At 42.3% G+C, this 144,179-nt stretch overlaps 1 protein-coding gene across 1 annotated transcript; it reads left to right on the top strand.

Moving 5' to 3' along the window:
- Positions 1 to 41,904: 41,904 nt before the first annotated feature.
- Positions 41,905 to 142,122, top strand: LOC127635961 (tyrosine-protein kinase SYK-like). Its single transcript, XM_052116279.1, has 13 exons — positions 41,905 to 41,956; positions 43,364 to 43,808; positions 46,289 to 46,449; positions 53,919 to 54,066; positions 54,635 to 54,715; positions 66,350 to 66,418; positions 88,108 to 88,186; positions 95,540 to 95,699; positions 98,980 to 99,189; positions 103,271 to 103,460; positions 107,675 to 107,815; positions 141,356 to 141,468; positions 141,998 to 142,122. The coding sequence occupies exons 2-13, from the start codon at positions 43,407 to 43,409 to the stop codon at positions 142,068 to 142,070; spliced, it is 1,827 nt and encodes a 608-aa protein (XP_051972239.1). The 5' UTR covers positions 41,905 to 41,956; positions 43,364 to 43,406; the 3' UTR covers positions 142,071 to 142,122.
- Positions 142,123 to 144,179: the final 2,057 nt, after the last annotated feature.

The raw sequence follows: 144,179 nt of genomic DNA, 5'->3' as shown, positions 1-144,179 counted from the left end.
TCACCTCAACACTTCCTAGCCCCTCCCTAGCAACCATTGTCGAAGCACCTTAACAACCAAAATCCATAGAGGGATATCTTCCATTCTGAATGTCACAGAGGCATGGGAGTTGGTTTATATCATTCATACTGACAAGCAGCCTTTGGAGATTCATGATTGGCAGCTGCCAAGCCACTCCCTAGCAACTAAACAGAGTACCCTAGCAACCGCTTAGCAGTAACTATATCTCTGCACCAGAAAATCAGAGAGACTTCTGGGTTGATTTATTTCAATCAGGATGGCAAGGACACTTGATTAGTATCACTATGGTAACTGCCTAGCAACCAGATGGGGTTACCCTAGCAACCGAGTAACAAATCACATATCTCTGCATCAGAAAAACGTAGAGACTTCCGGGTTGACTTATTTCAATCAGGATGGCAAGGAGACTTCATTAGTATCACTATGGTAACTGCCTAGCAACCAGATGGGCTTACCCTAGCAACCGAGTAACAAATCACATATCTCTGCACCAGAAAATAGTACTGACTTCCGGGTTGATTTATTTCACTCAGGATGGCAAGGACACTTCATTACTATCACTATGGTAACTGCCTAGCAACCAGATGGGGTTACCCTAGCAACCGAGTAACAAATCACATATCTCTGCATCAGAAAAACGTAGAGACTTCCGGGTTGACTTATTTCAATCAGGATGGCAAGGACACTTGATTACTATCACTATGATTACTGCCTAGCAACCACATGGGGTTACCCTAGCAACCGAGTAACAAATCACATATCTCTGCATCAGAAAAACGTACAGACTTCCGGGTTGACTTATTTCAATCAGGATGGCAAGGACACTTGATTAGTATCACTATGATTACTGCCTAGCAACCAGATGGGGTTACCCTAGCAACCGAGTAACAAATCACATATCTCTGCACCAGAACATAGTACTGACTTCCGGGTTGATTTATTTCACTCAGGATGGCAAGGACACTTAATTACTATCACTATGGTAACTGCCTAGCAACCAGATGGGGTTACCCTAGCAACCGAGAAACAAATCACATATCTCGGCACCAGAAAAGAGTACAGACTTCCAGGTTGATTTATTTCAACCAGGATGGCAAGGACACTTCATTAGTATCAATATGGTAACTGCCTAGCAACCACATGGGGTTACCCTAGCAACCGAGTAACAAATCACATATCTCTGCATCAGAAAACGTAGATACTTCTGGGTTGACTTATTTCAATCAGGATGGCAAGGACACTTGATTACTATCACTATGGTAACTGCCTAGCAACCAGATGGGGTTACCCTAGCAACCGAGTAACAAATCACATATCTCTGCACCACAAAATAGTACTGACTTCCGGGTTGATTTATTTCACTCAGGATCGCAAGGACACTTGATTACTATCACTATGGTAACTGCCTAGCAACCAGATGGGGTTACCCTAGCAACCGAGAAACAAATCACATATCTCTGCACCAGAAAAGAGTACAGACTTCCGGGTTGATTTATTTCACTCAGGATCGCAAGGACACTTGATTACTATCACTATGGTAACTGCCTAGCAACCAGATGGGGTTACCCTAGCAACCGAGAAACAAATCACATATCTCTGCACCAGAAAAGAGTACAGACTTCCGGGTTGATTTATTTCAACCAGGATGGCAAGGACACTTCATTAGTATCAATATGGTAACTGCCTAGCAACCAGATGGGGTTACCCTAGCAACCGAGTAACAAATCACATATCTCTGCACCAGAAAACACTACAGACTTCCGGGTTGACTTATTTCACTCAGGATGGAAAGGACCCATGTATTGTATTACCTTGGTAACTGCATAGCAACCACATGGGCTTACCCTAGCAACCGAGTAACAAATCACATATTTCTGCACCAGAAAATCGTACAGACTTCTGGGCTGATTTATTTATGACCATAATTTTTGTTCTTTTCAAGTTACAACATGCTGTTTGATCGAGTTTTGCCACGGCAAGCACCACTCACATTTTCTTCAGGAAATGTACCTATCTAGTTTTTATTTTTATTATATCTCTTAACAAAACTTCGCACCTAACTCGTCCCAAGCACCGCTTGGCGTAGACCCACCTAATGAGGTGTCAAATCGAACGGCCTATTGAGGACACGTGTGCTATGACTTTTATAGCTTATCGGGGTACGGTACTTGCCCCAGGGGCAAAAAAGCAGCCTAAAAATCCCATAGACTTAACATTGAGACAAACTTTGACGCTCACAGCTCCAAGCGTAGGATTTCAGTAGAAACGTGTGATTTGCCACATTTGAAGAGGCTGGCAGGCTCTGTAAGAGCATACCTCAATATGGGGTAAAAGCTGCACCCCTGGGGGCAGGAGCTGCCCAAAAATGCCCCAATTGACTTATAATGGTGTAGGACTGCCCCTGAAATGAAAAGGCATAGGGATTTGTATTGAACATAGCTCTGGATCACAGTGTCATAGAGACGAGGGGTGGGCTCATTTTACTCAGACGACCAATCAGTCTCTCAGGATCATTGTGAAGCTATCAAGCCACGCCCTAGCAACCATTAAGAGCACCTTAGCAACAAGTCCCATAGACTTCTATTCAAACAGATCAAAGGGATATCTCCGGATAGAAGTGTCATAGAAACACAAGGGTGGTCTCGCTTTACTCGGGACAGCAAACAGCCAATCATGCATCAAATCAACACTTCCTAGCCCCTCCCTAGCAACCATTGTCGAGCACCTTAACAACCAAAATCCATAGAGGGATATCTTCCATTCTGAATGTCACAGAGGCATGGGAGTTGGTTTATATCATTCATACTGACAAGCAGCCTTTGGAGATTCATGATTGGCAGCTGCCAAGCCACTCCCTAGCAACTAAACAGAGTACCCTAGCAACCGCTTAGCAGTAACTATATCTCTGCACCAGAAAATCAGAGAGACTTCTGGGTTGATTTATTTCAATCAGGATGGCAAGGACACTTGATTAGTATCACTATGGTAACTGCCTAGCAACCAGATGGGGTTACCCTAGCAACCGAGTAACAAATCACATATCTCTGCATCAGAAAAACGTAGAGACTTCCGGGTTGACTTATTTCAATCAGGATGGAAAGGAGACTTCATTAGTATCACTATGGTAACTGCCTAGCAACCAGATGGGCTTACCCTAGCAACCGAGTAACAAATCACATATCTCTGCATCACAAAAACATACAGACTTCCGGTTTGACTTATTTCAATCAGGATGGCAAGGACACTTGATTAGTATCACTATGGTAACTGCCTAGCAACCACATGGGGTTACCCTAGCAACCTACTAACAAATCACATATTTCTGCACCACAACATTATACAGACTTCTGGGTTGATTTATTTATGACCACAATTTCTGTTCTTTTCAACCAGGCTATTTGACGAGTTTTGCCACGGCAAGCACCACTCACATTTTCTTCAGGAAATGTACCTATCTAGTAATAATTATTATTCTTCCACACAAAAGTTCGGCGCGTAACTTGTCCCGCAGCTTTTGTCACACACCCCTGAGTGAGGCGTCAAATTATGCGGCCTATTGAGGAGAGGTGTGGAATGACTTTTATAAGCGATCGGGGGTACGGTATTTGCCTCAGGGGCAAAAAAGCGGCCGTAAAAATCCCATAGACTTAACATTGTGACAAACTTTGACGAGTCACAGCTCCGAGCGAGAATTTCGCAGAACGTGTGATTTGCCACATTTGAAGAGGCTGGCAGGCTCTGTAAGAGAATATCTCAATATGGGGTAAAAGTTGCACCCCTGGGGGGCAGGAGCTGCCCAAAGTTGCCCCATTGACTTACAATGGTGTAGGATGGCCCATGAAATGACATTGCATAGGGATATTGTATTGAACATAGCTCTGGATCACAGTGTCATAGAGACAAGGGGGCGGGCTCATTTCACTCAGACGACCAATCAATCTCTCGGTATCATTGTGAAGCTATCAAGCCATGCCCTAGCAACAATTTAAGGCACCTTAGCAACAAGTCCTATAGACTTCTAATGAAAGACATCAAAGGGATATCTCCGGATAGAAGTGTCATAGAAACACAAGGGTGGTCTCGTTTTACTCGGGACAACAAACAGCCAATCATGAATCACCTCAACACTTCCTAGCCCCTCCCTAGCAACCATTGTCGAGCACCTTAGCAACCAAAATCCATAGAGGGATATCTTCCATTCTGAATGTCACAGAGGCATGGGAGTTGGTTTATATCATTCATACTGACAAGCAGCCTTTGGAGTTTCATGATTGGCAGCTGCCAAGCCACTCCCTAGCAACTAAACAGAGTACCCTAGCAACCGTTTAGCAATAACTATATCTCTGCACCAGAAAATCAGAGAGACTTCTGGGTTGATTTATTTCAATCAGGATGGCAAGGAGACTTGATAAGTATCACTATAGTAACTGCCTTGCAACCACATGGGGTTACCCTAGCAACAGAGTAACAAATCACATATCTCTGCATCAGAAAAACGTACAGACTTCCGGGTTGACTTATTTCAATCAGGATGGCAAGGACACTTCATTAGTATCACTATGGTAACTGCCTAGCAACCAGATGGGGTTACCCTAGCAACCGAGTAACAACTCACATATCTCTGCATCAGAAAAACGTAGAGACTTCCGGGTTGACTTATTTCAATCAGGATGGCAAGGAGACTTGATTAATATCACTATGGTAACTGCCTAGCAACCAGGTGGGGTTACCCTAGCAACCGAGTAACAAATCACATATCTCTGCATCACAAAAACGTAGAGACTTCCGGGTTGACTTATTTCAATCAGGATGGCAAGGAGACTTGATTAGTATCACTATGGTAACTGTCTAGCAACCAGATGGGGTTACCCTAGCAACCGAGTAACAAATCACATATCTCTGCATCAGTAAAACGTAGAGACTTCCGGGTTGACTTATTTCAATCAGGATGGCAAGGAGACTTGATAAGTATCACTATGGTAACTGCCTAGCAACCAGATGGGGTTACCCTAGCAACCGAGTAACAAATCACATATCTCTGCACCAGAAAATAATACAGACTTCTGGGTTGATTTATTTCACTCAGGATGGCAAGGACACTTGATTACTATCACTATGGTAACTGCCTAGCAACTAGATGGCGTTACCCTAGCAACCGAGTAACAAATCAAATATCTCTGCACCAGAAAATAGTACAGACTTCCGGGTTGACTTATTTCAATCAGGATGGCAAGGAGACTTCATTAGTATCACTATGGTAACTGCCTAGCAACCAGATGGGGTTACCCTAGCAACCGAGTAACAAATCACATATCTTTGCACCAGAAAACAGTAGAGACTTCAAGGTTGACTTATTTCACTCAGGATGGCAAGGAGACTTGATTACTATCACTATGTTAACTGCCTAGCAACCAGATGGGGTTACCCTAGCAACTGAGTAACAAATCACATATTTCTGCACCAGAAAATCGTACAGACTTCTGGGTTGGTTTATTTCAATCAGGATGGCAAAGACACTTGATTATAATCACTATGGTAACTGCCTAGCAACAAGGAGGGGTTACCCTAGCAACCAAATAACAAATCACATATCTCTGGATCAGAACATCGTAGAGACTTCCTGGTTGACTGATTTTACTCAGGATAGCAAGGAGACTTGATAAATATCACTATGCTAACTGCCTAGCAACCAGATGGGGGTACCCTAGCAAACAAGTAAAAAAAAAAACATATCTCAGCAGTTATAAAATGCTATTTGACGAGTTTTGCCACGGCAAGCACCACTCACATTTTCTTCAGGAAATGTACATTCTAGTTATTATTATAATAATAATAATAATTATTCTTCCACACAAAAGTTCGGCGCGTAACTTGTCCCGCAGCTTTTGTCACACACCCTGAGTTGAGGTGTCAAATTATGCGGCCTATTGAGGAGAGGTGTGGAATGACTTTATAAGCGTATCGGGGTACAGTATTTGCCCCAGGGGCAAAAAAGCGGCCGAAAAAATCCCATAGACTTAACATTGCGACAAACTTTGACGAGTCACAGCTCCGAGCGAGAATTTCGCAGAAACGTGTGATTTGCCACATTTGAAGAGGCTGGCAGGCTCCGTAAGAGAATACCTCAATATGGGGTAAAAGTTGCACCCCTGGGGGGCAGGAGCTGCCCAAAGTTGCCCCCATTGACTTACAATGGTGTAGGACGGACCATGAAATAGGGATATTGTATTGAACATAGCTCTGGATCACAGTGTCGTAGAGACACCTTAGCAACAAGTCCCATAGACTTCTAATGAAAGACATCAAAGGGATATCTCCGGATAGAAGCGTCATAGAAACACAAGGGTGGTCTCGTTTGACTCGGGGCAGCAAACAGCCAATCATGAATCACCTCAACACTTCCTAGCCCCTCCCTAGCAACCATTGTCGAGCACCTTAGCAACCAAAATCCATAGAGGCATATCTTCGATTCTGAATGTCACAGAGGCATGGGAGTTGGTTTATATCACTCATACTGACAAGCAGCCTTTGAAGTTTCACGATTGGCAGCTGCCAAGCCACTCCCTAGCAACTAAACAGAGTACCCTAGCAACCGTTTAGCTACAACTATATCTCTGCACCAGAAAATCAGAGAGACTTCTGGGTTGATTTATTCCAATCAGGATGGCAAGGACACTTCATAAGTATCACTACGGTAACTGCCTATCAACCACATGGGGTTACCCTAGCAACAGAGTAACAAATCACATATCTCTGCATCGGAAAAACGTAGAGACTTCCGGGTTGACTTATTTCGCTCGAGATGGAAAGCAGCCGCGTACTGTATTACCTTGGTAACTGCATAGCAACCACACGGGCTTACCCTAGCAACCGAGTAACAAATCACATATTTCTGCACCAGAAAATCATACAGAATTCCGGGTTGATTTATTTACGACCGTGATTTTTGTTCTTTTCGAGTTACAGCATGCTGTTTGACGAGTTTCGCCACGGCAAGCACCACTCACATTTTCTTCAGGAAATGTACCCATCTAGTTCTTATTAGTGGTGCTTGCAAAGCATCACTATTGTAATCTCACATACTTATTATACTTTTTATTTTTATTTTTATTATATCTCTTAACAAAACTTCGGCACCTAACTCGTCCCACGACCGCTTGGCGTAGACCCACGAATGAGGTATCAAATCGAACGGCCTATTGAGGACACGTGTGCTATGACTTTTATAAGCTTATCGGGTACGGTATTTGCCCCAGGGGCAAAAAGCAGCCGAAAAATCCCATAGACTTAACATTGAGACAAACTTTGACGCGTCACAGCTCCAAGCGAGGATTTCAGTAGAAACGTGTGATTTGCCACATTTGAAGAGGCTGGCAGGCTCTGTAAGAGCATACCTCAATATGGGGTAAAAGTTGCACCCCTGGGGGCAGGAGCTGCCCAAAAATGCCCCAATTGACTTATAATGGTGTAGGACGGCCCATGAAATGAAAAGGCATAGGGATTTGTATTGAACATAGCTCTGGATCACAGTGTCATAGAGACGAGGGGTGGGCTCATTTTACTCAGACAACCAATCAGTCTCTCAGGATCATTGTGAAGCTATCAAGCCACGCCCTAGCAACCATTAAGAGCACCTTAGCAACAAGTCCCATAGACTTCTATTGAAAAAGATCAAAGGGATATCTCCGGATAGAAGTGTCATAGAAACACAAGGGTGGTCTCGTTTGACTCGGGACAGCAAACAGCCAATCATGCATCACTTCAACACTTCCTAGCCCCTCCCTAGCAACCATTGTCGAGCACCTTAACAACCAAAATCCATAGAGGGATATCTTCCATTCTGAATGTCACAGAGGCATGGGAGTTGGTTTATATCATTCATACTGACAAGCAGCCTTTGGAGATTCATGATTGGCAGCTGCCAAGCCACTCCCTACCAACTACACAGAGTACCCTAGCAACCGTTTAGCAGTAACTATATCTCTGCACCAGAAAATCAGAGAGACTTCTGGGTTGATTTATTTCAATCAGGATGGCAAGGAGACTTGATAAGTATCACTATGTTAACTGCCTAGCAACCAGATGGGGTTACCCTAGCAACCGAGTAACAAATCACATATCTCTGCATCACAAAAACATAGAGACTTCCGGGTTGACTTACTTCAATCAGGATGGCAAGGAGACTTCATTAGTATCACTATGGTAACTGCCTAGCAACCAGATGGGCTTACCCTAGCAACCGAGTAACAAATCACATATCTCTGCATCAGAAAAACGTAGAGACTTCCGGGTTGACTTATTTCAATAAGGATGGCAAGGACACTTGATTAGTATCACTATGGTATCTGCCTAGCAACCAGATGGGGTTACCCTAGCAACCGAGTAACAAATCACATATCTCTGCATCACAAAAACATAGAGACTTCGGGTTGACTTATTTCAATCAGGATGGCAAGGAGACTTCATTAGTATCACTATGGTAACTGCCTAGCAACCAGATGGGCTTACCCTAGCAACCGTGTAACAAATCACATATCTCTGCATCAGAAAAACGTAGAGACTTCCGGGTTGACTTATTTCAATAAGGATGGCAAGGACACTTGATTAGTATCACTATGGTATCTGCCTAGCAACCAGATGGGGTTACCCTAGCAACCGAGTAAAAAATCACATATCTCTGCATCACAAAAACATAGAGACTTCCGGGTTGATTTATTTTAATCAGGATGGCCAGGAGACTTGATTAGTATCACTATGGTAACTGCCTAGCAACCAGATGGAGTTACCCTAGCAACCGAGCAACATATCACATATCTCTGCACCAGAACACACTACAGACTTCCGGGTTGACTTATTTCACTCAGGATGGAAAGGAGCCATGTATTGTATTACCTTGGTAACTGCATAGCAACCACACGGGCTTACCCTAGCAACCGAGTAACAAATCACATATTTCTGCACCAGAAAATCGTACAGACTTCTGGGTTGATTTATTTATGACCATAATTTTTGTTCTTTTCCAGTTACAACATGCTGTTTGACGAGTTTTGCCACGGCAAGCACCACTCACATTTTCTTCAGGAAATGTACCTATCTAGTTATTATTCTTCTTGCAGTCAAAATTTCGGTATCTAACTCCTCCTAGAGCTTTTAAGCTACAGGCACCAAACTCGGCACAGACCTTCAGACTAATCCCGAATAGTGTGCTATATCTTTTCTAACTGATCGGACTTAAGGTTTTCCTAAAAATGACGATCAATCTCGGAAAAAACTCCCATTGACTTAACACTGCGGAATGTTCAGAAATTTAAATCCCAACTGACATTTTCACACACACAGATGAAAAGGGCCTGTCAGCCCTGCATCTCTCCCTCTCTATCTCCCTCAGAGGATTTATTTTATCAAGCAGCCAAAAAGTAATGACCTAAAATCTTCATAGCCACACGCTAAAACATGCTAAAAACGTGCTAACATCATGCTAACACATGTTAGCATTGACTAGTGAAGTGCTAAAACAAGCTAAAAATGTGCTAGCATCATGCTAAAATCACCTAGCGAAGTGCTAAAACGTGCTAAAAACGTGCTATCATCGCCTAGCGAAGTGCAAAAAAATGCTAAAAACGTGCTAAAAACGTGTTAGCATCACCTAGCGAAGTGCAAAAACATGCTAAAAATGTGCTAGCATCATGTTAACACATGGTAGCATCGCCTAGCGAAGTGCTTAAACATGCTAAAAACATGCTAGCATCATGCTAACACATGGTAGCATCGCCTAGCGAAGTGCTAAAAAATGTTAAAAATTCTAAAAATGTGCTAGCATCATGCTAACACATGCTAGCATCGCCTAGCGAAGTGCTAAAAATGCTAAAAACGTGTCTATCTATCTATGTATCTATCTGAGTGTCTATCTCTCTATCTATCTATCTATCTATCTATCTATCTATCTAGCAACTAAGTTAAACTTTAAACTACTTTAAACTACAAACTACTTTAAACTTTAAACTAGTTTAAACTACAAACTAATTTAAACTTTAAACTACTTTAAACTATAAACTACTTTAAACTAATTTAAACTTCAAACTACTTTAAACTTCAAACTTTCTGGCCCAAACTTTCACAAGCCAACTTAGTTTGTCTCGATGAACTTTTTTTTCTAGTTGTTATTTGAGGGGCTTTCTCAGCAAATATTTGTATGTACAATTAATCACGATTAATTAATCAGAACACCATGCAATTAATTTGCTAAAAAATTGTAATCGATTGGCAGCCCTAATATAGATATAAAATAAAAAAAATATTCAGATAATTAAAATGCATTACATTTTTGTAGCAGAAGAGTTAATCGTTGATAAGACAATACAAAAAGCAGCTTTAGAATACAATGTATTGTTTACTATCATATTATTGAACATAATTCAGTCATTGGCATACAGTTCACAGCAATCCATTTCACAAGTGAATTTGTCAATCAGTTGGACATTTATTATGAGGGCTTGTTTAAGGACCCGTCAATGTACACCTGCGTCAGACATGCTTGTGTAGCGTCTCTGGTGCTTTCCGTCATAAACATAAAATGTTTAGGTCACTGTATCAAGTTAAATATAGTTTAATACTCAATCTTTAAACACATCTTGAGATCCCTTAGTTCACATTTGCGGTCCTTCAAGTGTTTTGAAGGAGTAATAAGCAAACTACAAGATATGATGAGACAGTGAACTTCCCCATTGGCCCTTATCAATCGTCCTAATAATCCCCATCCATTAATTGGCTCTATAACTCTATATGACTACTCTCTCCTCTCCACCAATTGCAGGTATGTGCTGAGCGAACTGGTGCACTATGGCTACTGTTGCATCATCCAAGTGGGTGCTGCACACTGGTGGTGGTTTAGGAGAGTCCCATTCACTGTGTAAAGCACTTTGAGTGTAGCTAGTGTCAGAAAAGTGCTATATAAATGTTGTTGAATGTTCATTATGCATATTGATACAGTATACTAATACTATTACTGTCTCAGGTCATTAGCAACATACTTATGTTTTTAAACAGTTGGACATTTTATTTCCTTTTAAATTGTTGACTAATGTTAGACTAATCAGAACAAAGTTTGAGGAAAGATGTGGGGATGTGTGGAATGTCTAATTTCACTGACATTTACAAGAACATTTTGGAGTCAACTAGTCTAAAAGAAACCAACCTTCAGAAAACAGTCAAATAAAAATACAAATGCAACCCAACTAAAATAATGAATCTATTCCAAATCCAATGCTAATTTCCACTGAAAAGGAGCATTTATCTGCGACGTGTTCGCCTTGCATTATGATCATTGAAGGCTATAAGAAATATAGAACATGCCACGCATTCACTAAATCATTCACTAAATATTTATTGAAATCATCTCAGGTTACTTGACTGTAACACTTGTTCCCTGAAAAAGCAGATGCTTTGCTTGATTCAGCGCTTATGGAAATATGTGAATATGTGTCCAAACACATCAATGAAATTGAATAGAACCTTTTAGCCTCTGTTGGTGACATCATAAGAATGCGCCAGTACCAGGGGCTATAAATAGATGTGCCACAAGTACATCGTCAGGTATATTTGTCTGAAGAGCAGTCCTGGGGCATCCTCAGTGTGGCAATGAAGCACAGCATCTCGTTTCACTTTTTCAGGGAACAAGGGTTACAGTCAAGTGACCTGAGACCTTCCCTGTCAAAAGCTATACTTAATGCTGCACTTGATTCAGCACTTATGGGAACGAGAATATCAACACCGCCGCACTGTGGGTGTCTGGACCCCTTATGGTTGTGTAGTGTGTGCTCACAAGAACGCAAAAGTTCTCAGACATGAGGTTGTGATGTTGACTCAAGGACGTGAGGGCCCAGAGTGATATGAACATCCAAATTTGTGTGCGGAGATGACCAGCCTGCTGCATTACAAACATGCTGCAGAGGGGCACCCCCGCCAAAGCTTTAGAAGTGGTGACCCCCTTGGTAGAATGAACCCTGATGCCTACTGGCAAAGCTTGACCGCGCGCCTCATAGGCAAGGGCAATATCATCCCTTGCCCAATGTGACATTGTCTGTTTTGTGGCGGCCGCTCCCCGTTATGGCCCCCATGACAAACGAATAGTTGGCCTCACTTACTCCATTGGCAAGTACGGTGGATGTAGGCCTGAAGAGCACGGACTGGACACAGTCTGTGAAGTTTCTACTGATACGGCGTAGTGAACAGTGGAGGACAGAAGGCCTCAATAGTGACCGGATGTAAGGTAGAGAAAGGAACCTTAGGCAGGTAGTCAGGATGAGGATGCAATATCGCTTTTGCCATTCTTGGGGCAAAGTCTAAGAAGGTTGGCGAGACAGACAGAGCCTGCAAATCCCCAATTATTTTTAAAGTAGTAATAGCCATAAAAACATCTTTAGATTCAGAAGCTTGTCAGACACCGACTCAAGAGATTCAAAGGGGGTCTCAACCAGACCCTCAAGGACTATAGCCAAGTCCCATGAAGGGATCTTGGTTCTAACAGGAGGCCTCAGTCGCATGGCCCCATGAATGAAGCGAGTAAGCAAAAGATCTTTCCCCAGTGGCACCCTGTCAATCAAGAAATTTCAAGCTGACAGAGTGGCCACATAAACCCTGGCGGCGTGTGCCTGCTGATAATTTCTCCTGCAGGAAGTCCAGAATTGAAGCAATCTGGCAGTTAACTGGATCTGCATTACGAGCAGTGCACCACCTCTCAAAGACACCCCATTTATTGGCATAACCTTTTCTATTGGAAGGAGCCCTAGCACTCAGAATGGTCTAAATAACTTCAGGTGGAAACCCAGTGTCCCTCAGTTGGTACCCTTCAGGGGCCAAACATGACGGTTCCACAGCTCGGCCGGGGATGAAATATTGTCCCCTGTGCTTTAGACAAAAGGTCCCTCCACTCCAGTATTGCCTAAGGTGAGCCATTGAGGAGAGATATTATCTCAGAGAACCATACTCTGTTTAGCCAACTCAGCGCTATCAGTAAGAGGCAAGATCCTTGTTGGTGAACTCTGGCTAGAACTCCCAGGAGCAGAGAGTCTGGAGGAAATGCATACAGGTGCATTTTGGGCCATGCATGCGCAATCGAGTTGTAGTATTATACATGCAGAAGAATTTAAATGATATGACTTGAATCTAGAGTTTTCACCCTTTGCAATCCTGGAATTCTTCACCGTCATAAATCAAACGGCCCAGGCATCCTCATTGGTCAGAAAGGCCCCTCCAAAACCTGACTACCTGATCTTCCACACAGAGTTGAAGCAGACTTCTCTTTTGTAAGGTTACAAGGACCATCAGATTTGCACAAGATGGACCTCTTTAAAATGTGTGTAGCAATGTGCAATCACCTATAATTGATAAATATAATCTTTAATTTTGTATGATTCATCGAATTCTACTAAGAATGGTAACTATAAGGCTTAACTTGATAAAATACAATGATGTGTAAAACCAATATGATTTTGTAACCAGGGATTTTCATGTTCCCTGTCAAAAAGCTACACTTTGATACTGCGCTGATTTTGTGCTTTGGGAACAACTTTAGGTGTGACCAGCTGTGAATATGTGTGCAACACATCAATGAAATTGACCAGAATTTATAGCCTCTGCTGGTGACATCATTGGATGCACCTGTAGCAAGGCTATAAATAGATGCGTCACAGGTGCATCATCAGATCTTTTGTCTTCAGATCATTCTGTGTGTGTTGTGCTTCTTGACTGTCAGAACTTTCTACTTTCCTCTGTTAGGAGTTAGAGTTGTTAGGCAGTGTGCAGAAACCTTTCTCTTTCTCTTTTCTTTAAAAAAAAAGAAGCAAAAGAATGACTGATAAACAAAGCAAGCGGTGTGTGTTCCCATGTTTACGCTCTATGGCTGAAACGGGCACACACCAGTTTTTGTTTACAGTCAAAATGCTTCGCACTCGTCTCGCTTCCAAGAGCTATCACCCACTCTTTCATCGTGGGGCTCTCGCATAGATCTGGCTGATGAGCGAGAGACGGGTCCGTCCCTTTCGCTCGCTCTCTCTCCCCAGATCCAGCTGATCCTTCTCGTAAGCCTGAAGCGTGCTTCAGCGCCTCTTCGGTTCACAAGGGGGACGCTGAACGTCTGAACATTCCATGCACAATAATAAAGTGGCTGAGGAATTACTTGAGGTGGTTACTTGGGCTGTGGCCAGGCTACAGTTAGACTGGCCACATGAACAAGAGACCCCCCCCAAATGCTCTAAGCTAGAAGACAGATTTCTGTCTGGTGGCGAAAAAAAAAGAAAAAAAAGAAGGGAACGCTATATCAGTCCCTTTCTTTCTTTGATGACCTCCATGACCAGCTCACTTGTTCATGGAGGAAACCTTATGCTTCCTGTGTCTTCGTGCCCTCACCATCGACATATTTAACTATCGTGGGTGCCGAGGCACGGGGGATTCAGTGATGCTGCCGGTAGAAAAGACACTTGCGGGTTATCTCTCACCTGGCTCGGCATCATCACTAAAGAGACCCACTCTCCCCACAAAGCCGTGCAGGACCACCGCCACGCTTGTGGGGAAGGCTTATCAGACACTAGGTCAGGCTAGTGCTGCCCTGCACATTATGGCAATGTTACAGGCGTACCAGGCTGATCTGTTGAAGGACCTGAGTGCGGGCACCATGGTCGACAAAGAGGCTTTCTCTGAGCTTCATCAAGCCACGGATCTGTCTCTCCGCACGACCAAGCAGACGGCTCTATGTCTGCTTTAGTCAGCAAAGAGAGAAACTTATGGCTTAACCTGTCAGGCATCAGAGACAAGGACAAAGTTTTCCTTCTCGATGCCCCGGTTTCGCCTTCTAGCTTATTTGATGATGCTATGAATGTAGATATCACCAGGTTCCAGGAGGCAAAGAGTCACAAGGAAGCCTTCTAGCAATTCCTTCCTCGCCGCACTCAGGGGGAGGGGTTGTCGGCCACCCAGCCCCGCCCCGGTCCTTTTAGAAGGGAGGCTCAAAAACAAAGCGTGGCGAGTCGTGCTCCCCCTCGTAGAGACTGGGGGCCGGCTCGTTTCCCTCAGCAGCCACCAAAGAAAGACCTCAGGGCAATCATTTCTAAGAAGAAAAAACCCTGACGGTCTTGCGCCCAGCCTTGTGGGGGTAGACCCCCTAGGGTAGGGGCGCGTGAAGCGTTCACCTGTACCTTCCCGATACCCCACGAAACCTCTCCATTCCCGCCGCCGCTGGTGTTTCGGGAGATAGAGGTTTACAGAAAAATGTGGGGTGTTCCATTGCTTAGTGCCTTAGTCCAGAATGTGGAATACTCGACATCCCCTCAACAGGAAATGTCAAAATTTATACCAATCTCAGAGAACTTGGCTGAGTGGAAGCTACTGCCAGGTGTTTCTTTGTGTGTTCTAAGAACAGTAGAAAAAGGCTACAGAATTCAATTCGATCGCCGTCCTCCATGTTTCAATGGCGTGGTCTCCACTACCGTGAAACCGGAACAAGCATGTCTATTGTGGAAAGAACTGCAAAATCTCTCGGTCAAAGGGGCCATAGAACATGTTCCCTTCCAGAGAAAGAGTCAGGTTACTACAGCAGATACTTCCTGCTTCCCAAGAAGGGTAGGGGGTTGTGTCCAATTTTAGAACTTTGAGGCTTGAATCGCTTAATCAGGGCATTCAAGTTCAAGATGCTAACTGATGTCAACATGGTCGTGTCTCAAATCCAACATAACGATTGGTTGGTCACGATCGAGCTCATGGATGCATATTTTCATATAGAAATTCTGCCACAACGAAATTCTTCGGGGGCGAAGCTTTCCAATATCGGGTTCTTCCATTTGGTCTAGCTCTATCACCCCGCACATTCACAATATGCATGGATGCAGCACTGGATCCTTTGCGACTCTGGGGCATCCGCATTCTGAATTACATAGACAACTGGCTGATACTAGCACAGTCACAAGAATATCCAGCACAGGGTCTTAGCTCATCTGATTTCTCTGGGTCTGAGACTCAACGTCAAAAAGAGCATTCTCTCTCTCATTCAGGAAATTACCTGTCTGGGCGTTGTATGGAATTCGATCATTATGCAGGCACAATTGTCTCCCGCTCGAATCGTGTTTATTCAGAACACCCTGAGCAAAGTCAGGCTAGGCCAATGTTGCACTGTTGATCAGTATCAACGAATACTAGGTCTCATGGGATCTGCGTCCTCGGTGATCCCTTTGGGCCTTCTGCACATGAGACTGTTTCAGTTGTGGCTCAAAGCCAGGGGATTTCATCCAAGGGCCAGTCCCCTAAGGCAGATAAGGGTTAAGCGCTGCGCGCTTCTTACCCTTTCTATGTAGTTGAGACCCCGGTTCCTCACTTTGGGTCCCACCAACTGCCTCGAGTTGATGGTGGTATTTCTGGCTCTGAAATACTTCCTCCAGTATTTGAGAGGCTGCCATGTCCTGGTGCGTGTGGACAACACAGCAGTAGTCTCTTACATAAACCATCAAGGAGGTGTACGTTCATGCCAGCTCAACAGACTGGCATGGCAGATTCTCCTTTGGACCCAGAGCAAGCTCCTGTCAATCAGAGTAGTTTATATCCCTGGATGCCTGAATGTGGGAGCAGATTTACTGTCCAGACAGAAAATACCGACGTCGGAGTGGAAACTCCACCCAGAGGCAGTGGAACAAATATGGGTGAGATTTTACAGAGCAGAAGTGGACCTCTTCGCCTCCCAACAGACAGAGCAATGTCCCCTCTACTTCTCTCTGAGTCACCCAGCCCCCCTGGGTCTGGACGCGATGGCACATACATGGCCCAGAATGCGCTTGTATGCGTTTCCTCTGGTTTCTCTGCTCCCAGGAGTCTTGGACAGAGTTCGCCAGTCTTGCCTCTTACTGATAGCACCGCGTTGGCCAAACAGGGTATGGTTTTAGGAGATAATGTCTCTCCTCGACGGCTCGCCTTGGGTGATTCCAGACAGGAGGGACTTTCTGTCCCAGGTGCAGGGGACAATATTTCATCCCCGGCCAGAGCTGTGGACATTCATGTTTGGCCCCGAAGGGTACCAAACTGAGGGACACTGGGTTTTCACCTGGGTACCAAATTGAGGGACACTGGGTTTTCACCTGAAGTTATTGAGACCATTCTAAGTGCTAGGGCTACGACTGAGACCTCCTGCTAGGACCAGGATCCCTTCATGGGACTTAGCAATAGTCCTTGAGGGTCTGGTTGAGACACCCTACAAACCTCTAGAGACAGAACTTCTGACTCTCGAGATGGTTCTTCTTATGGCAATTACTTCTCTAAAAAGAACTGGGGATCTACAGGCTCTGTCTGTCTTGCCAGCCTGCTTAGATTTTGCCTTAAGAATGGCTAAAGCAATTTTGCACCCTCATCCTGACTACTTGCCTCATCCTGACTACTGAGAAAGGTTCCTTTCTCGACTGTACATGCGGTCACTCTCGAAGCCTTCTGCTCCCTGCCGTTTACAACACCGGAGCAGGAAAGACTTCACAGACTTTGTCCAGTCCGTGCCCTTCAGACTTATGTCCACCGCACTAGCCAGTCGCGTAAGTCAGGGCAACTATTCGTTTGCCATGGGGGCCGTAACGGGGGCGGCCGCCACCAAGCAGACTATATCGCATTGGGTGATGGACGCTATTGCCCTGGCCTATGAGGTGCGCGGTCAAGCTTCGCCAGTAGATATCAGGGCTCACTCTACCAGAGGGGTCACCACCTCTAAAGCCTTGGCTACAGGTGTCCCTCTGCAGCATGTTTGTGATGCGGCAGGCTGGCACACATTCAAATGATTTTATAGTTTGGATGTTCATGCCACTCTTATGTCCTTGAGTCAACATCACAAGCTCATGTCTGAGAACTCGCACTCTTGTGAGCACAACTACACAACCGTAAGGGGTCCGGACATCCACAGTGTGGCGGCATGGGTATTCTCGTTCCCAAAGAGCTTAATCAGCGCAGCATCAAAGTGTAGCTTTTTGACAGGGAACGTCTCGGGTTCAGATCGACTCGACACACATTATTATTGAGCCTCCCTTCTAGATGGACCGGGAAAGGCTTGGTGGCCGACAGCCCCTCTCCTTGAGTGCGGGGAGGAAGAAATTGCACAAAGGCTTCCTCATGTTTTTTTCATCTCCTGAAACCTGGTGATGACTGTATTCACCGAAATCGCCAAACAGGCCCGAAGGGGAGACCAGGACATCAAGTAGGTATACTCTGTCCTTATCTTTGATGCCCTTGAGGTTTAGCTACAGATGCCTCTCCATGCTGACTAAAGCAGCCATTGAACATTTAAGAGCGCTAGCCATCTGCTTGGTGGCACGGAGAGATAAATCTGTGGCTCAACGAAGCTCTGAGAATGCTTCCTCATTGATTGTACTGCCCGCACTCAGGTCCTTCAACAGATCAGCCTGGCATGCCTGTAACACCGCCATGGTGTGTAGCACGGCACCAGCCTGACCCTGCTTGTTAAGCTTTCCCCACAAGCATTGAGGTGGTTCTACACAGCTTTGTGGGGAGAGTTGGTGTTTTCAATGATGATGCCGAACCAGGTGAGAGAATCTGGCCCGCAAGTGTCTCTTCTACCTGTGGCATCATCGTATACCCTTGTGCCTTAGCACCTGCGATAGTCGAATATGTCGACATCGAGGCACAAAGATACGGGAAGTATAAGGTTTCCCCCATGAACGAGTTAACTCGTCATGGAGTTCTTCAAAGAAGGGGAGAGACTAATTTTGTGTTCCGTTCCCCTGGCCACCAGACAGAATTCTGTCTTCTAGATTTGATTTTGATTTGGGTCTCTTTTTCGCGTGGCCAGACTAACTGTAATCTGGCCACTGCACGAGTAACAACCTACAGTAATTCCTCAACCGATTTGTCATCACGTGAGGACCGCTCAGAGGTAGGCAACTCAAAGTCCACAGACCCAAGAGATTCATCGTCTCCCTCATGAACCAAAGAGGCGCCGGAGCATGCTGGAGAGAGAGCGAGTGATAGGGATCGCTTCTCAGCCAGATCCATATGCGAGCCCCACGATGGAATGGTGGGAGCCCCACAATGGAATGGTGGGTGCTGGCTCTTGGAAGTAAGCGAGATGAGCGCACAGCATTTACACTGTGAACAGCTCACAATGCTCACACTCGCCTCGATCCAACGCAAGAGCAGCATGCTCTTCCCCCAAACAAACAAACAAACACCGTTTGCTTAGTTGATCACTCATTATTTTTTTATTTTTTTTTCACACTTGAATGACAGAAAAAGAGAAGTTTTCTGCACACTGCCTGACAAATCTAACTCCTATCAGAAGAAAAATAGAGAGCTTGAGAAGCACAAACACATCACAGAGTGATCTGAAGACAGAAGACCTGACGATGCACCTGTGACACATCTATTTATAGCCCCTGGTACTGGCGCATTCTGATGATGTCACCAACAGAGGCTATAAAGTTTCTAGTCAATTTCATTGATTTGTTGCACACATATTCACAGCTGGTCACTCCTAAAGACATTCCCATAAGCGCTGAATCAAGCACAGCATTAAGTGTAGCTTTTGACAGAGAACAGTTGAATAACTAGTGCAGGACCAATAGAGCAACCCTAATAGACTGTTTTTGGTTAAACAGAATTCACCTGGTAACATATGAAAACAGTCAAGACATTGTTGAAGATAATTAACAGGTAGGCTAATCCAAATCTGCAAGAGAGAAAAAATTACCTGAAAAGTTGCACGTATTTCAAGATCTGCAGTTGTGCATTAGCCATTGATCTACTATGACAGAAGTTCTGCAAAGAATAACAGTTATTCAAGTCAAGTCAAGTGGTTTTTATTGTCGTTCAACCGTATACAGTTAGTACAGTACACAGTGAAGTACAAGACAGTACAATAAACTACAAAAAATTAACAGGACAATAGGCACAGTACACAGTAGTGCAAAAAGATGACAGTTTCTTAAAATGCCAAATGTAAACATAACATACTATGAGACAGTGTTCTATTAGTATCTAGCAGTTATTGAGGTGGCAGCCAGGTATAAAGTGACAATAATTAAAGTGTTAGCTACGATATAAATACACATAATAGCTATAGGATAGGAAACATTTTCCGTTAAGCAGTTGGCACCTTGTTGAAAATAGCCTTCTTAATCAGCTATTTAAAAAATGGCACACCTTGTAATTTTCTAGGCTATTTACTCAAAAGCATACATTTGTTGATGAGCAAAATTAACACATCAACATGGTCCGGTGAAAGATGGGTCTTGACTCACCTGGGGCAATTATCCTGCTCTTGAAAAAGCTAGCTCGGCGGGAAAATAACTTACAAGCACGTACGGATTTAGAGAAGACTCAAATGCTGCTTCACTCACCACCACTGAAGTGATGTCCATAGCTACTTTACAGGTCTAGCAAGGGATATTTTCCTCCGTGCGCCATAAGTGAGAGAGGGAAGAAGCAGTCACGGCCTGAGGTGAAATGAAACTTTGTATATGCTCCAGATATCTTCTTTTTTTAAATTATATTTGTATTGCTAATTATATAAAAAAAATTGTAATATTAATATGACATTAATTTAAGCGCAGCCTCTGTTAAAAATGTAAAGCCAAACGTAAATGTGTAAAAATGTTGAACATTTTGGGGGGAAATATTAACTGACTAGTAATTCCACTGTCAACTCGCAGCATCAGAACCTTCTAGTCGACTAGTCTCGCACATCCCTAGATCCCTAGATCGTATTGCCAAAAATGGATGAGGTAGATAGGGTGGAATGCGGCATGCATTTATAGACTATGTTAAGGTCATCTAAATATGTATACTTCTAAAAGTAAATTTTCAGAAAATAAATTGAAATAAGAAAATTGATCAGGAAATTACTGAAAAATGTATGTCATTAAATCAGGAGAGTTTTCTGAAATGTTTCATATTTATTAGGAAAAAGACAGATAAGGTGAGGAGCAGAGAGGAGATTCTAGGTAAGAATACAGATGTCTGTGGCAAGACAACTACAATTCTTTGAGGAAGCGCATCCCATTCATTTGCTTTCAATGTGATTTGTCATTGTTTATAAGTTCCAAGGTATTCAAATATGGAGTTGGTCATTGCCATCAACCAAAGGGTAACCATTTTGTCCTTTATTGTATATTAAACTGTTTACAATTGCTAGTAAAATCATTTGTCCCCCATAGTTAAAATAATACAATACAATAGTATTATACATTATATAATAGCATTAAAAAAAGAAAGTGAAAGTACTGCTCACAAAGTCATCAGAATTTAATGCTTTTGAGCTTTCCACCCCCCTGTGACTTTCAGCCAGCTGCTTTCAAATACTCACTACGTGATAACTGTGCAGTATGTGTAAAGCTCACTCCCCTGGCCTCAAGAGGTGCACTAGTGACTGAAGCAAGAAGCTTTAGCCTTTAGACTTCTTTTTAGCGCACCCTTCTGATGCCGGGCCGAGCAGGACCAGTTACAGTGGTGCCGTGACCCGGATTGGAGTAAGGTTTAGTGGGGTGAGTTTAACGGGAGCCAGCTGGTATGTGATAGATGTGCTGTATGTGTATACTCTTGTGCTGCGACGTAATATCTGGTTCTGTTGAGGCTTTATTCCTAACCAATTTAGCCACAGTACTGAATAAACTCCTAGGATTGTTGTGGTTATTTTCTATGAGTTTACTAAAATATGCTGACTTGGCAGCTTTTATTGCCTATCTGTAGCTACATACACTATCCTTCCATGCACCACAAAATACTTCTAATTTTGTGTTCTTCCACTCGCTCCATTTTCCAAGCAGCTCTCTTGAGAGCATGAGTGTGATCATTGTACCATGGTGCAGGGCTTATTTCTTTAATTTTCTTTAAGTTTGGGGCAGATTGGACATTGTATGTATGAGTTATAACAACTTCAAACTTTGTCAGGCTGTGCAATGAAAACTCAAAAGCTTAGCAATTTAGCATCGCCAAGGGCTTCAGATTAGAATAACCAAATATGAAGTAGATCTGATGAAATCTCTAGGAGGAGTTTGTTAACGTATAAGGCCTGGAAATGGCAAGAACTGAGCAAAAATGTAAGAGAAAAATAAAAATATCTGACTTCCTGTTGAGTTTAGAGCATGGGTCCAAGAGACTCTTTGTAGACTCTTTGCATGTTATACATGTTTACCTATTTTCTTATGTGTAGGTGAAACGTAGTTTAAATTGAACATCGTTGAAAGTTTGTAGGTGGCGCTATTGTGCCATTTTGCCACATCTGATTCTGAAAACCATATCAGATGTACATTTTGTACAAAATGTACAAAGTTTCATGAGTTTTCAAGTATGTTTAAGTATGTTTGAGATTTTAGATTTGAAGTTAAGAACCGAAGTGAGGAATCGAAATGCGTGTGTCTTATCGAATACATGGTTCTTGGAAATTTGTAACGGTTCTCGATAACCAACCCTACCACTAATGCACCTGTATGGCTCTGTAGATGGACACACTTCGCCAGTGTTTTTGGTGGGTTAACTTTTTACAGGGAGAAGTTGTCCTATTAACTGCAAGTTTGTTAAATCAGTTGATGATTCACAGTTCCCCGTCTGTCGCTCACTTCAACGTTGTGTCGAAGAAGCGACACTAGGGGTCTCTCTTGAGTGCCTTTTGCATCTCTGATCTATGAGAAAAGGCCAATGAGAAATTGGCAGACAGAATTTGCATGTCCCGCCCCCGGACATATGGGTATAAAGGAGGGGAAATGCATCTGTTTCATTAAGAAATTTTATTCGGAGCCGATGTTTGTGTATGCAGCGAGCTGCGAGTCACACACTGTTCCTCTCATCTCTGAGAAATTGCTGTTGGATCTACGGCGCATATCAGCGGCTTTCTCCCTTGGGCCCCTGGGCGCTTCGACAGTGCAACTAAAAGAGTTGATTTTCTCTAAAAGAGTTATTTTTGCTAAAAGAGCAATAACACAGCTGGCGTTGAACGTCCTTTTCAGGACGCGTCTTTATAAAGATGCCTTTCCGCACCTGTGTAGTTCCTGGATGCGGTGCTCTCCGCTTATGACGGCCACAGGCGCTGTCTTGTGTATCTGGGCTGCGATCACACCGAGGCAGCATTTGTGGATGGCTCATGTTCTCAATGCGAGAACATGACCATGGCAACGTTGCGATCGCGGCTTTCCTTCAACAGAAGGATCGCCACTCCAGCCGCCCCCTGAGTCGGAGAGCGGTGTGGCATCCTTAACCTAGACGTTCTGCACACATTAGTGTGAAGGTGAAAATGGCAAACTGAGAAAATTATACTGTTGTAAAACCATAGTGATTTGTAGTGAGGGAAAATCCATTGGAAGTGTCTGTTACCAAATAGAATATATTTATTTTGGGTTTGACAGTAATATTTATTTTTCTGAACATAAATACCAAACCATACCGAAACAGTAACCCTAAAACCGTGATACAAACAGAACTGTGACAAATTTGAAGTGTTCAATTTGAAGCAGTAAGTCCAACACTGGAGTAAATATCTTGGGATTTCCCCTCTGTCTCCTCCCAGGCAAATGAAGGATGACGATGATGACGATACATTTATTATTCACACCCAGTAACCCCTTAACCAATAATATGTGCCTTTAGCTTATATTGTCATGGTATCTGGTAGTTTTCAGAAATACAATCGGTGATTGGACGGTGATGATCCTGAGACAGGAACCATGGGAATAATTGTTCCCAAATTTGAATGCTCCGGCTGGAAAAGGTTAAAGGTTCTAATCCGTCCATTTAAAACTATATGCTTTAATTAACAAATATGGCATCCACACCTCAGTTGATGTATATATTGAGTGGGGACACATTGTTTTAATTTTTTTTATGGGATTCGACTGCAAAAGACCTCAACCAACTCATAAACTCAGTCCCAGCTCATTCTGGACTCAGACTGTTGGGATCATTCAACAATGGAGCTTGGATGCCATCTATTGGACATTTCTTGTAATTTCCAGTCAGAGAATTAACAGACAGTGGATTAGACAGAGGTTTTCTTGTATTTTTACATTTCAGTTCATATTTTTACTATATTTTATTTATATAAAATGTAATAAATATGTTTATTAACATAAAACTTTAAAATTAAATATGCCAAATACCTCAAAACATGTTAATATGCACAAAAAGGAATCATGACATTTAATGCATTGCCATTGCAACAGTATTTATGATATCAAGAAACCCTTCAAAGAATTTAAAATATGAAATGCCTTGACATTAATCTGTATTTTTTTTCAGGCTAACATAATAGGGATATTTCAACATCTATTCCATATTAAACTATATGCACCTCAGATAATGTATATATTGGGGGGGAAATATTTTTCATATAGAAAAATATGAATTTTCTACACGCAGAAGAGTCATTCCTTATTCAATTTTTTTACGTTATATTGTTGCATTGCCATGGCAACACCGTTCAATATATAAAAAATCCCAAACATGCCCATGTTCTAGGTGGCGCCGAAGAGCCCCTTCTGCACCCCCCACCTGTAACTCTGCCATGCCCTAAAATGCCTAGAAGAGCAATAGGGTCCTCGCACCATCGGTGCTCAGGCCCTAAATAGTAGAGGTATAAAGTGGATTACAGTTTCCAAGACATTTAGTTATTATTAGCAGGGGTGTACCTACGTGGTGGCCATGGGTGGCTAGTGCCACCCCTGATTGAAGCTTGGCCACCCCTCTGGCCACCCCTGTTGTGCAAAGCACTTTTGAGGCTATTCAGGCTGAACAACTGCGACCGTTGCAGTGTATGGGATCAAAATCCAGCCAAAATGTATTAAGGTCACGGATACAAAAATAATAAGCATGAATTAAAAAAATAAGAAAGAGGAAAAAAATAAGCGCAAAAATAAATAAAAGGCACAGATCAAAATAATAAGCACAGATATAAAAATAACAAGCATGAATCAAAAATATATAAACACATTTAAATTATGCTGCAAATTTTTTTTTAAATTAAAGCAAAGTCATCAGAATTGCAAACAAATCGTTTTCCTTGGTTATATTACTGGTTTTTTTTTTGTCTCTGACAATTTTGCTCATATACAATTTTTTGCTCCTCCTTTAGCTAATCATTCAAAGAGGGGAGGTGACGTCACTTCTGTGTAACTCCGATGGCTGCTGCTCAATATGATATAATTTGTGGTTGATAGATACGCTGCTTGTGTCTGTTTTGAGAATTTTCTACCAGCTCTAGGAAATAATGTGTTATCCGAGTAAGCCAGTGGTTCCTAAACAATTTATATTGGCGTACCCCTTCAAACATTCAACATCCTTTTGCGTAACCCCTCTCTAACACTTAGATAAAATTCAAGGGCTTTGTCTCATTTGGAAGGCTGCATGCTAGGTAGGATGCATCCTTTGAAGGCTGCAGTATACTGAGTGTTCTCCTTTAAACAAGCCTTGTTTAAATGAGATGGCCTTTGTAGGAAACGGGGCGTAACATGGTTGCTATTACAGCACGCCACTCTTTAACAAGCACAAGCTCTTTGAGTGAGAAGGGAACAAAGTCCCTTTAAAAGGGAATACATGAGGTAAATTTTAGGAGAGTTATAATTATGTAAAGAGAAAAGAAAATAGATTGTACAGTGTACTTTTAGCCTTAACACTTTATTTTAATTATATATTAATATAATTATACATATTTTATACTCTGCACCCACCTACTGGGGTACTTCAGCTTGGGAATTAATATTCCTTGCATTTGAACATCATATTTAAGGGCAAATTGTCATAATTCTTTTTTGACATTTCCGTTGAAGCAAAGAATTGTGGGTTGTGAGTGCCCATGAAGGATACACATCATGCATCCTACGAATCCCCATGAAAGAAGGTTGCATTTGAAGGCTGCATTCGAAGTGTCCTACTCGCTTTTCTGAAGACAAATGCGGCCTCCGGAGGATGCATCCTTCCAAACGAGACACAACCATGGTCATTTGAAAATATGTCTGTTTAACACAATTATCTTTGTAAAACAACTCCCTTATATTAAACTTGTTATATTTGTACATGTTTTGTAGTTATATTAATCATATACATACTGAATAAATAGCTTACCGATTGAGATGGGAATGCTAGATATTATATAACTGCATAACTTGAAAACTCCCTTCTCATCCATCATCATGATATGCAAGAATAGCGTTCGGTTCTGTGCCTGGAATTGCACATCACTTCAGGTACGGCATTGCTGGCCAAATTCGAGCATTGAGGGTAAGTAACAGTGCAATTGCACGGTCAGCTCAAGGTGCTTTTTTTATGTCACATTTGACACTGTTAGCAAGGTTGAGCTCATTTGCCGAAAAAAACATCATGCAACAATGTAAAAACAGGTCTCTACCATGTGAGCAAATGTGATGGAAAATTACTGCGTGTGAACAGGGCCACCATCAGGATTTATGGACGGGGACAACATTTTCCAAATTAATATTATTATTAAATAATTATGTATAATATATATAATAAATATATATTCTTTTTTTTAAATAATTTGTTTGCAAGAAATTTGCAAGAAATTTGGCCATTACCTCTCTGCTTCTTACGTTCACTTTTGCTCTCTGTCTGCTCGCATTTCTTTTTTGTGCCCCTGATTTTAGCCTTTGGTGAGGCATTTTGACTCTCTAGTCAGTCCCTGCTTTGCACAATGCACGTGTGTGTGTGTGTGTGTGTGTGTTCCGCACATCTGATTGGCCAGGTGTTTCGACCAAACCATTTTCACAAAAACAGCGGGGGGATGGGGTATCAGAATGAGATGAAAAGTTTAAATGTGTTTTAATGATAAAAAATGTATGTATTTATCATGTAAATACATATGCATTCTATTTTCGGTGATATCAGTAAGTCAATTGTTGTTCTTGATCCCATTAAGGGTCAACTATAGACTTTTGCATGGGCCACCTGGGCTTCATCTGTACCATTTAACCCCCCTTACGGCAGGCCTGCGTATGAATATGGAAAATGATTTGGTGGCGCTGAATGTCTGACACCTGTCATCAAAGCTTTTGAACTTATACGATCAGTATCAAAACTCCCTATGCATCTAACCTTAAATACAAATTACGTTTTAATCTAAAAAAAAAAAAAACAACAAAACCTAAACTAAAATCGTGGATGACTGACATGAGCGAGTCTGGTAAAACCATGAAGTATTTTACTTGCTATAACTAAGCTACGTCACCTAGCAATGGGCTGAGCTGGTGAAAAAATGTACTTGTGTAATGCACAACGCATGAGTAGATGCACTTTTTAACCACAAAATATAGGGTTATTTCATTGCATATTTTTCGGACATTTATGAAACAACTAGGGCTGTCTCTTTGATGCGTTAATTCAGTGCGATTAATTTGACAAAAAATAACACATACAAAAAATAACACAATCACACAACCCCCGGACCGTATTAAGGAAGATTCCTGAGAAACGCTAGCTTGTAGTATCACCTGTTTACTCCAGAGGGCAGTAATTGAAATTTCAGCTGTATGAGCAACGTGCAGTTTATACAGTGAAGAAAATACTACAGTAGGCAGAACAACACAAACATGCGTTATGTTCTTGCGTTCAAAACACTTGTGTTATGTTTCCCACTAACATAACATGTATAAAACAATTGAGGTAACCCACGTGCAAATAACACAGCCAACATTCAGGGATACGTTCTACTTCTGGGTTTTATTATTAAAGAATACAACTAATAATTACAAGTGGCAGTGCCACCTACAGGCACAATGGGGGAATAGCAGTATTACATACATAACATTTCCTCCCCTCTTAATCAAGAAACAAAGAAAACAATGCATTCTCAGCTACACAAAAATTATGCTTATTTTATTTCTATAGGTAGAGGGTAGACTGCCTCTTGCCTCGAGCCAGTTCGGGGATTATTCTGCCCCATGTCAGAACAGGCTTTATGGCGTTATATATGTGCCTCATTCCTGAGCGAGTAATTGTAAGTTTTGAGCACAGAGAACTATATTTTGCAAGCACATTGCATTATATTTTGAACAGAAATGAACAATCGCAAATAAAAAAATCGTTTGAGCAAAGAAAAAACGATTCCGTGCTCAATAAATGTACGTGCAATAATAACCCTCTCACGCAGTTTACTCAGATGCTCTCACAAATTTATTCTCTGCGCTCTGTCAAGTCCCTCTCTCTCTCTCGCTCAACCTCTTAATTCTGTGCGCGCTCAACTCTTCAAACACACGCGCGCTCAACTCTTCAAACACACGCACGCTCAACTCTTCAAACACACGCGCGCTCAACTTGCAACAGCGTTACAAGTGTGCCACAAAATCAACCAATCGGAAAAGTAAAGGTCAATTGTAATTGGCTGTTGGTCTCCAATCACCACGCAGCACAAAGAAGACGAAAAATTTATTTTATGGATAGATGTGTTCTCTAGCCACCATCAAACATGACAGAGTCAAATGGTGAAAACTGCAACAATATGCCACGTCTGGTGAGTTAGTAAGTTCTAGTTTTATGATGTTATGGTTTTCTATGCCTTTGATGAAACCCTGCTATTATCTACGGAAGCGTATTGCATTCACTTGTGAAAAAAAAATCTACTCTGTTTTTCTGAATTAACGACTTAATTATCTCAGAATTACGAGATAATTTTTCATGGAAAAAAGTTTTTGCTCTGTTTTTCTGAATTAACGACTTAATTATCTCAGAATTACGAGATAATTTTTCATTAAAAAAAATATTTTGTTCTGTTATTCTGAATTAATGAGATCCCTCAAAATCCTGCCAGGTGCTCTATTTTAGCTGGATGCACATGAATTTATAGAGATATATTTTAAACTTGGCCTTCAATACAAAGACATTACTGTCTATGACATTTGTAATACTGTCATGGCTGAGACACGCTTTGATCTTCCAAAGGACACTAATTACACGAGAACTACCGGAATTCTAGAACTACTAGAATGGCCATAGCGGTCATTCTGACCGTTCATACTAGACTGTACCAAAATGTCATGTCATATTTACATTCGAAACTTCTATTGAGGTTTTAGAATGAAGCTTCTAATGTCTGTCGTCATATTTTATATCGTCATCACCCTAAAAATGTATTGAATAAAATAGAATAATATGGATCAAATGGAGCGCAAGCTGAACGCAGATAATCCTACATAATACTGATCTTTTTTGTAATATATATGTTAGACTATATAAATACATAGGCCTATATATATATATTATATATTAGCTGCTAGACTGCCCCGGAAGGTGCGTGCCTCGCTTTGTGTACAGCAAGTTTTTTCCACCACAGTGAAAATGTTTTCGAAAGTCTAAACGCCAACAAACATGGATTGAGTGCGAATATTTCTTTAGATAAAAACATGTTGTGAATTTTGGAAATTATTACATCTATCCTTTTTCAAAACATGTTGACTTTTGGACTTTACAACGCTCTGGAGTTATTGGAAATTGGAAACAATCCACCACTGGAATCAAATCCATGAATAAATGAATCTGTTATATTAATAATAAACACCAGGACACGAAATTTTAATTCTAATGAATGTGAAAATGTATTGGTTCATCGACAACCACAGAACTTGCTATTGTAGCTAATTACAGATACAAATTTGATCGTTGTAAAGTCCAAATTTGAGCGTTGTAAAGTCCAGACAGTAATGTCTTTGTATTGAAGGCCAAGTTTAAAATATATCTCTATAAATTCATGCGCATCCAGCTAAAATAGAGCTCCTGGCAGGATTTTGAGGGATCTCATTAATTCAGAAAAACAGAACAAAATATTTTTTTTAATGAAAAATTATCTCATAATTCTGAGATAATTAAGTCGTTAATTCAGAAAAACAGAGCAAAAACTTTTTTCCATGAAAAATTATCTCAGTAATTCTGAGATAATTAAGTCAGTTAATTCAGAAAAACAGAGTAGATTTTTTTTTCTCAAGTGAATGCAATACGCTTCCGTAGATAATAACAGGGTTTCATCAAAGGCATAGAAAACCATAACATAAAACTAGAAATTACTAACTCACCTGACGTTGTGGCATATTGTTGCAGTTTTCACCATTTGACTCTGTCATGTTTGATGGTGGCTAGAGAACACATCTATCCATAAAATAAATTTTTCGTCTTCTTTGTGCTGCATGGTGATTGGAGACCAACAGCCAATCACAATTGACCTTTACTTTTCCGATTGGTTGATTTTGTGGCACACTTGTAACGCTGTTGCAAGTTGAGCACGTGTGTTTGAAGAGTTGAGCGCGCGTGTGTTTGAAGAGTTGAGCGCGCGTGTGTTTGAAGAGTTTAGCGTGTGTGTGTCTGAAGAGTTGAGCGCGCGTGTGTCTGAAGAGTTGAGCGCGCGTGTGTCTGAAGAGTTGAGCGCGCGTGTGTCTGAAGAGTTGAACGCGCGTGTGTCTGAAGAGTTGAGCGAGCGTGTGTCAAGAGTTGAGCGCGCGTGTGTGTCAAGAGTTGAGCGCGCACAGAATTAAGAGGTTGAGCGAGAGAGAGAGAGAGGGACTTGACAGAGCGCAGAGAATAAATTTGTGAGAGCACCTGAGTAAACTGCGTGAGAGGGTTATTATTGCACGTTAATATGGATAATAGCAAATACATTTATTGAGCACGGAATCGTTTTTTCTTTGCTCAAACGATTTTTTTATTTGCGATTGTTCATTTCTGTTCAAAATATAATGCAATGTGCTTGCAAAATATAGTTCTTTGTGCTCAAAACTTACAATTACTCGCTCAGGAATGAGGCACATATATAACGCCATACAGGCTCACTAACATAACTAATTACAGTTCAGTCCAGCAGGGGTGTCTCATGGCTCTATAATGTCAGACGGTTGGGCGGTTTAATCACTCTGGCTGGATAACGTCTGACCTGCACTGATGGAATGTTGAGTTTGCCATGGTTTATCTGAGACTCTCCTGGTGTGTCACTGTTAACATCTTGTTCCCTTGTTGGTGGTGCTGTAGAAGTGTCATCTACAGAGGTCTGTACAGGAACAGACACATCACTGATGTCGTGGTTGTGTCACCTGAGCTTCAGCTGTTTGCTTCGGAATGGACAAGAGTTGATCAGCATGGCGTCGCCATTCCTCAGAAGCTCCTACATCCACAGTATAAGATACTGGACCACTTTGAGCCGTCACCACACCTGATATCCATCTTTCTCTCCCTCTGTAATCACGAGCCAGTACAGCCTCACCGACTCCAAACTGTCTTGGCTTGGAACGGCCAGCTCTGCGGAGGACCTGGGAAGTCTGTGAGAGTCGCACAGCAGCTGTCACACTGGGTTTCAAAACATCCAAACGTGTGCGCAGTTGTCGTCCCAAAAATAACAAGGAAGGGGACTCTCTTGTTGTCGGATGTGGTGTGTTGCGGTACGTCAGCAAGAATGTTTCCAGCCATCTCTGAAGTGTAGAAGAACCCTTAGACGTCTTCAGTGCTTGTTTTAGCGACTGAACAAACCTTTCAGCCTGCCCATTGGTCACTGGATGGTATGGGCGGAACGGATATGTTTCACATGGTTGGCCTACAATAGTAATGCCCACCTTTGCATCCACACTGTCGCCATAGACGGAATTCCTTTTTTCGGCCCAAAGATCGTAGTAAGGGGGCGGTGATCTGTGAAAAGCATGAATTTCCGTCCGTAGAGATACTGGTGGAATTTTCTGACCCCAAACACTATGGCCAGAGCCTCACACTCAATCTGTGCATAATTCTGTTCTGCCTTGCTAAGTGTGCGCGACGCGAAGGCTATTGGCTTTTCTTCACCGCTGGGTAGCATGTGAGAAATGACGGCACCAAGACGATAAGGTGATGCGTCGCATGCAAGCCGAATGGCGTTCTGAGGGTCATAGTGTGTCAAGACATTTTGTGACACCAGTTGTTCTTTTGCCTTTTTGAATGCAGCATCGCACTCTGCAGACCACTGCCAGCGTTTCCCTTTACACAGCAGGGCGTTCAGAGGATTTGCTATGTTTGCCAGATGGGGTATGAATCTCCCGTAATAGTTTAACAGGCTGAGAAATGATCTCAGCTGTGTGATGTTTGATGGAATTGGCGCATTGACAAATGCACTCACTTTTTTAGGTGTCTTGTGCAAACCTTCCGCATCAATTATGTGACCCAGGTATTCCAGTGAGTCCTTGAAGAAGTCACATTTCCCTTTTTCAGCATGCAAGCCAAACTGTTCCAGTCGTCCAAGGACTGCCTCCAGGTTTTCCAGGTGTTCAGCTTCAGTCCGCCCGGTAACCAGAATGTCATCAAGGTAACAATGGACATTAGGCAGACCTTGTAATACTTGGTCTATAGCTCTCTGGAATATGGCTGGCGCCGAAGCGATTCCGAATGGAAGGCAATTGTACTGAAAAAGCCCTTTCTGTGTGGAAATTGTGAGGAACTTCCTGGACTCCTCCTCGACCGACATTTGGAGGTAAGCATGTGACAAGTCCAACTTGCTGAAACATTGTCCTCCCGCTAATGAAGCGAACAGGTCCTCAATGCGCGGTAATGGATAGTGTTCAATGTGTAAGACAGGGTTTACCGTCACCTTAAAGTCACCACAGATGCGCACATCTCCGTTTTTCTTTACAACAGGGACTATTGGCGTGGCCCATTCGCTGTACTGTATCGGAGTCAATACTCCAATTTCAGTGAGACGGTTCAGCTCCGCTCGACTTTTGGACCGAAGAGCATACGGAACGACTCTGGGCTGGCAAAACTTGGGTTTGTATCCAGGCTTCAATGTTATTTTAGCTTTGATGTTCTTCATTTCTCCCAACTGTTTAGAGAAAATAGCGGCATGTTTCTGCAGCACAGCTTCTAGCGTCTTCAATTTGACTGTTTTTATTTCTTTCCAGTTCAGTTTGATCTGACGCAACCACTCTCTGCCATAGAGTGGTGGATAGTCCCCCTGCACAATATACAATGGAAGAACAGCTGTCTGTTTGCCCATTTTCACATGCACATCAATTACACCTTCAGGATGCAAAGCTTGCCCAGTGTAAGTCCGAAGAACAATGTCTGTTGAGCATAGGGGCAGGTGTTTCAATATTCGATCATAAGTCTCTGTTGAAATCAATGACACTGCTGCGCCCGTGTCCAGTTCCATTTCCAGTGGCATACCTTCAATTTCTGGTTTCACGGTGATACTGGACTTTTCTCCTGGCTGTGACAGTTTATACAGAGCTAAATCAGAGTCTGTGTCATCATCATTGGACACTGCATCAGCATCAAGGCGGTGTACATTTCCTTTTTTATATAGCCTTTCTGCTTAAATGCTTTCATTGGCCGTGTGGCTTTTGCTGTGTTTCCACTCTTTGTTTTTCTGTCATCATTAACGTTACTTTTCCTGCAAACGCGACTGATATGGCCTTTTTTTCCACAAGCATTACAGTTTTTGTCTTTAAACCAACAGTCATCGTCACAATGGTTATTCTTTCCACATCGTTTGCATTTGTTTGCAGTCTTACTCTTTGATAAAGACAGTGCATTTACCGTCAGTGATCCGCTGAGTTGGTGTGCTTCACGTGACGCCGTTTCCATGGAGACCGCCAACTCTACCGCTCTCTGAAACGTCAGCGCAGACTCAGTCAACAAGCGCTTTTGAGTAGCCTCACTCTTCAAGCCACACACAAATCTATCGTGAAGTGCATCATCCAAATGTCCTCCAAATTCACAGTGTTCTGACAATCCTCTAAGCACTGCAACATACTGTGTCACCGATTCGCTCTCCTGATTCCGCCGATGGAAACGAAAACGCTCCGCGATGACCAGGGGCTTCGGAGAGAAGTGCTGCTGTAGCGTGTCTGTGATGTGCTTGAAGCTTTTCTCTCCCGGTTTGTCCGGCGCGATAAGACTTCGGAGACTTCCTCCGATCACACTGAGTAGCACAGGCACTTTCTTGTCGGCCTCAATACTGTTAGCTTCTATGAAGTGTTCAAATCTTTCAATGTAAGTGGTCCACGGTTCGACGCTTTCATCAAAACCTTCCATGTGGCCAATGGTAGCAGCCATCCTAGCTAACCTAAATCACTTTAGCTACGCAGAGAAAACAATATAAAAGTTGTAGTAACGTTGCGCCTAACTACTCTCGATTCACTGTAGTAGGTTCGTGGTAATTTAATCCACCTCGTCGCCAATTATGTTATGTTTCCCACTAACATAACATGTATAAAACAATTGAGGTAACCCACGTGCAAATAACACAGCCAACATTCAGGGATACGTTCTACTTCTGGATTTTATTATTAAAGAATACAACTAATAATTACAAGTGGCAGTGCCACCTACAGGCACAATGGGGGAATAGCAGTATTACATACATAAAAACTTGGGAGTGCAAATGCGAACTAAGGGATCTCAATATGTGTTTAAAGATTGAGTATTAAACTATATTTAACTTGAAACAGTGACCTAAACATTTTATGTTTATGATGCAACGCACCCGAGATGCTACACGTGACGATGGTGTAAATTGACGGGCTATAATAAATAAATCTCCAACTGATTGACAAATTCACTTGAGAAATATATTGCTGTGAACTGTATGCCAATGATTGACTTATGATCAATAATATGGTAGTAAACAATACATTGTATTCTAAAGCCTCTTTTTGTAATGCCTATCTGATTAACTCTTCTGCTAAAAGAATTTAATGCATTTTAATTATCTGAATATTTGTGTTATATAATTATTTTTATATTTAAAGATAACTGTGTATAATTATATATTGATATAAATATGTATAATCTTTATATATTGAATAATTTTTATATGAGGGGCTTTCTCAGCAAATGTTGTATATGCGATTAAATGTGATTAATCACAATTAATTAATCAGAACACCATGTAATTCATTTGATTACAATTTTTAATTGATTGACAGCCCTAGAAACAACCATTTTGGTGTTTCTACACTAGAGGGCACAAATATAATTTTTTCTGGTCTGGTCAGTGCAGTATTATACTAATATAAAATATAATACTTTTTATAGTGTATGCCAAAGTTTTGTCCATTTTTTTAAGGTAAATATATTTACCATTTTCATAAGGTAAATATATATATATATGTAAAATTATCTGTATCATTTCTCCAAACAGCACTTTGTTGTGGCATTATTGGATCGCTCATGATATTGTCACTTTGAAGTAAATGTTAAAATCTGTTTCAAAATGTCAGATCTTTTACATCTTATAGTCTCCACGTGATTCTTTTTAAATGGCAAATATTCGTGTTTTTTTATTATTTATTAAATGTGTTGATTTAGTATTATTAGTTTATTTATGTATTATATATAAAAATCCTGAACATTTGTATTTATGTTTTCATATGTAATAGTGAAATGCTATATATCAAAATGAAATAAACTGAAAATGAAATGCAGTATGCATACATTTATTTAATACAACATACATTTATATAATACATTTATACACGCATTTAGATTTAGAGGACTACTCTATACTGCCTCTTTCATGAATTAACATGAAATCCTGACGCTCTGGCACAGTGGCTGTGTTTGGCTGTTTTGTTTTTTGTCTGTTTTGTGTGTTTTAGGAAATTGGTGAAAGAGCTTTTTTGAATCATGGATGGATTATGACGGATTTGCAAAGGCCCTGGGGCCAATTATCTTCAAAGGTTATAAAAGGGGGGGTTTGTTGTTCATGCCCAAAAAAAATTTTCAAGCGGTGGGATCACCAAACTAGATCGTGCAGCCTTAAAGCCCAGGGCACCCCGGGCAGTCAAGAGCCCCCTGGTAGTCAAGGGCCTCTGTGCACTGGCCCCATTTGCCCGGTCGGTAATCCGTCCCTGGTTTGAATGAATGAAATCTGATGAAATATGTTGTCCAGATCTCATAAGTGTGTCTTATCATTGCGTAATGATATATCATTTTTGGCCATGTGGTCAAACTGTGGTCTTACCTTCTTGTACCACTAGATAACAGGTGTTCAGATTATTATGCACGTAGTTAAAAAGTGTGCTCAGTAATAAAAGTTTTTTTTTCATTAAGGTTTATTTAAGTTTATTTAATTAAGTTAGTTGGTTATGAAACAAACAATGTCACATACTATTTTCACTGCTTGACTTCAGTGAGTGGATGCGTCTTAGTCATCTAAGTGCTTGAAATTCCCCTTGAACACATCTTGGGAGTTGGCTTAAGTTGTAGAAGAGTCTGAATGTTATTGCAAAAGACTTGGCCACTTCCTCTTTCTGCATACTAGTTTCTCAATGGTGCATGTTCTTGTTTCAGGTATTTTGCTTCTTTCTAAAAATAAGTTGTTGCAACACAAACATTCTTGTAATTAGTTTAGCAAAAAATGCATTTGTCAAAAAATTAACTTAAATTAACTTAAGTATCATTTTACATTAAATTATTATTTAATTGTATGTTTTTATTCATCTCCAAACATTTAATATAATTTTTAAGAAATTGTCCATTTAAAACATACATTTTACTGTTATGTCTTAAGCATAGGGATCAAATATCTGCAAGGAATTGATATAGAGATTTATTTGAGAAAAGCAAAGTTGTAAAAGTTGGCACAGAGTAAACTTTAGGCCAGGTTAAAATGACAGGGTGAAACTGACAACAGATTACTGTTTTTGATTGCTGTTCTCTATATTAATAGCATTTCAGTATATAGCTGAAGTGAGAAATAACCATGAAGTTTTAGTATAAAACACAATTTAGAATAAGATAGAATAAGTATTCGGTACATTATGTCCCCCATTAAAACACATTGAAGCACATATAAGAGCATCTTGTGTGCTTCAGTGAAAGAAAGGAAACCTGACATTTCACACAAAAGAGTTTGACAAATTTTGCCCTTTTTTTGGCAACCTAAAAATAGTACAGAAATTTAAATATATTGACTTTTAGGGCAGGGTAAAAATATTTTGAAATACATATTCAATTAATTTTTTAATTTAAAAAATAAATTTTGATTCATGGTGATTAAAAGAATTAAATTATGTTAAAATTCTGTCATCGTGTACGCTTTATTTATTGATTATTTATTTGCTCATTGTTTTGTTTGACTCAAAAGGAGTTTGCTCAGAATATGAGAAAAGCACCATAAAAATGATCATACAAATAATCCATGTAATTTCTGCGCTATACTTTGGATCTTCCAATGCTGAGAAAGTGCTTTGTTTGAAGAACAAATCCAACTTTTTTCCCAAGTGTATTTTCAAGTAAATCCAACTATTTCAACAACAATCAGCATTCCCATCCACCGTTACAGTCAGATCCCAATCCGTGCTTAAAATTCCTTCCTCAATAAGCTTTACGATAACTTTTTTCAACAAATACCATTGGCTCTTACGTGTCATGTGACTGGATACGACAATAGGCTCGTTCGAAATGATTAACATTGTCACGTTCCTGTGTTGTCCGCCCCGTGTTTCACTGTCTGTGTATAAAACTACATTTCCCATGGTCCCCGGCCCTCATCACCACTGCCACAGCGTTATTGTCTGCACCTGAATATCGTTTGTTATCTTCCTGTGTCGCTGTATTTAACCCCGTTTGTTTCTCTATTCCCCGTCGGTCTTTAATGTTTGTGGATGCTTGTTTCCGTGCTCTCCGTCATTGTTTCTCCTACCTGTTAAACCCATCAAATGTTTTTCGTGTTGTTTTGCTTTACTTTCCCCATCGCGGGTATTTCCTTTGTTCCTGTTGTATCTGTTTCTATTTTTGTTTCAATAATAAAAACCACTGCAACTAGATCCTCACCCCTCGTCTGCCTTCACCTACATTTGTGACAAACATCTTCACAGCACCAAACACCGGTGATCATCGCGAGGTGCATGCCAGTTAGAAATGTATCTTTTAAATTTTTTTTTTTTTTTTATTAAACTTCAAACAAACAAAGTACATACAGCCAGGCTAAACATACAGTAGGCTAAACATTATGAAAATATATTAAAGGACTCACATATAGAAACAGATTTAATTAAATGTGAATGAAAAATAGTCTTGATATATATTTTAATTTCTTTTTCAAGGACCAAAAACAAAGGTTGGGTTTTACTGTACTTACATTTATGTATATGAAATTTAGCAAACATTTTATATATAAAAAAAAAAAGTTTATAATATAGGATTTTTTCAGTTTTCTTTGAGGGGTATTAGTAAAACCATATATAATGTTTTCTAAACACAAAAGAAAAAGTGGGGTCAATGTTATCAATTATAAATCTAGTCAAATCTTTCCAAAATGTCTTTACATGAGCACAACGCCAAAATAAATGAAATAAGGTTTCAGCCAATTTATTGCAAAAAGAACAGTTCAAATCAATATCTTTTTTAAATTTAACAAAAAAAAAAAAACTGGGTAGTATCTGTCTAGATTTTGTAAGTTTTTTTCTTAACTTTATTTACCAATAAATAAGTCCAGATGGCCTTCCAAATTAAACCTTTCAACAGTCTATTCCAATAAACAATAGAGTTTGGCATGGTGACAATGTCTTTTTGAAGTAAAGAACAATTAGTTTTATTAACATTTAAAACTCCGGGGCAAAAAAAATGTCCCAATTTGAGTATCAAAAAAATTATAAGCAGAAGGGGGCACAATATTATTTTGAGTATTAGCTCTGAATAATGCCAAGACCCTTATGGGAATTGCATCCATGACAATTGAAAATCCCGTGGTGTCACTGAGCATATGGATATGGACATCTAGAAACTCAGAATAATTCTTGATTTAATAATTGATTGACTCATGTTATGCCTGCTAAAAAACATCTTTCAAAAAATAAAGATTTATTTTTAAATAATATATTGTAGTTGTTCCAAATTAAATATCTATGGGGGGAAAAGTTATTAAATTTACATTTATGCATTTGGCAGACACTTTTATCCAAAGCGACTAACAGTGCACTTATTACAGGGACAATCCCCCCGGAGCAACCTGGAGTTAAGTGCCTTGCTCAAGGACACAATGGTGGTGACCGTGGGGATTGAACCAGCAACCTTCTGATTAACAGTTATGTCAATTTTGTAATTGCAAATAAAGAGAAACTCAAGACCACTTAATTTGTAGAAAACAAAATTGGGTATAAAATTCCAAAGAGAATTTGGATTTAGAATTAAATGTCTAATCCAATTAATTTAAAAACATATTATTTAGAGCTCAGAAATCAAGGAAGTTCAATCCATCTGATTCATACGTATTCATTATTATAGGTTTCCTAATATAATGTGTTTTGTTTCTACAAAGAAAATTAAATAAAGCAGTATCAAGCAGTAATAGCTTTACACATCTCCTTAGAAACATCGACTGAAGTAGCAGCATAGACTAATCTTGACAGTCCCTCAGCTTTACACAACAAAACTCTACCTTTTAGGGATAAATCCCTCAAAAGCCAGTGATTCAGCTTTGCTTTAGTCTTCTGAAGAATGGGATCAAAATCGATCTTACATCTAGATTTTTGATCTTTCGAGATAACAATCCCCAAATATGCTATTGATTCCTTCACTGGGATATTAGCAATATGTTGTAACTGACTGTCTTTTATAGATTGCTGTAACTTTATAGTCTTTTCAGGAACAGTGCAATATCGTCTGCTAACTGGGATTTGATAATATCCCTGCCAGCAATAGATATACCATTTAAGTGGCTTGATTTAACATAAATATGCATAAGCAGTGTACAGAACAAAATAAAAAAAAACCTTGTGTAATACCAAGTTTTAAATAAAATCTAGATGATGAACCACGTTTAAGTTTAACAGAACAGTTTGCGTTCCTATACGTTGTTAGTTTAGCTTTACAGAAAAAGTGTCCAAACCCAAATTTTTGTAATTACCTAAAAATAAAAGCATACTCCTCCGTATCAAACACTTTATAGAAATCTAAGAAAATAATACATCCATCATCAGTACTTAAATGCGAGTAGTCCAACAAGTCTAAGACTAATCTTATATTATTTGAAAAATTTATTTTCTTTAAGAAGCCAGATTGGGCCTCATCTATAAGGGGGTCCATAACTGACTTGATTCTATGTGCAAAGATTAAGGCAAAGATCTTTTAATCATTATTTAATACAGAAATTGGTCTCCAGTTATCTAACAGCAATGGGTCTTTTTTTGGTTTTGGTTTTGGAATCAATGTTATTAATCCTTAACACTATCTGAAGTGACTGTTGTCTTAGACTTTGATTTTTCAGATTTCTATCCCTTTATCGATCGGAGGTCGCCATTTGGTTACTCAGATGTTGTTTAAACAACTGATAGCCAACACTTTTTAACTATATATGTAATAATTAGATGATCGCTTTACTTAAAATAACAATTTAGATTCAGCTGTTCTCATTAGACCAGTGGTTCGCAACCTTTTTTGAACAAACGCCCCCCTGACCTCTTCATGATCCTCTTAACGCCCCCCCAAAAAAACAAAAAAACAAAAACACTTCAGAAATACTATTACAGCCAAACAATTGCAACACTGATACCTGAAGCCTGAGTTTTTGGTAAAAAAAAAAAAACTGAAACAGAAGTTTCTTATTGTATTTAAACTACATGTAAAAGCCTCGAGTAATATTGTGTTTGGAAAAAAATGCAAAAACACATGGATTGTTTGAAAGGTATTGCAAATGTATTCAGAAATTCAAACAAATTCAGGCTCACACACAATTTTTTTTAAGATGAACCAATCACGTGAACAATAACGTAACTAACCTAAATGGCCAATGAAAAAGCAGCGGTCGTTCGCGCACTCTATTAGGCAATATATACTAGGCTTCAAATTTGAATAGCCTACAAACGGTCATTTGATTTCAAATGACGAACAAAAACGACAACAGCTCGGCCACCTGAACTGAACCGAAGAAAAAACGACGTCAAAAACAGCCACTTTTTTTTATTAATTACGGTCATCAGTGTGAGCCCTGAGCACTAATTATGCACCTAATTATGTATTACGTGTTATGTACAGAAAAAGCCGGTGAAAGCGCGCCTCTATTTTGCGCTGAAAATTCTCCGCCTCTTAAAAGCATGTGTAACTTAGGAAGCGGCTCTCCTGGCATATCCTCCTGGTGAAGTGGCAGCAGTAATCCGAGCAAGACGAAGACATAGGCTAAGGAGAAGAGCTGAAAAGATTTTTGCGCAGGCCGCCTGTTGAGTACCTCTGAGTAACGCCCCCCATTTGTGCCTGAGCGCCCCCCTCTCTGCTGCCTCGTTCACACCGCCCCCCCAACACTGTCCAAACACCCCCTAGGGGGCGGTACCACCCCCGTTGAGAAACGCTGCATTAGACCATGTGCTTAGGTCGCCATCTTGAGCCTCCTCCCGGTTAGAAATGCATTCCGAGTGTGGTCCCACTTAATGTGATGTCATGCTGACTTATGCCAAAAAAACTTGTGATGTTGAGGCACCTGTGCCAGGCAGCGCAGTGTGGCACAGTTGCTCTCCCCCGACTGCGCTGACTAAAGGCATGATGGGAAATGACTTGCGGATGACACGGCTTAATGCTCAGTTGCTTAAACAACCATGATGTGTTATTATCTTCTAAAAATGTTAGGTTTTTTATCTCTAATATCTTGTTTTATGTGTATACATTTTCTGTGAATATTCCCAACACTTTGACAGTGCAAACTATGAATGGGATATATGATTTTTATTATATTTCTGAAATATCTAAAATATGTTTCTTTATTAAACTAAAAATGGATGGAAAGACATGTCTTATAGGCGAAATGAAGTGTCTTTTTCATCATATTTATTTTCATTTTAAAGCAACAAGATTTTAAATTACATCCACTTTATCAGCAATAGCACACGAATGTGAATCTTGTGATATCTGCCTTTTGATCTCGAAGGTGGCTGATCCACTACAAGAAGAGAGAACCGTCCGAACTGTCCGACAGCACGTATTTCACTCCTCCCCTGACTGCAGTTGTCTCTCCTCTACTTTCAAGGTGAGACATTTGGCATCTCAAACGAGCCTATTGTAATGTTTGGATGTATATTTTTGAATGAGAGGCGACTGCCTTCATGGAGAGGAAGCTTTATAGCGATTAAAACCTTAATTGTTTTTCATTTCAATCATATGGTATTAGAAGACTTTAAATGCAGCATGAGTCATTTGAAATTCTTTTATAGTGCTTTTTATATTGCTTGTTGGTTATATTGTAGTTATAATATTGGTTAGGTTTAGGGGTAGGGTTAGGTGTTAAACATATTTACAGTATATTATAGTGTAATGTAAATAAAATTATTGTAACTATGTTAAAGCATTAGTAGTCAAGTTAAGGACTGGGGTTTGGTAGGATAACCTAAAATATCAATATGATAGTATAATGTAATTACATTTATATAAGCATAATGAGACTTATTGTGGTTTAACACAAACAAAATAAATAATAAAAAAAATTGTTGTGCATGTCATTGTTTAGAGTAAAAGTTTGGTTTGACTTGTTCCGTGTAATGTGTGTCCAAAGATGAGATCCACGCAACCTATTTGCCATAATTTCTATATTTCATATATTCTATAATTCAATATTCTTAAACAGACTCTTTTAGCCCTAGTTCTACATAATGTAGCAATGTACTTTAAATATTTTAAGTGTTGTAAAATTGATGTAAGTATAGTACAAAATATGCAATATGCATATTTTGCATATATAATATGCAAATTTGAGGTAAATTTTAAGTAAGTTTGAAGCAGAAGAAATAGAAATAACCCTTGTGTGAACTGTCAGCTTTACGCTAAGTTAAAATGCTTCATTTTACATGCGCATGTTTTCAGGCCTTTGATATTAGGGCAAAAATCGTATTCTTCATAATAATCTTTGTATTTTTTTCCCTCTAAAAATATAAAAAATCCTTAAAACAAGATCAATTTGATTTATCTTGTTTTAGAAATAACACTGCATAAGATATTGAGGTTTTTTAACATGTATATTTTGTCTTACTGTACTGGCTTTTTGTAGTCAAAACAAATGAAAAATCTACCAGTGCTGAAGAAGTAATCCAAAGTATTTAGAATATGTTATTTGTCTTATTGTGTATTTCTGTATAGGCTATACTTATATTTTCTATTAGCTTATATTATATTAATAGATTAATAGAAAATATTTTATTTTCAAATTCCTTGTATGTGTAAGCATACTTGACAATAACGCTAATTCTGATTCTGAAAAGTTGGATATGATATCAATGAGGAATCTCACATTTTTAGCTTGGTTTCAGATTTTGGACCCCAATAAAGATACATGGATTTCTGTGTGGGTAACACTTCTCAGTTAGTATGATGTGAAATGATTTTTCAATAAAAATATAATGAAACATTTCTGAGAAATTCTCTACTTGTTCTCATTTTTCAGGCTATTAGTGAGTGTCTAATCATCAGCTGAAGGTTTAAGAAATATGGCTGACAGGGTGCAGGCACTGCCATACTTCTTTGGCAACATCACGCGAGAGAAGGCAGAGGAGTACCTGAGACACGGTGGGGCAGGAGATGGTCTGTACTTGCTTCGGCAAAGTCGCAGTTCCCTGGGCGGCTATGCCCTCTCAGTGTCCTATGGCCGGCAGTTCTACCACTACACCATTGAGAGAGAGCTGAATGACACACATGCCATCGCAGGGGGCAAGTCACACCGAACCCCAATAGATGTGATCGATTATCACTCACAGGAGTCTGATGGACTCATCTGCCTGCTGAAGAGATCTTTTAACCGGCCGCGTGGCACAGAGCCTAAAGTCGGCCCTTTTGAAGACCTGAAGGAGCAGCTTATTAGGCAGTATGTCAAACAAACCTGGAAGTTGCAGGTATCAGTGTAAGACTGTTATTCCTCAAATGTTGCTCAGGAGACTCAAAGGAATGGAAATTATATCATTACTTACACACTCTCATGTTGTTCCAAAGCCACTTTCAAGCTATACTTGCAAAATAAGGAGAAATTTAACTTACACTGTACATGTTATAAATGCTTAATAAATACACTTATAACATATGAGGTAAAACTGCTGACTATTTAGACAGCCTTTTTATGCACGTTGTTATAACTACATATCACTGATTTATAATGACTTAGAAATTAATTGTTAGTCATTAATTAACCCTGTTAAAAACCTTCAACAAAGGTAACATTCATGTAACTTGTTAAGAAATATATATTTAATTTAACTTCTCAACTAAACTTTGGCTTACACTTCCTCAGAAATTCTGGTTTGGTCCAACACAGAGCCTTCAAAATGTATTAACCCGTGAACATTTTTATTGTTCCGGTTACATGTATGTCCAATTGTTAACACAATGATAAAAATGTTTTTCTCCCTAACAGTTAGCTTACTTTTATCCGTTAATTTCTTCAGAACAAAAGGCTTGTCTCAGAAAAATAGCAAATTATGCTTTGCGCCACTTCATTAACATATAATACACCCACAGATAGCACAATCATTCCCAGCCACACCCACTTGCACTTTGTGCTGGCACAAAAATTAAGAAAATAAGCCTTAGAGGCACTACAACAACTGTGTGTTTTATTAAATTTCAAACAAATAACGAATACAGCGGCTGATTATGACTATAAACATTTATTTTTAGCATTATTACTCTGCTATGATATGATATCAAAACGCTTTTTCTACAACAAAAATTATACATTTGTACTGCTTGTATTACAGACCAACCTACATTTACACACTTATTCCAATGCAATTAGCTTGTGCGGTAGCTCACCAGAAAACTGCGGTTCAAACCCAGCCAAGCACACAAGCAGACATTTTATAACATTTCTCATATAATATTTACCTTTAAAACCTTTTCTAATTACGACACCATTTAACTCACTTTTGGCACCCCTCGCTGGACATTTCATTGGGAAACAGACACTAAACAAGAAACCAAGCAAATTTTTTCATTTTGAAAAAATGTTGCCATGGTCACATAATGATCATGAGATCAGGCTGTTACGCCCGTTTCACACATACTCCGTTTGCGGTGCGTGTGCGTTGCGTGTGCATTGCGTATGCGGTGAGTATGCGGTACAGGAGCAGCACGTGCTATAGTGCTTTCACATTATGCTGCGTTTGCAGTGCGCTACTGATCCGCAGTTTCTGTGTGCCACAAAACCAAAAATGTATTAGTAATTTTGATTTTAAATCCAAACGTTAACTTTGACATTGTTTAAGACATTGAAACAGTATGAAAATTAATTTTAATCATTGTGATTCTTTGTTTTACATGTAGTTCGAGTTGTTGACAGAAGAAAAACTATCGCGCTATATCTTTTGCTAAGAAGGAGAAGAACGAGATGCATTTGGGTTCACTCAGTCAAACGAGGCAGGAGACAGTTTGGTGCTTGTCTCAGAACTTCGACTTTACAGTGACCGGCACCTAAAGTACTTTCGGATGAGTGCCGAACAGATGGATAATGTTCTTTCTCTGGTTGGAGCAGACATCACAAGGCAAACCACAACGTATCGTACGGTCCATCGAATCATATATGATGCCATTTTGCAACTTTTGGGACTATAATCATACTTTTTTGTTTTTCTTGACCCTGTAATTTAGTAACTGTAGAACACATTAACTGAAATTATGCGTATATGATGAAATTATTACAGTTTCTTGACAATATATGTCTATTTTAATGTGAACAATGTGCTGTCACTTTAATTCACTGCGGTGCAGCACAGCAAAAATAGACTCGGTCCGTAAACGATCGCTGTACTGCTGTATACGCACCGCAACTGGAACGGGTCGACGGACTGCATCCGCGTGCAGTGTAAAAGCTCTAACCTGTTAACATGGGAACGGAAAAAAATATGCACTGCATACGCACCGCATACGCACTGCAAACGGAGTATGTGTGAAACGGGCGTTAGAAAGGCACCTAAAATGCCTTAAATTAAAGAGAACTGAAAACGGCATCAGAGATGCCACAATCTTTGAATTTTCACAACAATCACCCTGCATATTGTTCTTTGTCGTTTGTGTTTTGTTGGTTTTATAAGAATTTCCCACAGTAGTGATCGCTGCACATTTATGCCACCTCTGTGCCACATTGAAAGTCTTTGTAAACGCACCTCTTGGTGGTAGGCTGTATTATATAAATGGCACTTCAAATGCAGCTGTTTTGTTAAGTGTATGCTAAATAATCCAGTATTCGATGTAGAATTCCAAAAATCACCTACTGTAAAATCACAGTCATGAGTATTCAGTACATTTCTTGAAACAGGTGCATTTTGTTAGTGTGCTGAGTTTTGTTTGTTGTTTTGTATCAATATTGTTTGTTCTGTTGCAGGGCTCAGCTCTCGATCAGGCTATCATCAGCCAGAGGCCTCAGCTAGAGAAACTCATTGCAACAACAGCTCATGAAAAGATGCCATGGTTCCATGGCAAGATAGACCGGGAGGACTCAGAGCAGCGTTTACTCAGGAACCCACACATCAATGGAAAATTCCTGTAAGTGTTCCCTTAAAGACCCGATCACTTCTGTCACTTCTGACATGTTGGAGAATCTACTTTGAAACTGTAGTTTGCCAAAAGTAAAGCCACTGTTTTGAGAAAAGTGTTACAAGTACTATTTAACAGCTTAACTAATGTCACACTACTGTACTTAATGTAGTTAAAGGTGCTGTAAACATTTGTTGGTAACATTACATAAAAGGGGTTCATTAACTATTAATATGTAATTTAAAAATGCATTATAAATCTCTGATATGTGATTATAACAACAGTAATAAAAAGGATTTATTTAATGCAATACTTGCCAAACAGTGAGCAACTGAACCAACATGTTATAAATACTTAATAATTACATCTATTCATGCTTATATTAATCAAAACATTAAATTCCCTCATTCACGATTTATTTCACAACATTTTAAAAATAGAATATTATAGTCAGATTAAAAGGAGGGATTATGTCATCTTCCTTTTACTAACTAACATTAACATAGATGAATAAATTATGTAAAAAAAAAAAATTCATAGGTTACTCAGTTGAATAAGTGTTACTAAGTATTAATAACATGTGAGGTAACATTTGTTATTTTTTGGCAAATATTGATAATCTCTTTAGTCATGTTGTTATTCATGATTTATTCAACTACATATCAATGACGTATAATGCATTTGTAAATAAGTTATTGAACCAATTTATTAACCCTTAACAAAGGGAACATGAATGTTAAGTGTTACCGATTTTTTAACACTACTCATAAAATGTCCCTACTACCTAACAGATCGCTGAAATATACTCAGCAAAAAACGAAACGTCCCTTTTTCAGGACACTGTATTTTAAAGATCATTTTGTATATATCCAAATAACTTTACAGATCTTTATTGTAAAAGGTTTAAACAATGTTTTCCATGCTTGTTCAATGAACCATAAACAATTAATGAACATGCACCTGTGGAACGGTCGTTAAGAAACTAACAGCTTACAGACGGAAAGCAATTAAGGTCACAGTTATAAAAACTTAGGACACTAAAAAGACCTTTCTACTGACTCTGAAAAACACCCAGGGTCCCTGCTTATCTGCTTGAGCGTGCCTTAGGCATGATGCATGGAGGCATGAGGACTGCAGATGTGGCCAGAGCAATAAATTGCAATGTCCATACTGTGAGATGCCTAAGAAGGTGCTACAGGGAGACAGAAAGGACATCTGATCATCCTCGCAGTGGCAGACCACGTGTAACAACACCTGCACAGGATCGGTACATCCGAATATCACACCTGCAGGACAGGTAAAGAATGGCAAGAACAACTCCCCAAATTACACCAGGAACACACAATCTTTACCATCAGTGCTCAGACTGTCCGCAATAGGCTGAGAGAGGCTGGACTGAGAGCTTGTGGGTCTGTTGTAAGGCAGGTCCTTAACAGACATCACCGGCAACAACGTCGCCTATGGGCACAAACCCACATCGCTGGACCAGACAGGACTGGCAAAAATTGCTGTTAACTGACGAGTCACAGTTGGGGTGATGGTCGGACTCGCGGAATGAGCGTTACACTGAGGCCTGTTCTCTGGAGCGGGATCGATTTGGAGGTGGAGGGTCCTTCATGGTTTGGGGTGGTGTGCCACATCATCGGACTGAGCTCGTTGTCATTGCAGGTAATCTCAGTGCTGTTCGTTATAGGGAAGACATCCTCCTCCCTCATGTGGTACCCTTCCTGCAGGCTCATCCTGACATGACCCTCCAGCATGACAATGCCACACTGCTTGTTCTGTGCATGTTTTCCGGCAAGACAGGAATGTCAGTGTTCTGCCATGGCCATCTCAATCCCAGGAACTTGCAAAAGCATTGGTAGAAGAGTGGGGTAACATCTCAAATTTGGTGCAGTCCATGAGGAGGAAATGCACTGCAGTACTTAATCAGCTGGTGGCCTCATCAGATACTGACTGTTACTTTTTTATTTTGATTCCCCTTTGTTCAGGGACATATTGTCCCATTTCTCTTAGTCACATGTCTATGAAACTTGTTCAGTTTATTTCTTAGTTGTTGAATCTTTTTCTGTTCATACAAATATTTACACATGTTAAGTTTGCTGAAAATAAAAGCAGTTGAAAGTGAGAGGACATTGAATTTTTTGTTGAGTTTAGGTGTGAGAAATCAAACCTGTCACTCTGACAGCAGTAGACTCAGAGGAGGGGCACACAGAGGAGGGGCACTCGATAAAAAAAAAGTAGCCAATCAGAAGTTAACTTAGCATTTTGCGTGTTCAGATTTTCTGATATCGGGTTGGCTGACATGTCTTTGGAGAGAGGGTGTGTGATTGAAATTAGCAAAAAGGTGGAAGAAAAACAGCAGAAATCACATAAAGCACCTTTAAGTTATTAGCATTTAGTTAGTTAAACCCTAACACTGGTAAGTATTAAAACAAGACTTTGGATTAAGACACAGTTAGACATATTAAATAATAAGATACAGTTAAAAGTTAAATTATATTATACATATTGTATTTTACAAAATTGAGATGTATAAGAAAAAACTGAAATAAGATTTTGGATTTTATACAGTTGTTACTTTTATAAATCACTCAGAACTCCAATAAAATTCACAATTAAATTATTTGGTTATTTTACATCAAATGACAGTATACATTCTTTTAATGTATATTTTACTATGCAGACAAAAGTAAACCAATATGTTGCTAATTGTTAATTGCTGAGAATGTAAATAATGTGTTTTCATGAAATGTTCATAAATTCGTTAGAAATGTGTCCATGTACTCTACGTGTGATTAATTACTTATTTGGTATCTTTTATTAAAATCGTATAATTTCTAAGTTATTTTTAAGATATTTTTTTGTTATCAGGATTAAAACCTACTGAAGAATTATGGAAATACAAAAATATATAATAATTTTTTTCTGTAGGCTCCATTTCATACATGAAGGCACACATCAAATAGATTACCGAGTTGAATTAAAGTATGCTGAACTGCAAGCATCATATATTGCAGACTTTTTGGACCGTAGCGCCTCTAAAGTGAAAGAAAGAAGCTAAAGAACTAAAAACAGGCACGTGTGGTTTCCGCTACATAACACTGTTTCACAGGACTTCCTGAAATGACCAGAGACGTAACGTTGGTTTCTTGGTGGAAACCAAGAGCAGGGCTGGGTGGGGGTAGCTTGTACTGTGTCTTTAAATACAACTATTACTTACATGTGTCACTTACAACTATCTTAAAGGATATGTATGAAATGGAGCCTACAGAAAAATGCAAAATGAAGAAAGCTTGTTTACAAGACACATATGGTCTCATCAATTTGACTTTGTTGAGAATTGTCAAGTATCTTTTCTACTTCATAGTTTTCAACAAATATATACTTTATTAATATAGTTACTAATTATTAATTTTGTTATTAATATTGTTGCCCCTGAATTTTCTCAATTGTGTTGTACAAATACAGAAATGTCTTACTCCTTAAAGCTTTACTGTACACCAACTCACTGCTACAAAATACATTATAAGAAACAAGGTAAAAGCATCTGCAAAATGCAAACTTTAACAACATTTTTGCAAACTTTGTCTTATTTACTTCACTTTACTTTGTTGTTATTTAGTTTTATTGTTGATTCATGCATGAATGCATACTCGTCAATACAAATATTAATTACTATAAATGTTTGTATGAATTCATAGTTATTTTTTTCTATTGTTTATTTACACATTAAATAATGTACTTTGTTTATATATATATATATATATATATATATATATATATATATATATATATATATATATATATATACACTCACCTAAAGGATTATTAGGAACACCTGTTCAATTTCTCAATAATGCAATTATCTAATCAACAATTCACATGGCAGTTGCTTCAATGTATTTAGGGGTGTGGTCCTGGTCAAGACAATCTCCTGAACTCCAAACTGAATGTCAGAATGGGAAAGAAAGGTGATTTAAGCAATTTTGAGCGTGGCATGGTTGTTGGTGCCAGACGGGCCGGTCTGAGTATTTCACAATCTGCTCAGTTACTGGGATTTTCATGCACAACCATTTCTAGGGTTTACAAAGAATGGTGTGAAAAGGGAAAAACATCCAGTATGCAGCAGTCCTGTGGGCGAAAATGCCTTGTTGATGCTAGAGGTCAGAGGAGAATGGGCCGACTGATTCAAGCTGATAGAAGAGCAACTTTGCCTGAAATAACCACTCGTTACAACCGAGGTATGCAGCAAAGCATTTGTGAAGCCACAACACGCACAACTTTGAGGCGGATGGGCTACAACAGCAGAAGACCCCACCGGGTACCACACATCTCCACTACAAATAGGAAAAAGAGTCTACAATTTGCAAGAGCTCACCAAAATTGGACAGTTGAAGACTGGAAAAATGTTGCCTGGTCTGATGAGTCTCGATTTCTGTTGAGACATTCAGATGGTAGAGTCAGAATTTGGCGTAAACAGAATGAGAACATGGATCCATCATGCCTTGTTACCACTGTGCAGGCTGGTGGTGGTGGTGTAATGTGTGGGGGTTGTTTTCTTGGCACACTTTAGGCCCCTTAGTGCCAATTGGGCATCGTTTAAATGCCACGGCCTACCTGAGCATTGTTTCTGACCATGTCCATCCCTTTATGGCCACCATGTACCCATCCTCTGATGGCTACTTCCAGCAGGATAATGCACCATGTCACAAAGCTCGAATCATTTCAAATTGGTTTGTACCTGGTTTGTACCTGCACTGTACTAAAATGGCCCCCACAGTCACCAGATCTCAACCCAATAGAGCATCTTTGGGATGTGGTGGAACGGGAGCTTCGTGCCCTGGATGTGCATCCCACAAATCTCCATCAACTGCAAGATATCCTATCAATATGGGCCAACATTTCTAAAGAATGCTTTCAGCAACTTGTTGAATCAATGCCACGTAGAATTAAGGGAGTTCTGAAGGTGAGAGGGGGTCAAACACAGTATTAGTATGGTGTTCCTAATAATCCTTTAGGTGAGTGTATATACATATATACAGTCAGGGTTAAGAGGGTTACTTTTGAAATCCATTCCACTACAGATTACAGAATTCATGCTGTAAAATGTCATTTGTAACATATTCCATTCGATTACTCAAGGTCAGTAATGTATTCTAAATACTTTGGATTACTTCTTCATCAGATGTTTTCACTTGTTTTGACAATAAAAACTCTGCCAGTACATTATGACAAAATACATTCTCAGAAAAACTTAAATATCTTATGCAGTGTTGTTTCTAAAACAAGATAAATCAAACTAATCTTGTTTTAAGGGTTTTTAGATATATTTTTTTACAGGAAAAAATAAATACAATATTATTATAAAGAATATGATTTTTGCCCTAATATCAAAGGTGTAAAACTAGAAAAATAGAAATTATGATCAAACATGAATTTTCTTGATAATTTTGCATGTGCATTTAAAATGGCTAGAAATAGCATTTTAGCTAAGTGTAAAGCTGACAATTTATACAAGGTACATTTCTATTTCTTCTGCTCCAAACTTACTTCAGACTTACTTCTCTGTCTGCTCGTATGAATGTAACACTTCATAAGAAAGTGTTTCACCGCTGTTCAAATGCACTTTGGATCGCATCATTTATATGTATACATTTTTCCATCTGAAAGGACTAAATATTAAATGAAACAAATGACAATAAAATGCAAAGTAATCTCTTCAGTAATCAAAATACTTTTTGAATGTAACTGTATTCTAAATATCAATGATTTACATTGAAACTGTGGTGGAATACGGTTACTTATATTTTGTATTTTAAATACATAATCCCATTACATGTATTTCGGTACTCCCCAACCCTGTATACAATATATATACATTATACAATAGTTAGTCCTCGAATCTGACTGGACGAGAGATGTTCCATGAGTACTGATGTTCTCACACCATCAGCACTTGGACGCTTCACTGTTTGTATCACTCCGCTTTTGTTTGTGCCATTATAAACTAAAGTGTAAGAGCAATGCAGATGTGTTAAGAACCTTCTGTCTCTTTACATTTCATTTTGTGACATGACATATTTTAGGTGGAGGCAAAAGACCATGTTTGTGTAATATGAGCCAGTTGGTGAAATGAAGTAAGTCAGCGTAAGTCAGTGTTTACATTCAACAGCACTCTGTGATCGCTCGGATTACTACTACACTACTAAAGCTAGGAAGTAGTTTTAAACAGCTTTAAAATAACAAGCTCAGCATTAAGGCTCATCACAGCTGAGAGACACAACAGACTGATTAATTATACAAACTCAAGGCTCTTACCTTTTACCGGAGTTTTTATATTGGAAAGAAATTACTGTTCAAAATGGAGGAGGAGATTGCGGTTTCTATAGTGAGACTCTTGCGTACCAGCTACAGTGAAATAGGGAGGAATATCCCCGCCTGAACACCTACTTTTCCACTTAGAAAATAGGATTAATTTCACCAAAATTACATAATTTTCTGAAAGCTGACAGACAGACTACAGCATCATCAAAAGGTGATCACACACACTCCATCTCTTTCTCTCTCTCTCTCTCTCTCTCTCTCTCTCTCTCACACACACACACACACACATCCTTGTTTCTCCAATAACATGTTAGAAACAGATTAAGCTGTGATACTAATAGTCAGGGGTGTAGATTTGGCTTGAACATATGGGGGGTTACAGTATGAAGAATTTACATGTTTCCATTGATTATAGTATAATGAGCTGCAGCCTCGAGAGAAAGAGAGAGAGAGAGTGTGAGAGAGAGAGAGTGGGATGTTGCTTATATATATATATATATATTTGTTGAAGCATTTATTGGCTTACCCAATACATCCAGTATAAACCAGTAACAAGTGTGTTTCCACATTTTAGAATAATAGTAAAGTAAAAAAAATTAACTAATTTCTAAGTATGGGAATTATGCTGTGTCAAATGTTTTTTAGATCAAAGTTATATTATATTTTAGTTTATTCAAAGAAGCCACTACATGAGGTTTTAAATGAGTTCTCATGTATGCTGGACAATTGTTGGCTGATTTTACTCCACTATCTGTTCCAACTGAGGTTTTTTTTTTTTTTAAAGAAAAAGTATTTGCTGTTATTTATAATAAATAAATCAAACAAATCACACATAGACACAGGTATATTTTTCTATTAATATACATATACAGTAGTACATAACTACTTTCAAGCTTTTAAGCATAAGCCTGTGTAAAGGAAACACAAATGCAGCCAAGTTTGTCCAAACTTTTGAAGTATTGTTTACTGAATCGAATGTTTACTGAATTTTTTATTTAAAATCATCTGAACAGTTTTTATCCTGAACCTCCATCTAGTGGCGATCTCATTATATAGCATAACGTCTTATAATAAGAGCCTTCTCAGAACCTAAAATACTGTGAATAATTCTCTAGCATTCAACCATTTACCATACCGTTCTCTCCTGACAGAATAAGACAGAGAGAAACCAATGGCAGAATGGTGTCCTATGCTCTCTGTCTGCTACATAATAACCAAGTCATGCACTATCGTATTGATAAGGATAAGGCAGGCAAACTCTCCATTCCTGATGGCAAGAAGTTCGACACACTTTGGCAGGTAATTTAAACCAACTCTAAACTGGGTTTATTGATATGAGAATGCTGATATAGAAATTGTTTAGATGTTTTTGACATACATACTGTAGGTGATGCATCACACAACTAGTGTTCTTAACCTGTGTAGCTTTTCAAAGGTGTGCTGATTGTATTTTTAGCATATAAAGTAACAGGATGTTGTTGGTTGTTATATTTTGTAAGTTTTTTGTCAGTAAGCTGGTAGGGAACTGTTTGTAAATGCAATGCTTATATGCAACCTATATAGACACACTATATAATGCTTTCTGTTTCTTGATATCAACATTCAAGGCAGAGGAATTCTTACCAAAAAACTTTACACTGATGATTGTTAGTGATAGAATCACTTCTTGGTTATGTAAAGGGAATTGGCCATTTGTGCAAAACAATGTATTTTGCTTTCACTTTATTCTAGCCCCTTTGCTGAAACAAAATGACAGCAAATACATTGTCTCGCACAAATTGTTAATCCCTCTGAAATTAACCACAACACATAAACAATGACAATGTTGGCAACCTAACTTCAGTGCTTCATGTGTTTTATACTTTAGCTTGTAGAACACTACTCTTACAAGCCAGACGGCCTGCTCAGAGTGCTTACCGAGTCCTGCCCGAGATCATCAAATTCAGCGGTATGTACATTTACAACTATCCTCAAACAAATATGAGAGTGTGTTGTAACATTTGTTGTATAAGACGGCTTTCATGTAAAGACATCAATGCACTGATGATAGGAACCACTTTTGAGCCTGTCCTTGTCTTATCAGCTTACAGAATAGGATGCATGTTGCACTATTTAAAATGTGCACAAATAATGTTCAATTACAGCTCCACTATAGGCTATTAACATGAAAAGGCACATGGAGTAAACACATTCCATTACAATGTGACCAAACACAGAATCTAGAATGTTTTTTTTAAGTCACTTGAATAAATGCATCTGTTAAATAAATACATTTTATTGTTACATGTTATCGACCCAGTAATCAGGAATGGCATACTGCCATACTACTCTTTATATTTCTGCCAAGTACTGTAGTAGGATTTGTATGGAGTAGCCATTCTAAACTCACCCACTGTGTAAGGTCTTTTTAGTATGATAAACTACATTGTGTTGGCGTGTGATTTCCTGGGGTTGTCAGGTCTGTGTGACAAAGACAGCCCAATGACAAATAAAACCAGCCCAGAAGCAAAACTCTTAATTATGGCACATATTTTCCTATTGTGCATTTTCAGATTTCCTTTCATTTGTAGGCCTACTATTTAAATTTACACTAACTTTTACTAAATTTAAGTTTAAGAAATGTCAAGCTCACAACATTTTTTAAATAAATTGAGCATGACAAATTCAGTGTAATTTTTGAAAAGTGTACTGTATTGTATTGCATTATATATTATTATTAAGTAATGAAATCCAATACTTTTCAACTGAGGCGAGACAGGCTTTGGCGTGGCTTAGATAATATAAATGCATGCAGTTCTGTACTGCTTTCACTTTATATGCCTGTCACAGCTCCGGTGAGTTTGTCGGTTTGTTTTGTATGTTTTGTCATTTTCTCACCCTCATGTCTCGCAGGCACGGCTGGCATACATGATCGGCATTTCCATGGCAACATTTATTGTTCCAGTGGGAACGCTGATCATGCCACTGATAAGTGTGCCGAATAACACCCGTTCTTCTCTAATTCACTCCCTTCTTAAGCCCGACATGCTCTTAGTATCTTTGCAAGATTATTGTTTGATGTTGAGTACTAACTCTCTCTGCCTAGTTGGTCCTGTTTCGTGTATCTGTTGGTTGCCTTCCAGTATTGCTGCGTGTCAGCTGGTCTTCCACAGAGGATACCTTGCCTCTGCCCGCATTCTGGGATTATGATCGCCCATCTCAGCTGGGTGTTGTTCTGTACCTCATACCACTTGACGGCACACCACTTGAGATTGCCTTCCGCTGCAGCCGGTGTTGGGATTTTCTACATTCCTCAGCCAGTGACTGCTCATTATTATTGTTAATAAAACCTTTGAACTGTTCCTCTGCTCTTGGGTCTGTTTGTCTCACTTTCATTCGATTCAGAACAATCTAGCCAAGTATGGACCCAGTGGAGGAATCCACTTTTTGCTCCGTCCTCTCTCAGCAGGGAGTGTTGCTGGGACATCAGCAGGATCAAATCGGTTTTAATTGGACTGTCTCAAGGAGATATGATGGTATTAGATTATGCAATTGAATTTCGCACCCTAGCTGCTTCTTGTGAATGGAATGACCTATGCTATGTAGGATCGATTTCTATATGGTCTTTCCGACGTCATTCTGAACGAGACTTATTCTTTGGATTTGCCTCTGTGCTTCGATGACTTTGGTCGATTTGGCTATCCAAGATCATCAACGCCTGACCCTACACCATCTCCACCATGGATGCCGCTTTCCACCAACCCTGGCGGCAAATCCTCCTACCCGTTCTGCCTCTCTAGCCAACTCGCCAGTATCACGACCCAACACTGAGCCTATGCAAGTTGCTAGAACTCAAATATCACGTCTCATCACGAGTGACGTCTCGTTAATTGATTGTGTTTTACTGTGCTGCATCTGATCATCTTTCTGTTATCTGTCTGGTAAAAGACATTGTTTGTCGGTAGGAGAGGGGTTACTGGCGAGCGCAAGACCTTTTACAAAACTCCTGGACTTCGGACACTTTTCCCGGCACGGCTGCAGCATGGATCTGCCTGTCACACGGTTTCCGCTTTGGTTGAATCTGGAGCTGAAGGGAACTTTATGGATTTCGAATCGACTTCTAAGTGCTGACTTCCTATGGTCCAGTTGGAATGACCTATCACCGCCCACACCCTTAGTGACATGGCACTGTCCGTCATCCAAAAAGCTGGTCACCTTCGTCTCTGGAAATCATACAGAGCAGTTGTCCTTCTACCTTATCCAATCTCCATCGGCACCTTAGTGTTGAGTCATCCTTGGTTGGTAATGCACAAACCACACATAGATTGTTCAACCAACACTGTTCTAGCTTGGAGTCCTTATTGTTTGTTTTAACTCTGTTTTAACTCTGTCTTAACTCTGCTGTTTCCCCTGTCCAGTCATGTGTTTCATTGCAGGACAAACCGGTGGACCTATCCAGATTACCTGGATTACATACTACGACTTGAGGGCACTTTTCAGCCAGTACCGTGCCACAAGCCCTTCCTCGTCACCCATATGACTGAGTGATTGAACTGCATCCTGGCAATTCGTCGCCTCAGGGATGGATGTATTCACACATGAACAGTTATATCAATGATTCTCTGGAAGCCCTTTCCCTTTCCCTTAGCCACCAGGGGCGGGGTTCTTATTCCTGGAGAAGAAGGATGGCTCGCTTAGACCCTATATAGATTATTGGGGGCTGAATGACGAAGAATCGCTATCCTTTAGCCTTCGAACTCTTGCAGGGAGCCTTCATCTTTATGAAGTTGGTCTTACACAACACTTATCACCTTGTCCGGATTAGGAAGGGGGGGTGGAATATGGCTTTTAACACCCATAAGGGCAACACTTTGAATATTTGGTTATGCGTTTTGGATCGGTCAACGCCCCCGCCATCTTACAGGGGCTTGTGAATGACGTGCTTAGAGACATGGTCGATCATTTTGATGATATTCTGATCTTCTTCCAGAATATCCAGGACCATGTCCAGCACGTCAGGCAGGTGCTTCAGCAACTATTAGAGAATCGTCAGTTTGTCAACATGGAGAAGTGCGCTTTTCATGCACAGTCGGTTCCCTATCAAAAAGCTATACTTTGATGCTGTGCTGATTTAGCGCTTTGGGAACGTCTTTAGGAGTGACCAGCTGTGAATATGTGTGCAACACGTCAATGAAATTGACAAAATTGATAGCCTCCGCCGGTGACATCATCAGGATGCGCCGGTAAAGGGGCTATAAATAGATGCGCCTTATCAGTCCCTTCCCTTCTTTGATGACCTCCATGATGAGCTCTCTCATTCATGGAGGAAACCTTATACTTCCCGTGTCTTCGTGCCCTCGACGTCGACATATTTGACTATCGTGGGTGCTGAGGCACTGGGGTATTCAGTAGAAGTGACACTTGCGGGTTATCTAAAAAGTCCTAGTCTCCCCACAAAGCAGTGCAGGACCACCTCTATGCTTGTGGGGAAGGCTTATCTGGCAGCAGGTCAGAATGGTGCTGCCCTGCACACTATGGCAGTGTTACAGGTGTACCAGGCTGACCTGTTGAAAGACCTGAGTTCGGGCACCATGAAGGGGTGACGAAGAGGCTTTCTCAGAGCTTCGTCGAGCCACAGATCTTGCTCCCCCTTGTAGAGACTGGGGGCCGGTTCGTCACCCTCAGCAGCACCTAAAGCAAGACCTCAGGGCAGTAATTTCTAAAAAGAGAAAACCCTGACGGTTTTGCGCCCAGCATCGTGGGGGTAGCCCTCAGGTCGGGGCGCATGAAGCATTCACCTGTACCTTCCCGATACCCCTACGAAACCTCTCCATTCCCGCCGCCTCTGGTGTTTCGGGAGTTAGAGGTTTACAGAAAAATGTTTCCTGCCATGGTCCAGGATGCGGAATACTAGACATCCCCTCAACAGGAAGTATCAAAATTGATTCCCATTTCAGAGAACCTGGCAAGTGTGGAAGCTACTGCCAGGTGTTTCTATGTGGTTTCTAAGAACAGTAGAAAAAGGCTACAGAATTCGATCACCGTCCTCCGTGTTTCAACAGCGTGGTCTCCACTACCGTGAAACCGGAACAAGCATGTCTACTGTGGAAAGAACTGCAAATCTCTTGGTCAAAGGGGCCATAGAACATGTTCCCCTTCCAGAGAAAGAGTCAGGTTACTACAGCAGATAGACCTTCGAAGCTTGAATCGCTCAGTCAAGGCATTCAAGTTCAAGATGCTAACTGTCAGGAAATTACCTATCTGGGGGTTGTGTGGAATTCGATCATGATAAGGGAACAATTGTCTCCCGCTCGAATCGTGTCCATTCAGAACACCCTGAGCAAAGTCAGGCAAGGTCAAGGTTGCACTGTTTGTCAGTATCAACGAATTTTAGGTCTCATGGCATCTGCGTCCTCGGTGATCCCTTTGGGCCTTCTGCACATGAGACTGTTTCAGTTGTGGCTCAAAGCCAGGGGATTTCATCCAAGGGCCAGTCCCCTAAGGCAGATAAGGGTTACGCGCCGCACGCTTCATACCCTTTCCATGTGGTACAGACCCTGGTTCCTCACTTTGGGTCCCAATCTAGGTGCGTCTTGCCGTCGCAAATTGCTAATGACAGATGCCTCCCTGACGGGCTGGGGTGCGGTCTTAAGTGGTTGTCCAGCTCAAGGGGAATGGGAGGGTTATCAGCTCGATTGGCACATCAACTGTCTCGAGTTGATGGAGGTATTGCTGGCTCTGAAATACTTCCTCCAGTATTTGAGAGGCTGCCAAGTCTTGGTGCGTATGGACTACACCGCAGTAGTCAACTACATAAACTATCAAGGAGGTCTATTTTCACGCCAGCTCAACAGCACGGCAGATTCTCCTTTGGGCCCAGGGCAAGCTCCTGTCAATAAGAGCAGTTTATATTCCAGGATGCCTGAATGTGGGAGCAGATTTACTGTCCAGACAGAAAATACCGACGGGGGAGTGGAACAAATCTGGTTGAGATTTTACAGAGTGGAAGTGTACCTCTTCACCTCCCAACAGATGGCGCAATGTCCCCTCTACTTCTCTATGAGTCACCCAGCCCCCTGGGGTCTGGACGCGATTGCACATACATGGCCCAGAATGCACCTGTATGCGTTTCCTCCGGTTTCTCTGCTCCCAGGAGTCTTGGCCAGTGCTCGCTAGCAAGGGCCTTGCCTCTTACTGATAGCGCCGTGAAGGCAGAACAGGGTATGGTTCTCGGAGATAATGTCTCTCCTCGACGGCTTGCCTTGGGTGATTCCGGACAGGAGGGACCTTCTGTCCCTGGCGCAGGGGACAATATTTAATCCCCGGCCCGAGCTGTGGAATCCTTCATGTTTGGCCCCTGAAGGGTACCAACTGAGGGACACTGGGCTTTCACCTGAAGTTATCGAGACCATTATAAGTGCTAGGGCTCCCTCTACTAGAAGATGTTATGCCAATAAATGGGGTGTCTTTGAAAGATGGTGCAGTGCACATAATGCAGATCCAGTTAACTGCCAGATTGCTTCAGTTCTGGACTTTCTGCAGGTAAAATTATCAGCAGGAACATGCCCCGCCACTCTCAGGATTCATGTGGCTGCTCTATTGGCTTGCCACGCCTTGATTGACATGATGCCTTTGAGGAGACATCCCCTGCTCGCTCACTTCGTTCATGGAGCAATGCATTTGAAACCTCTTGTTAGGACCAGGATCCCTTCATGGGACTTAGCAATAGTCCTTGAGGGTCTGGTTCAGACCCCTTTTGAACCTCTAGAGTCAGCGTCTGATAAACTTCTGACTCTTAAGATGTTTTTTCTTGTGGAAATTACTTCTCTAAAAAGAATTGGGGATCTACAGGCTCTGGCCGTCTTGCCATCATGCTTAGATTTTGCCCCAGGAATGGCTAAAGCAATATTGCACCCTCACCCTGACTAGCTGCCTAAGGTTCCTTTCTCGACCGTACATCCGGTCAATTTCGAAGCCTTCTGCTCCCCACTGTTTATAATGGTGGAGCAGTAAAAACTTGCAAGTGGCGTAAGTCAGGGCAACTATTTGTTTATCATGGGGGTCGTAACAAAGGGGCAGCCGCCACCAAGCAAACCATGTCACATTGGGTGAGGGATGCTATTGCCCTGGCCTATGAGGCACGCGGTCAAGCTCACTCTACCAGAGGGGCTGCCTCCTCTAAAGCTTTGGCTAAAAGCAGAACGAGATGCTGCACTTCATTGCCGCACTGAAGATGCCCCAGGACTGCTCTTCGGATAAAATACCTGACGATGCACCTGTGGCGCATCTATTTATAACCCCTTTACTAGAGCATCCTGATGATGTCACCGGCGGAGGCTATAAATTTTGTCAATTTCATTGACGTGTTGCACACATATTCACAGCTGGTCACTCCTAAAGACGTTCCCAAGGTGCTAAATCAGCACAGCATCTCGTTCCGCTTTTATCAGGGAACAGGGGTTACAGTTAACGTTCCATTCCTGGGTTTCATTGTTTTGTCAAAGGGAGTGCGCATGGACCCGACTAAGGTCAAAGCTGTCTCCAGATTCTCGCAAGACATTGCACATTGAACCCAAGACATTGGGTTCGCAGATTTTTATCTGAGGTTTATAAGGAACTACACTCAGCTCTAATCACCTCTGATGGACCTCACCTCCACCTTGTTGGTCCTCGTGAGCTGAGGCCACATTTTCTAAATTAAAGAGCGGTTTTCTGCCGCTCTTTAATTATTTTTGCGTCCAAGTTTGGTGTAGGAGCTGTCTTGTCACAGCACTCCACCTCGGATGGAAAGATGCGTCCGTGTGCTTTTTTCACACCACTTAACACCAGCTGAACGGAATGATGACGTCAGCAACTGAGAATTATTGGTTGTCCTTCAGCGAGGGAGACAGCGGTAGCAGTCATTGACCACATCTTCCCCATCTGTGGCGTCCCGGTCAATGTGGTTTCTGACAAAGGACCCCAATTTGTGTCATATTTTTTGGGCAGAATTCTGTTGACAGCTGGGGTCTATGGTGAGTTTGTCCTCTGGGTTTCATCCCCAAAAAGGCGCTGTGTGGCCTCCCGCAATCTTTCTTCTTGGAGTGATCATTTAGTCTGGGTCGAATATGCCCACAACTCCTTGCAGTCATCGTCTAAGGGGTTGTCACCCTTCCAGTGGGAGGGAGTTAAGATCGCCCATCTCAGCTGGGTGTTGTTCTGCACCTCACTATGCTTCAATGGAGGTGTAACGAGGAGGAGGGTGGGGCCATGAGTGCGCATGGCCGTCTCCAATCGGGCTAATCAGCCGAGGAGAGGGATAAAGCTGAGCCGGATGCTACCGTTCATGAGAGCCACATGTAGCTGCCATGTCAATCAAATCAAATCACTTTATTGTCACACTACCATGTACACAAGTGCAACAGTAGGTGAAATTATTGTGTGCAGTTCCAAGCAACATAGCAGTCATGACAGTGACGAGACATATACCAGTTACAATAAACAACATACTTACACAACACGATAATTATATACAATACACACAATATAGAATACACAATATACAATACAATAAGTAAGGAGCATATGAAATAAATCATATATATATATATGTATATGAAGTATATGTATATGTATATGTATATGAGAATATGTTGACAGTCCAGTGTGAGATTATAGACTCTTAAGATCCTTGCCATTTTTGGGGATTTCCGCCTGGATTTGGCCTACCCAAATGAAAAAGCTTCCCATTCCCACATACTTTGGCCTAAATACACAGTTTTGGTGTCATTTTACAGGAAACCCTTAGAAGTTGCATAAAACACTTCTAAAATTTAAAAAATATTAAATATATGTTGTCTGAATAGTAATAACCCTCCTAAAAAAAGAGGCACTTTTTGATTTTTTTTATAGAAATTCATTTTTGAAAGTGTATAACTCAAGCCCTGTAAACCCTAGCAGCAAGCAGACAGTTTTGGCTGTTTCCACTAGATGTCAGCAAATACCTGAAAAAGGAATTTTGTCTGTATCATGTTTTATTTAATATCTATTTCAATTTATTTGAAGGGAGGAATATTACCTTTTTTTGGTGTACTTTCCGCCTACCCAAATCTAAAGTCTCCCCATACCCATATACAGTGCTATAAATGCAAAATCCCAGTGTAATTTTACAGAAAACCCTTTGTCATTACATAAAACACTGTTGAAAGTGGTAAATATGCGCTCTGGTGTCTGGTGAGACGCGTCTGTGTGTTTTGGGCACGTAACCTACCCAGTGATCACTTCACAGTCTGGATGCAATATCACAGCCCCTGATTGGTCTATTTGATCTTGAGAGACATTGCCGGAAAGCAGAGGGTCTAAGCTTTACAGCAATATATGCTTTATCCGGATCGGATGTTTACATATTTTCCTGGATTGTTGAATATCATATAACATTACTTTGTGGTGTTTCTGCACTCGTGTGACATATCGAGGGATTACTTGGGCACACAACCACAGAAAACACTGAAAAACGGCTCATTTTGCAGAGAATAACCTAAGGTAAAAGATTATGTAGCATTTGTGGCTAACTGTGCTGTCTAGTGCGAGTAGCACGGCAAATATTCAATAATTTCACTTGTATGATTGTATACTTCATGATTCATTCGAAGTGTATTAGATATGTGATTATACCTCAATAAAAAGACTTATTGGAACTTCTTACTGGCAATGAGAGCTTTCATTTGATACATGGTTTGTACATGTGCGTCATATTTGAGCGATATGAGACATATGTATTCAAAAACGCACATAATTATGACACGACTTTTGATGGGTGGAACTATGTAATTTATTGTAAATAAGTTACTTAGTGTAAAACAAATGCCAAAGTGATGCATATCTCAAGAAAGTAGACATTCTAAGCTTTCAAATGGTACCAGATATGAGCTCATAACTCCTCCGCATACATTTAAAATTGGAAGTACATTATTACTGACGTAATTTTAAATCCCGGAACCGGGATCGTGGATTTTAATAAAGTGCAGTGCTAATTATTGATCCTGATAGATCAAGTGTTCAACAGTCTGATTGCTTGGGGGAAAAAGCTATCATGTAGTCGGCTGGTGTGGGTCCTGATGCTGCGATACCGCCTGCCTGATGGTAGCAGTGAGAACAGACCATGACTCGGGTGGCTGGAGTCTCTGATGATCCTCCGAGATTTTTTCACACACCGCCTAGTGTATATGTCCTGGAGGGAGGGAAGCTCACCTCCGATGATGTTCCTGGCAGTTCGCACCACCCTTTGCAGGGCTTTGCAGTTGTGCGCGGTGCTATTGCCGTACCAGGCGGTGATGCAGCCAGTCAGGATGCTCTCTACAGTGCTGGTGTAGAACCGTGTGAGGATGTGGTGGATCATTCCAAACTTCCTCAGCCGTCTCAGGAAGAAGAGGCGCTGGTGAGCCTTCTTCACAACAGCCTCATTGTGGACGGACCATGTGAGTTCCTCAGTAATGTGGACACCGAGGAACTTGAAGCTGCTGACTCTCTCCACCGGTGCTCCATTGATGGTGATGGGGCTGTGTTCTCCGTCTTTCTTCCTGAAGTCCACAACAAGCTCCTTGGTTTTACTGACGTTGAGGGAGAGGTTGTGCTCTTGACACCAGCGTGTCAGAGTGTGCACCTCCTCTCTGTATGTGTTTATGTTTGTGTATTTTTGTTTAAGTTCTTATTAAAATATTACTTTGGCTATTCAGCCGGTTCCCAGACATGCCATCACCTGGTCCTCGACCCCTGGCAGTGGATTCTATGAATCTGTTCCTGACTTCCACAACGCACACACTCATCTTACTAAAACACTCTTCACGGATTGCCCCTTGCAGCCGCTGCTGCAGCCAGTGTCGGGATTTTTTATTTCCTCAACCAAGTGACTGCTCATTAATTTGTTAATAAAACCTTTGAACTGTTCCTCTGCTCTTGGGTCTGTTTGTCTCACTATCGTTCATTAAAATGCCAGCTTGTTACTTATAGTTATCTTATTTCTGCTTACACACAAATCATAATTTGAATCATAATTACAGCTGGCCTGTCTGTGTCCATAAAAAATAGTGGACCTATCCATCCTTTTTCGGACATAAATGATTACATTCAAATATAACCTGGGCAACATGTAAAACCATGGAAAACTCCAGACTTGGCAACCCTGGACATGCTGTATTCGTACGGTGTGTAAATTGGTGCAATCACTGCATACATGTTGTATATTGCTAGTGTTATAGGAAAATTAGTCAAATTATCCATTTAACATGAGAGCCATTAGAAATGTTAATATTTCTAAAAGTTAATTGACTAAGTATATCACAGAGCTTTTATTTTTCTTCATGATCTTGTGTTTACCGTAATTTCCGGACTATTGAGCGCACCTGAATATAAGCCGCACCCACTGATTTTTAAAAAAAATATTATTTTGAACATAAATAAGCCGCACCTGTCTATAAGCCGCAGGTGCCTACCGGTACATTGAAACAAATTTACTTTACACAGGCTTTAACGAAACACGGCTTGTAACAAAAATAAATAGGCTTTAACGAAACACGGTGTGGCAGCAGGGGCGTGGTCAAGCGCCCGTCCGGGAGAGAAAAGCGGTAAGCTTAGCTTACATCTGAGCTAAATTATGTCTAACACCGGTGTCTAATTTCAGTAAGCATGGGGAGAGCGGCATAAAAAGGCAGCAGCCACAGAGCTGAGAAAGTGACACACGTCAGTCTAGTGTTGGCGCATAGAACAATTGAGAAACTTTATAAAATTGATTGTAAACATTGCTGTGGCCATTAAAAGCCTTACCTGGAACGTCAAGTGCCCTGCTGAAAACTGTCACACTGGTGCCCGTGTGACAGTTTTCCCAAGAAGGACACGTGAAGCAGGGCACTTGAAACACACGGCTTGTAATAAAACATTTGCAGTAAACAGTAGCCTACCAAGAAAGCCATTGGTCACTATCTTCCTCGTCCTGTGCACTGAAACCACTGAAGTCATCTCCTTCGGTGTCGGAGTTGAATAGCCTCAGAATAGCCTCAGATTTAGTTGTCTTTTTGCACTGAGTCAATTCCTCACGCTGCTGTTTCCAACGTCTCCCGTGCAGCAGCTCTATTTCCTTTCCAACAGCCAGATCAATCGCCTTCAACTTGAAAGCAGCATCATATGCATTTCTCCATGTCTTTGCCATGGTGAGGGTGACAAAATGACTACCGTAATCAGAATAATGGGAAGTTTGAGCCTTCGATTTAATCTAAACAGTAAACAAAAAAAGTTGTTTGACCTTAACCCGTTCGGCAATTTCATTGGTCTAATGAAAGCTTCACGGCGCCAAAAAACTGAGCACGTCACAGAAAGTTTTTTTTTTTATTTTTTTTATATAAAATCTGAAAGCGGGAAAAATCCATATATTAGCCGCGTCATTGTATAAGCCGCGAGGTTCAAAGCGTCGGAAAAAAGTTGCGGCTTATAGTCCGGAAATTACGGTAACTGTTGATGTTGTAATGTTTTAAGAAATACTAATTTGTCATGGATTTATAGCATTAAACATTATCAAATAGTGTAGGACTAAGGAGAATAACTTTATGCTTTTTAAAATTGTGGTTTCTAGCAAGGTGCAACTGGTGGATTACTCTCCAGAATCAAATCGTACTCCTTTCCCAAACCTGGCCAAAAAAAGGTGCACTAATATGCCTCTCTCTTCCTCTGCTATCCCCCACTGACAGTGGTAGGACCCCCGCCTTGCTTGCGTGTGGTTTTTGCTTCTTAATTTTGCCTGTGGGAGACATCTACACACTCTCTGATCTCTGCCTCCATTCATTGCCCTGCACATCACATCAAATCAATAGCTACAACTCATATATATAATTTATTATACATTCAATATTATGTCTTAACAACCAATTATCCATTCTTTTAAAAACAACTGTAAATGATGTTCGGTTGTCCATCAAGCTTCCTCGTAGAATGATGCTTCTATCAGCTTAAAAATTCTGATTTTAAGTTTTGATTACCTGTCGGGCTGTTTAGGCTCTATTCTTTCACCAAAATAGGAGTTTGTATTTTAATATTTTAAACTTGGAATGTTTTAGGGTGAGATGTAACAACTAATTGCACAAAACATTACAGAATTTATTAAATCCATTGCTGATACTTATTAATATTTGTGCATCCTTCACTGCCTGGAGGATGATGTCATTAAGGAAATAATTCCAATTCAAGCTGATCCATTAGCATCAGCTACTGACACAGCAGCTGATGCTAACGGAACTCCTTCCACGAGTGACAGTCTCTGAAGCCCATATAATATCATACCGATCAATTGGCAGATAGTGCTTGATGCTCTGTCCCTTATGCCTGTGTCTTTGCGGGCATATAAACCCATTTTTTCTCCTTCAGGTTCACAATTACATCTCTCGTGCTCTTGTCCTTACAAGCCTGACACATTGCTTTTGCCATTCTATCCGCACTTCTAAACAGCGAGTTGGATTATTTTTTCCCTGTTGTGCAACAATGATAAACTGTACGTGTTGCTATGTATATTATTTGTTTCTTTCTAGCTTAAGAAACTTAAAGAACTAATTGCGTAACCTGCACAGAGAGTTTGAGGATGATTTTCTGCAATCCTATGTCTTGCATCTGTCCTCTTCTCCATCTCAAGCAGCTTCACCTGTTCAGTACGCTTGTGATGATCTGCAGCCCGCTCTGGTGCACTGCAATCGATCATGTTTTCCATTGAGGATGATGTGAAGGATACTCGCTAGGGCTTCCTATAGTGAGGCATGTCACGCTGAGATAGAGGTGCTTGAAATTCTCACTTGAGCCTTGAAAAAAGAAACTGGATGAACTGTTAGTACCACATTGGTGTGCCTCTTTTTTTTGCTGCCAGTGATGTTCTTCCTAGAACTGCATGGGTGGCTCTTTATGACTTGGCTCTCTCCTTATTCAGTGAAAGAACTAATCAAATATCTAAGCTCCACAAATATCTGCTCTGGAAATCGGCAGGTCTATGTTCAGCCTAGTGTCTGTGTAGTGACACTCCTAGCTGAATTTTTCAGGCTTCTTGTTTCCCCACCATTGTAAACCATGAACAGGAGAGCGTCATCTCCCCTGTAACAGGACAGTGTCAGCCTGTTTTTATGTTTTTCACGGCATACCGGAGGACTGCCATGTCACAACAAAGAGATTTTGTATGGTTGTTCCTTCTGGCCTGGGTAAAAACTACTCACCAAGTAGCCCACTCACTTTCCCCACCATCGCAAACTTTGAGTTTGCAATGGAATGCAGGTTACATTACTGCCTGCCTTTACTGTTGTTAGCAATGTGCCAGAATACAGCTATGTAGCAACACAATCAATAAACCCTCCGGTGACACTTTATATGGTATAAAGTATTTTAAAGCATTAGTTTATAGTCAATTGATCATTTATAAACTATTGTTCATACATTAATAATCTACATGCAAATAGTTTGTAATTTATAGGCAGTTTGTTAATGTTTTTTTTTTACATAAACAAGGCATGCATATTAAATATAGAAATGATATATGTGATTAATAGGATTTACATTTAAACATAATTAATGTACTTGTTACAGATTTAGTAACACTTACTATTAAACCATTACTTAATATAGAGGTCATAATAAAGCATTGACTAATTGCTAACTAAGCATTTTGTGTGACATAATCTAAAGTGAGAACTGTATATGCCTAATTAAACATTTATTAATGATCAATTACTCTGAAAACCTGGCCCTGAAATAACCATCTCCAAAGCATCTCAATCACAAATGCTCAAAACAGACAATAAAGCTAAAAAAAAACAGACAACAGACAACACAAAAGTAAGGAATAATAGTGAGAGAGGATATTCCACAGTTTATTAAATTATCTTCTAATTGCTAAAATGACATTTTAGCGTGTTCCATCCTATAGATGAAATTACTCTGACGTCACACCTCAGGAAACCTCGCTTCTGGGTTATTTTGAGCTGTACATTTCAATGGTGAAAATAGGCAGTGCTGCCGTTTTAATAACCTTTTAAGCTTTATAGAATGTAATAATGTCTGTTAATGTTAATAAAAGTAATTATAAAGGGATATCTATGGTTTACAGTGAATAAATAATGTGGGTTCCCCTTCTGTCGCTCTCTCGAAGTTGTGTCGGAGAAGCGACACTAGGGGTCTCTCTTAAGCACCGAATATGCCTCTGATCTATGAAAAAAGGCCAATGAGAAGTTGGCAGATAGTATTTGCATACCCCGCCCCCTGACATACGTGTATAAAGGTGAGGAAATACTACAGTTAATTCAGAAATTTTCTTCGGAGCCGATGGTAGTGCATGCTGTTTGCTACGAGTCACACCTGTTCCTGTATTCCTCTGACGCTCTGCATGCTGTTGGATTGACGGCGCATTACAGCGGCTATTTCTCCTTCTTTGCACGGCAGTGCAATTTGCCCTTGGGCGCTTTGGCAGTGCAGAAACAAACTCTAAAGAGTTATTTAAAAGAGTGATTTCGCTAAAAGAGTATATTTTCACTGAAAGAGCAATACACAGCGGCGTTGAACATCCTTTTCAGGATGCGTCTTTTTAAAGATGCCTTTCCGCCCCTGTGTAGTTCCTGGATGCGGTAGAGTGCTCTCCGCTTCAGACGGCCACAGGCGTTGTCTCGTGTGTCTGGGCAGCGATCACACCGAGGCTGCATTTGTGGATGGTTCATGCTCTCACTGCGAGTGCATGACCATGGCAACGTTGCGGTCGTGGCTCGCTTTCAATAGAAAGCAAGCCACACCTGGCGGGGTCGCCCTGTGCTCCCTTCCAAGGCCTGTAGGACAAAATCCTCGCTGACTGCGAAGGCCTACAGTGCCGCCGGACATGTCGCTTCCGCCCTGCATGCCATGGCCCTCCTGCAAGTCCACCAGGCCAAGACGCTCAAAGAGCTGCACATGGGTAGCCCTGATCCCGATGTGCTGGAGGAACTGCGCTCAGAGACTGACCTCGCCCTTAGAGCCACGAAGGTCACAGCGCAGTCACTCATGGTCCAGGAACGTCATCTGTGGCAGAACTTGGTCGAGATGCGTGAGACCGACAAGACCGATCGGTTCCGACGAGTTCAGAGGACGCCTACACCGGACCTCCTCCTCAGTCGCCAACCTGCCCCCTGCCGGGTGTGCGGAGCAAGGTAAGTGCTTTGAGTCTTTTCTCAGCACTAGAGCCTTGGGACGCACCCTTGCCTCCCGACGCCATACTACGTGCTCTGCCCTGCTGCGAAGCCCCGCCGGGTATGTCAAAAATACTCGTCCCTTTGGTACCCCTAGTACGGAGATTGGATGCGTGGCTTTCACTTCTCAACCTGTCACGCTGGCTGGCCTGGACCATCCTACTCGGTTACGCAATTTCGTTTGCCAGGCCCCCGCCCCCCTTCGCGGGCGTCCGCTTTACCGCAGTACACGGCAAACATGCCAAATCCTTGCGCGCGGAAACCGCTACTCTTTTACTCAAAGACGCGATAGAGCCTGTCCCTCCAACCAAAATGAAGAAGGGTTTCTACAGCCCTTACTTCATTGTGCCAAAGAAAGGTGGCGGCTTACGACCGATCTTGGACTTACGAGTTTTCAACCGGGCTTTGCTCAACCTCCCGTTCAAAATGCTCACGCAAAAACACATCTTAACTTGCATCACGACCGACGCCTCCAGACTGGATTGGGGTGCCGTGTGCAACAGGCACGAAGCTGCAGGCCGTTGGAGAGGGGCCCCACTGCGCTGGCATATCAATTGCCTAGAGTTGCTGACTCTTTTCTTTCTGGGTAGTGGACACCATTTCATTGGCCTATCACACCCAGGCCGTGCCCCCCCTTGCGGGTCCGAGCTCACTCAAGAAGGAGTGTTGCATCCTCGTGGGCACTGGCCAGGGGAACCTCCCTGGAAGACATATGTAGAGCAGCGGGTTGGGCGACACCCAATACATTTGCGAGATTTTACAGTCTCAGGGTTGAGTCAGTATCATCCCGTGTTTTCTCAGGTCCGAGCCAGTAGAACTCGGTAACACGCTGATGGGCTGGCCGGGTGAATCGCTTGCTTATAGCGCCCTTTCCCTCGGTTGAGGTAAAATTGTGCGTTTTTTCTCCCAGGAGATCCCACTCCTCGGATCCCTGGATGATTCTGACACAGTCCACTGCGGGTATTTAATCTACCCTGTACTGGAATAGGTGCTCACTGGTTAAGGACTCCTACGCGGACTCCCCCGGTACGGTTCCCTTACAAAAAGTGGACCTGCGTATTCCTTAGGCAGTCCCCGGCAGCCCTCGGGTCACCGTGTTGTAGCAACTCCCCCCTCCTTGAGGCTGTATCTTCCACCTAAAAATCCATGTGACATATTTACCACTCTTACCTCCCCTTCCGGGCAGGTGTGTCCTCCGCAGGTTCTTTTCCCCTTGAAAGAATAGGAAACTGGGTAAGACCCCCTTCCCTTGATGCATGTAAGGGCCTGGCCGTTTATTGTTCTATGCAAGAAACATAGAGAGAAAAGAGGCTTGGCCTGGTCCCAGGTTGGCAAGCGTTGCCTTGTTCCCCTGTCTAGGGCAACCAGAAGGATTCCGACAACTTTTTTGGGGCATTGGGGAAGGGTATGTGCAGTCTGGCACTGCTGGTCTCCTGTGCACATAAAAACCTGCCTGCTCCTGTGTCAGCAGAACACGTACACGGCTCAGCACATGGCGTGATTTAAATTGGACCCCTAGTGTTGCTTCTTTGACACAACGTTGAGAGAACGACAGATGGGGAACGTCTAGGTTATGGATGTAACCTCCGTTCCCTGATGGAGGGAACGAGACGTTGTGTCCTCCCGGCCACGTCGCTGAGCCTACAATATCACTGTAGTGGCCAGACAATTTCCGTCTCCTCAGAAAAATCGTGTATTTCCTCTCCTTTATACTTGTATGTCCGGGGGAGGGGTATGCAAATACTATATGCCAACTTCTCATTGGCCTTTTTTCATAGATCAGAGGCATATTCGGCGCTCAAGAGAGACCCCTAGTGTCGCTTCTCTGACACAACGTCTCGTTCCCTCCATCAGGGAACGGAGGTTACATCCGTAACCTAGAAGTTTAAACTTGGTCAATGTGCCTGTGTGATTATGTCATGACATGTAACAGGTTGATGAATACACATCCTCGCATGTTTAACACACTTCTAAAGCCTAAGAATTTGGGTACTTTGAAATTAAAACTACCACTAGACATGCAACATGTGTCTTTACTGTTTAAATTATTAACCCACATACAATAAATAATATTTTATTCAATATGCTCCTATTCAATATCAAAACTTAACAGCCTTGTTTGATAGAGCAATATTATTTACTGCAATCAAAATAAATGCAAAGACATACACTCACCTAAAGGATTATTAGGAACACCTGTTCAATTTCTCATTAATGCAATTATCTAATCAACCAATCACATGGCAGTTGCTTCAATGCATTTAGGGGTGTGGTCCTGGTCAAGACAATCTCCTGAACTCCAAACTGAATGTCAGAATGGGAAAGAAAGGTGATTTAAGCAATTCTGAGCGTGGCATGGTTGTTGGTGCCAGACGGGCCGGTCTGAGTATTTCACAATCTGCTCAGTTACTGGGATTTTCACACACAACCATTTCTAGGGTTTACAAAGAATGGTGTGAAAAGGAAAAACATCCAGTATCGCGGCAGTCCTGTGGGCAAAAATGCCTTGTTGATGCTAGAGGTCAGAGGAGAATGGGCCGACTGATTCAAGCTCATAGAAGAGCAACTTTGCCTGAAATAACCACTCGTTACAACCGAGGTATGCAGCAAAGCATTTGTGAAGCCACAACACGCACAACCTTGAGGCAGATGGGCTACAACAGCAGAAGACCCCACCGGGTACCACTCATCTCCACTACAAATAGGAAAAAGAGGCTACAATTTGCAAGAGCTCACCAAAATTGGACAGTTGAAGACTGGAAAAATGTTGCCTGGTCTGATGAGTCTCGATTTCTGTTGAGACATTCCAGATGGTAGAGTCAGAATTTGGCGTAAACAGAATGAGAACATGGATCCAGCATGCCTTGTTACCACTGTGCAGGCTGGTGGTGGTGGTGTAATGGTGTGGGGGATGTTTTCTTGGCACACTTTAGGCCCCTTAGTGCCAATTGGGCATCGTTTAAATGCCACGGCCTACCTGAGCATTGTTTCTGACCATGTCCATCCCTTTATGGCCAATTTGTGGGATGCACATCCAGGGCACGAAGCTCCCGTTCATGCGCTGTGGTGGTGGTGACTGGATCTGTTTCTCCTGTTATGTATATCGTATATGGTGGTCTTGATCATATAAGATCATCGTTAGATTATATTTGACCTCATATCTGTCACAGCATCAGCACCTTAGAAATTAAAATAGCCGTTTTCGTGATTTCTTCATTAAAAAAGTTAATATCGAACAACAGATGCTGCGGGTCAACTGTGTCTAATAGAGCAGACCCAATATCAATGACGGTGACACGTGAAATATCATCATTTATGTAAAATCTTTTTTTCCTGATGCAATGATCTGATGGAAATTTGAAGAAGCCCTATTCTCCAATAATCTGTTGAAATCTGTGTTTTAACCCCACAAACTGTGATGAGGCAGGCGAGGAATGAGGATCTAAATGCAGCTTTATTAAAAAAGAATAAACAAACTAGCTCAGAATATAAAGAAAACCAAAACACAGGGAACCAAGCACAAAGCATCAAACATGCTGTAACATGACAACAAGGGAACAAGGAAAACCTGAGGAAATAATTAGAAGAAAACCAATCAACAAATGAAACTAAAAAGGACTTCAAAAACGAACAGGAAATAGGAACTTAACACGAATTTCAACATAAAAGACAAGACAAAAAACAGGGAATATTTGACACAAACAGCACTTTTTGGGCAGTTTCAGCACAATTTTAGAAAGCGGTTCTTTTCTGGGCTATCAAAAGAATCGGGAAGGGTCTTGTTCTCATTATTTTAAAATAAAATTACTATTTAATTCAGTTTCACCAGTGGACCTATAAATATTTCAGAAAATTGAATCCGATTCCAGAAGGAAAGTCCAAAAATCCCTCTACAGTCTGTGCGCCCACTCTGGAAACAACCAGCATGTCACCACGGTCACGTGAAAGTGATGAAATGTAAAATAAAAAAAATTAAATAAATAAAAAACATTTAAATTCTGAAATTGGAAAGAGCATTTAATTACGGACTTTAAATGATATTTTGCCAATTCAGAGCCTATTAAACTTCATAAGTGAAAATGTCCTTTCTACTATGCTGCTGAAGTGTATGAAGCGACATTGTCATGTCATACATGTTACTTTTCTCAGTGCTGTTACTCAAACAGTAGTTTGTGGTTACTGAATAGTGCATTTTGGCTATTTTCCAAACAGCATTTATGCACCCTTGAAGTGCACTTGGGGAGGGGGATGCCACTCGAAAGGTTGTTCCCTACAAAAGTAAGAGTTCATTATTTCATAAAGGGCCCTTTCACAAGAATTTTAGTGAAGGCTACATTTAAACTGTGATGCCATGCTCCCTTCAGAGTGCCCACATCAAGAGCTCTGTCTTTCGTAGAGAGTAGGGATGATCACTTTCGATTAAAGTTCACCCTTTATGTAATAATTTTCCAGAGATGGCAAGGGTAGATTTGTATCTAAGATACCAATCCTTGTAGTAAAAGCACATTATTTAATGTACAAATGTCTACATTATGACAAAAACGTCCTAAGATTGGAATGCTGATCAACAAAGAATTCGGCATCAATGAAGAAAGCGGCATAACTTTTTTCTTTTCTTTTATTTTCTTTTTTTTTTTCTTCTCATAAGCACCTGTACTGTACTGCTTCTAAACTAACTTTGGAAAGCCAAAAGGGACAATGTAGTATTTTTCTTCTTCACGTTTTTAAGTATAGTATTAAAAGCACACGATTTCTGATGTTCGAGCGCATCTGAAGCCAAGACAAAAGTGAGTGGGACCTTTTAGTTTCAGTAATATTTAAATATTTACTTTATAAAAATGACATCTGACAGATGGAATTTAGTCATTTAAACTTTTATTATAAATTTAATTATATTCTGATATTTCATCAAAGGATTTATCCACAAAGGGTCTGGGCTAAGCCCCACTGACCCTAGAATCTCCCCTCAACATTTCAAATCTCCCCTCAAAATTATTATTCAACTGAAATCTTGTTGAAAAACATCTCGGGTTACATGTGTAACCCTTGTTCCCTGAAAAAAGCGGAACGAGATGCTGCGCTTTGCTAAGCGCTTTTGGGAACAATCCTGCATTGTGACCAGCTGTGAATATGTGTGTAACACGTCAATGAACATTGACCGGAATTTATAGCCTCGGCTGGTGACATCATTAGATGCACCTGTGGCCAGGCTATAAATAGACGCGTCACCAGCGTGTCGTCAGATATCTTTTTCTGAAGAGCAGTCCTGGGACGTTCCAGTGCGGCAAAGAAGCGCAGCATCTCGTTCCGCTTTTTTCAGGGAACCCGAGACGTTCCCTTTACAAAAAGATTCACTATGATGCTGCGCTTTGCTGAGTGCTTTTGGGAACGCAATACCCACGCCGCCGCACTGGGGCTGTCCGGACCCCTACGGTTGTGAAGTGTGCTCACAAGAACGCGAGAGGTCTCAGACATGAGCTTGAGATGTCGACTCAAGGACGTAAGTGTCCGGAGTAGCAAAAAAATCTAACCCATAAAGTTTGATGAATGTGGGCGGAGAGGACCAGCCTGCCGCATCACAAACCTGCTGCAGAGGGACCCCTCTAGCCAAGGCTTTAGAGGAGGCGACCCCTCTGGTGGAGTGAGCCCTGACACCTACTGGCGAAGCTTGACCTCATAGGCCAGGGCAATAGCATCCCTCACCCAATGTGACATAGTCTGCTTGGTAGCGGCCGACCCCCTTTTTGCGGCCCCCATAGCAGAGAAATTATTGCCCTGACTTATGCCACTGGCTAGTGTGGTGGACATAAGTCTGAAGGGCACGAACTGGGCAGAGTCTGTGAAGTCTTTCCTGCTCCGGCATTAAAAACGGCGGGGAGCAGAAGGCTTCCAGAGTGACAGGATGTAGTGTCGAAAAAGGCACCTTAGGAAGGTAGTCAGGATGAGGATGCAGGATAGCTTTGGCCATACCTGGGGCAAATTCTAAACATGCCGGCAAAACAGACAGAGCCTGTAGATCCCCAATCCTCTTAAGAGAGGTAATCACCATAAAAAAGACCATCTTGAGAGTCAGAAGTCTGTCAGACGCTGACTCTAGAGGTTCAAATGGGGGTCTCAACCAGACCCTCCAGGACTATTGCTAAGTCCCATGAAGGAGTTCTGGTTCTAACAGGAGGCCTCAGTCGCATGGCTCCATGAATGAAGCGAGCGAGTAGAGAATGCCTCCCCAAAGGGGCATATGCTGACAGTTTTTCCTGCAGAAAGTCCAGAACTGAAACAATTTGGCAGTTAACTGGATCTGCACCATGTGAACTGCACCACTTTTCGAAGACACCCCATTTATTGGTGTAGATTCTTCTGGTAGAGGAAGCCCTAGCACTAAGAATGGTCTCGATAACCTCAGGTGACAGCCCTGTGTCCCTCAGTTTGTACTCTTCAGGGGCCAAACATGAAGTTTCCACAATTCGGGCCGGGGATGAAATATCGTCCCCTGTGCCTGAGACAGAAGGTCCCTCCTGTCCGGAATCGCTCAAGGCGAGCCGTCGAGGAGAGATATCTGGCCAAGACTCCCGGGAGCAGAGAAACCGGGGAAAAAAGTATACAGACGCATTCAGGGCCATGTATGCGCCATCACTTCCAGACCCGGGGGGGTGGGCTGGGTGACTCAGGGAGAAGTAGAGGAGACATTACGTTGTTCATAGAGGCAAAGAGGTCCTCTTCTATCCTGTAAAATCTCACCCAGATTTGTTCCGCTACCTAGGGGTGGAGTTTCCACTCACCGGTTGGTATTTTCTGTCTGGATAGTAAATCTGCTCCCACATATGGGCATCCAGGGATACTTGCCCTGGGCCCCAAGGAGAATCCGACGTGCCAGAAATGTAGCTGACATGAACGTGGACCTCATTGATGGTTTATGTAAGAGACTACCACTGTATTGCCTACCCGCACAAAGACATGGTAGCCTCTGGAGGAAGTATTTCAGGGCCAGAAATACCGCCATCAACAACTGTTTCATGGTGTCTCCGAAGAGACACCATCAAGTGGGAAAACTCTGTCCTTATCCTTGATGCCCGAAAGGTTAAGCCATAAATGCCTTTCCGTGGTGACTAAAGCAGACATAGACCGACCAATGGCACAGGCTGTCTGCTTGGTCGCACGGAGAGATAAATCTGTGGCCCGACGAAGTTCAGAAAAGGCTTCTTTGTCGAGCGTTGCACTCGCACTCAGGTCTTTCAGTAGGCCTGACCTGCTGCTTGATAAGCCCTCCCCACTAGCATGGAGGTAGTCCTGCATGGCTTAGTGGGGAGAGCGGGTTTATTGAGTGATGATGCCAAACCCGGTGAGTGATAGCCCGCAAGCGTCTCTTCGACCGGCGGCATCATTGAATACCCCCATGTCTCAACACCCACGATAGTCGAGTATAAAGACGTCGAGGGTACGTGAACACGGGAAGTATATGGGTTCCTCCATGAATGAGAAAGCTTGTCATGGAGGTCATCAAAGAAAGGAAGGGAGTAATATAGTGTTCCCTTTTTCTTTTCTTTTTTTCTTATTATATATATATATATATATATATATATATATATATATATATATATATATATTTATATTTTATTTATTATTTTTTTTTTTGGCCACCAGACAATAGTTTGGAGTCTTATAGTTTGGAACGTTTGTGGGGGGATCTCTTGTTCGTGTGGTCAGTCTAGCTGTAGTCTGGCCACAGCCCGAGTAACCATCTCGAGTAATTTCTCAGCCGCTTTATTATAATGCGTGAAATGTACAGAGGTTCAGCGCCCCCTCGTGAAAGGAAGAGGCGCCGAGGCACGCTTCAGATTACGAGAAGGATCAGCTGGATCTGGGGAGAGAGTGAGCGATAGGGACGGACCCGTCTCTCGCTCCTCAGCCAAATATATGCGAGAGCCCCACGATGAAAGAGTGGGCACTGACTCCTGGAAGTAAGCGAGGCGAGCGTGAAGCATTTCACTGAAAGTAGGTCGCAATGTGCGCACTCGCCCTGCCCCAACGTGAGAGCAGCATGTTCTTCCCCCAAAGAAACAAAACTAAATTGATGCGTGTCCCTGACAGTCATAGAACATTGACAGGGAAACACGCATCGTTTGCTTTGCTTCTCCGACATTTTTCCACCTTTTTCTTTTCTATTTTATATATATATATATATATATATAGAAAGAGGGAAAGGAGAAAAGGTACACTGCACACTGCCTAACAAATTCTAAATCCTAGCAGAGGAAAGAAAGTTTCTGACAGGCTTGTGAGACACACAGTACAGTTTGCTCTGAAGAAAAAGGATCTGATGACACGCTGGTGACGCGTCTATTTATAGCCTGGCCACAGGTGCATCTAATGATCTCACCAGCCGAGGCTATAAATTCCGGTCAATGTTCATTGACGTGTTACACACATATTCACAGCTGGTCACAATGAAGGATTGTTCCCAAAAGCGCTTAGCAAAGCGCAGCATCATAGTGAAGCTTTTTGTAAAGGCAAAACTGGATTAATTGTCAGTTGATCAGCTGTTTCCTCACAAAAGCAGTTTGTTCAGCATTCTATGGCTCCCAATGGGGTAAGGGTACTGTCCATTACTGAGAATGCAATCTCAGAATGAATTGTGACAATATCAGTGAAAAAATACAACCCCAATTTCCGAAAAAGTTGGGACAGTAGGAAAAATGCTAATTAAACAAAAAGGAGTGATATGAAAATTATATTCACACTTTTCTATATTAAAAGCACTACAAATACACATTATATGAGGTTTTTCCTTGTGAATTTAATTGTTTTTTTTTTTTAAATGTACAGTTATTTCAAATCAGATGATTGCAACATACTCCAAAAAAGTTGAGACAGGGGGAATTTAAGACTAATAATAATTTGACAAGTTGAAATAATAAGGCGATGTGAAACAACAGGTGTTAAACAGGTGAGGCAATCATGTCATAGTATATAAGGAGCCTCTTAAAACAGCCTAGTCCTTCAAGAGCAAGGATCATTCAAGAATTGTCAATTTGCCAACAGATGCCTTAGCAAATAATCCAGCACTTTGAGAACAATGTTTCCCAGTGAACAATTTGAAGGATTTTGCGCATTTCAACCTCTACAGTGCACAATATAGTTAAAAGATTCAAGGAATCTGGTCAAATCTCGGTGTGTAAAGGGCAAGACGAAAACCATTTCTGAATGCACATGATCTCTGATCCCTCAGACGTCACTGTCTTAAAAACGGCATTCATCTGTCATAGATATCATGAACATGGGTTTGGGATAACTTTAGTAAACCTTTGTTAGTCAACACCACTTGTCACTGCATACACCTTACTATGCAAAGCAGAAGCCCTACATCAACACTGTCCAGATGCGCCGTCAACTGCTTGTTGAAAAACACTCAGTCTCATCTTAGATGGAAAGTAGAACAGTGGAACTGTGTTTTTTGGTCTGAAGAGTCCACATTTCAAAATGTTTTTGAAAAACAAAGATGTCATGTTATCCAGGCCAAAGAGAAAAAGGGCCATCCAAAAGCCAGTGTCTGTATGTGCCAGAGGTGTGTCAGTGGCCATGGCATGGGTAACTCGCACATCTGTGAGAACACTACGAATGCAGTCAGATATGTAAACATTTTGGTGCAACATATACTGCCATCCAGCACTGTCTTTTCAGGACATCCCTGCATTTTCCAACAGGAGACCTTCAAACCACATACTGCCCATATTTAAAATGATTTGCTGTGTAAGCAGAGAGTGTGGGTGCTAGATTGGCCTGCCTGCTATCCTGACCTGTCTCCAATTGAGAATGTATGGTGCATTATGAAGGACACCATACAGCAATGAAGACCCCGTACAATTGTACATCTAAAGACCTACATAATGGATGATTGGGGGAAAATTCCACTTTCTAAACTTAAACTTGTGTCGTCAGGGCCCAAATGCTTAATTAGTGTTATTAGAAGAAATGGTGATGTTTCACAGTGGTAAACAATTGGCTGTCACAAATATTTTGGAGTGTGTTGCAATCATCTGATTTGAAATTACTGTACATTTTCAAAAAACAATGAAATTCATAAGGAAAAACATCATATAATGTGTAGTTGTAGTGCTTTCAATATAGCAAATGGTGAATATAATTAGCAAATCACTCCTTTTTGTTTTATTAACATTTTTCATACTGTCCCAACTTTTTCGGAATTGGAGTTGTACATGAGAAGTGTCAATATTGAAAACTGATTAATTTAACTAAAATTAATCAGAATTTCTTATGAAAGCATTCAATTCTACTCCTTGCATAGTGTGCAAAGGTTCATATGTCTGAATGTGAAATTATGTCCATTATACAAAGGTCCCTTTTACTTCTTGGAATGGGATAAAATGTTTCCAGGACGGACGGGCAAAAACCGGGACAATCCTGCAAAATCGTGGACGGATGACAGCAACCCTATTATAGTATTGCGTAGTTAGCTTAAAATTCTTTTTACATCAGACTATTGGAATCAATGGTGAATTGCATGGTGGTATTTCAATGTCACACTAGTTGCATTATAAATCAGTCACTTTTAGGATTTCAGCTAGTTTACCAAAGAGGCAGCTCACTAGGGTTTGGATTAGAGCCATTGCTCTTTTGTGGAAAAAAATAGCAATCATATGTGATGACTTTCTCTGGATGCCTTTTCAGGTCTTTGAAGATGCCATTCCCAGTCATACACCCATCTTTTCCCTTTTCTATCACTCCTTATTGAATTACATTTAAGGGATAATGTGCAGCCAACAGGGTGATCAAGACCCCAATGCCAAGATGTCTTGTATTACCCTGACAGGGTGATTATTTTGCAACTGGCTAACTTTACATTATCCTGCTTATTACACGGCTATTTAACAAATAAATTAATGCATGGACATGAAATATTGGTTTTTGAGTTTATGTTATATTCTTAAATTTAGATTATTTTAAAGCTAAGAAAAATAGCCAATTACAACTTAGAAAGCAATCTGCCTAGCAACATGTTGAACACTGCAACTATATTGAAGTATAAATTCATGTATTATTAATCAGAACGCAATGTTACTTTCTCTACGAACAAGTTTAAAAACATATTTAGCTTTATTTTAACCAGTGCTGGGTAAGTAACAAAAAAATACTAATCCACTATATTAACAATTACTTTTTAAAAATTGCAATCAGATTACTGAATTGACATATGTACAACTATTTAGGGGAGCATGCCCATCAGCTGTCAAGAATCACAATCAGACATACATATGAACATAATTCAGTGTAACCCACAACCCAAATAATGTACTTCAGTAAAGTCAGTAACTGTTATCTAATTACAGGAATTTAAAATGCAATGTTTTTGTACTAAAACGTAATCAGATTATAGTAACTAATTAATTTATAACCAGTTAATACTCAACAATAGATGTAACATATTTTCCTCAATTTTAAGTTCTCTGCCTCATCCAGTTTTGAGCTTCTAGCCATCTATCAAAGGTTTTAATATATATATAGGGCTGTTGATTTAAGGAGTTAAGTCAGTGCAATTAATAATGTAAAAAATAATGTGTTAAAAAAAGAACGCAATTAATCATATCCTTGGACCGTAACAAGGAATATTCCTACCATCTGAGCAATTCAAGCTTGAAGAACCACTTGTTTTCTCCAGGAGGCAGTGAGCAAAAATCCAGCTGTATAGGCAACGTGCGCATCTCATACAGAGAACAACAAACCATGCCCACAGCAGACACCACAAGATGAGGACTCTTTCTTGCATTCAAACACAGCTTGATGGAGCGCAAATCTAAGCGTAGAGATCTCAAGATGTGTTTTCTTAAGTTTCAAACTAAGTTTAACTTCACACAGCGACCTAAAAACTGTATGTTTATGACGTGATGCAACCAAAGTGAGATGCTACAAAAGCATCTGTCTGACACAGGATTACATTGAGGCGTCCTTAGAAATGCCCTTATAATAAATAAGCCCATCTAGGACGTATTGATGAATTCAATGCAAAATGCATTAGGCTGCTGTGGACTGTAGGTCATGCCTTATTTTGAATAAAACAATATATTAAATTCTCAGTGCCTTATTTGCCAGTCACTAAAATGTAAATCATTTTAATTATCATAATTCTAGTTTTCTTTATAATAAATATACTTTTAACAATTATTTAAATATAGCTATTCATAATTGTTTAAGCATTATATATCGAATTGTTATTTTAGGGGCTTTCTCAGTAAATATTTATCCACTGATTAGCCACAACATCAAAACCACTGACAGGTGAAGCAAATTACATTTATTATCTTTTTACAATGGCACCTTGTAACACTTCCCACAAGAAGGAGGACAGGGAACAGGTGTTCAGCAACAGGTAAGCTTTTAATTCTCTTTTTATACTACACAATAGTAACCAAGCGCACTGAGTTGGCTTGTCATCTCTCCCCGACTGGAGGCTCGGTGTCTGCTTTTATGCCGCTCTCCTCGTGCTCACTGGAATTAGAGACAGGTGTTAGGCATAATTTAGCTCAGGTGTAAGCGCCCTTACCGCTTTCCTCTCCCGGACGGGCGCTTGACCACGCCCCGCTGCCACATACCCCCACCGCCCGACTCAGGCGGGGCACCATCCGGCCTGCCCACCACTCCCCATTTCTGGAGAGAAAGTCAGCGACAGCCATCTGCACCCGGTCTGTGTACCACCTTGAATTTAAAGGGCTGGAGAGCCAGGTACCAGCGGGTGATCCGGGCGTTAGTATCTTTCATGCGGTGGAGCCACTGGAGTGGGGCGTGATCCGAGCAGAGGGTGAAGGCCCGCCCCAGCAGGTAATACCGGAGGGTGAGGACCGCCCACTTGATGGCCAAACACTCCTTCTCCACGGTGCTGTACTTAGTCTCCCTCAAAGAGAGCTTCCGGCTAATGTACAGCACTGGGCTCCTCCCCTCCGCCACCTCGCGAGTCACGGCCCCCAGCCCTCTGTCTGAAGCGTCCGTCTGCAAAATAAAAGGAGAGAGAAATCAGGTGCATGAAGAAGCGGCCCCCACAAAGTGCGGCTTTAATCTGCATAAACGCCTGTTGGCACTGCTCCGACCATTGGACCGGATCTGGAGCCCCCTTTTTAGTGAGGTCAGTCAGTCGGGCTGGTGACGTCCGAATAATTAGGCACAAACCTTCTATAATAGCCAGCCAGCCCCAGGAACTGCCTCACCCCCTTTTTGGTCTTAGGTCTAGGGCAAGTCGCAATCGCCCGCGGTCTTATCAATTTGGGGACGCACCTGGCCATGACCCAAGTGGAACCCCAGATACCGTACCTCCACACGCCCAATCGCGCATTTCTTAGGGTTTGCCGTGAGCCCGCCCGCCGCAGCGATCTCAGGGCGGCCCTCAGATGTTGCATGTGCCGCTGCCAATCATTGCTATAAATGATAATATCATCTAAATAGGCAGCGGCGTACGCGGTGTGAGGTCTGAGGATCCGATCCATGAGTCAGCTGAAAGCGTGGCGGCGCCCAAACAAACCGAAAGGAAGCGTCACAAATTGGTGTAATCCAAACGGCGTTGTGAAGGCTGTTTTCTCACGGGACATTGGTGTCAAGGGGATCTGCCAATAACCCTTTGTTAAATCCAAGGTCGAATAAAATCGAGCAGTACCTAACCGATCGAGCAGTTCATCAACACGGGGCATTGGGTATGCGTCAAATTTAGACACCGCGTTGACTTTTCTGTAATCCACACAGAATCGAACAGACCCATCACTCTTGGGAACAAGAACAACCGGGCTGGACCAATCACTGTGGGACTCCTCTATTACGCCCATATCAAGCATCGCATCTAATTCCTCCCGTACTATTTTCTTTTTATGTTCGGGTAAGCGATAGGGGCGGCAACGCACCACCGCGCCCGGCTCGGTCTCGATGTGGTGGTGTATGATGTTTGTATGGCCCGGTAGAGGGGAAAACACATCCTTTTGTTTTTCACAAATTCCTTTTGTAATTCGGAAACCTCTGTGAGTTGCCGCGGTGAGAGTTGGTCTCCACAAGTAACCGTAGTGTTAAGATTGTAGTCTTTGTTTACCTCCGGTCCGAGCTCCGCCCTCTCCGGAACTACCGTGGCCAACGTCACAGAGGCCGCCTCCTCCCTCCACAATTTCAGGAGGTTGAGGTGATAAATTTGACGTGCGCCCCCTCTATCGGTACGTTTAACTTCATAATCGAGATCCCCTACTGCGTCGTGTGACCTCAAAGGGTCCTTGCCACTTGGCGAGTAATTTAGAGCTTCGATGTTGGGAGTAATACTGAGTACCTTATCTCCCGGTGCAAATTCCGTAGCCGAGCACCCCTGTCATACAGCCGGCGTTGGCGTTCTTGAGCTTGGAGCAAATTCTCCTGTGTTAATCGCCCCAGTGTGTGGAGTTTTGCTCTAAGATCGAGAACGAACTGAATTTCATTTTTGCTATTAGAAGGTCCCTCCTCCCACGCTCGCGGATGACGTCAAGGACACCGCGGGGGCATCGCCCGTACAGCAGCTCAAGCGGGGAGAACCCTGTGGAGGCTTGTGGGACCTCTCGTACTGCAAACAACAGGGGTCTAGCCACTTATCCCAATTTCTAGCGTCATCGTGTATGCAATTTACTGAATCATGTTCTTGAGCGTTTTATTAAATCGTTCCACTAGGCCATCAGTCTGCAGATGGTAACGCTAGTCGAACCGATTTAATGCCCAAGAGCTCGTAAAGTTCGCGAAGTGTTCGTGACATAAAAGTCGTGCCTTGATCGGTGAGGATTTCTTTCGGAATCCCCACCGGGAGATTATCTTGAAGAGTGCCCCTGCAACACTACGTGCGGAGATGTTGCTCAGAGGCACTGCTTCCGGATATCGCGTCGCGTAATCCACTAGGACTAACACGAAGCGATGTCCGCGTGCTGACCGTTCTAATGGCCCGGCGAGGTCCATCCCAATTCTTCGAAGGGGACCTCGATTAATGGTAAAGAGCGCAATGGCGCTTTTGGGGTGGCGGTGGGTTTACCAGCTGACATTCACGGCACGCCGCACACCACCTGCGGGCGTCACCGCCAATGCCCGGCCATAAAAGCGGGCTATTAGGCGGAGAAGTGTTTTCCGTTCCCCTAGGTGACCGGCCATAGGATTATAGTGAGCCGCCTGGAAAACCATTTCCGGCGGCTCCGTGGAACCAACAATTGTGTTACTTCCTCCTTTGTTTGAGCGTCCTCGTCACTCTATATAACCGATCTCTAATCATGGCAAAATATGGGTATGAAATGGCGATGCCGGCGGAGCTGTTGACCATCAATTACTCTCACTTGGTCAAGAGCATGCTTAAGGGTTTCGATCCCGCGACTGCTCTAGAGGGAAGTCCCCTCAGGGAATTCCCTGAGAGGAGGGGCGGCCACCTCGCCCTTTCCTCGTCATCCCGAGCAGCCGAGGGCGGCCCGGCTCCGCCTCCCTGCCAAAGCATCGCACACCGCACACCTCTTTATGCAGGACCCATCCGCACAAATACCCTCTAAAATATCTTTAAAATTCGCCAATCGGTACCCAAGATTAGCGGATGGGTGAGGCGAGGACTAACCGCTGCCTCCACACTATGTTTCTTTTCCCTGAATTTAATCACCAAAGTCACCATGGGATACTTGTGAACATCCCCATGCACACACCTCACCCTCACCAGTTTAGCTAAACCCAAAGCCCGGGTTGAACCAAGCGTTGGTGGATGGTGGTCTGATTGCAGCCGGTATCCAGCAAAGCTTGGTAAATACCCCTGATCCTTACCGAATCCGGTATGCTCCAGCCCGATAGGGGGCAGCCTGCGGGGCGTCGGAGACCCGCACCACCGTCCCCACCTCCATCAGCGGACACTGATCCCGGAAGTGGTCCGGTCTCCGCACCTCCAACAGGCCGGCCCAGGCGTTGCGGCCGCACTTGTGCTGGCGGGCCCCCACCTGAGGAGGAGAGCGGCTGAAAGACGGGGAGTGGGAGGGTACATTCTCCCAAGGCCGGGAAGCTGGTCTCTGGAACCCTCCACGCCTGCGCGGGGCAGGAACAGGCCCTGGGGAGAGAACAGAAGAAGAGACCAAAGGGGAGGGGCGAGGGCAGTGGCAGACACAAGGGAAGGGGAGAGAGAGAGACGAAGAAGAGGGCTCGATCCACCCTCGGGATCGCCGCCAGATGGTCCTCTCGCGAGGCGAGCGGCTTCCTCCAGCGACGCCGGGCGGTGGCACTGGACCCACTCCGCCGTTTTCTGGGGCAGCCGCTGACTAAATTGCTCCAGTACCACCTGATCGATAACACCTTCGGCGTCGCGGTCCCCGCGAGCAGCCACCTCCGACAGGCGTCCCGGAGCCGTTGGGCAAATGCTGAACGGGCGACCGGACTTTTCCAACTTCATGCCCGGAAGAGCTGGCGATTCTCTTCCGGGCTCCGACCGACCCGTTGCAAAATGGCTCTTTTTAGGTCTGAATAGGCCAGGAGGTTAGTTGCCGGCAGTTGTTGAGCCGCGAGTTGAGCTTCCCGGACAGGAGAGGAACTAGGCGGGCTGCCCATTGTTCATCGCGGCCAGCCCCAGATTTCTGCCGTTCAGCTCAAACAAATCCAGAAAGGCCTCAGGATCGTCTGCTACCCCCATCTTCTGTAACGCGGGCGGGGGCAGCGTGGAAGCGGGTGTCCGGGGTCGCGGCTGTGGCCGGCGCGCCTCCTGGCTGAGGAGGCTCGGATGGCGTGCCGGTCCTCTGCCGGAGCCCGCATGATCTCAACAAACTGGCGATCCTGGTCCTGCCGGAGCTCAAGCAGGGTTTGTTGGTGGCTCTGGTGTAGTGCCGCGAGGGACTGGAGGATCTCCGTCAGCTGGGAGGACTCTACGGGGTGACCCATCTCCATACTTGGATGAACAAATTCCCGGGTTTCGGCACCAGTGTAACACTTCCCACAAGAAGGAGGACAGGGAACAGGTGTTCAGCAACAGGTAAGCTTTTAATTCTCTTTTTATACTACACAATAGTAACCAAGCGCACTGAGTTGGCTTGTCATCTCTCCCCGACTGGAGGCTCGGTGTCTGCTTTTATGCCGCTCTCCTCGTGCTCACTGGAATTAGAGACAGGTGTTAGGCATAATTTAGCTCAGGTGTAAGCGCCCTTACCCATTCCTCTCCCGGACGGGCGCTTGACCACGCCCCCGCTGCCACACACCTGTCAAAGAGTAGAATATATAAGGCAACAAGTGAAAAGTCAGTTCTCGAATTTCATGTGTTGGAAGCAGGAAAAATGGGCGTAAGTTTCTGAGTGACTTTGACAAGGGCCAAAATGTGATGGGTAGTGAATGATATTAGGCAATGTTGTGGCTGAACGGTGTATATGCAAATGCAATTAATTGTGATTAATTAGATTTATTAATTGCCATACCATGTAATTAATTAGATAAAAAAGTTATTCAATTGACAGCCTAATATACAGTATTAAATTTGGAACTGAAATCCTCCAAGGCTATTTTTACAACATTCAGCTGACCATTTTGAGTTACAAAAGTTGTACCTATTAAGTATTTTAACTTGCATTGGTATGAAAAAAGAGACAGCAGAGTGATACGACAGACATGAGACTGACAAGGGTCAAATAAACCATTAAGCATTCATTATATATATATATATATATATATATATATATATATATATATATATATATATATATATATATATATATATATGTATACATATATACATACTATAAATATATATTAAAAAATCTAACAAATCAAAATATGAAAATAAAACATTCCAGAGAGCCGTGTAATAAAAACCACTTAATTATGAATCTTATCTTCAAAAGATTCTCCTCTTCTTCATGGACATTGTTCATGTAATCATGTACTGTAAAAAAAGAAATATTATTTCATGCAGTATATTTGAATTGCAATTAATTTACCAAAGAAGTAGTTCATTAAATGTAATTCTGAATTCAAAACTGAATCGAAGTGCCATGAAGAAGACAGGAACCAGTGTGGTTGTATCCTATCCTTCCGTCTCAAAGATCCATGCAAGCGTTTCATATAACTTTAGGCCTGTTTTGCCTGCACAAGCATATTCTATGTGGCTCTGTGTATTTTCACAATTATAATTGTTTTGTGCTTGTAGGGTCATCTTCCAAATCCCTATGACTTTGATTTAATCCACAGAAGTGACCTTCTTAACCCAGGTAACATCTTTAACACTGGTTACTTTTATGCTTAAACACCTTGATCACCCATCTCTGATGTAACTAGCCCATTTTTAAACTCCATCCCCTTGGTTACTGTTACTTAATCAGCTTTACAAAATGTTTTATAGGAAAGGAATCAGAGATTTATGTGTAGAGTGTGATTTTCAGTCATATGTGTTTAAAAAGTGGTTATAAATCAATGGTTATTATTCTTAAGCTAACTTTAATAAAGTATGATATTGCAAGGCATTTTTATCTGTAAATTACAGAGTAACATGGTTAAAAAATGCATCTCACAGTCAATTGAAAAGGAAAAACACTTTGCGTAAACCAATAGTATGAACAGAACTGTTGTATTACAACAGTCTCTGGTACAGTGAACTCTTTAGCTAATTTCATCACTGAAGACGTTGTGTCGGAGAAACGACAATAGGGGTCTCTCTTGAGCACCGAATATACCTCTGATCTATGAAAAAAGGCCAATGAGAAGTTGGCAGCTAGTATTTGCATACCCCGCCCCCGGACATACGGGTACAAAGGCGAGGCTAATACTAGAGTTCATTCCGGATTTTTCTGAGGAGCCGGAAATGGTCCGGCCACTACAGCGACATGGCCGGGAAGGACACAACATCTCGTTCCCTCCATCGTGGAACGGAGGTTACATTCGTAACCTAGACGTTCCCCTTCTGTCGCTCTCTCCACGTTGTGTCAGAGAAGCGACACTAGGGGTCCAATTTAAATTTTGCCATGCGCTGAGCCGTGTACGTGGTCTGACACGTGGGCAGGTGTTTTTTACGTGCCAGACAACCAGCTGTATCAGACTACACGTACCCTTCCCCAATGCCCCACAAAAGTCGTCGGAATCCTTTTGGTTACCCTGACAGGGGAACAAGGCAACGCTTGCCAACCTGGGAACGGGCCAAGCCTGGCTGGGCCTCTTTTCTCTCTATGTTTCTTGCATAGAGCAATAGACAGCTGGGGCCCTTACACGCACTGAGGGAAGGGGGTCTTACCCAATTTCCTATTCTTTCAGGGGGAAAAGACCCTGCAGAGACCACCCCGACCCAGCTGGGGAGGTAAGGTGGTGAATACGTCACATGTGTTTTTAGGCGACACGTGGAAGTAGCACGGTGGTAGATCCAGCCTCAGCGAGGGGGGAGTTGCTACACACGGCGACCGAAGGGCAGCCGAAACTTACCCAAGGAAAACGCTGGTCCGCTCGTAAGGGGACCGTATCGCGGAAAATACACACAGGGGGAGTCCGCGTAGGAGTCCTCACCCTGTGGAGTACCTATTCCAGTACAAGGTAGATTTGAGTACCCGCAGTGGATTGGGTCGGCAAGTTCCTCCGCTGAAATGCGGACCATGAGGGCTAGGGAGGAATCGACCAGGGATTCGAGTTGAGTGGAATCTCCTGGGAAAAAAGACGCACAGTTTTACCTCAAGCGAGGGAAAGGGCGTATATGCAAGCGATTCACCCGGTCAGCCCATCAGCGTGTTACCGAGTTCTACTGGCTCGGACCTGAGAAAACATGGGATGAAACCGACTCAACCCTGAGATTGTAGTATCTTGTAAAGGTATTGGGTGTTGCCCAACCCGCTGCTCCACAAATGTTTGCCAGGGAGGTACCCCTGGCCAGTGTCCTCAAGGACGCAACACTCCTTGTCGAGTGAGCTCGGCCCCGCAAGGGGGGGGCATGGCCTATAGTGTATCTACTACCCAGTGGGAAAGCCTCTGCTTGGAGACAGCGTTTCCTTTCCGCTGTCCCCCAAAGCATATAAAGAGCTGCTCAGAGTGTCTAAAACTCTGCGTGCGGTCCAGATAGGTACGCAAAGCACGTACCGGACACAGCAATGACGGGGCTGGGGCTGCCTCCTCCCGGGGCAGCGCTTGCAGGTTCACTACCTGGTCTCTAAAGGGCATGGTAGGAACCATGGGCACGTAGCCCGGTCGCGGTCTTAGGATCACACGAGTGTCTGCCGGACCGAACTCCAGGCAAGTGTCGCTGACAGAGAACGCTTGCAGGTCCCCAACCCTCTTGATGGAGGCGAGCGCGTTCAGCAGGGCAGTCTTAAGAGAGAGAGGGCCCTGAGTCCAACTGATTCTAGCGGCTCAAAGGGAGGTCTCTGGAGGCCCGTGAGGACTACCGAGAGGTCCCAGGAGGGGAACAGGCTTGGCCGGGAGGGATTTAACCTCTGGGCGCCTCTTAGGAACCTGATGATTAAGTCATGCTTACCAAGGGACTTGCCGTCTACTGTGTCGTGGTGGGCCGCGATAGCAGCAACATACACCTTCAAGGTGGATGGGGACAGCCTCCCCTCCAACCTCTCCTGCAGGAATAGGAGCACTGACCTAACTGCGCACCTCTGTGGGTCTTCAGCCCGGGAAGAACACCAATTTGCGAACAAGCGCCACTTCAGGGCATAGAGCTGCCTGGTGGAAGAGGCTCTGGCTTGGTTGATCGTGTCTACAACAGTAGGTGGTAGGTCAGCTAGATCTTCCGCATCCCATCCAGGGACCAGACATGGAGTTTCCAGAGGTCTGGATGCGGATGCCAGAGCGTGCCCTGCCCCTGAGAAAGAAGGTCCTTCCTCAGGGGAATTCGCCAGGGAGGGGCTGTAGTGAGGAGTATGAGGTCTGAGAACCAGGCCCGGGTGGGCCAATATGGAGCCACTAGAGTGACTTGCTCCTCGTCCTCCCTGACCTTGCACAGCACCTGTGCAAGAAGGCTCACGGGGGGAAATGCGTACTTGCGCAGCCCCAAGGGCCAGCTGTGTGCCAGCACGTCTGCCCCGAGGGGAGCCTCTGTTCGGCCAGAGCGGGCAGTGGGAGGTCTATCGGGAGGCAAGCAAGACTACCTGGGCCTTGCCGAACCGTTCCCAAATCAGCTGGACCGACTGGGGGTAAAGCCTCCACTCTCCACTGGGCAAGCGTTGTCGTGACAGCACATCCGCTACCACATTGAGTTTGCTGGGGATGTGAGTGAGTCGCTGCTGGCTCCAAAGGAGGAGACGACGGGCGAGTCGTGACATGTGGCGGGAGCGTACGCCACCTTGGCGATTAATGTACGCTACCGCAGTGGTGCTGTCTGACATGATTAGGACATGTTTGTCTCGAATTAACGGGAGGAACTGTCGCAGGGCAAAGAAAACAGTCAACAACTCTAGGCAATTGATACGCCAGCGCAGCGGGGCCCCTCTCCAAAGGCCCGTAGCTGTGTGCCCATTGCAAACGGCACCCTAACCCGATTTGGAGGCATCGGTAGTGACCAGGACGAGTCGGGACACCTGCTGCAAGGGCACTCCTGCCCGTAGAAAGCAGAGGTCTGTCCAGGGTTTAGGTGTTTGGCGGCATGCGGGGGTGATATTCCACTGTGCGTGCTGTGGCGCCATGCTCGTCTCAGGACTCGAGTCTGAAGCCGGTGCTGAAGTGGTCTCATATGCATCAACCCCAGCGGTGTGACTGCGCCGGAGGATGCTATATGCCCCAGGAGCCTCTGGAAGAGTTTTAGAGGGACCGTTGTGCCTGGCTTGAACTTTGCAAGGCATTTCAGCACCGACTATGCACGCTCGTTGGTGAGACGTGCAGACATTGAGACTGAGTCCAACTCCATGCCGAGAAAGAAGATGCTCTGAACCGGAGTGAGCTAGCTCTTTTCTTGGTTGACCTGAAGCCCCAAGCGGCTGAGTTGTTTAAGCACCTGGTCTCTGTGAACGCATAGTAACTCTCGGGAGTGGGCCAGTATGAGGCAGTCGTCGAGGTAGTTGAGTATGCGGATGCCGGCTTCTCGGAGCGGGGTAAGGGCTGCCTCTGCGACTTATGTGAAGACGCGAGGGGACAGAGACATGCCGAAGGGGAGGACTTTGTACTGAAACGCCTGGCCGTCGAACGCGAACCGTAGGAAGGGTTGGTGTTGCAGCAGAATTGAGACGTGGAAGTACGCGTCCTTCAGGTCTACCGCTGCGAACCAATCTAGGCGCCGGACGCATGTTAAGATACACTTTTGCGTGAGCATTTCGAACGGGAGTTTGAGCAGTACTCGGTTGAAAAACTCGCAAGACCAAGATTGGTCGTAAGCCGCCGCCTTTCTTGGGTACAACGAATTAAGGGCTGTAGAGACCCTTCTCCATTTCGGTTGGGGGGACAGGTCTTTGCGCAGGGATTTGGCATGTTTGCTGTCTACTGTGGAAATGGATGCCCACGAGGGGGTGGGGTCTGGCAAACTGAATTGCGTAACCGAGTCGAATGGTCCGGTACAGCCAGCGTGACGGGTTGGGCAGTGAAAGCCACGCCTCCAAACTCCGTGCTGGGGGTACCAAGGGGACGAGTATTTTGGACGTACCCGGCGGGGGCTTCGCAGCAGGGCGAAGCAGGTAGTGTGGGGTCGGGAGGCAAGGGTGCGTCCCGAGGCTTTGGTGCTGAGAATAAAATCAAAGCACTTACCTTGCTCCGCGCCCGGCAGGGGCGGGTCCGTGACTGGAGAAGGAGGTCTGGTTGCAGGCGTCCTCTAGACTCGTCAGAACCAGCCGGCCAGGGGACAGTCGTGGGGCTGAAGGCGGACTTTGGCCACGTCCAGCATGCCGGGCCTGTTGAAGCCTGGCGGCAGAGTGCCGTGAGAACAGCATTTGCGGGCCAGGTGACCCAGAGACAAAAAAGGAAATAGCTCTATTATTGAGAATGTGAGTAACACAGCCCCCGTTAGGGGGTGCGGCCAAATGAAATGAATTCAACAAAATATTCTCCTCCCGGCCCCCCCACCGGGGGACGGAGTGGTCTTACCAGCTCCGGAGCTAACGTCTCGGTCTCTGGGTCGGTCATCTCAGGAGCGCCTGGGAGCCTTCCGGGTCCTGGAGGGGGTCTGTGAGATGAGGGGGCGTTCATCTTCTGCGTGGAGCTCGACACTGGGGCTGAGAGCTAGGCCCATGCTTGTTGAGGCAGAGCACCGCTTTTCTTTCTTTCTTGAAAGCCGCAGGAGGACGCCCTCGGCGAGCAGACAGGGCATGGCCCCTGGCGGCAGGTTTGCGGCAGGGCAGGATGTGTGAAATGTGTGAAGAAACAGCCTCCGTCTGTTTCTTCACCACTGAGGACTGCTGGGTGGAGTCGTCATGTGGTGTCGCCGAATGGATGGAGCTGGGAGACGGGAGCGTTTGAGAAAGCGTGCTTTGTCTACCTCCTCTACTGCGACCAGGTCCAGTCCATGTGTTGCGTTTCCGGACCACGAGGGTGGCCATCGCCTGTTCAAGTGCAGTTCCTGCGGCACGTCAAGAACAGGACTACCCAAGTGTAAATTTTGGAGTGCCTTGGCCCGGTGAACTTGCAGGAGGGGGCCATGGCGTGCAGGGGGGTGTGGTCTGGGACCGCTCTACCACCGAGGGTAGTGAGAGCGGAGGAGCGAGGAAGCTTGGCTTACTCAGCTCGTCATGCACGTCTGGGAAGAAAGGAACCAGGAGGGGGTGCGTGGCTGTGAGCGGCGCACATGCCCGTGGAACCATTCAAATAGCCATGAGGGGGAGGGGGACGGGATTTTCCAGTCCAACCTCACGCTTGCGGTACCCGGGGAAGCATATCGGACTTCTGTGCATCAGGCTCAGACTGGGCGCGCAGACCCGAAGGTGGCGGCGCAGACGAGCCATCAACATCAGACGGCGCTGTAAGGTTCTCCGATGCAGCGGTGATTATCGTCATCCAATTCCGGGAGCTCAAGGGACCAGGAGGCCGGCCGCAAAGCGGGCCGCGCTCATCCCGAGCTCAGATGGGAGCAAGCAAGTGTGCCGGGGAGGCGGGTGGTTCGCGGGGATTTACCCGGCGAACACAGCCTGTCATTATCCCTAAATCGCCTCCATCGCCCGCGACACCTGCCTCAATCCCGTGGGAAGGAGGCGAGGTGCGGGGGGCAGCTGAAGTGGCTTTCTATCATGACAAAAGAAAAGCCTACGACCGCAATGCTGCCTCAGCTATGTTCTCGCACTGAGAACATAACCCATTGGAGAGAAATCGCTCATCCCGAGCTCGGACGGAAGCCAGCAAGCGTGCCGGGGAAGCGGGTGGTTCGCGGGGATTTACCCGGCGAACACAGCCCGTCATTGTCCCCAAATCACCTCCATCGCCCGCGGCACATGCCTCAGTCCCGTGGGAAAGAGGCGAGGCGCGGGGGGCGGCTGAAGTGGCTTTCTCTCATGACAAAAGAAAGCCTACAACCGCAAAGCTGTTATGGCTATGTTCTTGCCCTGAAAACATAGACCATTCATAAAAACGCTGCCTGTGTGTAATCGCAACCCAGGTACACCAGGCAGCTTTTATGATTGTCCAAGGTGGGGAGAAATCAACCGCATCCAGAAACTACACAGAGGCGGAAACACGTCTTTAAAAAGACGCGTCCTGAAAAGGACGTTCAACGCCGCTGTGTATTGCTCTTTTAGAGAAAATCACTCTTTTAAACAACTCTCTTAGAGTTTGGGTTTCTGCACTGTCGAAGCGCCCAGGGGCAATTGCACTGCCGTGCAAGAAGGAGAAATCGCCGCTGTATTGCGCCATCAATCCAACAGCATGCAGAGCGTCAGAGGAATACTGGAACTGGTGTGATCTCACGCGAACAGCATGCACAACCATCGGCTCCGAAGAAAATTTCTGAATGAACTCTAGTGTTTGCCTCGCCTTTGTACCCGTATGTCCGGGGGCAGGGTATGCAAATACTAGCTGCCAACTTCTCATTGGCCTTTTTTCATAGATCAGAGGTATATTCGGTGCTCAAGAGAGACCCCTAGTGTCGCTTCTCCAACACAACGTGGAGAGAGCGACAGAAGGGGAACATTGATTTACACACAGATTATGCACAGTATGCACGTTTTAAGATTTATATACGTTTCTGAGATTTAAGTCTTCGACTTACATTGGGAGTGGATGCAGCATAATTTAAAATCAGTATTTTTCAGTTAAAGATGCCCATGTAGAATTTCACTATTCACAGTCAGTCATGATTAATTTGATCCTTGATTGAAAGTGTCCAATAACAAGGCAGTTGCTAAGATAATGAGTATTCGGCTTGTCATATGATCTGAACATTAGGGGACCCTCTCCATGTAGAATAAAACAGCTTTTATAAGGTTACTGATATGACTGGAGTCTTCATCTCATGTGAGTGCTCATAATTTTATGCTGTATATATGTTTTTAAATCACAATGAATTTCATGAAGACTACAACTTTTTTAATGAGGAAAAAATTACTTTGTGCACTTTTAAAGATGTCCGGTAATATGACAACAATTACTATAATGTTGGATTGGTCAAGTGACATTTTAAGGTTGGGCTTAGCAAAGGGTCAGTTATTTCTCCTCTTTTAAAACTGGCCTTTGTCATGTTTCTACAGAGGCTATGCCAATGGACACACAGGTGTATGAAAGTCCATACGCAGATCCCGAAGAGCTTCGGTCAGCCACTGTGAATCGAATCAACCTGACTCTTGAAGATGAAGAATTGGGCTCAGGCAACTTTGGCACTGTGCGAAGAGGCGTCTACCAAATGAGGAAGTCAGTCATGTGAAAAAAGACTTATCTGGATTTTTATTAAAGGGGGCATATCATGAGGAATACCAATTTCTTTAATATTTTGAGAAAAAAAAGGGCTAGATGTACTAAAATCTAAAGTATACTGTCGTATTTTGCATGCCGTCACGTCTTGCACACAGTGTGTGTAATGCAAATGTTATCATCAACACAATCACACAGACTGTCCGCATGAAGCCCAGTATTTCCAGTCCTTGTCTGTGCACATCATCGGCACATGCACCTGCTGTGAACTAAAGAGTATCCGAATGTACTAGAGAGAGTACGGTAAAGTTAGTTTCTATTGGGAAGACACGCAGGCTTGAGTGAATTTTTTAGATGCCATTTATTTGATAAATGTAAAACAGAAAGTAATGTCTCTCTCTTTGGCGTAGGCCCCGTCCGGCGGTCCGAGGGAGTTATACCCGGAACAGTCATGTCCTGCCGGAGATAGGAGGCAGGGGCGAGGAGCCTACCCCCGTGCGGGACAGGGCTCAACTGGTGGTGGTGGGGGTTGCCATGTTAGCACACTGAAACAGCAATGTGATAGAATGTGAGCAGATTTATAAAGCAATGGCTTACATGCGATTGGCTAGAGATTACCCAGCTAATGATGTGATGATGTACAGCTGCTAGACTTCCCGCTAGAACTACGCTGCACTTCCATTTTATATTTGACATTCGAACAATACCCATTAAACTCTCCGCGCCTATAACATTTTCAAGCCAATCCAACTTGGACATGCATGAAAAGGTTGTCTTTGCCTAGCACAAAGCTGAATAAAAAAAAAAGATACTTTTTCATATAAATTTTATTAGCCCTATAAATCAATTAAACAATTTAAACATTTGATATTATGACATCAAACAAATAGATAAAAGGCGCCATACGTAAGCGATACACACGGCCAGCTGTTCCATGTTACTGAACTCTACCTGTTCATACTTGAATGAACATGGGACGAAACCGGCTCAACCCTGAGATTTTAAAATCTTGCGAAGGTATTGGGTTTTGCCCAGCCCACTGCTCTGCAGATGTCTGCCAGAGAGGTGCCATTGGCCAGTTCCCACAAGGACCCGACACAGCCTGGGTCTAGTAGGCCAATACAATGGCATCCACAATCTAGTGGGCCAGCCTCTGTTTAGAGACAGTGTTCCCTTTCCGCTGTCCACCAACGCAGACGAAGTGCTGCTCAGAGCATCTAAAGCTCAGCGTGCGATCCAAGTAGGTGCGCAAAGCACGTACTGGACCCACGATGACAGGACTGGGTCTGCCTCCTCCCGGGGCAGGTTCACCACCTGATCCCTGAATGGGGTCGTGGGAACCTTGGGCACATAGCCCGGTCGAGGTCTTAGGATGACATGATCATCTGCCTGACCGAACTCCAGGCAAGTGTTGCTGACAGAGAATGCTTGCAGGTCTCTAACCCTTTTGATGGAAGCAAGTGCAATCAGGAGGACGTCTTCTGAGAGAGGGCACTTAGCTTGACTGACTCTAGCTGCTTGAAGGGGGTTCTCTGAAGGCCTTAAGGACCATGGAGAGATCCCACGAGGGGAACAGTTAGGGCCTGGGAGGATTCAACCACCGGACGCCTCTTAGAAACCTGATGATCAGGTCATGCTTCCCTAAGGACTGTACACTGCATCTATAGCAGCTACATACACCTTCAAGGTGGAGTGGGACAACCACCCCTCCAGCTTTCCCTGCAGGAATGAGAGCACTGACCCGACTGCGCACCTCTGCGGGTCTTCAGATTGGAAAGGGCACCAATTTGCGAACAGATGGGAGCTCTGGCTTGGTTGATCGTGTCTACAACAGCTGGTGGCAGATCACTCAGATCTTCCGCATCCTGTCCAGGGACCAGATGTGGAGTTTCTAGAGGTCTGGGCACGGATTCCAGAGTGTGCCCCTTCCCTGAAAAAAAAAGGTCTTTCCTCAGGGGAATTTGCCAGGGAGGTGCTGTTGCGAGGAGCGTAAGATCCGAGAACCAAGTCCGAGTAGGCCAGTAAAGGGCCACTAGAGTGACTTGTTCCTCATCCTCCCTTACCTTGCACAGCACCTGTGCAAGTAGGCTCACAGGGGGAAATGCATACTTGCACAGCCCCCGGGTCCAGCTGTGTGCCAATGCATCTGTCCCGAGGGGACTTGCCTCCGACCTGAGGGAGTACCAGAGCGGGTAATGGGAGATCTCTTTGGAAGCGAACAGGTGTACTTGCGCTTTGCCATAATGGTCCCAGATCAGCTGAACCACCTGGGGGTGGAGCCTCCACTCGTGGACCACCCCGTCGTCGAGGGTAGTGAGAGCGGATGAGCGAAGAGGTCGGTTTCGGGCAGTAAAAAAGAAAACGTCTTTACACATTGCCGTTGAACGTCTTTAAAAATACGTTCAACGCCAGTGTGTAAACTCTTTTAGAGGAAATATACTCTTTTAGGAAATGCTGTCGAAGCACCCAGCACCCTGGCATGCAGAAAAGGGAGAAAGCTGCTGGTAATGCCCTGTAGGATCCAACAGCAATGCTCTTAGAGGTGAATGGAACAGTAGTGAGTGTCACAGCTCGCTGATCACACAACCGCTCGGCTCCGAAGAAAGAATCTGACTGAACAGATGCACGATCCCTACCTTTTATACCCGTATGTCCGGGGGCAGGACATGCAAATTGGACTTTTTCATATTCAGAGGTATCCAATGCTCCTGAAAGAAGCCCCTTGTGTCACTACAATTGACACAACAATTGACTGACGGCATCGTTCGGGCTGGGCCACACAGTCTCCGGTTTGGATTTCATTTTAAGGCCCATGCAGACCTCTTGGCAGATTTCTGTGTGTACCCTCAGATTAAATCCTGCAGGTTCCCAAGAATTCAAATGTGTTAAACTTTTCCTGTTGCAATCTATGGGTTCTGAACCCAGGCCTATGGAAACCAGGAAGTAATCGCGTTCACACCATTAATGAATAGTGCGATTAAAAGGTTTGTATTTTCCATCTAAGATTAAATTGTTATTCAAAGTGCTATAGAAGTTTCTCAAAATTTCAGTTCAAAAAAGCCCCCCAGTCCCCGTATTGTCCCATATGCCAGTATATATATATATATATAACCTTTTTAAAAATAATCTGTAATGCATGCCAAAGTAAGAATTAATTCTTCAATCAATCCTTCAATCTCTATTTGAAATCCCGACTTTTTTCTTTCTCCTAAAAAATGCCACCAAAAGAATCACTTTTCACAAAATTCTTCCTGTTTGTGTTTGTTTATCTATATCTCAGGACACAAAAAGTGGTGGCGGTCAAGATCCTGAAGAATGATGATGATAATGCAGCTGTAAAGGAAGAGATGTTGCGTGAAGCCAGCGTCATGCAGCAGCTGGATAATCCATACATCGTTCGCATGATCGGCATCTGTGAAGCTGAAAATCTCATGCTGGTCATGGAGCTTGCTGAGCTGGGCCCATTGCACAAGTTCCTGCAGAAGAACAAGTACTAAATATATATATGCCTACATCTGTTATTTTAATTTCAACTTGCCCAAAATGTGCTCATAAAAAAAAACAAAAAAAAAAAACAAGACTAGTCACATCTATTTATGATGCGCTACACAGCTTCATCCTTCTGACATAAAAAATGCATCTAAATAACATTTGACAATTAGATATACTGTATATATTAGGGTTGTCAATCGCTTAAAACGTTTTATAGAATTATTTACATAATGTGCCGATTCATTAATTGATTTAATTGCATACCAATTTTGACTGAAAAAGCCCCCCAAATAAAGGTAATTTAGAATAATTAAAATAATAAATATATGGGCTTAATTAATTATAAATATTATAATTCATATCATTCAAATACATCACATCATATTGCATCATAAAGCATTTAGACATTCGAATTTCACTAGTTATTACCGCCTCTAGTCATAAGTCATGTGTTTTTAGGATGCTGTTTCAAGTTAAACATATTTTTAAAGTTTGAAATATGCATCTCGTGATCCCTGCATTCTGTTGTGCTGTCACATTTTCGTGTGTTTTTGTTCATGTCTTCAATTTTGAAAACTAAGTTCCTTGTTCCTGTCATGTTTTCATGTGTTTTGTTCTTCTTGGTTCCTTGTCATGTCACTGTCATGTGACCCTCTTGTTCCACTGTTTATTAGTCCTGTCTATTCATTGGTCTATCTTTGAGTCTTATTATCATTTCTGTTTTATTATTGGTTCTTGTTTCATTGCCTTGTTATAATATTAATTAGTTTAGTCTTGTCATTGGTTGTCTCTGTCTTGTAGTTACCCATGTTCATGTACTTAGCCCTCATGTTTGCTACTGTCGGTTGTCAAGTATTGTGTTAATGTAACATTGTGTCAAGTCCAAGTCATTTATGTTTGTTTTGTCTTGGATTCACGTTTTTGGATATATCACACTTCATGTAAATAAATGTCTAGGTTACGGATGTAACCTCCATTCCCTGATGGAGGGAACGAGACGTTGTGTCGGAGAAGTGACACTAGGGGTCTCTCTTGAGCACCGAATATACCTCTGATCTATGAAAAAAGGCCAATGAGAAGTTGGCAGCTAGTATTTGCACACCCCGCCCCCGGACATACAAGTATAAAGGCGAGGAAATACTAGTGTTCATTCAGGATTTTTCTGAGGAGCCGGAAATGGTCCGGCCACTAAAGCGGCTCGGCTCAGCGACGTGGCCGGGAAGACACAACGTCTCATCCCTCCATCAGGGAACGGAGGTTACATCCGTAACCTAGACGTTCCCCGTCTGTTGCTCTCTTCGACGTCGCTCTCTTCGACTAGGGGTCCAATTTAAATCATGCCATGCGCTGAGCCGTGTACGTGTTCTGCTGACACAGTAGCGGGCAGGTGACTTACGTGCCAAGATGACCAGCTGTGTCAGACTGCACGTACCCTTCCCCAATGCCCCCAAAAAGTCGTCGGAGTCCTTCTGGTTACCCTAGACAGGGAAACAATGTGACGCTTGCCAACCTGGGAACGGGCCAAGCCTGGCTGGGCCTCTTTTCTCTCTATGTTTCTCGCATAGAGCAATAGACGGCTGGGAACCTTACATGCATTGAGGGAAGGGGGTCTTACCCAATTTCCTACTCTTTCAGGGGGAGAAGAACCTGCGGAGACCACACCTGCCCAGAAGGGGAGGTAAGAGTGGTGAATATGTCACATGTGTTTTTAGGCGACACATGGAAAGTGGCGCGGTGGTAGATCCAGCCTCAAGGAGGGGGGAGTTGCTACAACACGGCGACCGGAGGGCAGCCTGGGACTGCCTAAGGAAAACGTGGGTCCACTTTTGTAAGGGGACCGTATCATGGAAAATACACACAGGGGGAGTCCAAGTAGGAGTCCTCACCCTGTGGAGCACCTATTCCAGTACAGGGTAGATTGAGTACCCGCTGTGGATTGGGTCGGCGAGTTCCTCCGCTGAACTGTGGACCCACGAGGCCTAAGGAGGAATCGTCCAGGGATCCGAGGAGTGGGATCTCCTGAGAGAAAAAACGCACAATTTTACCTCAACCGGGGGAAAGGGCGCTATATGCAAGCGATTCACCAGGCCAGCCCATCAGAGTGTTACCAAGGTCTACTGGCTCGGACCTGAGAAAACACGGGATGACACTGACTCAACCCTGAGACTGTAAAATCTCGCAAGGATATTGGGTGTTGCCCAACCCGCTACTCTACATATGTCTGCCAGAGAGGTCCCCCTGGCCAGTGCCCACGAGGACGCAACACTCCTTGTTGAGTGAGCTCGGACCCGCAAGGGGGCATGGCCTGGGTGTGATAGGCCAATGAAATGGCGTCCATTGAAATGGTGGGAAAGCTTTTGTTTGGAGACAGTGTTCCCTTTCCGCTGTCCCCCAAAGCAGACAAGATTTGCTCAGAACATCTAAAGCTCTGCGTGCGGTCCAGGTAGGTACGCAAAGCACGTACCGGACACTGCAACGAAGGGACTGGGTCTGCCTCCTCCCGGGGCAGTGCTTGCAGGTTCACCTTGGGCACTTAGCCCGGTCGCGGTCTTAGGATCACATATGTGTCTGCCGGACCGAACTCCAGGCAAGTGTCACTTACAGAGAACGCTTGCAGGTCCCCGACCCTCTTGATGGAGGTGAGCGTGATCAGCAGGGCAGTCTTAAGAGATAGGCCCTGATCCAACTGATTCTAGCGGCTTGAAGGAGGTATCAGGCTTGGCCGGGAGGGATTTAACCTCCGGGCGCCTCTTAGGAACCTGATGATTAAGTCGTGCTTACCCAAGGACTTGTGCGTCTACTGTGTCGTGGTGGGCCGCGATGGCAGCGACATACACCTTTAGGGTGGAAGGGGACAGCCTCCCATTGGTGGGCCAGCTGTGTGCCAGTGCGTCTGCCCTGAGGGGAGCCTCTATTTGGGCATACCAGAGCGGGCAGTGGGAGGTCTCTCGGGAGGCAAGAAGATCTACCTGGGCCTACTGAATTGTTCCCAATCAGCTGGACCGACTGGGGGTGAAGCCTCCATTATCCATTCATAAAAACGCTGCCTGCATGTAGTCGCAGCCCAGGCACGGCAGGCAGCTTTTATGACTGTCAGAGGTGGGGAGAAATCAACCGCATCCAGAAACTACACAGGGGCAGAAACACGTCTTTAAAAAGAAAAGGACGTTCAACGCCAGCTGTGTATTTGCTCTTTTAGAAAATAACTCTTTTAACTGCGCTGTCGATGCACCCAGTGGAAACTGCACTGCCATGCTGAGAAGGAGAAAACTGCGCCTGTATTGCGCCATAGAATCCAACAGCATGCAGAGCGTCAGAGGAATACAGGAACAGGTGTGACTCATAGCAAACAACATGCACAACCATCGGCTCCGAAGAAAATTTCTGAATGTACTGAAGTATTTCCTCGCCTTTATACCCAGGGGGCGGGGTATGCAAATACTAGCTGCCAACGTCGAAGAGAGCGACAGACGGGGAACTGCATTTGTGTTCTCACACATCATCTTCGCCTGCTCCTGTGTCTTCAGCCTGCTCAGTAATGTTACATGTGCTCTGTACAGCTGTCATTTGAGTGCAAGTCTGTGCTGCCTGCTTGTTGGTTTGACGAGGCATGTTGCTTATAAAGCTGAAGTGCTGACTGCCCCTACTGCATCAAGGTGATAGGCCTACATCAAGTTTAAATTGTCCTGATGGTTGGAAAATTAATTATTACAGAATTTGCATGCAGGTTAGGGGCATAATTATTTGCATTAGTTGTTTTTAACACTGTATTCATATAATTTATTGCAATTAACACATTAAAACAACAGCCCTAATATTTATATTCATATACATAGACATATACAGTATATGTATATACAGTTGTTGCAAAACATACTGTATGTGCAATCAATTTGATTCCATTTCCCTTGAAACAATGTCTTAGTTTTAATGGATTTTGCTGAAATGTAGCTTCAAAATATTGCCATTTTATGGCAGTGTTGAATTTCTGATTTTCTAAACATTGTATGTTATGTACATAGAGGGTTAATTAATGTATAAAAAACAATGATTTCTCTTCACCTATGTTTTGCTCTCAGACATATCTCTGAGAAGAACATTACTGAGCTGGTTCATCAGGTCTCTATGGGAATGAAGTATCTAGAAGAACACAACTTTGTTCACAGAGATCTGGCTGCCAGGAATGTCCTGTTAGTTACTCAGCACTATGCCAAGATCAGCGACTTTGGACTCTCAAAAGCCCTGACAGAGGAGGAGAACTATTACAAGGTATAATAACTACAAGTCAAAACTTACCATTAGTAAGCTATAATAAATAATACGGAACATGCAATACTTTTATTTTTCAAGAGAAAAAAAGTAAAATTTTCTAATCACCTGCAGTCCAGTTTAACCAGCCACTAAATGCACTGGAATATCACTGTGCCGTGAGTATTTAAATTAAGTCAACTGACTTTAGAATGGCATATTCCATACTACTCTTTTTATTTCTGCCATAGCTCTATATGTGTAGTAAGGGTAAAATGCCATTCCAAAATCAGCTATTGTCATTCATGCAGGATGGGAAATCGTGACATGTAAACTGCAAAATGCGAACAATTTGAGACTGTCTTTGCATTACCTGATTTGTGTATTTCCTTTAGTAAATTGAGTGCTAAAACTGTAACAAGTGGATTATTAGTGTTCCATGTCAGGTTCCCAGGGGACAGATTTGAGCGACGTACAGACAGAGAGCTGGGCTCTGGCACTTGTAATGCAGTTAGACACATATAATAAATAAAGTAAGCAATGATACTGCTTTAATTGTCCATTCTGTATAGTTTGATAAAACAGAACAGTATGAAACAAAAACAACACAGACAGCATTCGCATATTAACGGTGCTATCAATGAGTGCCATTCATTCTTAGTTAACTCCCCCTTCATTGTTTTTATGGCAATCAGATTTTTGGTACTTTTTCACATACTGTATGTGAAAAACATTAAAAAAAAAACATTGTACATGTTTTTCTATTCTCCGGGAACCAGCACCTTATCGTGGTGGAGAGGTTTGTGTGCCCTTATGATCCTGAGGGTTGTGTTGTCTGGAGCCATGTGCTCCTGGTAGGGTCTCCCAATGCAAAGTGGTCTCAGGTGAGGAGCCAGACTAAGAATGGTTCACAATGACTCATGGATAAAACGGCAAAAGGAGGAGTTACCCTGCCCGGAGGAAGCCCCCGGGAGCCAGGCCCAGATGGAGGGCTCGTCGGCTAACGCCTGGTGGCAGGGCTTGTCACGGAGCCCGGCCGGGCACAGCCCGAAGAAGCGACGTGGAACCCCCCTCTACATCCCTTGGGCCCACCACCCATTGGAGGAACCGCAGGAGTCGGGTGCGCTGCCATATGGGCGGCAGTGAAGGCCGTGGGCCTCGACGGACCAGACCCGGGCAGCAAAGGCTTGCTCTGGGGACGTGGAATGTCACCTCACTGGGGGGGAAGGAGCCGGAACTAGTGAGGGAGGTGGAGCGTTACCAGTTGGATCTGGTGGGGGTTACATCGACGCACAGTTTGGCTCTGGATCCGTACTCCTGGATAGGGGATGGACTCTATTCTTCTCTGGAGTTTCCCAGGGTGTGAGGCGACGGGCGGGTGTGGGGATACTCACGAATCCCCAGCTGAGCGCCACTACGTTGGAGTTTACCCCGGTGGACGAGAGGGTCGCCTCCCTACGCCTACGGGTTGTGGGGGGGAATACTCTGACTGTTGTCTGTGCATATGCACCGAACAGCAGTTCAGAGTATTCGGCCTTCTTGGAGACCCTGAATGGAGTCCTGAATAGGGCCCCAGTAGGGGACTCCATAGTGATGCTGGGTGACTTCAACGCACATGTGGGAAATGACAGGGACACCTGGAAAGGCGTGATTGGGAGGAACGGCCTCCCTGATCTGAACTCAAGTGGATGTTTGTTATTAGACTTCTGTGCTAGTCATAGATTATCTATAACAAACACCATGTTCGAACATAAGGATGCTCATTAGTGTACATGGTACCAGAGCACCCTAGGCCAAAGGTCGATGATCGATTTTGTAATCGTGTCGTCGGATCTGAGGCCATATGTTTTGGACACTCGGGTAAAGAGAGGGGCAGAGCTGTCAACCGATCACCATCTGGTGGTGAGTTGTGTCAGGGGGTGGGGAAAGACTCTGGACAGACCTGGGAAGCCCAAGCGAGTAGTGCGGGTGAACTGGGAACATTTGGAGGAGGTCCCTGTCCGCGAGATCTTCAACTCACACCTCCGGCGGAGCTTTTCAGGCATCCCTGCGGAGGTTGGGGACATTGAACCGGAGTGGGCAATGTTCAAAGCTTCCATTGCCGAAGCCACGGTGGAGAGCTGCAGCCTCAAGGTTTTAGGTGCCACAAGGGGTGGTAACCCTCGAACACCGTGGTGGACACTGGTGGTCAGGGAAGCCGTCCGACTGAAGAAAGAGTCCTTCCGGGATTTGTTGTCCCGGAGGTCTCCGGAGGCAGTTGCAAAGTACCGACAGGCCCTAAGGGCTGCGGCCTCGGCCGTGAGGGAGGCAAAGCAGTGGGTGTGGGAAAAGTTCGGAGAAGCCATGGAGAAGGAATTTCGGTCCGCACCAAAGTGCTTCTGGAAAACCGTCCGCCACCTTAGGAGGGGGAAACGGGGAAAATTCAAGCTGTATACAGCAAAGATGGGACGCTGTTGACCTCAACCGAGGAGGTTATTGGGCGGTGGAAGGAACACTTTGAAGAACTCCTAAATCCCAACACGCCCTCTATGGTAGAGGCAGAGCCGGAGGATGATGGGGGATCAGATTCTATTTCCCTGGGGGAGGTCACTGAGGTAGTTAAACAACTCCGCAGTGGCAAAGCCCTGGGGATTGATGAGATCCGACCAGAAATGCTGAAAGCTTTGGATGTGGAGGGGGTGTCATGGATGACACGCCTCTTCAACATTGCGTGGAAATCTGGGACAGTGCCTAAGGAGTGGCAGAACGGGGTGGTGGTTCCCTCTTCAAAAGGGGGATCAGAGAGTGTGTGCCAACTACAGGGGTATCACACTTCTCAGCCTCCCTGGTAAAGTTTACTCCAAGGTGCTGGAGAGGAGGGTTCGGCCGATTGTCGAACCTCGGATTGAAGAGGAACAATGCGGTTTTCATCCTGGCCGTGGAACGACGGACCAGATCTTTACTCTCGCAAGGATCCTGGAGGGGGCCTGGGAGTATGCCCATCCGGTCTACATGTGTTTTGTGGATCTGGAGAAGGCGTATGACCAGGTCCCCCGGGTGAGACTGTGGGAGGTGCTGCGGGAGTATGGGGTGGGGGGTCCTTTCTTAGGGCGATCCAATCCCTGTACTTCCAAAGCGAGAGCTGTGTCCGGGTCCTCGGCACGAAGTCGAGTTCATTCCATGTGGGGGTTGGTCTCCGCCAAGGCTGCGCTTTGTCACCAATCCTGTTTGTGATATTCATGGACAGGATATCGAGGTGTAGTCGTGGTGGGGAAGGTGTGCGTTTCGGTGGGCTAGGGATCTCATCGCTGCTTTTTGCAGATGATGTTGTCTTCATGTCATCATCGGTCCCTGACCTTCAGCTCTCACTGGATCGCTTGGCAGTCGAGTGTGAAGCAGCTGGGATGAGGATTAGCACCTCTAAATCTGAGGCCATGGTTCTCAGCAGGAAACCAATGGAGTTCGTACTCCAGGTAGGGAATGAGGTTTTGCCCCAAGTGAAGGAGTTCAAGTACCTCGGGGTCTTGTTCACGAGTGAGGGGACAATGGAGCGGGAGGTTGGCCAGAGAATCAGGGCAGCGGGGGCGGTATTGCACTCGCTCTATCGCACCGTTGTCACGAAAAGAGAGCTGAGCCGAAAGGCAAAGCTCTCGATCTACCGGTCAATTTTTGTTCCTACCCTCACCTATGGTCATGAAGGTTGGGTCATGACCGAAAGAACTAGGTCGCGAGTACAAGCGGCCGAAATGGGCTTCCTCAGAAGGGTGGTGGGCTTCTCCCTTAGAGATAGGGTGAGGAGCTCAGTCATCCGTGAGGAGCTCGGTGTAGAGCCGCTGCTCCTTTGCGTTGAAAGGAGTCAGTTGAGGTGGTTTGGGCATCTGGTAAGGATGCCCCCTGGCCGCCTCCTTAGGGAGGTGTTTCAGGCACGTCCAGCTGGGAGGAGGCCTCGGGGAAGACCCAGGACTAGGTGGAGAGATTACATCTCCACACTGGCCTGGGAACGCCTCGGGGTCCCCCAGTCAGAGTTGGTTAATGTGGCTCGGGATAGGGAAGTTTGGGGCCCCCTGCTGGAGCAGCTGCCCCCGCGACCCGACTTCGGATAATCGGTTGAAGATGGATGGATGGATGGACGTTTTTCTATTCCAAATACGGAATGATGTGTTGAACTGTGTCTTCAGAAATGTTCTTTTGATAATTTTCATTTATAAAGAATGTCACTGTCTTCAATCACAATCTAACAGTTGTTTGTTCTATAGGCTAAAGGTCATGGAAAATGGCCGGTGAAATGGTACGCCCCCGAGTGTATGAATTACTTCAAGTTCTCATCTAAGAGTGACGTGTGGAGCTTCGGGGTCCTGATGTGGGAGGCTTTTTCATATGGGCAGAAACCATACAAGGTTGGTAATCAGAGTATTATTTTGACCTATGCTTATCCTCTTATGGCAAATGTAAACATGATAACATTGGTAATGGTCAATATATTGAATATTAACAATATGTTAGCAGTGATTTAGCTGCTGATATAAAATTAAGCAATACTATAAACATTAAGCCCATTAATTTTCCTGAACAGTTTGTCAATAGAGTAGTTATGCAGTCCTTCCTTATGAACATGAGAACGTTAACACAGATTGCCTTAAAGCTTAATTTTAACGGAGTGGCTATTTGCACTATGTGTACAAAGTTGTATGTTAGTATTTAAGTAAGGGTGCAAATAGTTTCTGCCACTATTTGCAATTAGCATTAAACACTATTTGTTCTTAGTGTAAATACTTTTGTTGCTATTTACACTTAGTGCAAAAAGTTTCTGCCAAATATCTGAGGCTGAAAAACAAGAAATTGACTTGATGGCAGATCCCCACCAGCCCTTGCTGGTAGATGCTAAAAGTACTCCCAAGGATGGCAAAAAGCATATTTATCCATTGACAGCCATTCAAAAGTAGCCGTGTTTTCTGAAAAAATATCTCAGTTGTGTGGGGAACAAGTGCAGTTACTGGATAAACAACATGATTATAATGCCAATATTTTGTGTAATTCAAGTCATGGTTTAAATTAGTACATTGAGTAGATGTTGGTGGCCAATGTTTCAACTAAAGGATTTTGTATGAACTGTAAGATTAATGATTAAATGACTTTTGAATTCCATCTTGAATTAACTGTGGAAGTGCACTTTGTCCTTTGTTATTTGGTCGATTAAATCTTTAGATGGCATGAATTTATTGTCTATGTATTCCATTTTAAGACCATCCTATGACCAAGAAGATTCAGGCAGAGGTCAGTGAGGTGCATTGCTCAGGGTGGAAGCTTGTTGCAGTTTATTTTGTTGACGTCCATCCTAAAGCCAAGGTTCAGGCAGTGGCCAGTGAATTATCCCATGTCTTACAGTTAGAGTTGGCAGCAGTTCATTCTCTTTGATGTCCATAGTAGGGTTGCAACAGTATGAGATTTTCACGGTACAAACAGTCTCAGAAGCTATCATGGTATACGTATGAAACTATTATTATTATCATCAGTTTCAATGGCCTTTAAAAGAGTGAAAACAGAAATATTTTTTTTTTGGTTGAACAAACAATTTATTAGGGGTTCAAGCGCTTAGCGCTGAAACCCTATTGTAATTGTTAAGATTTGTATTATTAGGGATTCAAGCCCGAAGGGCTGAAACCCTATTGTAATTTTTAAGTATTTTTATTATTTGTATTATTCTGCCCTAAAACTGACCGTGCAGACCAAACCGTAAATTGTAGAGAGCTGAAACTTTGAGGGAGGGAAGTCAGTGGCTAAAGCACAGGGCTGTTAATCAGAAGGTCACAGGTTCTAACCCAGCCACCACCATTGTGTCCTTGAGCAAGGCACTTAACTCCAGGTTGCTCCGGGGGGATTGTCCCTGTAATAATTGCACTGTAAGTCGCTTTGGATAAAAGCGTCTGCCAAATGCATAAATGTAAATGTAAATAATGATCATGTTTACGTTTTGGCCCATCAATCCTAAACCGTTTGTCGTGATTTTGCATGATTTTGTGATTTTTATTCTCCCAAAAATTGGTTTGTGTCTACTATGAACCCTCATGACAAAAAGTTATCAAAGGAATATTGATTCGTCAAATCATTGCGAAGATATAAGCCAACTAATTGGTCAGGTGCCATCCATTTTGTGTGTATTTACCAATATCTACCAAACAAAAAGGAAAAATATTACAAAACTTGATACACATATACAACAACACATTTTGATAGGGCTGCAACAAACAAATGCTCATAACTCCGCAACTGTATTATCAATGAAGTGGAAAATGTGTATACTTATTGAAGGGGCCAAATGCTTACATATTCTACAATATGACTCAGACAAATAAAAAACATGGCCACCACCAGCCAATCATATTTCAGCAAAATGGCTGTATAAATGGTGTGTAAATTATTGTATATTACCTGCTATTGTGAACTACATCTAGGACTCCCTAGGTCAATAAATATCAAGTTATTTGTTTAGTTATTTAGGGGTTGCATTTATCATGTGGGTTTGACCAAGTGTATCCAAAAGCCTATAATTTCTAAAATTAATATTCAAAATTCTAAAACCTTTTTGGAGATTGAGTGCTTTGTGGCTTTATAACAATTAAAAAGTAAAAAAATGACCACCATAACAATTATCCTGTTTCGGGATAGTTGATTACAAGACATCAGTCATATTTAACACAAGTTTGCAAATTCAGCAACTGATAAAGCACATTTCTATCGGGAAGACACACAGGCTTGAGTGAGGTTTAAGATGCCATTTATTTGATAAATGTAAAACAAAGTAATGTCTCTCTCTTTGGCGTAGGCCCCATCCGGCGGTCCGAGGGAGTTGTGCCCGGAACCGTCATATCCTGCCGTAGATAGGAGGCAGGGGCGAGGAGCCTACTCCCGTGCGGGACAGGGCTCAGCTGGTGGTGGTGGGATGGCGGAGGTTGCCTGTGTTTTAGCGCACTGAAACAGCAATGTGATAGATTGTGAGCAGACTTATAAAGCAATGGCTTCCAATGCGATTGGCTAGGAATTACCCCGCTAATGAAGTGATGATGTACAGCTGCTAGTCTTCCCGCTAGAACTACGCTGCACTTCCATTTCTATCGGGAAGACACGCAGGCTTGAGTGAGGTTTAAGATGCCATTTATTTGATAAATGTAAAACAAGGTAATGTCTCTCTCTTTGGCGTAGGCCCCGTCCGGCGGTCCGAGGGAGTTGTGACCAGAACCGTCATGTCCTGCCGGAGATAGGAGGCAGGGGCGAGGAGCCTACCCCCAAAAAGAGAGAAAGTAGTATACTACCCCCAAAAGAGATGATCCTATTTGGTACGAACCGGGTCATGTGTTGGGCGTTCATTCTGGAGAAGAAAATAGAAATGTGAGCATCAGAACTGACATGAAATTTATGATATCTCTGGTATGGTTGTGTGAAGCCTTTGCAATGGGAAGTTTTTTTTTTTTTTGTGTTTTTGGGCTCTCCGTTGAGGCCCCTGGTTGTGCAGAATCTGCCTAAGGCGAGCAGCGTGGTATGCGGCCCTACGTTAGACCGGCGTTGCTGTGCGGTATCTTTGTTGAAGGACGACGTTTGATATGAAAACCCTCCGACGAGGGAGGAGTTGTTTGAGGTACCCTTGCCGAAGGTGGGGAACATGTATAAGCCATACGATAACGGCAGCGTTGCGTGCAGCCCCTTCATTGAATACATTTGATATGAAAAACCTCCGGCGAGGGAAAGTTGTTTGAGGGATCTTTGCCGAAGGTGGGCAATGTGTATAAAGCCATACGATAATGGCAATGTTGCGTGCAGTCCCTTCGTTGAAATAAGTTTGATATGAAAACCCTCCGACGAGGGAAAGATGTTTGAGGTATCTTTGCCGAAGGTGGGCAACGTGTATAAAGCCACACGATCATGGCAATGTTGTGTGCAGTCCCTTCGTTGAAATAAGTTTGATATGAAAGCCCTCCGGCGAGGGAATGATTGTTTGGGTATCTTTGTTGAAAGAGGTGGGTGACGTGCATAGCCATACGATAATGGCGACGTTGCATGCAATCCCTTTGCTGAAAGGAAACGTTTAACTGTGAAACCCTACGAAAGTAGTGATAAAATGTGTGTGTTCGTTTTTTTTTTTTAAAATATAACCTGCTGGGGTTATGGCATGCATGGGGCCGTATGATAATGACGATGTTGCGTGCAATCCCTTTGTTGAAAGAAAACATTTGATATGAAAACCCTCCGACGAGGGAAAGTTGTTTGATGGCTATCTTTGCCAGAGTGAACGCATACATAAGGCAATACGATAATGACGATGTTGTCGTGCCATACCTTGTTGAAAGCCATCTCGTTATGGTGAGAGTTTCCGGCGAGGGTGGCTGGTTTGAGCGATCCCTATGCGACGGAACTATGCTTGATTATGGAAGCCCAGCGAGGGGAGGGGGGACATAGTTATGTGCTGTCCTTGCGAACGGTGAGCTTGCTTGAATTGAATCAGTGCAGGTAAGGATGAGCTGGGGAAGAGCCACCGACCACCACCAGATATGCATGAGAACTTATGGCTGATGGAGAGTTGAGCTTGTTTGATGATTTGGGTCAAGTTGACCATGTCAGGTACGATTAGGGAGAGCAGCGGCCGAGCGTCTTCATAGTAGATTCCGTTATACCTCGAAGGGTGCCCGTCGAGCTGGTCTGTGGAACTCCTGCGAAGCGGGGGAGGGAAGTTGAGAAACCTGGGAATGTGTCTGGCTGGGATGATGAAGTCACAGGAAATGCACTGCCATGTCAGACGTCTCATAGGGGACATGATGGTTCGAGGAGGGCCGGACTTTATTGATTGTAGTAACTACTGTGGAATTGTCGCATGACTACGATGCGTTTGAGGGAACCCATATGACGCTGGCTGTGATGATGGGTGTGGAATAAGGATGGCCCATTTTAAACTTCTTTTGTAGATGTAGCTTGCTGTGGCATCGCGGAACGAGGCTGCAGTGGTTCTGTGAGTGTATATCCTATTTTTGAACTCTAACATATTTTATCCCATATGGGGTAAAGAACCATTTCATTGGAGGGTAGAGGGGAAGGTTGTTTGCTGGACCGTATTATGAAGTGCTGTACGAATGGCAAGGAAGGATTTGAAGCTTGGGTCTCTGTGTCATTTCTTTCTGAGCCGCATTGAGACTGGGATTGTAGGTTGAGATCATTTGTTAAACACATTAAATTATTAAATATCTAGCAATGGGAATACTTACGAAGAGAGCGTCTGGAGCGTAGGAAGCTATATTGAAGAGAGTATCATTCTGGCCATTCCCTTGTGAACCATGGTCCTAGATGGCAACCCCTGAATCCTATGGAGGGAGCCATGTCCAAGAATAGGGGCATGTTGTCCAGAAATTCATCGATTGGTAGGTAGGAGAGGCCGTCTATGGAATGAGCTAGTGTGAGGAGGCGGAAAAAACGGCGGAGCGGCCTTGAGGAATGATAAGCATGGCAAAATTGAGGTGGACTGATGGGGCTGGAGATTGCGTTAGGAGACCCAAACGGACCAGGGAATGACGTGAACATAGACCCGATCCTGTCATGTTTCTTTAGGGGGGGGGAAGCTTGCATGGTTAGAGAAGGTGTGTGATGTCTAGAATTCTAGAGATGTGGCTCGTTGTGTTTTTTTTTTTGTTTTTTTTTTCTCTCCTCTCTCTCGCGATCTCCTCCCTCTTATTCCTCGAGCTGGAGCAAATAGGGTGACAAGAATAATGTCTCAGCTTCATGATTTTAGTTGTTGGCTGTAAAAGGAACATGAGAGTCTTCATGTACTCCCGGCATAGAGCCCTGAAGATGCAGTGGACAGTTTAGTTTTTGAAGGAGGTGTGCCCCAAAACATACAAGAATGTGTGCATTTTTGTGCAAATCATCTTGCACGAGACTGCTTTGTGAATGTGTGTTGATATGAATCGGGATCTTCAGGATGTGATTCTCGAGCATGGATCAGTTCCGGCTGTTCATGTCCCACCTTTACGACCTGAAGATGCAGTATCGCACTTTATATTTTGTGAATATTTGCAAATCTCCTTCCGAATGTGCTTGATAGCTGATTCGACGGCTGCTGTGCCGAGTTACCATTGTCTCTGACATATTTCGGAGACCAGATACACGCACGCCTGAACATGTATGGCTGGATTCCGGAATTTACACTGTCGATCATATTGGTTCGGAGTACTGGTTGCTGTAGTGGTCTGACCACGATGAGTGAATGATTTGTGAAGACATGCCAACGAATTTCTGCTCTTTGATGATGCCTGAATGATAATAAAATGAAAGTATGCCATGAGATGGGAATTACTCGCTGTATGTCCTGATCATAGCAGAATGCCTTACGCTGGTGGTAGATAATCTGAAGAATAGGGGAAGCGGTGCGGAGCCTACCTCTAGGTGTCAGAGGCGAGCCACGACAGTGGTGCTAGCGATGAAAACATGGAAGTACGTCTGGAGTAAGAAAATGCTGCGTTTCATGGATTGCGTAAATTCGCCCTTGGAAGCGCTCTGGGAACCTCATCGAATGTTGTACTGAATGAAGTAAATTCTTTCACAAGGCTTGGTGGAGGCTATATTAACCCGTTGATACGTATTTGTTTGCACTCGGGAGTGAAGTCACTCTGCTTACGTTTAATAGATTTGCATTCTGATATATACATGCATGAATATGCGATTAATGATAACAGATTATATGTCTTTTCGAAGGTCTAAGTGTTCGATGTTGATATCCGATCTCTGATGCATGATGACAGTCCTCCAAAAACAGCAATTTGTTTATTTGTGCCGGAAGTGCGGATGGCAACATGCAATATCAAAAACGGGACTTCATATCTTATGAAATAGCGATCGCCAGATGAATCCAGTTCAGCCTGCTTGGGTCAATTGTCCGTGACAGAATTCATTCTATAACGTCCAGTAGCACTTTTGTACGCAATTATAAATCTTGATATGTTCTCCATGTTTACATGAGATCTCACCTGGAAGAATTACGCTTCATTGTTCTTTGACAGACTATGCAACCGGAGCAGCACTCTGTTGTAAACACTGTTGTCTTACCTGTTGTAAAACTGTATATTATCTTTTATATGAAGTCTTCTAAACAGAATGAGCCCATCTCAAAATCCCAAAATCCCTTTTTTTTTTTTTTTTTTTTTGCTTTAAAATAACATACATTAATTCTGAAATTGAGAAGTGAAGCCCGAAGTGTCTTCTTTCAAAAGATACTACAACTGTGTCCATACTCCAGGGGAGCCAGTAGATACAGCCATTTAAGTTGGGTATGTAATTTGCATGGTTTGTGCTCGGGAAGGGGGGGCGCACATGGACGGGTGAAACTGATGTCATGCTCCCTCGGAATGCTCACATCGTGGGCTCGGTCTTCCTAGTGAGTAGGGCATAGGGATGATGAATTGGATTGGAACGCACCCGTTACGTGATTTGGGCGAAGGCGGCAGCAAAAAAATGGGGGATCGAATCTTACTGAATGGAGTAATGAGAGCCCGTATGATAAGCGTTGACTGTACATGATGATATTATCCTGAATAAATATCTTAATTCCCCGAACGGGAACGCTCGGGCATGCGGACTGTGAATGACAAGTGAATGAACCTTGCCTTCGTGAGATTACACGATTGTCTGCCATACTATGAGTGAATGCGCTGATGACGTGAAATACTGGCTTTTGATATTGATGCGAATGCGTTATGATGAACAGGCAACGTTACAACTTTGTGATGAACAGGTTGCATGGCATGGAAGATCTAGACCCATGACTAGATCTGAATGCTTTTGATGGATATGAAAATGACTTAGCTTATTTCTGATGGAAGCCGGCTGCTGCCTAAGCCGATGATTTTGCAGGATTCGCGGGTTGCGCACTCCTTCCACGCCGGGTCATGCAATGCGAGTGAATGAGATATGTTTGCTGGTTGTTTACTCCCCATGGGTTTGATGTTGGCAGAAGTTGAGATTAAATGACGACGTCGTTGGAAAGGGAAGGCGGGCTTCCGGAGAAGTGCTGTGCACTTGTTATATATGTGGCCTGTAGACGTTGAAGCACGTCTAGTTGCCTGTGTTTTAGCGCACTGAAACAGCAATGTGATAGTTTGTGAGCAGACTTATAAAGCAATGGCTTCCAATGCGATTGGCTAGGAATTACCCCGCTAATGAAGTGATGATGTACAGCTGCTAGTCTTCCCACTAGAACTACGCTGCACTACGTTGCGCTTCCATTTACATTCATGCATTTGGCAGACACTTTTCTCCAAAGAGACTTACAGTGCACTTATTACAGGGACAATTCCCCCGGAGCAACCTGGAGTTAAGTGCCGTGGTCAAAGACACAATGGTGGTGGCAGTGGGGATCGAACCAGCAACCTTCTGATTAACAGTTATGTGCTTTAGCCCACTACGTCACCATCACTCACAAAGTACATACACATATACAAATACATTCATTTTTGCATACTTTGAAAGTTCCTAAAAGGCTTGAACCCTGTTAATTGCTGCTAGCAGCTATATTTATTATAATTATTATTATTAGGGGTTCGAAGGTGCGGGAACCCTATTGTATTTGTTTCGATTTTCTTATTAGGGGTCCAAACACCGAAGGTGCGAGAACCCTATTGTATTTGTTCCGATTTTCTTATTATTAGGGGTCCAAGCACTGAAGGTGCGGGAACCCTATTGTATTTGTTCTGATTTTCTTATTATTCTTATTATTATTAGGGGTCCAAGCACCGAAGGCCTGTCAGACTTGTCAACCTGCGTCACACACGCACACGCATGCAAGCGAACTCACACACAAACACGCAGCGGAGAAAATGTCAGAGAGAAGCAAGGCGAGGGGGTCTGACATAAGTGAGTGTGTGTGTGTGTGTGTGTGTGTGTGAGTTAAAGCAGTGTTTCTCAACTGGTCTATTCGGACTGGGTTGTGGACAGCAGGGAAAGAACAATGCCATGGTTCTCCCATTGAAGATATTTTTGGGGCCGCCCAAGTGATTATTTAGGACTGCCGAGGCAGATTTAATGCTAATCTCGCAAACAGATAAAGGCTTCTCATCTGCACTTTCGCACGAGTGTAACGGAATCAGCTCACGCTAATGATCTGCTCTTCTCTCTGGCGCGCGTGTGCAACAACCGGGCTTCCCTCGATATTGTGGAGTGCAGACCTCAAAACTGATGTGACCAATTTCAATTCTAGTGAGACTTTTCTAGTTTAAAGCGTTAAGGAGGAAGTCAAGTCGAATCTCTCAACAGTAGACAGCCCTGACATGCAACACAGCACTGAGGAGGAAAAGAGCAACTGTGCTATGCGCCAAAAAAAAATATTCATAATTACACAAGTATCACCTTTACAAATTTGTTTCAGGATTTTACATGAGTAAAAGTAACTGTTATATTTTGACAAAATGTTATAGTTTCATATGAAATAATCTAAAGGTAGAATCTATTAGACCTCATTTTTTGTCAACAGTGGCAGTTGTAGTTAAAGTTTCAAGATGTGTTTCAGCTAGTATTTATTTTTCATAAATACATAAATTTATTATTATTATTACTATTATTTAAGGCTAGCACACTGACATTACCATGGTAATGAGGAGCCTTTCCTTCTGTGTAATATGTGTATAAATATTTAATATTAGGTAACAAATGGGATAATAATGGGCTCATACAAGTAAATATGCTCTTCAATTTTTAAAAGGGGGAGAGACAACTTCCTGTAGATTTTGTTGTTGACATCAACAACAAAAATAATGTCATTTGATGCATGTCCTTGTACTGGAAAACCATGAACAAAACTATGCAACATAAAAGGAAATGTGACCCAGGATATATTAAATACAGGTTATGTTTAATCTATGGCAGGTCGACGCTTGATGTCCAATGTAAAATCTGGTCCTGGAGCAAAACCAGTTGAGAAGCACTGAGTTAAAGGCAGTGGTGGACAGTAACAAAGTAAATGTAATTCATTACTGTACTTAAGTAGCTTTTTTGCGTATCTGTACTTTACTGAAGTATTTAAATTTGGGGAGACTTTTACTTTAACTCCACTACATTTCAAAGTCAAATATCTTACTTTTTACTCTACTATATTTTCAAAATCAGTCGTTCCTTTTTATTTATGAGTGGATAAAAACGTAACTGGTCAAACGAGCCACCAATCACAGTACAGCACGCGTGCTTTGTTTTGAACTTGCCTTGGCGGCATCTACTAAGAGCGAACCAGGGGTGCGTTTCCCAAAAGCATCGTTAGCCAACTATGGTCGCAAGTTCCGTCGTTATCATCATAGTTCAACGAGTCGGTGTTTCCCGAAACCATCGTTCCAACGAACATTCGCAAACAGCATCGCAGAGTTGTGTGGTTGGAACAACAGCTCTCGACCTGTGGTTAGAAGCAGAGTTTCTTGTTATTATAACATGTGGGCTTAATAAATTATTATCTTGAGCCAAATAAGCAAGATGACATTCAGTACAATCAGTATCTTTTATTTAGAAGACATACAAATGTCCTTTATGTCTTTTAGTTTGTCAATAGATTTAAAGCACCGTTTTTGAAGAGTGCGCATGTGTGAACGTGCTCTAGTGCGTAAGAACAAGCCTATGATTGAATCTGGAAATAAAGCAAATAACTGAGAAAAATATGAGATAGTCCTCAGATGACATGTCCGTAATTTATAGCAAAACATCTAGCATTAATTCGATCACAAACAGATTCATTAAAAGTAGTTTTTACTCCACCATATGTGTGACATCATTAACCAACGTGGTTGAACAACCAATTTGCGACAATACGGTTTCGGGAAACAGTCGTGACTAGCAAGTTGATTTCTTCAACAGTGCATCGTACTACGGTAGTGGAGCAGCAAGTTACGTCGTTGTACAGGAAACACACCCAGAGCCGTTAAATATGAGAGTTGGGAACATAGACGGTTGCGACAGTGATCTCGCCGCCACACGGTCACGTGATTCGTGTAGCTCTCAATAGTTCCAAACAAATTGCATTGCCAATGATTTTAAGCGGGGCAGAGAGCAGCAGCTATTATTGCACCAATTATCGGTAAATATTGACGCATAATGTACATTGATTATTATGTTGACACTAAAATGACTTGCATATAATAGCATTTTTTTTTCTGGGGAGTAGTAGAAACACTGCATTACATATTTGTGTTTAATTTTGGAGGGAAATTGGCTGCTTCCATAACATAGAATATATATATATATATATATATATATATATATATATATATATATATATATATATATATATATATCTATGTATGTGTGTAGTGTGTGTGTGTATATATATATATATATATATATATATATATATATATATATATATATATATATTTAATGGCGTTGTGCAGGTTTATGTGAATGTATCATAACATTAGGATGTTAATAATTATGACCATAGACACTCGAGAAAAATATATACAGTAAATACTGTAAATGTATTATACCTTATGGGAACAGTCCCTTCCCTCCAAAATTAAACACACAAAAAATGTATTCAATTCAAATATATATATATATATATATATATATATATATATATATATATATATATATATATATATATATATATATATATATATATATATATACACACATCTGACTAATTAATGTCATTTTGTTAATAGATTGGTGTGCCAAGAGTGACATTAGTCTTCATGTAGACTGAGTTAAGCAAGAGTCTTGTGACAAATTATAATAGGATATTATGGCCATAAACAATCATAGTACTTGGATACTTAAGTACATTTGAAGGCAAATACTTTTGTACTTTTACTCAAGTGAATGTTTAAAGGCAGCACTTCTACTTTTACTTGAGTAATATTTTACCTTGAGTATCTTTACTTTAACTCAAGTACATGGTATGTGTACTTCGTCCACCACTGGTTAAAGGTACAGACAGGAGCAGTCTGACTGTGCTGTCGTGCGCCTACAGTATATGTTTACTGTTAATAATCATAGGACATTACTTCAAAAGCTCACACAGCTGATGTTATTTTTCATTTAGTAGTTAATTTAACATGTAAACTAACATGCTTTAGTTATATAACATGTTATAGTTACATGCTATTTTTTATCATGTTTATTATAATTCTGTTAGCTTTCTTAGTTTTTCTATTTATTTTATTTTCAAAAGGGAGAATTTTTTTACACATACTTCAATAAAATAAATGGTTGAAATTATAATAAAGTGTTTGCTTTAAAAATAAAGAAATAAAATAAACCTGTTTTCACTGATAATACTAACTGTGTAATACCGTGATACAGTGAAACATTGATATTTTCTGCGACGGTTATCATACCGTGAAAATCTCATACCGTTGCAACCCTACTTTGAACGTAGATGTTAAATACACTGCAAAAGTGAAACAAAGCAAAACTAAAATGATCCTGTTCTATTCAAGGCACAGACACGGTGTAAATAATGTATTTATTATGCTGATTAGACAGCTTTGTTTTTAATGAGAGCATTCGTGAGAGTGTAGAACATTGTGGGCGGCTCAGTTGGTAGAGCAGGTCGGCCACTAATCGCAGGATTGGTGGTTCGAATCCTGGCCCACACGACTCCACGTGCCAAAGTGTCCTTGGGCAAGACACTGAACCCCAATTTGCTCCCAATGGCAGGCTAGCACCTTGCATGGCAGCTCTGCAGCCATTTGTGTATGAATGTGTGTGTGTGTGTGAATGGGTGAATGAGTCACCGTGAAAAGCACTTTGAATACTGTTAAGGTTAAAAAGGCACTATATAAGTGCAGACCATTTACCATTGTAGTGTTTTGAAAGTGTAGCCAACATAAAGAATATGGCATGAATAGCATATTTCAGGAATCACCGTCATTGTTATCGCATCTGCTCTAATAAGACCCATTTGCCTCGCAGCTGGTAATGGTAGATTTAACATTTTCACCAATCGCACAAACTCCGAAAGCAAATGACTGTTTTTAATTTTCAAAGTGCAACCGCTGAGGCCAAAAATGATCTAACGATGAACTTACATGAACAAGATCACCATTGAAGATCTAACGGGATGAATGGTCCCCTGTCTTACAGAACAGCGTAACTTGGTCGATTTAAATTGGCTGTTAATAAGTTTGAATATTGAATATGCCATATTATTTACTGAACGTGAACTAATAATTTAAGCAGTAATTTAACAATAATTTAATTTATTCCATACCATAAATGTCCATTTAAAAAAAAATTTTGTTTGCTTTACCTTAACAAACATTATTACAATATAAAATACAATACAATATAATGCTTAAAAAAATCTAGAGCACAGATCAAATCCACCATTGAAATCTGCTACTCTAAAGAACCACACAGTTGCTTACTTTGTAACGTCATGGTAATTTAATATTTTTATGGACATTAATAATCGCGATTACAATATCGAAGGCAATAATCAACAATTATGAATGTGTAAGTTTGTTTGTATTTTTCATATGACTGATTCTCAAAGTAACACTTATTATTTTGGGTATGGCTGGCCATTAAGCGTAAACGCTTCCCTGACTCTGATTCTTATCCCTCGTACTCTGACATCGATTCACTGGCACCAAAACCTCTCCCATTTAAGCCTAGCCATTTTACATTTCTGCATTTGGCAGACGCTTTTATCCAAAGCGACTTACAGAGCCCTTATTACAGGGACAATCCCCCCAGAACAACCTGGAGTTAAGTGCCTTGCTCAAGGGCACAATGTTGGTGGCCGTGGGGTTCGAACCAATGACTTTCTGTGCTTTAGCCACTACGCCACCACACATCACGCCACCAGCCATCCATTCGGTATTTAAATAAGTAGCGTGCGTCAGGCTGTGCGGTCAACCTCCAATATGATGTTGCGAGAAATTTACTTTTTGATGCTGTTTTTACTAAGGATGTAGTTGCTGAGATATGCAGCTTTACAAACCATCAGAGGTGGGAGCTTGTCCTAAACTGTAGCGCCACCAACTGGTGAAAGGAAATGTCACTTTAATAATGTTGTCATGGCAGTGGATTAAATAAAATGTAACTGTAGTCAAACTGGAATGGTGGCATATATCTATTACACATTGTATGTTTACGGTCCAAGTTTACATTAATCTGGAGCTGTTGTTGTGTCCATCATGCTTTGTTTTCCGAAAGCCACCGAGTGGAAATGGACCCATTGTGCTTGGTCACGTCATCGCAGCTTGCAGCTATATTTATTATTATTAAAAAAAAAATCTGCCCTAAAAGTGTCTGGGCATCAGAGACTGTAAGTCGCAGAGACACCAATCTTGGTGGGATAGTCAGAAATCCCCCCCAGACAAACCCGTTGGACACTAGGTGGCTCTATAATAAGGACCTTTGCATTTGTGGTCTTAACTCTGGAATCGATAGGGCTAGGATCAAAATTATTTATTCCACTGAATCGAAATGTTTATCTCCGATTTCATTTACGTCATGAAAATGTAAGCGCTAGGCCGTATGTCCGATTTGCATGAAAATTGGGTTGTGTCCACTATGAACCCTCCTGATAAAAATTTATCAAAGGAATTTTGATTCATCCAAACGTTGCGAAGATATAAGCCAACGAATTGGTCAGACATTGACCATTTTGCATATATTACCAATATCTATGAAACGGAAAGGCCAAAAGTTAAGAAACTTGATACACGTAGACAACAGGACATTCTGAGGGTGCATGCAAAGTCGCGAAACATTTTGCCCATAGAGGGCGCTACAACTAAACAAATGCTCATAACCCTGCAATTGTATGATCCATGAAGTTGAAAAGAAGCCTAAGGCTAACATATCCTACAATAGAATTCGGACAAATAAAAAAACATGGACGCCAGCAGCCAATCAAATTTCAGCAGCTTATAAAATCAAATCTGAATGGCCAACCGATATGAAACTTGAGATATTCAAAATGAGGCTGTGTATCAAGTTTTGTGAGAATCGGCATAAGGTGGCGCTATAACAAGGAAATTTAAGTTTTCACCAATAACTCATTTTATAAAATGTTTCCACTTTTCTAATTTTCTAAAAAAGCGACTTTTTTGAAAATCTCCAAGTCTGTATAACCAATTCTCACAAAAATTGGTGTGTGTCTACTATGAACCCCCCTGACAAGAATGTATCAAAGGAATTTTGATTTGTCAAAGCACTGCGAAGATATAAGCCAACGAATTGGTCAGGTGTCATCCATTTTGTGTTTTGACCAATATCTACCAAACAAAAAGGCCAAATGTTACAAAACTTGATAGACATGTACAACACGTATTTGAGTCTGCATACAAAATTGTGAAAACAATGTGCCTAGGGGGGTGCTATAAATAAAAAATGCTCATAACTCTGCAACTGTATTATCAATTAATTTGAAAATGTGTAAGCTTCTTGAAGGGGCCAAATGTTAACATATTCTACAATGACTCAGACAAAAAAAAAACAAAAAAATACATGGCCACCTGCAGCCAATCTTATTTCAGCAAAATGGCTGTATATGAAGATACATTTGGTGCAAATCAAATGAGCACCTGTGACAGTGTTATTTGTAGTTGTAGAGATTAGCCACACATGTATATCAGTAAATTTGAAGTCACAGAGAAGTTGCAAGCTTGTAGATTTTTTTCTCTCCCACAAACACAACACAACAGTGACACCTTCTCAAATTCTTCATTGCAGGTGCACAAATCCTTTTCTACGAATCACAAATTAAGAAACTCATACACTCACATTTTTGCTACAGATGTTCCAGTAAATATGGTGCAAAATATTCACACACACGCATCAAAAAATGTGAAGTCATGGACAAATTTTGCTCATCCGCAAATCAGTATGTGAATTCATCCAACGAGAGTTTCACACTTGTAGAATATTTTCTCACAAATATTTTTTTTTCTTTGATATTTTTCTCGCACAAACACAAGTACAAAAACTACAATTGCTTGAATCTGCTGCTACGAGTCTCAAACACTGTTTTTCGCGCGCTCTCCCTTCTGCACCACATATATGGAGCAAAAGTGATTTGTACATCTGTTGAGGCAGCAGGCAGGCACTGTTCAGAGATCAGAGAATTTTGGCCAATCAGAAGAGCTAGTTTGGGTGCCTCTCCATTGGCGGAACATGAGGCCCGAACAGGTAAAAAAAAATAAAACTTCCATGAGCATCTTCCCGAACTGGCAATGGCAAATACCAATAAAGGTATTTTTTTCTTTCTTTTCTGAAATCACTCACCGTTATACATTTGTTTATAGTTTATATATGCACACTGGTCACTGCGGTCGAGCCATATGGTTAAAATCCATATATCGGAAAGACGTGCTTTCTGACTCCTGTTGAGTGCAGAAGATAGCCAGTCTTACTATATTGACGAAAACGCGTTTATTAAGTGTCTGTGATGTGCTGGTGTTTATTAATATGTTTGATTTAGCCTATGTGAAATCTGACTGGTTAAGACTCTTGGATAGGGCAGGTAAATATTTTATAACCAAAGTTTAATGAATTAAATGACATTAAATTTACATATTACATATAATAAATGTGACTTTTCTGCCAAGGATCTCTCATTGTCATTCATATGTACCTTGTAATAAACGTTGAATTGTAAATCCTGTAGGTCAATTAAAAGTGCACAGTGTTTGAGAAAATTAAAGGCAACATCACCCCAAAATTCAAAGTGCATCCTAGCACATGGATAATTTCCTCATATTCAAACACTCTTAAAAAGCTTTTCTTTATAGGTTTGCTCACATTTTTAAAGGATTATAGGTTAGAGTGACCCTGACTGTTACTGTATCCATTTTCAAGTAATTTAATTGTACAGTTTTTGAAAGAATTAAAGGCAAAATAAACTCAAAAATTCATCCTAGCACTTGCATCACTTCCTCATGTTCAAACACATCATAAAAAGCTTTCCTTTATAGGATTGTTATTAATATAATTAAAGGCAAAATCACACCAAAAATCTCATTTTGTCAAGGCACGTGGATCAGATCCTCATCTTCAAACACTTGTAAAAAGTTTTCATGTTTGAAGGGTTTCTTTTTCAAACATGCCATGCTTATTAACATATGAAATGTAAACTCATTTAATGGGAAATTAAGAGGGAAATACTCTCGTGACATCATACACAGAATGTCTTCTTACATTTTATGTTTTATATGGCATTGAGATTAATTTAAACTTTAAAGTGACAGATCAGAGAGATAAGGAAAGAGATTTGGTAACACAAAGAAATATCAAAACGATGTCATGTCCTTGTTTTCAAATGATCACACTTTTATAAATTCTTTGCTTTTCTTATTTCAGATAACAGCTCTGTGCATCTTAATTTAAAGTACAACCGCACTTTCGGCATGCGGTTGTACTCATGCACAATCCATCAGAATGCACAACAGTGTCTACTGTGGCTTCAGCACCTGTGGACATTTTTGACTCTCTGCTGCACACTAAAATAAAATTAGCTTCTCATATTAGCTTTTTGTCTTATTCTCATGAATCAATAGTGTGCTTAAGGTGTTCTTGAGTGTCTTGAAAGGCACCTATAAATAAAATGCAATATTATTAATAATAATTATAAATTATTATTGGAGTAAGCTGGAGCAGAGGCTGCGGCAGAATGACACCTGGGAGTTCTGCAGAACCATGAGGACCATCACTGGTTACAAGCTTTCTGGACAATAAAAAACAAAAATTAAAACAAGGAAAGGAAAACTGGGAAAGAATAAATAAATAAATAAATAAATAATAATTAAAAAAAAAAAAAATATATATATATATATATATATATATATATATATATATATATATATATATATATATATATATATATTTAACAGGATTAATTTGATTTCTATTTTTACACTGAACATTTTATAACACAGCTCTCCTGCTTTCCATGGCATGATGGTCTTTATTTATTTGATGCATGATGAGTTTATTGTTGCTATAGTAATGAATGTAACATGCATGTGCGTCTGATTGACAGATAAAACGCATGCTCTTATTTCATTGATGATGTTAATTTTGTAGTAATTATTTTGTGGTTATTGCTTTGTATTCAGTTCAACAACATTAATCATTTTGGGGTGATGTTGCCTTTAATTTTCTCAAACACTGTGCACTTTTAATTGACCTACAGGATTTACAATTCAAAGTTTATTACAAGGTACATATGAATGACAATGAGAGATCCTTGACAGAAAAGACAAATTTATTATATGTAATATGTCAATTTAATGTATTTATATATATTTATATTATATTTATTCATTTGGCAGATGCTTTTATCCAAAGCGACTTACAAAAGAGGAAAACATAAGTGAATCATCTTAAGGAGACAGTGGTACGAAAAGTGCCATACTACAAAGTTTCGCTATCATCAGAATAGATTTAAGTGCAACAAGAATTGTAAATATTATTAGTGCTGTTGTAAAAGATGTGTTTTTAGACGTTTTTTGAAGATAGAGAGTGAGTCAGCTTCATGGGTTGAGATGGGAAGGTCATTCCACCAATGTGGTATGATGAAACTGAAAGTCCGGGAAAGTGTTTTGGTGCCTCTTTGTTTTGGTACGACAAGGCGACGTTCCTTAGCCGACCGCAGGCTTCTGGTGGAAACGTAGCTCTGCATAAATGTTTTTAGGTATGCTGGAGCAGACCCAGTGACTGTTTTGTATGCCAGCATCAGGTACATGCATGAACCAGCAGCCAGTGGAGAGAGACAAAGAGTGGTGTAACATGTGCTCTCTTAGGTTCATTAAAGACCAGACGCGCTGCTGCATTCTGGATCATTTGGAGACGTCTAATATCTCATGCTCCTGCCTGCAGGCCTGCAATGACAGTGTTAAAGTAGTCCAGTCTAGTTATGACAAGTGACTAAATGAGCAGTTATGTGGCATGTACAGAGAGGAAAGTTCTTATCTTCCTGATATTGTACATTACAGGCCAGCAGGGGGTGTGGTCATGGGGGCAGTCGAGGCTACGGGCGCTGGCTCTGGGACGGTTGAGGCTACAGGCGCTGGCTCTGGGACGTCAAGGCTACAGGCGCTGGCTCTGGGACGGTCGAGGCTACAGGCGCTGGCTCTGGGACGGTCGAGGCTACAGGCGCTGGCTCTGGGACGGTCGAGGCTACAGGCGCTGGCTCGCTGATGATCGAAGCTACAGGTGCTGGCTCACTGACGATCGAAGCTACAGGCGCTGGCTCACTGACGGTCGAAGCTACAGGCTCTGGTTTGCTGACCATTGCATGCGTGAGCTTTGGTTCGCTGAACGTGGAAGGCGGAGCCATGGAAGGTTCTGAGGACGGAGCCATGGAAGGCAGAGACTGGAGAGCAGAAGCCTTTCCTCTTCTCCTCCTCCTCCGGGCAGACGAGGCTGAGCACGCTGATTCTGGGACGGACGAGGCTGGCAAAGCTGGCTCTGGGTCGCACGAGATTTCTAACTCGTTGGCCGTGGCAGGCGTGGGCGTTGGCTCAGAAGCCGAACCCGGGACTGAGAGAGGTGGTTCCGCTGTGGCGAATGTCTCCAAAATGAGCCCCACATACTCCTTCCATGTATAGTCTCCGGTTTTCGGCAACTCCCTCCACAGGTGTGTTGGTAGTCCGATCCGATAGACATCCTTCAGGGTATTGTCATCAAGACCGGAGTGGATGGCTGCGGTGGAGAAGCAATGGGAGAACTCCCGAATTGTCAAATCCGCCTGGCGTAGTTCTGCGAAGTACGCCGTTAGTCGAGCTGCTAGATCCATTATCGGTCAGTTGTTCTGTAACGAACGAGGAGTGAGGATCTACATGCAGTTTTAATGGAAAAACAAAAGATGAACAGGGTAACTGAAAACACAGGGAACAAATGAAACATCCAAGAGGGGAAAAGCAAAATATAAACAAGAGAAACATCCACGGAGGACACGGGCAGGAACACAGTCAAGGACATACATTACATTTACAACTGACACCGAATGATAAAACAATGGGGTTTAAATACAAGGATACACAAGGATAATGGTAGTGGTGGCTCAGTGGTTGAGGCTCAGGGTTACTGACCAGAAGGTTGGGGGTTCAAGCCCCAGCACCACCAAGATGGCATTGTTGGGCCCTTGAGCAAGGCACTTAACTCCAGGTTGCTCCGGGGGGATTGTCCCTGTAATAAGTGCACTGTAAGTCGCTTTGGATAAAAGCGTCTGCCAAATGCATAAATGTAAATGTAAAACAATCAAGCTGGCAGGGATGAGGGCAGGGAATTATGGGAAGTGTAGTCCTGGACAGATGGCAAGTGAGAAAGAGGGCAGTCAACAAAGGATCGTGAAAGTGGGAGAGAAAAAAAATCTACAAGCTTGCAGCTCTTAAAATAAATTTCTCTGTGACTTAAAATGTACTGATACACATGTGCGGCTAATCTCTACAACTACAAATAACACTGTCACAGGTGCTCATTTGATTTGCACCAAATGTATCTTCATATGTATAAATGGTGTGTAAATTATTGTATATTATCCAATGTTACCTACTATTGTGAACTACATCTAGGACTCCCTAGGTCAATAATTATCAAAGAGAAGTTGAACTTGAATTATTTATTTAGTTATTTATGAGTTGCATTTATCATGTGGGTTTGACCAAGTGTATCCAAAAGCCTATAATTCCTAAAAGAAATATTCAAACTTCTAAAACCTTTTTGGAGATTGAGTGCTATGTGGCTTTATAACAGTTAAAATGTAAAAAAATGACCACCATAACAATTATTCTGTTTCAGGATTGTTGAACACAAGACATATTTAAGTCATATTCATATTCAGTCATATTTAACACCAGTTCGCAATTTCAGCAACTTACAAAGTACATATACAAATACATTCGTTTTTTACATACTTTGAAAGTTTTTAAAAGGCTTGAACCGCGTTAATTGCTGCTAGCAGCTATATTTATTATTATTATTCCACCAAAAAAATTATCGGGCAGAGCATACCGTAAGGCCTAGAGACTTGAAACTTGGTCAGATGGTAGTAGTACTGCTCGCTACTCAGAAACACTGTCTCGGCCAAATCGGTCAATAGGGTCTACAGCGATCAAAAACACGTAACTGCTCATAACTCCTAGACCGATTGTCATAGACTCAAGTGCTTTATATCATTGGATTCCTTGGCTCAAAGCAAACAAAACGTATATATCAGATTTCATTAATGTCTACCAAACTATTCCGCCATCTTGGATTTTTCATAAAACTTACAAACTTGTCCTAGGTTTTTCGTCCGATCGGGACCAAACCAGTGCCAAACGATTCTATGGAGTCTCATTATCAAAAGTTATAAAAAAAAAAGTTTAAACTTTCGACTTGAGATGGCTATGTTATGTGAAACCATCGGAAAGAGGAGTGGCCAATTTTACGTAAATGGCTATAACTCTTGAAGGAAATTAGATATCTTCACCAAACTTATGTAAGAGGTCAATCTTTGGTCGCCCAGAAAAGTTGCCGCAGTGTTACCACTGGTGGGTCTCATCAGCAAGAACGACGAGTCAGCATACAGAGAGGAGGTGCAGCGGCTGACGGTGCAGCGGCTGACGGACTGGTGTAGAGCCAACAACCTGTCCCTGAATGTCGACAAAACAAAAGAGATGGTTGTTGACTTTAGGAGAGCACAAGGTGAACACACTCCTCTGAACATCGACGGCTCATCTTTGGAGATGACAAGAGCACCAAATTCCTTGGTGTTCACCTGGTGGAGAACCTCACCTGGTCCCTCAACACCAGCTCTATCACCAAGAAAGCCCAGCAGCGTTTCTACTTTCTTCGAAGGCTGAGGAAAGCACATCTCCCACCCCCCATCCTCACTACATTCTATAAAGGGACTATTGAGAGCATCCTGAGCAGCTGCATCACTGCCTGGTTTGGGACTTGCACCATTTCGGACCGCAAAGCCCTGCATAGGATAGTGAGGACAGCTGAGAAGATCATTGGGGTCTCTCTTCCCTCCATCAAAGACATTTACAAAAAACACTGTATCCGCAAAGCAACCAGCATTGTGGATGACCCCACACACCCCTCACACAAACTCTTTATCCTCCTGCCGTCTGGCAAGAGGTACCGAAGCATTCGGGCCCTCACGGCCAGACTGTGTAACAGCTTCTTCCCCCAAGCCATCAGACTCCTCAATACTCAGAGACTGGTTTGACACACACACACACGTCCTGAGTTGCACTTTAATTACTGTCACTTTATAACTGTCTGCTACCTAAATAAATGCTATGTGCATAGTGTTATAGTATGTTATGTTTACATTTTTTTTTTTTGCACTACTGTGTACTGGTCGGCGCTGCACTGTGTCTATTGTCCTGTTCATTGTCAGAAATTTGTTGTACTGTCCCGTACTTTTTGCACATGTTTGCAGGTGCACTTTATATAGGTATATATAGGTATTTTATTTCGTTGTGTAGGCTCATGTGGTCCTGTGTTGGTCCTTTGTTGTTTTTATGTAGCACCATGGTCCTGGAGGAACATTGTCTCGTTTTGCTGTGTACTGTACTAACTGTATATGGTTGAAACGACAATGAAAACGACTTGACACTTGACTTGACTTGGTGGCGTTATAATACAAAAAAACATTAAATTGTCTGTAACTACAAGTTTTACGCCTCAGTAATCACGCTGACTTTCACACATAGACACAATATGCATCTCATATGTTAATCACCTTATTTTGAACAACTTTGCCTCAAGTAGCACTGCTGTCAATCAAATGGTTCATTAAATATTCACGATTATGTAAAAAACATACTTTTGTGAACTAGTACTAGGTTTTTAGCTCAAACTCAATAAAACTAATGCAGTACAATTATCTGGACTTTCTAGGTCAAAAGATATCAAAACAATTTGGAACTTTACCCTTTGGATAGCTTTAACAGGGTCATTTATGAAGGTAGTTAAGCACATGCAACATTTAATTCTAAAGAAGCATACAAACTTTTATGGAGATATATAGGTGGCGCTATAACTGTTAAAAAGCTTTAAAAACCTTATATTTCCATAGTAAATTTTCTTTATTAGCTGTACATTGTCTTTTCCATCTATGATCTAGGTGGTTAAATGCTTGCTAAATAAAATCCATCCATCCATCCATCTATTTTCAAGCGCTTATCCGAAGTTGGGTCGCGGAGGCAGCAGTTCCAGCGGGGGGCCCCAAATTCCCTATCCCGAGCCACATTAACCAGCTCTGACTGGGTGACCCTGAGGCGTTCCCAGGCCAGTGTGCCGATGCAATCGCTCCACCTAGTCCGGGGTCTTCCCCGAGGCCTCCTCCTAGCTGGACGTGCCTGAAATACCTCCTTACCAGATGCCCAAACCACCTCAACTGTCTCCTTTTGACGTAAAGGAGCAGCGGCTTTACTCAGAGTTCCTCACCCTATCTCTAAGGGAGAAGCCCACCACCCTTCCGAGCAAACACATTTCAGCCGCTTGTACTTGCGACCTAGTTCTTTCGGTCATGACCCAGCCTTCATGATCATAGGTTAGGCTAGGAACGAAAATTGACCGGTAGATCGAGAGCTTTACCTTCCGGCTCAGCTCTCTTTTCGTGACAACAGTGCGATAGAGTGAGTACAATACCGCCCCCGCTGCCCCGATTCTCCGGCCAACCTCCTGCTCCATTGTCCCCTCAATCATGAACAAGACCCCAAGGTACTTGAACTCCTTCACTTGGGGCAATACCTCCTTCCCTACCTGGAGTACGCACTTCATTGGTTTCCTGCTGAGAACCATGGCCTCAGATTTAGAGGTGCTAATCCTCATCCCAACCGCTTCACACTTGACTGCCAAGCGATCCAGTGAGAGCTGAAGGTCAGGGACCGATGATGACATGAATAACACATCATCTGCAAAAAGCAGCGATGATATTCCCAACCCACCGAACCGCACACCTTCCCCACCCTGACTACGCCTCGAAATCCTCTCCCTGAATATCACAAACAGGATTGGTGACAAAGCGCAGCCCTGGCTGAGACCAACCCCCACATGGAACGAACTCGACTTCGTGCCGAGGACCCGGACACAGCTCTCGCTTTGGACATACAGGGATTGGATCGCCCTAAGAAGGGACCCCCACACCCATACTCCCGCAGCACCTCCCACAGAATCTCCTGGGGGACCCAGTCATACATCTTCTCCAGATCCTAAAAACACATGTAGACCGGATGGGCATACTCCCAGGCCCCTCCAGGATCCTTGCGAGAGTAAAGATCTAGTCCATCGTTCCATGGCCAGGATGGAACCTGCGTTGTTCCTCTTCAATCTGAGGTGCGACAATCGGCCGATCCCTTCTCTCCAGCACCTTGGAGAAAACTTTACCAGGGAGGCTGATAAGTGTGATATCCCTGTAATTGACACAGACTCTCTGGTCCCCCTTTTTGAAGAGGGGAACCACCACCCCATTCTGCTGCTCCTTGGGCACTGTCCCAGACTTCCACACAATGTTGAAAAGGCATGTCATCCATGACACCCCCTCCACATCCAAAGCATTCAGCATTTCTGGTCGGATCTGTTGTAAACTTTTTCTTCGTTGTCGAAGCAGAGACCAGGAGACGTTGGGATATCTTTTAAGCAGAAATTACTCTTTATTGAGAAGTCGCTGTTGTCATCCAAGTCTTGTCTCAATAGCTCAATACGATTTTTTATACCTTTCAAGGGTGAGGGGACTTGATTATACATAGAGGTGGAGACACTCTGAAACAAAGCATGACAAAAGGTGATGGTCTCAGCAATCCGACTAATTTAACTTACAATAGAGAGATCAGGACAGGCAGAAATCTCCTGCTGGAAACCCTGACTATACCTCAAATACTAAATTCAATCTATTAAACTTTCTCAGTTTATAAACTAATGTATTGGAACCTAAATTAAACATTTAATAAATTTGTAATACAACAGTCCCCTCTTTGAGAGTTCTAATAACTCTCACAAAATACAAATTTAAACACTTAAAAGTTCATTCATGTAACCTGTGATCGTTACAGGCACATAGCGCATGCTCGGTGTTGATTTTATGTAATTGCATGCTGACACCGAAACAAACATGCAATTAGGGTCCGTGAAGTTCTTACGGGTAATAGTCTTTTCTATTTGGAACTGTCATTTCTTCGTAATGGGCGTGATTCATTTGTTGAATGAAACACTTGATACTGTAGATGCATAGATAGTACGCCAGTAGAAGAAACAACAGCAGAATTGCTATTTCCTTGATCCACAGCCAGGGTTTACCTAACAAGTTTCCGAACCATGAAGAATTCTCTTCAGTCATCTGGTGTAATTTTGCTGAAAGATCAAGATTGTCTTGTTGGACGGTTATTAGTACGACAATCTTGATCATGTTGATGGATGACTGAAGGTTCATGTATGTGAGTCTCTGTGTTGTGTATTTTTTTTTCTTTTGTGATAGTTGGCTCGGCAGCGGGTCTAGTTGTTTTCTGGAAGGTTGTGGCTTCATACGCAGGTGAGGAGGTCGGTGCCAATGGGTCTCGGGACAGCCATCAAGTGGTACCTGCACAGAGGAAGAAAGAAAACAAAAAACAGTAGAGCAGTATTTGTTCAAACACTATGGTTGTATCCTTTTTCAAGTCTGCTATTGTTGTCCCTTCTTTCCCTATTTCTCAATTCCTGTGATACCTAAAGAACAGTGAGGTAAGGATGGACTAGTGGATGGGGGAGGTCTATGAGGGAGTCTTCACCGCAGGGTGGGCCCCCGACGCATGGTGCATTCGGTTCTTCCCTGGGCTCCTCACTGGTCCGTGTCCTATCCTATCCCTGTAGGTGGGGGAACAACTTTACAGTGTGACACATGAGTCCAGGTTTTCCTTCCCTAACACAATACTGCAGCTGCTGTAATCAACATCATTTGATGTGGTCCGTGCCACTTAACACAATTGTGTGTCATTTCTCCTTCATCCTCTAACAAAACTTCAGTCATTGCAGACATCATACATGAGGATGGGTTCGTGACTGGTGCACGCTGTAAAACAATGTTCGGGGCTGTGAGAGTTGTTAACCAATTTCCCCAACGAGAGAAAGTGACAGAAGTGACTTTTGCTTGATTCATTAGTGCGGACACTGCGTGAGGCATCTTACATTTACAGTCTGTCCTAACACCATTCCTTTAGCCAATTTTGTAGGAATTACTGTAATTTCTGCACCTGTATCAAGCAAAAAATCAATCTCTTTCTCTTGTATGCTACCCTTCGCAACAATTATTTTGTCATTATGGTGGATCACAGGGGAAAGGTAGCTACTCACAGCCCCAACAATTCGTTTTTTTCCTGGTCTTTTTGTGCTCTTAGAAGAGCCTGAACGAGCTGTCCTAAAGTTTCAGTGGACACTTGCGGAACTGCTTCAGGGTTGTAAACAGGCTGAGGAGGAGCAGAATTATGCATAGCATTTCTTTTTGTATCTTGCAACTTCTTCCTACACTCTTTCTCCCAATGTCCTAATTTTCCACAATAGTGGCATTTGCCTTCTTTTTTAGACCACCGGTTTTCTTGTTTTGCTGTGCTAAATGTAGCTGCTGCTGCTACTCTCACTATGGCTTTAACATCAGCATCTCTTTCCCATGCAGCCAACCTGTCTAAATTACTTCTGAGAGTTCTGTTAGACCAAGTTAAATCTAGGAATAGCAAAGCTCTTTTGTATTCGGCTACAAGGCCATCTGACCAGATACGAATTAGTGGTCCTTTGTCATCGAGCACACTTTCAGAATCATCCACTATTCCACTGTAAGTTACGGCTGACTGACAAAACCTCTCAGTATATTCACTCACAGTTTCTTCTTTCTTTTGTACACAGCTAGTAATTCTAGACCAATCTATTTTGGGTCCTAGGATATTCTTTAGGATTTTCAAAACACCTTCTCTCATATCGCTTCTACTGGCATGTTGTAGTTCAGAAGTCACTGCAGATTCAAAACTGTTGAATTCAGATTCAGTTAAAATTTGTGACATTAACTGTGTGACTTCTGTTAACGACATGTCATATAGATGCATTTTGCTGATCAATGCTCTTCTAAATTCAGAGAACTGTGTGCGCGCTGATGGTAAGCTCTGGGATAGTCTCTCTATATCTTTAGGTCCAAGCGCTTTTGCGACAGTTTGTATTTGGACAACAGAAGAGTTGGTAGAAACACTTTCAGTTCCCTCAATTCCCTGTGATCTTTTCCTAGCACCACACACATTGACTGAATTTACAGGCACATCAGTTACTGATTGGAGAGCTACATCTGTTTCAAAGAATGCTTGTAAATCAGGGTAAATGTTATCCGGCTGACTAACTTCTTCTACATCAGTTTTTTCTATGGCTTTGTTGTGGTTTAATTTCTTGGTCAAAGAGGAAACTCTAACATGTAGCTCTTTGTTCTCTTTCTCTAGCTCTGAGTTACGCTGAGACTGTTGTGTGCTAAACCGAATTCTCTGTGGCAGCAGATAATGCCTTTCACATTGTTCTTGCGAATACTTGCTCCTAGTACCTTTTTACACTCATCTACCGACCAAGTCTTGTCTGGATGAATCTCATATTTCTGAGTTAGTTCTTGTCTAATTTTCTCAGTGACTATTAGGTTAATTTGTACTTCTAACAGTGATTTGAATTCGCTATCTGACCACAAAGGAGTCGCAAGACCATCTTTTTTAGTTGTGGGGATCAGTCTAGCATTTTTTTTAAACATTTTGTGAGTTTCTTTGTTACCACACAATCAAAAACACTAAAACTTCTCTGATCAACAGAGGGTACACTTGTTAACACAGATCAACTATTGTTAACCTTCCTTGGCAGAGCAAAGGATAACACAAATTACCAGCACTTTACGCTAATCTTCCCTGCCTGAACAGAGGATAAACCAAAATATTAGCATGTAATGCTAACTTTCTCTGTGAACAGAGGATAAACAAATTAACTAGCACATAATGCTACTCCTTCTCTGTGAACAGAGGATTAACCAATATTAACACGTAATGCTAATCTTCCCTGCCTGGGCAGAGGATAACTTTCATCTCTAACAGAAAACTTTAGAGGATTAACTTAGTTAACCAAACCCTACAGCTGTCTGTTAACTCTTCTCTGACGGCGCAGAGGATAACACATTTGTACTGGTCTTAAAGGTTCTTTTGGATAGAGTGGCATTCACCAAATCGTTGGATGTACGGAAAGATTCCGTCTGGAACTCAGTCAGAAAAGTTCATTCTTTGTTGAGATCTTTGTTGAGCTTGAAGTTTCAAGATTCCGTCTGGAACTCAGTCAGAAAAGTTCATTCTTTGTTGAGATATTTGTTGAGCTTGAAGTTTCAAGATTCCATCTGGAACTCAGTCAGAAAAGTGCATTCTTTGTTGAGCTCTTTGTTGAGCTTGAATCAATCTGGATTCAGGTGAGTATCGCTATCTGGGTCATGGCACCAAAACTGTTGTAAACTTTTTCTTTGTTGTCGAAGCAGAGACCAGGAGATGCTGGGATATCTTTTAAGCAGAATTGACTCTTTATTGAGAAGTCGCTGTTGCATCGCTGTAGTCATCCAAGTCTTGTCTCAATAGCTCAATACGATAGAGTTTTTATACCTTTCAAGGGTGAGGGGACTTGATTATACATAGAGGTGGAGACACTCTGAAACAAAGCATGTAAATGAGGTACAGGAGTCACCTCGTTACAGGAAATTCCCCAGCCCTGATCTCATCAGCATAACAGTGTGATTCTAATGCACAGCAACTAATCTAATCAGCCAGACTATTTAACGACTGAGTCAGGGGCTCCAAGAGTCATTTAAAGACAAAAGGTGATGGTCTCAGCAATCCGACTAATTTAACTTACAATAGAGAGATCAGGACAGGCAGAAATCTCCTGCTGGAAACCCTGACTATACCTCAAATACTAAATTCAATCTATTAAACTTTCTCAGTTTATAAACTAATGTATTGGAACCTAAATTAAACATTTAATGAATTTGTAATACAACAGATCTCATCAATCCCCGGGCCTTTGCCACTGCAGAGTTGTTTGACTACATCAGTGACCTCCCCCAGGGAAATTGAATCTGATCCCCCATCAGCCTCCGGCACTGCCTCTACCATAGAGGGCGTGTTGGGATTTAGGTGTTCTTCAAAGTGTTCTTCCTCCGCCCAATAACCTCCTCGGTTGAGGTCAACAGTGTCCCATCTTTGCTGTATACAGCTTGGATGGTTCCCTATTTCCCCCACCTAAGGTGGCAGATGGTTTTCCAGAAGCACATTGGTGCAGACCGAAAGTCCTTCACCATGACTTCTCCGAACTTTTCCCACACCCTCTGCTTTGCCTCCCTCTTGGCAGAGGCTGCAGCCCTTCAGGCCTGTCTGTCCCTTGCAACTGCCTCCGAAGACCTCCGGGACAACATATCCCGGAAGGCCTCTTTCTTCAGTCGGATGGCATCCCTGACCACCAGTGTCCACCATAGTGTTCGAGGGTTACCGCCCCTTTAGGCACCTAAGACCTTGAGGCCACAGCTCTCCACTGTGGCTTTGGCAATTTAAGCTTTGAACATCACCCACTCCGGTTCAGTGTCCCCAACCTCCGCAGGGATGCCTGAAAAGTTCCGCCGGAGGTGTGAGTTGAAGATCTGGGGCCTCCTCCAAATGTCCCTAGTTCACCCGCACTACTCACTTGGGTAGTTCCAAACAACCACTCGGACAACCATCCTCTCGGGTGGATGTCCCTGTCATTTCCCACGTGTGCGTTGAAGTCACCCATCATCACTATGGAGTCCCCAACTGGGGCCCTATTCAAGACTCCATTCAGGGTCTCCAAGAAGGCCAAATACTCTGAACTGCTGTTTGGTGCATATGCCCAGAAAACAACCCGTAGGCGTAGGGAGGCGACCCACTCATCCACCAGGGTACACTCCAACGTAGTGGAGCTCAGCTGGGTACTCGTGAGTATCCCCACACCCACCCATCGCCTCACACCCTGGGAAACTCCAGAGAAGAATAGAGTCCATCCCCTATCCAGGAGTATGGATTCAGAGCCAAGACAGTGCCTCGAAGTAAGCCACACCAGATGCAACTGGTAGCATTCCAACTCCCTCACCAGTTCCGGGTCCTTCCCAACCCAGCGAGGTGATGTTCCACGTCCCCAGAGCTAGCCTTTGCTGCCCGGGTCTGGTCCGTCGAGACCCCCGGCCTTCACTGCCACCCATATGGCAGCGCACCCGACTCCTGTGGTTTCTCCAATGGGTGGTGGGGGGGTGATGTAGGGGGGTGTCACGACGCTTCTTCTGGCTGTGCCCGGCCGGGCTCCGTGGCAAGCCCGTCCACCAGGCACTCGTCGACGGGCCCTCCGTCTGGGCCAGGTCCAGGGCTTCCTCCAAGCATTGTAACTCCTCATCTTGGCGTTATTTACATGGAGTCTTTGTGAACTATTCTTAGTCTGGCCCCTCACCTGAGACCACTTTGCCCTACCAGGAACACCTGGCTCCAGACAACTCAGCCCTCAGGTTATAAGGCGATGGTTCTCGGAGAGGGCTAAACAAAACATACTACCTCTTTACACATGTGCTTAAAGGCCTAAGACCGCTAGAACCACATTTATTGCTGCTTGCAGCTATATTTATTCTTCTTATTATTATTATTATTACATACATCTGATTGGACAGAGCAAACTGAGAGGCATAGAGACTTGAAACTTGGTCAGATAGTAGAAGTATTGCTCGCTACTCAAACACGGACTCGGCCAAATCGGTCAATAGGGGGAGCATCGCGGTCAAAAACATGTAACTGTTCAAACCTCCTAGACCGTTTGTCTAGACTCAAGTGCTTTATACCATTGGAATGTTTTTGCCAAACAAAACATTAACCAAACAATTTAATTTCCTTCTATAAAAATGTTCCGCCATCTTTGATTTTTCATAAAACCTACTTTTAGGTTTTTCGTCCAATCGGGACCAAACCAATGCTAAACAATTCTATGGTGTCTCAACATCAAAAGTAATTAAAAAAGTTTGAACATTCCACTCGAGCTAGCTACGGTATGCGAAAACATCTGCAGTAGGGTAGCCAATTTCACATAAATGGCTAGAACTCTTGAAGGAAATTAGATATCTTCACCAAACTTGGCATGCTTATGTAAGAGGTCAATCTTTGGAGCAGTTTTGCCACATGGTGGCACTATAATAACAAAAAACATAAAATTGGCTGTAACTATGCAACTGTTAGTCTGATAGTTAGTTGAAACTAGAAGGTAGTTAGTTGAAAATCGGCATGCAGTGTCTTTGTCCAAGGTGCCATAACTGTCTACGACAACATTGGCATATCTCAAAATACATATTCCATAGTAAATTGCCAGTATTGGCTGTAAATGGTCTTTTCCATCTATGATCTAGGTGGTTACATGCTTGCTAAATAAAACATAATACCTTTTAACACATGTGCATAAAGGCCTTAAACCACTGTTAATTGCTGCTTGCAGCTATATTTATAATTGAAACTTGAAATTTGTTTTTATTGAAGTATGTGTAAAAAGTCTTCCCTTAGAAAATAAATAAAATAAGAAAGCTAACAGAATTATAATTATAACCAATTATAAACATGATGAAAAACAGCATGTTATATAATTAAAGCATGTTTGTTTGCATGATAAATTGACTACTAAATGAAAAATAACATCAGCTGTGTGAGTTTTAAAGTAATGTCCTATGATTATTAATAATTAACATTTACTGTAGGTGCGAGACAGTGCCACCTGACTGCTCCTCTCTGTACCATTTATCTCAGTGGTTCTCAACTGGTTTTGCTTCCAGATTTGGACCCAGATTTTACATTGGAAATTAAGTAGCAACACACCATAGTAAAAAATGTAACCTGTAATTAATATATCCTGGTTGTATATTTTTTTCATGATTTTCAAGTACAGTCTCTGTACTATAATGGGGCTTAAATGAAATTCTTCATATATACCATTTCTCTGTAAAAACATATTTAGGAGGATACTACCTTCTAGTATTTTAGACAACAAGCAGCAGTTTTCTGAGCAGGGGTCTAACAAGGGCCAGCTTATAGTTTCTTGGGACATGCTCAAAGGATAGCGAGGCGTTAATCATATTCAGAAGAGGTTCTGAGCTTAGCTTTAAGGTCATCTATATTCTAGTGTAGAGAATATAGATGACCAAAATGTTAACCAAATCTGTTTTCAGATCATATAATCATTTAAAATCTGCAGTCTCTCTAAAATGTCCCAGGCAAAACCATAACGTCACAAAGAGCCTGAAGAACTTTGTCCAATGAAATAATTTCTAGAATGAAAACACTCCCTCCCCCTACATCTGTTCAGTGCACATGACTGTGTGCTCACCTGCACTGATGATGCCTACACAGTGAACTTCAAAGGGATCACAATCTCTGCTGTAGGGTTTTTCCAAACAGAATTTCCAATAAGAAGCACTTAAAGTGAGTTCTGAATCACCTTTATCACCTTTCAGCCCTCTGAACCTCTCACAGTGGATGGTAACTGTCTTTGAAGGGGATAGGACATTGGGATGATCACTTCTAAATAGAACGTGCCAACTTGGTAGCTGGAATTTATTCATATGTTTAATGCAGGCGTTTTTCTAAGGTTTCTTTGGATGTAAGCACAAGTATTCTTTATTCTGTTTGTTTAAGTATTTGTTTTGTGGTTCAAAACAATTATATATTGTGATCTTTTACTTGCTTGTTTCTCATTCATCTGTATTGGACTTGAAAAACAGCTCCAACCTTGTTGTACGCAAAAGACCTTGATGCACTGTGTTTGTTAGTTTATGTACAGGGTTGGGGAGTAACGGAATACATTTAACGGGATTACATATTTAAAATACAAAATGTAAGTAACTGTATTCCACTACAGTTACAATAAAAAAAAAGGTAATTAGAATACAGTTACATTCAAAAACTTATTTTGATTACTGAAGAGATTACTTTGCATTTTATTGTCATTTGTTTAATTTAATATTTAATCCTTTTCTGATGGAAACATTTTTACATATAAATTATGTGATCCAAAGTGTATTTGAACAGTGGTGAAACACTTTTTTATGATCTGTTACATTCATACTAGCAAACATAGAAGTAAGTTTGGAGCAGAACATTTTAAATAAACATTGTTTAAATCATCAGCTTTACACTAAGCTAAAATGCTATTTCTAGCCATTTTACACGCACGTTAACAGGCACGATCATATTTTGTATCAAGAAAATTCATGTTGCATCTAGTAAGACCTTTGATATTAGGGCAAAATTGTATTCTTGATAATTTTTGTATCGTTTTCCTGTAAAAATATTTAAAAAAAAAATCCTTAAAACAAGATCAATTTGATTGATCTACCAGTGTTTAAGTGATCCAGAGTATTTACAATAAATTACTGACCTTGAGTAATCTAATGGAATATGTTACAAATTTTATTTCCAGCATGTATTCTGTAATCTGTAGTGGAATACATTTCAAAAGTAACACTCCCAACCATGGTTATGTAGTAACGTGGTCTGTTGGATCATCGTTTGGTTTGCAAGTCAGTGGAAAACCTGTCGAACTCGTAATTGAGATTGTTTCTCAGTTTCCCTGGCTGAACACCGGCTCAAGCATGAGAAGCATGTGTGTGTGTGTGTGTGTGTGGCTTTGCCGTGGGCTGCGATGTGGTGGGGGTTGACCAACTGGAAAGAATAGGTGTTTCAGGGTCACTCAAATGTGTAAACATTTTCAAGCTGTAAATTCATAAATTATGAACAAACTAATATCAAAATAATATAAATAAATAAATAACATTGAAAATCAGGCTCAATTCTTGTTTTTCAGTTTCTTAAAAATATTGATAATATGCATGTTGATACTGTATGTTCATAATATTGCTCATGTTTATTCCAAATCGAAATGATATTGTCTGACGTAATGGTTTGTTTGTTAAGGGTATGAAGGGAAATGATGTGATTCAGATGATTGAGAGTGGAGATAGGATGGCCCCCCCACCCAACTGTCCAATGGAGATGTACGATCTCATGAAGAAATGCTGGACGTACAAGTAAGTAAACAGGCACTATTTTATATTCATAAAGCACCTTCAGTTAAAAAATATAAATGATTAAAAAATGTCTGTCTTAAATTTACAGTAGCAGCAGCATTTATTTATTAAGCAGTAATGTAAGTCAGCTATAATGGCACAGTAAACCCCCCTGATGCAAAGTGGAAGATTATGTAACCCCTTGAAAGGGTTTTATTTGTGATAAGGAATGTCTGACTGTACATTATACCTCTTATTAAATGGTGACTTACCAAATAAACAAATGCATGGGAATGAAAGTCTGATTTGAGTTGAAATTATTTTATGTTATCTATTATTTATTAACAGAGTGAAAGCACAGAGTGATATAAGAGGCATGCAATAAATGGTTAGAAATACATTTTGTCAGACAGTTGTGACAGTGTCATAATACTTTACTCAACCAATAACAATCATATATTCCAGAGAGCTGTGAAGTAATGTGCTATAAAATGTTTGTTGGTTTATTGCCTTGGAAAATGATCAACTGTTCAATGTACTTTCTTTACAGGGCAGATGAAAGACCTGGATTTTCTGTGGTTGAACCCAGATTGAGACATTACTATTATGACATAGCTCAATGATGACCTTTCCCTAAGGACATCCAAAATAATGCGATACATTTTTTGAAAACAGACAGTTAAAAGGATAGTCCCCAAAACTGAGACATAATTCCCTTTCATCGTATTGAAAAACAATTAAAGTGAATGGTGACTGCAGGAACTAAAATTGTTCAAGGAATGAAAACAAAAATAAACAAAACGTTTAGCAGAATGTAACTGAAAACTGGACCAAAGAGACAACCCATCCCCACTGGAATCTACGCCACTAGTGACAGAAGCAAGTAATTGTCACGTATTGGCTACAGTGAAGGTCGTACAAGTTCATATCATATCATACGAATTAGCCAAATTTAGAAAAGTCTTAAGAATCCTTAAGATTTTGCTGTGTTGACTTGCGTTTTTCATAAGAAAATAAATCATACGTGTGTAGAACAACATAAGGTTGAGTAAAAGATGAGATTTTTTATTTCCTGGTGAACTATACCTTCAAAGTATGTGTATAAGTATATTTAATAATAATGACTTATCATGATTAGGTAGTAATAATTTAATAAAATTAATGTGTGTAAAACTCAATAATTAGATCATGGACATCATTTCATGTTTAATTGATAAAAGCAATAATTTGTAATTTGAGATACCAAGCTGAACCTGAACTTAGCAATAGAATCCATGATATGCAAGAACAATTGCACACACAAAAACAAATACTAAATGGCTGAGTTTTCTTACTAAAGGCAAGTTAAGAATATCAATATTTGAAGCAGAGTTAGTGTTTCTTAAGATGATTCTTAAAAATTAACTATTTCCCACACCTACCAATTGCGTCAAAAGTGAATTATGTGAATCAAAGTGCACAGAGAATTTATTAGAAAATCTCATAAATATTTCTTACTAGTAATGAAACATTTGTATGAAAACATATTTAGCTATATTTTTTGCCCTAGAACTTGTGATGTAATTTTGTTCCTCATGTATTACAGTTTTTCTTGATTGCTTAAACACGTTTCTTGAAACTATGCCTCGTATTCTCAAAACAGTAAACACAAATCCATAACGTCTCACCCAGTTTCCCAAACAACCTATTTTCAGGTCAAAATGAAGCTCTACACTCAAAACCATTCACTCTTGCTGAAAAACCAAACTTTGCCCTCAGACAGGACACACAAGCCCTCAAAATAACACACACTACAACATAGTCTAACACAGTGTTTCTCAACCGGGGGTACGCGGACCCCTAGTGGTCCGTGACATTATTGCAGGGGGTCCGAAAAAACATTTAAAAATATATATTTTTAAAATATCCTAAATTTATTTTTTAGCTTTATTGTTTACTTTAGTATTACTAAAACCAGAATTAAGGTTGAAATTACAAATTACTTTAAATGACCTCATGTGCGTTTTTATTTTTGCCGCGATTTGCCGCCATTTTACTCAATTTAGCCAGTTTACAGCGCGTTGATTTCAGTTAGAGAACTGTCGCATAGGGGAGAGCAGCAATCATGGACAGGTGGCTTAAAAAAATGATGGGCCATCTACCAGCGGGTCTGACACAAGACAAGTAAATTCCAGCCCACCAGAAAAGCGACTTAAAAAGGACAGAACAAAAGCACGTCAATATCAAGACAGTTACAAAATGTTTGGGTTTACCACAACAACGACTGAGCCTCCATAGCCATTATGTTTTCTGTGTGGTGAGGTCCTGTCCAACCACGCAATGAAACCATCCCATTTACAGCAACATCTGACAACGAGACATGCTTCATATGTAGGTAAATCTGCAGACTTTTTCTACAGAAAACTTTCTGAATTTCGGAAAAGTCAAGACACACTAAAAGAGGCAACACAGATGACCAGTTCTTCCCTGCTTGCTTCATATGAGGTATCTTTGCTTGTAGCCAAATCGAAAAACCATACTCAGTTGCTGAGGAATTAATTGTGCCAGCAACTGCCATCCCTGTAGAATATTGTTCTGAAATTGACAATGTTGTTGTGATTGTGTAATGTGTTGTGCCGTTTCAATGCAATCACATTAAATGGCCAGATGCGATTCATTCTAGTTGCCAGTCATTAAAAAAAATGATTATTTACTTAACTTGCATTCACTGATATTGCATTCATAGCGTTTAA

Source organism: Xyrauchen texanus, chromosome 43, assembly GCF_025860055.1.
Source record: "Xyrauchen texanus isolate HMW12.3.18 chromosome 43, RBS_HiC_50CHRs, whole genome shotgun sequence".
NCBI classification, from domain to species: Eukaryota; Metazoa; Chordata; class Actinopteri; order Cypriniformes; family Catostomidae; genus Xyrauchen; species Xyrauchen texanus.
The sequence above is the reverse complement of the archived record's forward strand: the minus strand, read 5'-3'. Positions and strand labels throughout refer to the sequence as shown.

What these genes read in the sequence shown, in the direction of transcription:
- LOC127635961 (XM_052116279.1), top strand. Translation starts at nt 43,407, where the DNA reads ATGGCTGACAGGGTGCAGGCACTGCCATACTTCTTTGGCAACATCACG. An exon ending in CACATCAATGGAAAATTCCT is followed by an intron (nt 46,450 to 53,918) that starts GTAAGTGTTCCC and finishes CTCTCCTGACAG; the next exon opens with AATAAGACAGAGAGAAACCA. An exon ending in CGAGATCATCAAATTCAGCG is followed by an intron (nt 54,716 to 66,349) that starts GTATGTACATTT and finishes TGTGGTTTCTAG; the next exon opens with CAAGGTGCAACTGGTGGATT.